The following is a 105043-nucleotide window of genomic DNA, read 5'->3' as shown; positions in this document are numbered from 1 at the left end:
CTCGGCCCTCTCCAACACCTCCTCCTTGCACAATCTGCCCTGTACACCTTCGGGCCAAAATTAAGATATAAAAAGGGGTCTGGGTGGCAGCTGCAGTTTTTTTTCCCCGTTGGAGGGAGAATGGGGCAAGGTGGAAACTCCCGAAGAAACGTGTGGACATTATTATCTCTTCCCCTCAATATTGCACCCGTTCAGGTATCCCTTTTAGCACAAGTTGCCCACTTACCCTTTTGCACAGCTGAGCTGGTGGCCTGTGCACGGACCTCGCACGGGCCTGTCACACAACGGCTGCATTGCAAAAGCCTCCTGGCAGGTAACCTCAGCGCCATCAGGACGAGTTCCTGAAGGAGGTCGGTGAAACAAGATTGTAAGGCCACAAGTTCTGGAGGGCTCCCTGCCAATTGCAGCATTACCTCTCGCCATGCTGAAAGATTAAAAGCAGGCAATGGTACTAGCTGGCCATTCCATTCCCAAATAAGACACCTTTGGTCAGGCTTATCCCTAACGCCAATAACATGCCCAAAAGCAAGTGGCTGAAACGCCTGATGAAATGAGCAGAGATCTTCTGTTCTCAGTTTGGGGAGAGGAAGGAGGCACGGAGCTCAGCAAAGAAGGGCCCAGCCGGGCCACAGGTAGCATGGAGGCCCCCAGAAGAGGAATCCCGCCCTCCCGTTCTGCCATTGCAAATGCACAGTCAACAAGGTTGCCGCTTTTCACCTCGGCTTAGCGCTGCGCTCTTGTTCTGTGAGCTCGCAAAGCGGCGGCAAGCAAGCAGCAAGGTCGCCTCGCGTCCCCTCCAGGTTCACTGCAAACGCCTTCTTAGGCCAAAATGCTGCTGCAAACGCTGCCTTGTCTTCCGGGCGGCGGGAGAGGGAGGGCTTCTCCGCCATTGGCCCAGCAGAGGAGGCGTTTGCTCGCGACGCCGCCTTGCTTTGCCCGCCTGGGCACGAGGAGGAGGAGGCGGGCGCGCTGCCAGCCTCGCTTGCATCTCCTGCCAAATCGTCTCTCTCTCTCTCTCTCTCTCTCTCTCTCTCTCTCTCTCTCTCTCTTCACCTGCCACGCAGGAGACTCCGTCCACCTGACGAAGTAGAGTCAGGGGTCAGCAAAGTTTTTCAGCAGGGGGCCGGTCCACTGTCCCTCAGACGTTGTGGGGGGCCGGACTGTATTTTTTTTTGGGGGGGGGGAATGAAGAAGAATTTGGATTTGATATCCCGCTTTATCATGAACGAATTCCTATGCCCCCCAAATAACCCAGAGATGCATGTTAAATAAAAGGACACATTCTGCTCATGTAAAAACACCAGGCAGGCCCCACAAATAACCCAGAGAGGCATTTTAAATAAAAGGACACATTCTACTCATGTAGAAACATGCTGATTCCCGGACCGTCTGCGGGCCAGATTTAGAAGACGATTGTGCTGGATCTGGCCCCCCGGGCCCTAGTTTGCCTACCCATGAAGTTGACTCTCAGTAACAAATTTGCTTGTCTTTAAGGTGGCTCCTCATTTGTGGAATGCTCTCCCCAGGGAGGCTGTCCTGGAGCCCATGACATAGGGCCCCACTCTATTGGGCCCCCCCAAAAAATTAAAGAAAAAAAAACCCCCAGGATGTACATTTCCAAATAGACTTCATAATTGTATTTCACTTCAACAATTACTTTGATAAAATACATTTTTTGTTATGTGTAAATGGCTTTGGATACTTATTAGGTCCATAAATTACCATATAGCATATATTCAACACAAAAAACAGCAACAATTTGTTGTTGACAAAGGACAGCTGGATATGTAATGGGCCCCATTACCTTCAATAGCTTAGGACCTCATCAAACCTCAATTGGGCCCTGATCTTTAGGCACCAGGGGAAAATGCTTCTCTTCAACCAGGCAAACTTTGGCTGATTAACAACAGGAACAACAATTTATTATTTATTTCCCAGCCCCTCTGAGCAGCTTCCAACAAAATATTAAAAATACAACTCTAATATTCTTAGATTAACATCCTAAGGCAGAGATTTTCAACCTTTTTGAGTCCACGGCTCCCTTGACCAGCTCCATTCTTTCTGCGGCACCCCTGCTCAGGAGCCCAGTTACACCACCCCTTGCCTGCAGAGCTGGCAGCCCATCACCCTTTTTCAAACACCCTTCCTTATGGAGGGTTCCCCTCAGCCTTCTCTCCCCTATCCTTGGGCAGCCGTAGCTGCCACCCCTGATATCTGAGCTGACTCCCCACCCCAAAGAGAGGTCCCTCCTCACACTGCCCCACAGGGGCCTGGGAAGCACCCCTGACCAGCCCCAGAGGCACCATTCGCCTGTGGAGCTTGTAGCCAGGGCTGCTGCAACAAACAGCTGTGCAAGCCTTTGGGAGGCCGAGATGGGAGAGGGCATCAGAGGAGGGAGGGAAGGAAAGAGGGGCATAGTCCAGTGTTTCCTGCAGCACCCCTGAGCACCTTTCAACGCACCCCAGGGTGCCACAGCACACTGATTGAAAATCCCTGTTCTAAGGCCTTTCAAATGCATTTGTAGGGGGTTATCGGGGTTTTTTTGTTTTATTACGTATTTTGTGCTTTTATTTTGTATTTTTATGCTGCGAGCTGCCGAGATCTTCGGATGAAGGACAGTATTTCAATTTAAAACAAACAAACAAACAAACAAATACCCATAAATAAGTTACAGGTAGGAAGCCATGTTGGTCTGCTGTAGTCGAAACAAAATTAAAAAAAATCCTTCCAGTAGCACCTTAGTGACCAACTAAGTTTGTTATTGGTATGAGCTTTTGTGTGCATGCACACTTATTCAGATACATTGAAACAGAAGTCCCCAGACCATTATATATAGTGAGAGGGTGGGGAGGGGTATTACTCAGAAGGGTGGTGGGAATGGCTGATAGGTGTGGTAAACCTGTTAACGATTGCAATTGGTCTTACAGGAAAGAGCAAGGGGCCATATCATGTATAATGAGATAAGAATCCAATGTCTCTATTCAGACCAGGTCTCTGCATGGTTTTAAGTTTGGTAATAAGTTGCAATTCAGCAACTTCTCTTCCCAGTCTATTTCTGAAATTCTTTTGTAATAAGACAGCTACTTTGAGATCTTGTATAGAATGTCCTGGGAGATTGAAGTGTTCTCCTACTGGTTTCTCTGTCTTGTGATTGCTGATATCAGATTTATGTCCATTTATCCTTTGGCGTAGGATTTGACCTGTTTGTAAAATATAGAGAGCTGAAGGACACTGTTGGCATTTGGTGGCATACACAATGTTAAATTAATTATCATAGAATCCAGATGGGATTGGTCTGATTTTTTTCCATTCACCTTTCTTTCGTTTCTAGAACAGTCAGTGTTCAGGAGGAGTGGTATTGCTATATTATTTAATTTGGTTTCACATCCTCACTGAAGGCAACAATTGCCCCATTTTGCACTGTAGATAACTTTTTTAAAGCACGGGCCGGGGAGTGCATGTGCACTGGGCGCACCCTTTGTGCTGGAAAACGTCATCCCAGCAGAAGCTGACAGTGTGAACTGTGGTCCTATTCTGTAGTGTTTGCCAGTGTGGCTAATGGTGTGCCCTGATTTCACAATTGCCAGCAATGGGAAGGACCTAGCGCTGACCTCTTCTGCGGTTAGGGCAGGAAGGGATGGGGACAGGGAGGAGGAGATGGTACTGTTCAGCCACCAAGTTACCCGTATTTTTCACTCCATAAGACGCACCAGACCACAAGACGCACCTAGTTTTTGGAGGAGGAAAACAAGAAAAAAAATATTCTGAATCTCAGAAGCCAGAACAGCAAGAGGGATCGCTGCGCAGTGAAAGCAGCAATCCCTCTTGCTGTTCTGGCTTCTGGGATAGCTGTGCAGCTTGCATTCGCTCCATAAGACGCACACACATTTCCCCTTACTTTTTAGGAGGGAAAAAGTGAGTCTTATAGAGCAAAAAATACGGTATATACCGAAGGTCAGGGGTGGCCCATGCAAAAGTTGAGGTAAAGCCATTTGCTTCAGGTGGCAGGCAGATCTGGCTCTAGCCCTCACCGTGGCATGGCTGCCAGCCCCGCTGTGGCTTCTCCCATGCCACCTATTGCCTTCCCCGCTGCCACTGCCCACAGTGGCAAAATGCTTCATGCTGAAGGATGGGCATTTATATCTGGGTCTCCATGATCCTAGTCCAGAGGTAGGCAACCTAAGATCCGGGGACCGGATGTGGCCCAATTGCCTTCTCAATCCAGCCCTCGGACGGTCCAGGAATCAGTGTGTTTTTACTTGAGTAGAATGTGTGCGTTTGTTTAAAATGCATCTCTGGGTTATTTGTGGAGCATAAGAATTCATTCATTTTTAAAAAAATAATAATAGTCCACACACACACCGCCCCCAGGGTCTGAGGGACAGTGGACCGGCCCCCTGCTGAAAAAGTTTGCTGACCCCTGTAACCTAGTCCAGTACTTTAACCACTGCACCACACTCTCTCTCAAAAGCTGGCCTATTGTTCTCTTGCCAGTGTGGTGTAGTGGTTAAGAGCGGTAGACTCGTATTCTGGTGAACCGGGCTTACGTCTCCGCTCCTCCACATGCAGCTGTTGGGTGACCTTGGGCCAGTCACACTTCTCTGAAGTCTCTCAGCCCCACTCACCTCACAGAGTGTTTGTTGTGGGGGAGGAAGGGAAAGGAGTATATTAGCCGCTTTGAGACTCCTTAGGATAGTGATAAAGCGGGATATCAAATCCAAACTCTTCTTCTTCTTGCCCTTAGGATAAAGTTGTATCTAGTTGGGCGAGGCTTTGGCCCATTCATTCCTTCTATCTAGAAGTTTTACTAGCTAGTTGTTTCTATGGCAGCACAGAAGGTGTGGGAGATAACATGTAGGTTTGTTTGTTTTTAAGCACCAGTTATTACATGAAACAGACATGCCAATAACAAAAATGGAGACATACTCTTTCTCACAAAATCTATTTCCAAGCATTTATTAGAAGTTCTTTACTACATCCATCTAACTATACCACTTGTAAGTTCTTTGTAAACATTTATTTCATTTCAATCATACTTGCAAAGCAGCCCCTCAGACCCATCTGAGATACGTATTTCTAGGGTCCGTCCTATTCTGCTCACTGTAATTTGTTTTAAACTGGTTTTAATTAAGTTGTTGTAACCCACCATGGGACCTTATGGTGATGGACAGGTAAGAAATAATAAATAGTAATAATAGTACCGTACCTAATGTGCAGGTAGAGAATGGAGAAACAGTGTCCATGACTAAACTTACATTATATGAGAGCCCCAGAATAATATCAGCTGAGCACAGTGACTCTTGAAAGCAAATTGAGTCCAGAAGATGCATTGAAAGGACCTGGGCTCTGAGACTCCTGGGTAATATATTGCAGCAGACTAGCATTCCCCTGGAAAGACATTTGCAGGTTGCTTTAAGAGAAAACCAAGATCTTGGATTACCAGCTTGCTCTAGGCTTATATCTGGATGCCTCAGAAGGGCCTGGTAGCAAGCTGTGGTGATATTAAAACTAGCGTGGAGAGTGAGGGGGGATAAATTGCTCCTGTGAGGAGATAAGCCTTGCAGGCAGAGTTATGCTGCCCAACTTCAACATGGTGAGCTCTGAAGATTAAAAAAGACCTGAAGCCCAGCTGAACAGGCTTGAAAGCAAAATAGGGGTTGTTCTGCTCCTAATTCTGCTGATGCTTCAAAGCAGGGATGGGAGATATTCCACAAAGGCGCTTGTTTGGAAAATATCTGAGCCCATGAGCTCCTGAAGGAGAGAAACTCTAAAGCAGGAGAGGACAATCTCTACCAGTAGCTCACAGATATTAATATAATGAGACAGGGCAGATCTGCAAGGAGAGGAGTGGGTCTCTTAAAGCCAACATGATGGGTATTCCAGGTAGTGTCTTGGGAGGTGTAGCCGGCTTGGCAGTGGCCACGATTGGTGTCCCAGCAGCACTGGGGGCAGCAGGCTTCACTGGAGCTGGAACTGGAGCTGGCTCTCTGGCTGCAAAAATGATGTCGGCAGCAGCCATCGCCAATGGTGGAGGAGTAGCAGCTGGGAGCGCTGTTGCCGCGCTTCAGTCAATCGGTGCTGCTGGGCTGTCCGCTGCTACCACAGCTGCAGTGACAGCTTGTGGAGCACTGCTGGCTGCCATCTTCCCTTAAGAAGAAGACACACATACACAGAGGCCATATCTACTTGGAAAAGCAGTACTTGGAAAATTATGCTTTGCTGTCAACGACATAACTCACTTGATTTACCTTCAGTAAAATGTGATTTTAATCAATGCTATGTTATTCCTATTAGCCAAAATGTGTAAAAACAAATAAAGCTTTGAGAAAATAAGGAAACGGGGTTGTATATTGCCAGAAACTGAGTATAAGCAGTAGGGTTGCAATCCCCCCCCCGTGTGTGTGTGTGTGTGTGTGTGTGAGAGAGAGAGAGAGAGAGAGAGAAGCTCTCTGCTGTTAACTGTTGCACAACATGAAAAAAATATTTAGCACACAGTTGCTGCACCTGCATGATGGTCAAATCTGGACGTGTTGATTTTCTGCCTATCAGCATATTAAAAGCACACACCAGTCTTCAGCAAGGAGAAAAAGGAGGAGATATTTCTTCATAGCACTGGCATTCTCCATTATACCTCAGGCTAGCCCTTATCACTCCTCAGTTGCCAGGCTGAGTGGAAAATGGTACCATTTATCTACATGTATACAGAATTGCTGATAAACATCTGTACCCAGCAAGCACATCTATTTTGGCTGGGCTTTTGCTCAAGTTTAGAGGGCACCACGAAACAAGTTATACACGGGTGAAGTAGCAATTGGCCAAACACCGCAAATCGAAGAGTGTTTGACTTGTTATATAGTAAAGGCTGAGTGGGGTTATGAAAACGAAAGATTGACGATACAGTAAGCCTGCGAACGGGACTGGCAACCTTGGGGTTAAGAATGGAGGGCTCTAAATGCAAATATGAAGAGGGGCATGTGATGGACCCTGAGAGAGCTGGAAAGGGGTTAGAGAGGGAGGGATAGAAACAGCAGGACTACAAGTAGGATGGTTAACTAGCTAGAGAAGGAGACTTAGAGAATGAGAAAAGCAGGGCAGAGAAAAGCCAGAGCTTACCTTAACTCTTATTCCAGTGCAAGGCAGGAAAACAAAAAGAGACTTATTTGGGGGAAGAGGCTGGTAAATCTTCCCAGGTTCCAGGCTACTCAGGTTTCCTGAATGGCTTTCAACTGAGCACTTGGGCGAGTTTGGATAGGGGGACCCAAAGTTGCCTTTTCCGCAAGTCCCTAACTAAAACGTAAAAAAAGGAAAATAAATAAAGAAAAGGAAAAGTGTGTACAGTGGTACCTCAGGTTACATACGCTTCAGGTCACATACGCTTCAGGTTACAGACTCCGCTAACCCAGAAATATTACCTCAGGTTAAAAACTTTGCTTCAGGATGAGAACAGAAATTGTGCAGTGGCAGCGCAGCGGCAGCAGGAGGCCCCATTAGCTAAAGTGGTGCTTCAAGTTAAGAATAGTTTCAGGTTAAGAACAGACCTCCAGAAAAAATTAAGTTCTTAACCCGAGGTACCACAGTATCATTGATGGGGCAATGCTATTGGGTGACAGAGAGAAGGTGGAATTGCTCAGCACCTGCTTTCTCCCAAAAGGAAGACTGTGCCCAATCTGATGTTGATAGAATAAACCAATTGCCTTCTCAATCTGGCCCACAGACGGTCTGGGAATCAGCGTGTTTTTACATGAGTAGAATGTGTCCTTTCATTTAAAATGCATCTCTGGATTATTTGTGGGGCATAGGAATTTGTTCATATTTTTTTTCAAAATATAGTCCAGCCCACCACATGGTCTGAGGGATGGTGGACTGGCCCATCGCTTAAAAAGGTTGCTGACCCCTGTTCTAGAAGCTACACTAAAAGCAGAAAAAAACCTCTTCTTATGCTTTAATATTAATATCTTTTTCATCTTGAAATACTGCACAGGTACAATTTGGTTTTCTGCTCAAAATGGTGCCAAGCCTCTCCTCGCCCCTCAGTTGTTGCTAGGCTACAGTTTTATTCATCCTTTACCAATACCTGGAGTTGATGTGAGTCCAACAATATATGGAAGATCACAAGTTTCCCACCTCTTGACTTATGCAAACAATGCATAAATATGTGACGCAAAACAATCTTCTATACAGTTTCAGATGCAAAAATTGGCAGGATGAAGAGAGGAGAGGCAGGGCAAATAATGGAAGACCGTGTGGAAAGTGTCATTATCAAATCTGTACATTTAAGAAAGGGTCCCAAAAGGTTAAGCCAAGGTCCCTACTACATTTTGAACTCAGCAGCGTTCTTATGAAGGTGAAATCAACAACATATCTTGTTGTGATACCAAGAAATGCATTGTGGAATAAGCTTTTAATAACAGTTACAGATAGGTAGCCGTGTTGGTCTGCCATGGTCAAAACAAAATAAAAAAATTCCTTCCAGTAGTCTTTAAGGTGCTACTGGAAGGAATTTTTTTAAGCTTTTAATAAATTAGAGTCTATGTAGAAAGTATAATCCTCAGTTACAGGCCTATATGCATGGTGGTAAGGGGCTCTGCAGAGAGTTAAAAGTAATAAGTAAATATGGGGGATCTTTGGCCCTCCAGGCATTGCTGAATAACAACTTTCATTAGCCCCAGCAAGTGTGGCCAATAGCCCGGGAGGTTGGGAGCTGCAGTTTAGCTTGAGGGCCAAAGGTTCCTCACATCTGCAGTAAAATGAAATACAAAAAGTATAGAGATTAACAATTCAATTAGATCTAGGGCCTATTCAAAATAAGCAAGGAGATCCAGGAAACATACAACCACAGTGGCAAAGAAATCATTGTTTCTATTCAGAATCAAATGAATGGAGTTGAACATATTGATAACCAGCAGTTCAGCAGTTCAGCAGTTTAACCCTATAGTCCCACCTTTAAATTCCTTTGGCCAAGTATGCTCACCTTATTTTGGAATACAAACTGAGAATTCCATATTACTTTCCTCTTGATGAGCCTTAGCAAGTTCCTAGTCTAAGAATAAATTTATTTTTTTCTCAAAAAGGATGCTTTAGTATTTAGAACAGGGAATCCTGGATTCTTACTTTTTTTAAAAGTTACGTGCCTTTATTAAAGCTGGTTACATGCCTCAGGATGTTTCCCTCATTCCTTTCACCTGTGCATTATAAGATTGCTCACTTTTCTATGAGTAAGCCCCATGAAAGTCAATGGGACTTACTTCTGAGTAAACAGGCATGAGGTTGTATTGTAAAGCAAGTTTACTCTGTGAGTTTGGAACTGCAGCTTTCAGTGGGAGAGAATACAAACTGATAGACTTTAAGGTGCCTCAACTTTCTTAATTGTTTCAGATGCCTCGGGGTTAATATTTACGCATCCCAAACATAAATTTGTGATTAGTTTGCAGTGGGGTCTACCATCTAACTGAGCTGGATCATTTGGATTTTAAACCACCTGGCCACATTGAGTTACATGGGACAGACACAAAATTAAATCCAACTTTTCTAATAGCTTTGAAGGTTGTTAGGCTCCAACCCTATACATACTTACTCTGAAGTAAGCCCAATTTAAATGATTACATGTACTTCTGTGTAAACATGAGCGTGACTTTCACCAAACAAGATATTTAAAGAAAATCACCAATAACCATGCAGCAAAATAGCTGAACATCATTATCCCAGCCCCGCCTCGTTCCTTAGGCAGCCCCACCCACCTTGCTCCTGATTGGTGCTGATAGACCCATTTAATCTTCTCCGCTCCCTCCAAAGTTGCAAATGAGAGGAGGAATTAAGAAGGGGAAAGGGTTCTTAGAATACAAAGTTTTTATTTTTGGAAAAGGAGGAGAAGCTGTAGGTAGGGTTTAGGTGAATGAGAAGAAAGGTGCGCTCCTGGACCAAACCTCTGAATTTTTGCGTTCTTGTCTTCAAGTTGGTTTGTTACCTGCAGGTCATGGCATTTGTGGATACTGTAATATCCTCAGCTGGGTTCAACCACTTGCAGGATGTACAATCTGAACTTATCCAGGTGAGGAGCAAGGGGTTTATGGTGTCCTGTTGGCTTGTGTCCTTGGCCGAGGGTTGGGAATTAAAACGGGGGGGGGGGGGTTAACCGGTCTCTGGCTTGGCCCTAGGATGTTTCTTAGCATTGTAAAATATCTGCCCTTAATTGATGTGTTGCATTTTGCTTCTTTCCAAACACTTCTGAATTCTTCCTAACTTGTTTGAAGATGGCAAAAGAGGTTTTTTTTTAAAAAAAAAGTGTATGTAAAACTTGGTTTTCATGCTTCCAGCAAGGCACTCTTTCTGAAACAGCCATATATGTTTCATTGTAATATGCCTATACATATGCTATTGGTTCTAGACACAGGTCTGCTTTGTCTTCTTTGGGACAGCCCTAAAGATATTTTAAGAAATACGTGATAGCAGTCTTCATGTTTTCTTCTCTGGGCACAACATGCCTGCTACACTTGTATGTCTCCCCCTTTTTCCTTCCTGCCTAAGTTCCTAATCTAAGTTGGGAATGTGAGCTCCTCCAGGCAGGGATCTGCATTTTATAATATTTTTTGGCACAATTAGGGTAGAATTGAATTTCCACGTGTTTCTAACAACATGCTCACTCTGCCCAATGTATTTGCCCTTTCACTGTAGAATCAGCAGTAAAAATGCCTTCTCATGTGAAGAAAGCAGTGTCCTCCAGGAGACTGGTGATATATGTGGGGCTTCCTTTAAGTTTTAAATTTTGTCATTCATGTGAAATGGGCAAGATAGCATACCTTCTTTTCTGCACAGTTTTATTATGTTTTCTCTTTTGCCCCTCCCTTTGCCTAAATTTTCTTCAAAAATGTGTACCTAATCAATGCTCCAAAATTATGACTGGGGAGAAACGTGTAATCTATAATGGTTGCTTGTTTTATAAATCACTGTACGCCTGTTTCTTGACTTTAACTGTGGTGGGACCTGGAATTTTAGAGAAACTTGTGAACACTGCCATTGTGCCAGGTAAACTGACAAACTAGTAGGCATGGGGGTATCCTTGGTTCAGATCTCTGACTGAGCCATGAACTTGCTGGGTGTGGCGAAGCAAGCTGCAGTTTTGTTTTGGTCTCCACCCCTTCTGCAATCCAAGAATAAGACTACTAACCTACCTTACACAAGCATGGATGGTGATTCATTTTGGATTCTTCACAGAGGATCACATGATTGCAAGAGGCCTTGCACCCCAGAGGTGTTCATGGGCAGATGGAAGAGGGAGGCTTGTGTTTAGAGAAGAGAGTTCTTACAACAGGCATAGGCAAACTCCAGCCCTCCAGATATTTTGGAACTACAATTCCTATGATCCCTAGCTAACAGGACCAGTGGTCAGGGATGGTGGGAATTGTAGTCTCAAAACATCTGGAAGGCTGGAGTTTGCCTATGCCTGTCTTATAACCAAGATTCCTGTGTGCTTGGCATTGCAAGGACATCTCTCAGTTCTGCTTCCTGATCCTGATCTAAATTTCTTGTATATCATTACATATCAAGGATAGCTGTGACTTTAAAGATGAATGGGAACCCTTTACAAAGTACTTACAGAAACAACAAAATGAACTGGTCTCCTTGGCAGGTTTTGAATAAACATACACAAACTTTTTATTGATAATATTTAGATAGATAAATTAAGGATCTGTACAATTCTGTAACATGCAGAGAATAACAAACGCTGAAAAACCAGAGAGAGGAGCTGAGGGAAGTCTGGGGAGAAGGGAGGGTTTTCTGTTTTCCGGGGAGGGGAGGGGAAAAATAGGGATGGGGGAAAATGAGGATGATGTATTTTTGAAGAACTGTTAATTTGAAATTCCTAATAAAAAATAAATTTCTTGTACATCCAGTCATACAACAGCAGTACAGTGCTGTGGGATGTGATCCTGATAGGTGGGTTTGAGAGCACTAGAAGACAGGAGCCACAAGAAACATTTGCTCCACTCCCCCCCCCCCCCCGGGCTCAAAATATTCTGATGAACATTTTTGTTGCCTATCTTTGAGCTCCCTGTAGAGATAGCTAGGGTCCTGCCTATCCCTGATGCAGAATTGTAGCTTGTGCAGGAGGCCTGATAAGAAGCCCATTAGCTTTGTCCTAATGGCAGGCACTGGAGCGCATTAGAAGCTTTTGTAAGTTGCTTCCGAGTTTGAAGCAAAGAAACTGAAGGGAATGGTTGCAAGCTTTATTCAGCAGGAGCCAGTTGTGGCACCAGGGCCTAACTGTTTTGTACTGTTTGTTTATGTTACAGTGGTGGAAGCAGGAGGATTCCTTAAGCCACTCATCTCGGGGGCTCTTAGATGTGCCCCAGCCTGAGGGGGTTCAGCAGATGAAGCAAGAATATGAAGCCTACTGGGATGTTGACTTCCTCATGAGAAACTTCTCTGCCTCGGAGCCAGCCACCTCTAGTGCTACTTGGGTTGGCCAAGAGGAACAACCTGCAGTGTCCACTGCTGGCCTGCCAGTAACCACTGAGGAGGGAATGAGAGGCAGGCTGCCCAAAACCAACAGAGGGGTGCCTGATGCTCCTTGGGCACCAGGTTTTGACACCAAACTCCAACCAGGAGATAGCTCTGTGAACTATGTTCCTCCTGCCCTTCCCGGCTATGCCCAGAATGTGATGGATCCAAATAAGAGCCTAGCATTGTCCAGTGATCATCTGCAGCACTTCCTTGCCCAGGCAGATTTTGGGGCTTTTGCTCCCACAGTACAGCACCACGGAGAGCCAAAGCAGAGAGTTCATGGGCAGTACTACCAGCTGACCTATGTACACCCAGGTCCCTCTTTGCAGAGCAAACATGGATCTCACAGTCAGCTTCCACCGGCGCAATCCCAGCTGCCGCACTGCAGTCTGCTGAGCAGCAGTTTCCCTACCTACCCTGGCCACTACCAAGCCACATTCCAGCTTTACCAGACAGATGCAGCTGTGTCTACTACATCTTCCCTTTACAGCACCCTGACGCCTCCCTTGCCTGCCAAGGAAGCCACAGACAAGCCTAAGAAAGGACACAAGACTTCATCCCGTAAGCAGCCTGCCAGCCACATCTGCAATTATCCCAACTGTGGGAAAACTTACACCAAGAGCTCCCACCTCAAGGCCCATCTTCGCACTCACACAGGTAAAAAAAAAAAGCCGCTTTATAATAACAACAACAACAATAATAATAAAAATAAAAATTTATTTATATCCTGCCCTCCCCAGCCGAAGTCAGGCTCAGAGCGGCTAACAACAGTAAAAGTAACACAATTTACATAAAATCACATCAATTAATTGAAATGCATTCTAAAATCAATTCATTCTAAAATCAGTTCAGTTAATGGCAACCATTGGACTAGAGTTCTGAGGATTACCAAAGGAGGGGGTCAGACTGTGCCTTGGCCAAAGGCCTGGTGGAACAGCTCTGTCTTGCAGGCCCTGTGGAAGATGTCAAGTCCCACAAGGCCCTAGAGCGTTCCACCAGATCGGGGCCACAGCCAAAAAAGCCCTGGCTCTGGTTGAGGGAGGTCCCTGGGTTGGGAGTGGATTCCTTAGTAATTCTGTCCTCAGTAGTATCATCCTTCAAGTTGAACACTACTTAACCATACTCCAGCTTTCCACTGGAAATTCCCATCACAGGTACTCTGCTTTCCATTCTGCTTTCCCCCTTCCCAGCATCTAACTATGGGGTGTTTGACTACAGTGACCCAGACCCATGCCAAGGAACACATGGGGGTATATAGATTTTTTTACTTGTTTTATCATTTGTATGTTTGTTGCCCTTGGGACTCTTGGGAGGAAGGGTGGGATAGAAATGTAATAAGTAAATATAGAAATAAGTAAATGTGAGTATAATCCTCTTTTGGCTCAGAAGAAGCACAAGGTTGCAGTGACTGTTGCTGGTCTTTTGCAGGTGAGAAGCCATACCCATGCCTGTATGAAGGGTGTGCTTGGAAATTTGCCCGCTCCGATGAGCTGACTCGCCATTATCGCAAGCACACTGGGCAACGCCCATTCAAGTGTCAGGTCTGCCTGCGCACTTTCTCCCGTTCGGATCACCTCTCCCTCCATGTGAAGAAACACGTGTAACTGATGCACAACCCCTGGACTGCAGTGGACATTCTGGGCCAACAGGAGATCTTGAAGAAGAGGGTGGTAGGGGTGGGTCATTGGGTAACTGCAGGTGTAAGCCTTTCTCTACTTGTAGCCCCTTGTCCTTCACAAGTGCTGTGTTCTGCATCTGTGGTAGGGAACTAATTAGGCAAGGGTCTTAATCTGGGCAGCTAGGCCACTTTCCCCTGAACTATGGCCATCTCAATGGTGTGGCAATTAAAGACATGGCTGGGATTGGCTGCACTAGCGAGTTCTGGTGCAGCTGCTCTCTGTGCTGATCCAGGCTCTTAACTGGATCAAGTTTGCCACTGTTCTATATATGTACTAATTTCTATGAAATAAAGCCAAGCCATTGCAGAACGATTGGGGTAACAACTCATCTATCTCAGAGGTGAGTATTCTGTGGCCCTTCAGACGTTGTTTGGCTAAAGTTCCCATCATACCATTGCTTGTTCTGGTTTATGGGGACATTGCTTGTTCCTTGCTCATGGGGAATAGAATCTTCTCCCTGTATTTTGCTTTTCTGACCCAGTCGTCATCCATGCAGACCACTGTCTTCAGTCCCCCCAGAATGTTCCTGTAGCTACGGCTTGCTTACATATGCTGAGTTGGCATCCAAGGGATGTGGGCACCCCGAGGCAACTGCGTCCTGCGGGTTCTCTAACTGTATAAAGGGGAAGTGGAGTAATAGTACCATTCAGGGGCAAAAGCCTACAGCTTTCTTTATTAAAATGAATTGGCTGAAAAAGTGCTGTCTCGTGTATTTCATTTGTGCTGAAAACTGAAAGAGTTCATTCTACAGTTTGCTGGATCAGATACTGGGCAACAGAGCTCAGGGTTTTACCCTCTAGAAGACAAGTAATTTCTGGTGTCCTCTCACCTTTTTAGCAGCCAAAATGATAAGGCCAAGAATAACTTGGCCCCACCAGAAGGATCCCAAATTGGTACCTTTCAGCACTGCATAGATTAAAATAGGCAGTGCTTTTTATGGGGAGGGGAGGCAGAATCTTAAGTTTGGCCTCAATGAGGGGCAGTCTTTCAATATGAGTCAGAAAATGAGAGTACCCCTAAACATTTTTTAAGAAAAAAAAAGCTCTGAAAATAGGATGGGCTTGTAGGCATATAACAGTTTATTCTTATGCTATGCCTTCTTTCTGTTCACTACCAATTTGCTTGGTCAAAACCTGTCCTGGACTGATTAAAAAAGTAAACTTTGTCTTAAACTTATGGTCACATTAGAGGGCAATTTAACTGATTATATGAACCTTCCTGGTTGTGCACAGCCTCAGATTTCACATGTCAGTAGATTAAGGTTTGTGTATAAGTTGGATCTATCCCACCTCACCCCAGCCTGAACTCTAGACACCAACTGTGCAATAGTAATCGTGTCTACTCAGAAGTGAGTCCCGCTTAATTCGGTGGGGCCAGCTTCTTAATAAATGGTGTTAGGATTGCAGCTTTAGGTAGAAGGTACAGAAATCTCTAGAAGGGGAACATTATGCTGGTCATATATTTTAAAGTCCTCAAATTACAAAATGGGAGCAGCAATCCAAAAACAGAATCAGTTGAAATTGTGGTTGTGATAGCTGCTGCTGAGTAATAAATCTATTGTCATGAGACGCAGCCAGAAGGCTGCATTGTGGCCTTTGCTAAGAGATATTGTATGTGGCAGTATAGTTGAATTAATCTGTCTCTGGAATACAATAATTTTGGGAAGGATGAGTGACAAAAAAAAACCTCTTTAAGAAACCACAGATCTTGATTTACATTGCTAAAATGTGATTTCAGACATAATGTGTATTTAATAATAATAATAATAATAATAATAATAATAATAATAATAATTTATTTATACCCCACCCATCTGGCTGGGCCTCCCCAGCCACTCTGGGCAGCTTCCAAAAGAATATTAAAATACTATGATACATCAAACATTAAAAGCATCCCTAAACAGGGCTGCCTTCAGATGTCTTCTAAAAGTCTGGTAGTTGTTGTTCTCTTTGACATCAGGTGGGAGGGCGTTCCACAGGGAGGGCACCACTACCGAGAAGGCCCTCTGCCTGGTTCCCTGTAACTTGGCTTCTCGCAGTGAGGGAACCGCCACAAGGCCCTCGGTGCTGGACCTCAGTGTCCGGGTAGAATGATGGGGGTGGAGACGCTCCTTCAGGTATACTGGACCAAGGCCGTTTAGGGCTTTAAAGGTCAGCACCAACACTTTGAATTGTGCTCGGAAACGTACTGGGAGCCAATGTAGGTCTTTCAAGACCGGTGTTATATGGTCTCGGCGGCCGCTCCCTGTCACCAGTCTGGCTGCTGCGTTCTGGATTAGTTGTAGTTTCCGGGTCACCTTCAAAGGTAGCCCCACGTAGAGTGCATTGCAGTAGTCCAAGCGGGAGATAACCAGAGCATGCACCACTCTGGCGAGACAGTCCGCAGGCAGATAGGGTCTCATTTTAAGTGTGCTGCATTTTATTCAGTGGAAAAAATGATGCTAGTGCTATAGTGGCCAGGAGAAAAAGAGCACTGGGCTTCTCCTGAATCTTTAACCGTTGCTTAGAAGAGAAAATTTCAGGATGTGTAGCTTGCATTGCAAGCTATACTTGTTGAAATTCTCTCTTCTACACATTAAAGGTGCAGGAGCCCAGGGCTGTAGCTAGGGGGTGATGAGGAAGGCCCCCGGCAGGGGCACAGGCGATGGGGGGGGGCGCAAAATTGACTATAAATATGTCAATAAATATAGATAAAAATATTGATTATTTCCTTATAAGAAATAGTTTTAAATAGAGGGTGAATTGAATGGGTGGGTCGGTGGGGTTGGATAAGAGGTGGAAAGAAGAGCTAATTTGTCCATGGCTAGGGGGCGCAATCTGGCCGGTTCTGCCAAGGGTGCAAGATCACCTAGCTATAGCTCTGCAGGAGCCCTGTGTCCCATCTCTCCACCCCCCCTTGAGCACCCAATCTAGTGCTAGCATGCACATGGGTGCTAAGAGGAAGGCACGATTGGCAAATCCACACCATGATGAACTCTTACCCAGAAACCTATGTCCCCACTGTGGAAGGATGTGCGGATCCAGAATTGGCCTCCACAGTCACTTACGGACTCATTGTTAAAACCGTGTTTATGGAACACAATCTTACTCGGCTACAAGTGATCGCCAAAGAAGAAGGAGGAGGAGGTTTCTCTGTAGGGGAGCTGGTTCCTTGCAGTCAGCAGACCCCTGCTGTCTTCTGCAGTGAATAGACAGCTATAATGTTTTAAGTGTGGTAGATATGGGTTGAGTACCCACTTGCAGCATTGGTGTTTTCAGTTGGTGATTGTGTGCTTTCAAACTAAATCCATGTTCCTGAAAATGCCACAATAGTGGATGCTTCCACATGGAAGTTTATCATGGCCTCTGTTGCTTATGTGTACAAGTTGTGCACTGGGCCCACATTACAACCAAAATGACATCCTATTTGGTTCAGTTTTACTGGTTTTTTGTTTTAAAAATCTGATAAATAAATGCTAAAATAAAATAAATAAATGCAGCTTTTTCTTCAAAAGAAAAGTACCAGTGTTAAGCATGCTTTAAAAATCATGTGGTTAATGTAACCCGTAATTAGCCCTAAGTGGTCACATCTACAAGTGTATCTCATTATCTCTGAAGCAAGGCTGCAAACCTTGCATAATTCAAATCACCAGTGCTATAAATTCTTCCTCAGATAACAGTATCCTTTATGGGGCTGATCAAAGCCACCTGGTTGCCAGGGTTACAGATTGTTTGCCTAATAATGCCCCCTGCAAAACATTCCAGCATTAGATAGTTTAGAAACAGTTCTCCTCCCTTCTCGGGTTTAGGCTTAATTGCCTCATTATCATTAAGGTGGGGTTTCCTTAGCATTGCCATCAAATCTAAACCCCTCTTCATTCCATCATTGGCTGTGTTCACATTTGACAATGAGCTGTGGCCTGACTTGTTCACAAAGCCCAATTATTCTCTGCTTTGTATAAGGGCAAAGTAGGAAGCAGATGTTTTGGATTATAAATCCCTGACCACTGGCCAGGGATACCCTTCAACATTCTGCATGAAAATAGGGACATTCTATGCTTTAGAATTGTTGTTGTTTAGTCATTTAGTCACGTCCAATTCTTTGTGACGCCATGGACCAGAGCACGCCAGACACTCCTGTCTTCCACTGCCTCCCACAGTTTGCTCAGACTCATGTTTGTAGCTTCAAGAACACTGTCCAACCATCTCGTCCTCTGTCGTCACCTTCTCCTTGTGCCCTCCATCTTTCCCAACATCAGGGTCTTTTCATAGCAGAATCATAGCAGATCATAGCACTGTAGAGTTGGAAGGGACCCTGAGGATCATCTAGTCCAACCCCCTGCAATGCAGGAATATGCAGCTGGTCCATACAGGGATCAAACTTTTCCAGGGATTCTTCTCTTCTCATGAGGTGGCCAAAGTATTGGAGCCTCAGCTTCAGGATCTGTCCTTCCAGTGAGCACTCAGGGCTGATTTCCTTAGGAATTGATACGTTTGATCTTCTTGCAGTCCATGGGACTCTCAAGAGTCTCCTCCAGCACCATAATTCAAAAGCACCAATTCTTTGGCAATCAGCCTTCATTATGGTACAGCTCTAGAATGTCCCAATTTTCATGAGTTCGTAGCCCAAAACATCAGGACAGCAGGCTGGAGAAGGATGGCACAGTGTTCAGGGTTTGTTTCTCCTTAACAAGTCAGGATTTGGGTTTAAGGCTGGCTAGCAGTCCTGGTTTGTTAAGAAGAAACAAACCACAAGCCCAGGTTTTAATGCAACACTAAGCTGTCCCCGGCTTGGCTTGTTTGTCCATTTGCGCAAAGCAGGAGAGAACAGCCCCTGTTTCATATACACATTGCGATCATGCAGCTCTGCCTGCTCTGCAGGTGCTGAACAAGGAATAAGAAGTGAATGCTCTCTTGGAGACTTACAGCCTCCTATCTAAACACTGAAATTGATTTTAAGGACCCTTTGTGTACATTCTGGCTTAGTTCTGATAACAGTAAACTTGTGCCTAGGTAGCAGCACTTCTGGTAGCCTGTGGGGGCTCACATGGGGGCTTCTGCAAGACAAATAAATCTCCCCCCTTTTATTACTCACAATTATATATTTACATCATAGCTTTACATCTTACAAGTATACATATTCTTTGTTTTCAAAGTATATTCGTGATTATTATTGTCATCATTCTTAAGTCAGCAGATATTACTACACACAAAACAGAATAAATATGTAATTTTAAAATCATAATATTCTTCATAAATGAATGACTTCCCGCCTCTTCCATTTTGTACCAATAAACTTATTGCTTATATTTGTCTATTGTCTTTTTATTTACTATATTGTCCTTTCTATCAATTTGCCTTTTATATTTGTTGTCTACAGAAACTACTCAAAGGCCGTTACCGTTTTAAGATTGCAGCAATAAGACAAATAAATCATTGCACTTAGAAAAGCAGTATGTAGGATGTCTGGGAGGGGGCTAGACTAGAATCCTTTTTCCTGATATGGAGATATGGAGATATGGAGATATGTAGAACGAAGGATCCACCCACACTTGCAGTATGAAGGAACAGAGCTCATGTTTACCATATGAGTGGAAATCAGACTTCTGAGGCAACCAGCTTTCCTGTTTAAGCTGTTGTCTGGCAATTTAAACATTGTCTCACACAATTTAGGAAAACAAACTGTTTATATCATAATTAATCCCCCAAACCATAATTTCCAAGTAATTTTAACACACTTTAATTGTACAAAACCCAAAAATATTAAAGATCTCAGTTAAGAAAACGACGGTAGCAGATTGTAATGGTTCTAGGGGTTGCTCGTGCGTAAACCGGTGCAACACCTGGCTGGGTTGCCTGAGTGAACCTTTTCTGTCCGGACAGCCACTCACCCGTGGCTGTCTCAATCGCTGGCAGAATCCGTCAGTGGGCGTTTCTTGAACTTCTTCCAGCAAACAAGCTCTTTGACGCCTAGTCTCCTCCTACTCTCTCTGCGCGAAAGCCTTCTGCGCAAGGAGGGTGTGGGCAGCGGAGGACCCTTACTCTCCCCGCTGGTCCCTGGCAAGGAGTCATGGGACCGCCTCGCCGATTCCCCCATCTGACCCCCTTCTCCACTGGTGCTACGCTGATTCTCTTCCCCAGAAGATGGGCTGCCTCTCCCCATCCCGGGACGCTCTCTGGGACCCCTCCGGAGCCCGCTCTCTCCCTCTGGCCCTGATGGCAGTTCCCTGACACAGATCAAATGGGAAAGCTGGCTCAGATGCAAAAGGTTGAATCTCTCAAAGGAGGAAGAAATTCCACAACTCTGTAAACCACCAATAATGCCTTTCAAGAATGCCTGTGTACAGGTCTTATGAATTTGGAGCCCACAGATGGGATTGCCAAGAAACTTTTAACTAAACTTAATCATAGTAGGACACCAAGTAGCAGGTGTATTCAAGGCCAGAGTATCCGAGTTCAGGTGGTTGCTAAGCAACCTGTGGCTATGTGATGGCAACCAGAGCTCCGTGATGAATCTCAGAAGATCTGTTCAGCTGGACTGCATGTTGGCAATAAATTGATGCCCCAATTTAGCTCAGACTGGCTCCTATTTGCCAGAAGTAAGTGCCTTGTTGTTTCTTCTATAACTAACTTGCAGGAATGGATGTGGTATTTTTGTGGTCCTCTACTTTTTTATTTTGTTTTTTGTATTTCCATCCTTGGGGGTGCTGTGGCGGAAATTTTCCCTCTTCCTTTTCAACTTCTTCCCCCCTCCCCATCCAAAACAGCACAATCAGCTAACTCCCCCAACCCCCAGTCTCTCCAAAGTCCATGCTGGCACATGTGTTGATTTTTTTCTCTAGAAAAGAAAGTGACCAACTGAGGAATTGAGCATCATGGATGTGGCACCAAGTCGAGACAACAAACTGAAGCAAAGAGGGTACGTTTCCTACAGCTTTCAGTTTGTGGCTTGAGAAGCTGACAGTGAGCAATGTGTCGCCCAATATTGCAAGTGTGTGCTAGAAAGTAGATAAGCAAATGTAGAGCATTGAGGGGTAAATGAGATGTGATCCACTCCTTTAGCCCTTGTGCAGACTGAACCAGACTGGGGCTGCAGTGTACGGAAGGGTATTTTTTACACTTTGTCCCACCACAGCCCACCATCGTCCTGATGTGAATTAGGCTGCAGTAATTTCCTTTCCATTACATACAGCAAACATGGTGGCGGGAGCTGAGGGGAGGGATAAGTTCAAACAAGGGCAAATAGTCTAAACTTTACCCCTGCTATTTATTTGTTTTAAAACCACCCAACTACAAAAGGAATAAAGACATGAACAACATCTTGTATACTTTGATCCTGACTAGTACAGGACTAGTGGTTCAAAATCATTGTTCAGAGAATGGGTGCAGAGAGAGTTCTTATTAATGAAGGCTCAACTTCTCCATCAATAGTTTTGGAGGGTAGGGCCGACTGAATGCATTTAACAGAGTTAAATCACAATATAAAACACTCAGTTGGGTAGAGCAGGGTAAGGGACAGCTAGAAACACAGAATCATAGAATTATAGATTTGGAAGGGACCCCATGGGTCATCTGGTCCAACCCCCTGCAATGGACGAATCACAGCTAAAGAATCGCTGGCAAAAGGTCACCCAACCTCTGTCAAAACAACCTTCAGTGAAGCAGAGTCCACGACTTTCTGAGTTGGGAAAGAACATTTTTTTCCACCTTATCTTAGGGTAGGAAAAGGAAGCAACAAATTCAGTTTTTAAGAGGGTAGATTTACAGCCTGCTCCTATGCAAGCAGTTTCGGATGTGGGGAGCGATTTTTGTTTGGGGGACAAAAATGGCCTGAGGGGAAAGGGATAAGATTCCTGGCCTTTCCCCACAATATCATGCCAGTCATTCCCTTGCTTCTGTAGCCTCCGCAACAGCACAGTATGAAATAAAACAAACTAACAAGAATAATGGAGGTACATAATGTAATATCCCCTATTATGCTTTCATATTTTCTGTTGGCTAATTGCACCAGGTTCTTCTATACAAAAATTGATGGACAGCCATTAGATCTCTGTCTTTAGGCATGAGTTGAAGCTGAGGAGCCATCACTTTTGCCATCTTTGGGGATTCTACAATGGCTCTTCCACCACCCACCCAGCCCTCACTTAGTCTCTCCCCATCTAAACCCAGAAACTTTGAGGAAGAGAACGCTTGGCTGCAGGAGTGGATCCACGAAGAACTTGCTCATGGTGAAGTCTGGCAGAACCAATATGAGGCACTCTTGGGACATCAGGCCCAGCTCTGCTCCTTGCTGCAGGCCAAGAGGTGAGAGGCTCTCAGAGTGGGCACCCAAAACTAGGGATGGGGCACAGGGCAAAAAACTGTCAGTGGCTGCTCTAGATTTGCCTACAAAGGGTGTGTTTTATTTCCAGTTCAGTTTTTCAGGCTGTTTGGTGCCTGAACATTAGCCAACCTTCGCAGGAAGCAGCAGTAACTATTCCTCTGGTTGGTATTTAATACAGTGGTGTAGCGCTGGTTGCCGTTGCCTGATTCGCACCCCTTCAAAAATTGTTTACCAGGGGCCACGGCTCCCGGGCACCCTGCACCATAGCTGTCAACGTTTTCCTTTTTTTAAGGGAAATTCCCTTATTCCGAATAGGATTCCTTGCAAGAAAAGGGAAAAGTTGACAGCTATGCCCTGCATGCTACACCCCTATATCAATAGATTTTTCAGCCATTTCCCCATTGTTGCACTAGTTGAAAAAGAGATGCACTGTTACAAAGGATGCTGGAATATATCTCTTGGATTGTGTCAAGTAGATGCTTGGGGTAACAGAACATATTTTAGGCAGACAACAAGTGAAAGAGACAGGAGTCTCTGGCAGGGAGGCTAGGCCCTTACTCAGTAAGGGAAGAACTTCTTGCAAGGTCCTGGTGCACTCAATCCTGGGGGATACAGCTGACTCTCCCCCTCTGCAGTTTTGAACCCCTGGAGAAGAAGACCCGGGCACTGCAAGAGGAGCTGGAGGAAGCCCAGGACGCCCTGAGGGAGTTCCAGAATCGAAGCCGTCAACGCCAACTGCGCATCCACAAGCAAGTGAGACCCTTGCAGGGAATCTTTGGGACTCCTTTATTCTCTCCCCCCACCCCCAGACTCTTTGGTAGACGTTTGTACAGTCACTGTTTCATGGAAAGAAAGAGGTGTGGGGACTGGCTTTGTGGCATGAAGCTCTAGGCACTCCCTGCAAATTTTTGCTGAGGGGAGGGAAGGTGCCACTGGAATGGTCCCATGGATGAATTGGATGGATGTTGCATCCCTTTAGCTCAGTGGTTTTCAACCAGTGTGCCGTGGCACCCTGGGGTGCCTTGAATGATGGTCAGGGGTGCCGTGGGCAACACTGGCCTCTGTCCCTCTTTCCTTCCCTCTGGTGTCCTCTCACATCTCTGTCTCCCAAAGGCTTGCACAGCTGTTTGGTGCAGCAGCCCTGGCTACAAGCTCCTCAGGCAAATGGTGCCTCTGGGGCTGGCCAGGGGGTGCTGGTTGCCAGGAGCTGAAGTGGCCTCGGAGTAAGCAAGCAAGTGGGCAAGGGAGCCCAGCCAGCCAGTCCACCAGCCCTTGCTGTTGGGAATGGGCAGACAAGCCCCAGTTCCCTGTGGGACAGTGTGAGGAGGCACCTCTTTTTGGGGTGGGGATGGGGGACAGAAGTAGCAGCCCAGAGGACTCCCAAGGAGAGAGGAGAGGAGATGAGGGAACACTCCACAAGGGAGGGTGTTTGAAAAAGAGTGAGAGACTGCCAGCTCTGCAGGCAAGGAGTCAGCAAACTTGTTCGGCAGGGAGCCGGTCCACTGTCCCTCAGACCTTGTGGGGAGCCAGACTATATTTTGGGGGGAAAATGAACGAATTCCTATGCCCCACAAATAACCCAGAGATGCATTTTAAATAAAAGCACACATTCTACTCATGTAAAAACACCAGGCAGGCCCCACAACTAACCTAGAGATGCATTTTAAATAAAAGGACACATTCTACTCATGTAAAAACATGCTGATTCCCGGACCGTCCGTGGGCCGGATTTGGAAGGTGATTGGGCTGGATCCGGCCCCTGGGCCTTAGTTTGCCTACCCATGGGGTGACATAACTGGGCTCCTGAGCCCCACAGGGGTGCCACAGAAAAAATGTAGTTGGTCAAGGGAGCCGTGGACTCAAAAAGGTTGAAAACCTCTGCCTTAGCTGTTTCGAATGTCAGTCTTTTAGCACAGAAATCCCATTTTCTGCCTTAAGGCAAACATTCACACTCCTTCTGTTCTGTAGTGGCCACTATTGAAAGTCAGCACCACCCACCCTGCTTTGAAGAGGGTGACTTCAGGGAACATCAGGGGGAAAGAGTAAAGATAAGGACCAATTTCCATATGCTGATTTAGTCTAAATGCCTACTTCAGGAGCGATTGGTGTAATTCAATACCTCTCACGATAGCACCTGGCTATCACGGGTGTGTCTATTCAGGAGCTAACCAAGGCGTCTGCTGCTCTCTCTTCTCATTGGACAGAACTGAAGGCAGGCCTGTGGGAAAGTGCCAGCCAGCACTGAGTTCTATGAACAAAGGAGGGCCATCAACACGATAGATAAGCAAGCCAAGCCTTAACAATATTATCTTAACCCTGTCTGTGGCATTCTTATTCTATTCCTCTTAGGTCAGCCCAAGTTCCAATGGTGCTTCTCCTTCTGGAAAGGCCCTTTGTTCCATGTAATGAGTTTAAGGAAAAAAACCCACAATTTAATCAGGACAGCTTCTTGCCTTTTTCCAGTGTGTTTGCCGGAGGGATGAAGGGGGGGCGGGGCGGAGATAAAACAATCTTGTTCCCTTGTGTTGTGTCACTGTTGTTTATAAGCCTCCTTCCAGTCAAAAAAAGGCCCCCAGCGGTGGATCTCAGACTTTTCCCTTTACTGTCCACTTGAAAACTGCTGAGGGTCTTGGCAGACCACTAAATTATTTTTCTGACTGTTGTAACAGTGATAATGCACTGTGCTAGATGCTGTGTGATTTTAATTATATTTTTACAGCATGCCACCTGAACGAAACTGGTCTGCAGACCGCAGTTGGGGAATCCGTGTTTTAGAATCAACAGTTAAAGGTTTTGAAGTCCAGTGCTTTAAACAGTACTTAAAAGTGACGGCACTTTATTTTGAAATATTAACGCAACAGACATTATTATATACTGTTGTTTTCTATGTTTCGCTTCTTAGCTCATAGCTTCTGCTTCTTCCTGGGTCCAGAGATATTGTTTTCTATTTTGCACATTTCCCCGGCTCCTTATCTGAATTCTTACATACATTTTAAGAAAAAACAAAACTAGCATTTGGAATTCAGCCTCTGGGTAAGAGGAACCTTCAATCTGTGCAAGATGCAAGATTAAAGGATTCCTTCCCTCCCTCTGCATACTGTACTGTTGTGCGGTCGTCGTGGCCCCAACTCCTTCTCCCTCCTAAGCCAATTTTGACGGGGCCTGACTCACTGAACTGATGGGGTTTATAAAAATGAATCTCACCCAAGAGATTTCTATGATGATGCTAACAGAGTTCAGTGTTAATAAGCACCCAATTTATTTTAAAAATTGCTTTCTTTCTCCTGAGCTGGTGCAACATGATGGAGACACTGGAAGTGTGCCCAGTCCACCTAGCTCAGGACTGTTGGTGCTGACCAGCAATGGCTCTTCAGGCCTGAGGGGGGAAGTCTTTCCTAACTCTGCTTGAAGACATTGGAGGACTAAATTTGGAACTCTGCGTGCTAAGCTAGTGCTCTGCTAAAAGGAGGAAATAAGGTACCTGAGGTTACAGACACCTCAGGTTACAGACGCTGCAGGTTACAAACTCCGCTAACCCGGAAATAGTACCTCGGGTTGAGAACTTTACCTCAGGATGAGAACGGAAATTGCGTGGCAGCGGGAGGCTCCATTAGCTAAAGTGGTACCTCAAGTTAAGAACAGTTTCAGGTTAAAATCGGAACTTTGGAACGAATTAAGTAGTTACTTGAACTTACTACTTTGCCCTAGAGAAGACATTTCAAGCCTACGTCCCCACATCTGCAGAATACTTCTACTTACTTTATAGTATTGCTGTACATGAAACAGAAGTGCTATACTGTATAAATTCTGATCATGTTCAGGGGTAAAATATAAGACATTCACTCCAACTAATGAGTATGTATAGCAAAAACAAAACAACAAGGCACATACAGTTTCAAATAGATAGCATCATACGATAATACACATTTACTTTGATATCACATTTGCACCATAAATTTAAAGTACCCATTTAACAGTCATGACCCCCCCCCAAAAAAAAGAATTCTGGGGACCATGGGTGTAGCCAGGATTTTTGTGAGGGGAGAAGGACTTTGTTTGGGGGCAGGACTTTTTTGGGGGAAGAACCAATGTGATTGGTCAGTTAAGTATTTCTGTTGTTTTACTTGATGGGGCAGCTGCCTCCCCCCAGCTAAGCCTATGCTGGAAACTATAGTTTGTGAAGGATGCTGAGAGTTGTTAGAAGACCCCTATTTCCCCCACAAAACTATAATTCCCAGCGTTCCCTGGGAAGAGGGATGGGCTGTTAAACTACTCTGGGAGGGGAAATAGGGATCTTCTAACAACTCTCAGTACCCTTAACAAACTACAGTTCCCAGGATTCTTGGGGCAAGCCACAACTGTTTAAAGTCGTATTATAGTACTTTAAAATGTATGGTTGGGGGGGGGTTGTGTGTGGCAGGAGGGGGAAAGAATTGACATAGAATTATAAAACTGTAGTGTTGGAAGTTCTAGTCTAACCCCCTTCAGTGCAGGAATCTTTTGTCCAAAGTGGGGCTTGATTCGAACCCATGACCCTGAGATTAAGAGTCCTTCCCTTCCCATAATCTGAAAGGGAAAGAGGAAAGTCTGTGCAGGTTTGTGTGTTTGAATAGAGGAGGCTACAGAACTCAGTCTGTTCTGTCTCTGGGAAGCAAGACTTAGTTAGAACTTTCCATCTCTTCTCTAAATTACAGCAGAAGGAAAATCGGAGAATGGCTGAGACTGTTAAAGAACTGGAAAAAAAGGTGAGAGCTGCTTGATGTGGCAAATTTAGTTGGGACCAACCAGCATAGGTTCCATCCATCTTCCTGAAGGTCTTGGTTGTCCTTGCGGCAGGATCAAGTCATTAAACTTTTCCTAGATGGTGCCACTTCACACTGCAAGTGAGGAATTCACATGTTTGAGTGGTGACCTAGCCAGCAAAGAACCAAAAACTAATTGCAAGTAGAAAACTAGCAATGCCAAAGACATGGGTTTAACCTTAATCCAGGCCTGCTCTTTTTCTGTGTGCAGTCAGTCTTTTTCACAAGCCAGCATTTGAAAGTGCTCACAAGATGCAGTGCAAGCACACCATTTGAATGGCAATGCCCATCAGCTTTGAGGGCCCCCAGCCCCCTCAAATATTTTATTGGTGGGGCAAATGGACCAACTCTACTTAACACTGTGCAAGTTTTAACCGCAAATTGTCTCAAAATGATTGCTGTCCTAGGTTTCAGTTCCTTAAGCGTGCTTCTCAGAACTGCTTCCCTCCATGTGCCCAATCATGAAATCTTTTGTTCTTACTATAATTGACTTGCATATTGTAAAGAAATCAACTTTGACTTGACTATCATTACACAAAGGTCTTCAAGCAACAGTTGGAGGAGAAGTCCAACAAGGATATCCTAAAGGAGCTGAGAACAGAAGGCATTGAACTGAAGGTGAAGGTCACATTATTTGTATGTTTTTGTATAAGGACCAGCTGATGGCTCTATATCAATACATAAGGCAGATGGGGAACCTGCAGACATCCAGATGTTGATGGACTCAAACCCTCATTGGCCACATCCAGCATGGCCAATAGTTAAGATGATGGGAGACATAGTCCAGTAACACCTGGAGGGATATAGGTTCCTCACACCTGGCCATGAACTGTAAGAAAAACAAACAAGGCAAACCCAGGAACAATGATAGAACCTAGAAGCGAAGTACTCACTCTGATAGGATAGTTTACCTTCCTGCTGCAGTGGTACCTATTTATCTGCTTGCACTGGTGTGCTTTCGAACTGCTATAGCTAGGAGGAGCATTCTGGAATGTGTTGATAGTAACATACTTTGGGATATTAGTTTTGAGAATGGAGGCATTAGAAGTTAACAAAGGTATTCCTGCTTTTGTTGGTGACATGCTTGAGGGTGTGCTTTCTGCTTTTGGAGCACAGGACTTTGCTCCCAACTTGCTCAGAGGGAAAGGAGGTTTCCAGGGTTGCATGCCAACTTGACTGAGACAGAAATGGGACCCAAAGGCAGGGGTAACCAGTCCTATGCTCTCCAGATGGTCAGAGAATAGAATTGTAGAGTTAGGAAGGATTCCAAGGGTCATCTAGTCCAACCCTCTGCAATGCAGGAATCCTGCCCACAGCCATCCCTGTTTGGGCTTGAACCACCAGTCTTCTGGTTAACAGTTAGATGCACTGACGCATTGCACCACACTCCTTCCATATTTCCTGACCTTTGCACCTCTGATCTAAAGGAATAGAAAACAGCTCAGATGGTAAGTGGCTGTGCATTTGTGTCTGAATGACAAGGCTGCTAATGCAAGAATGCTCTTTTTTTAAACCTTACTCCACAGAGGCACTTGTCTGAATGGGAGGCCAAGTGGCAGGCAAAGAACGACAGGATCAGACAGGTAAACTCAGATGTATTTGAGCTTTCGATATACACATGTTCCCGGTGGTAAGTTAAGGCAACTTTGTCTCTTTGGCTCAAGGAAGGACTTAATGTTGAAGCAAGGCTCAACTCCACAAACTGCTCTCAGGATCTCTTAGCTGCTACCATGGCTTGGACAACAGCTCTTACAATTTATTTGTAGGAATGTGTTGCAAAGGAAGCGCAACTTGAAGGCAGCATCTAAGGCTGGAAACAGACTGTTTTTTTCATAGTACTTAAGTACATAAAAGAGGGTGTAATTTTGAACATACAGAGATGAATAATATCATATTTTTCCAGACCCCATATCATCACTAGTAATACTTAGTATTTCAGGCTAGGAGGAATGTTAGGAGTTGAGGAAACTTTGTTGTTGTGGGTGGAACCTGAACAAAAGAGTTCTGTTTTGTTATGGATGTTTCAGAGACAGCACCAGATTGAGAAACTCAGCACCACCATTCAAGGATTGTCTCTGAAGAGCCAGGTATGTCCCAACCATCCCAGAGAATCATAGATTAATAGAATTGTAGAGTTGGAAGAGGCCCAAGGTTCATCTAGTCCATTTCCCTGCAATGCAGGAATCTCAACTACGGTAAAACATCCCTGACAGATGGCCACCCAACCTCTGCTTAAAAACCTCCAAGGAAGGAGAGTCCACCACCTCCCCAGGGAGTCTGTTCCAATGTCAAGCAGCTCTTACTGTTGGAAAGTTCTTCCTGAAGTTTAATTGGAATCTTCTTCCTTCTCACTTGAATCCCTTGGTTTGGGTCCTGCCCTCCTGAGCATGAGAAAATAAGCTTGCTCCATTTTCCATGGGGACAGCACTTTAGATATTTGAAGATGGCTATCATCAGTGGTGGCTATCATATTTCCTCTCAGTCTCCTCCTTACCAGGCTAAACATACCCAGTTCCCTCAGGTGTTCCTCATAAAGCTTGGACATGCCCTGGCAAGTTCAAAGTAGTTCCAAATTAGTTCCCGTATTCTTGGGAAATCCTGAACTTTTTTTACAGGCCAAATCATTGGACTAGAAAATATAATTAATCCTCATCCTCAAATCCGTAACATATAATATTCGCCTTTCCCCTCCAGTTCATGGCTGATAATTGAGTCTGCAGCCTGAATGAACTGGGATTCAGAGAACAGAGATTTCTAATGTCTAAAAAACAGGTGTTGCTTTTTTTGTTTCTCTTTCTCTTAATTCCAACAACAAAGGAGCTGCACAGAAACATCACCCTCTTGGAGGACAGTGTGATGGAAGCTCAGCAGGAAATGGCACTGTAAGTTGAAAGCAATAATGGTTGCTTATGGTGAACTGGAAAGGCAGACTGAATAGATGAGTGAACTGTTTAGCCAGCATGTTCTATGTTTATGATAATATTTTATTCTCTTGCTAATTATGCTGTTTTAAATTAGGGCCTTCTCGGTAGTGGCACCCACCCTGTGGAATGCCCTCCCAGCAGATGTCAAGCAACTATCTTAATTTCCAAAGACATCTGAAGGCAGCCCTGTTTAGGGAAGTTTTTAATGTTGTATTGTCTTATTAATATTCGGTTGGGAGTTGCCCAGAGTGTCTGGGGAATCCCAGCCAGATGGGCAGGGTATGTATGTATGTATGTATGTAAAAATAAATAAATAAAATTCCTTTAGTAATGTTTTCTTTTGTCACACACACACACACACACACACACACACACACACACACAAACAGACAGTACATATTGTTAACTTTACCACATTAAATGTGCATTCCGTAGTTGATCTCTTTTGGAATGTTTTATTTTGAAATAACTTTAAGATGATAATTTAGTTTCCTGTTAAATATGTAGCTTTGAATGTATACTTTATATCTGTCTTTCTTCTGTAATTTTGTATTCTGGATTGTTTTATCTGATGTTTAATGGGGGTTGTACACAGCTTTGATTCCCCCCCTCCTTAAAAAGAAAAACCAGTAATGAAATGAAATGATGATGATGATGATAATGATGATGATGACGACGACGACGACGTTGATGTTATGACAGAGGCCTGTTCAAACCCACCTGAGTGGCCTTGGACAGGGCCCTCACAAATCTCACTATCCGGGAATAATAGTTGAAGCACCAGAGGTTATTGAATGTGATGAAGTGTTCCCTCCCACTTTATGAATATAACTGCCTGGAAATTGTAGAGCAAAAACAGACACCCCTGGGTGTATTTCAGGGTTACCTGTGTGTTTTCTCTTAAAATGCAAGTGTTTGGGATTAGTATTAAAGTTTGCTACAGTGTGTGGGTGTGCATGTGCGCACACGCGTGCTTGGGTAAATGCTGCATTGGGGACCTACAAATCAACATAACATTCTCCCTAGGGTTCAAGCAGAATCAAAGGTGAGAAAGAAGGAAGTACAATCAAAGTAACTATGTTTTGGGCCCACAATATATCATGCCATCGCCACAGTGTCCTTTCTTGTCCTGCCTTCTGTTTTGCTTCTTTCCTTTTGGAGATGTAATACTATGTTCTGTTTCAGATTCCAGAAAGAGCTACTTTCAGAACAAGTGGGGACCTCGAATGGGGGCTTTCTTTTAGAGGAACGAGCATGTGACCAGATGGTATGAGGGGCACAAATTATATGCGCAAAGTGCAGGGGGCATGTGAGTCAGGGGACGTGACCTTTGTGGTTTATGTGAAATGTTTATGGGCTCAAGTCAGTGTCATTCCTGGGGTTCAGACAGAATGTAAGGGGGAAATGATAGCATATACGGTAAACCCTGCCTTAGTACCCCAGAAACTTCAGAATCCAAGCAGCACAACTGAGGTAGCAGAGAATCAAAACCTTCAGTGTTCAACCTTGCCACATTTCTTCCTGTCTGACTCCTTGCTGCCAAAAGGAAGGTGTAAAAATATACATCATGGGTGAGAAGCCTGTGGTCCTCCAGATGTTGATGTATCTGGAAATAAAACTCATTCGTGTTTCACTGCAGGGGTGCCAGATTCCTCGCTCTAGGGGGCATTCTTGGTCTACAGCAGAATATAGGGCTTTTCACAGTACACATGCTCAGCCAATCACTTGAATCTCAACATATCCTTTTTTTGTTCTCCCAGAAAAGGCTTCCATGTTTGGAACTAAACAGAATCAGTTTCAAAGAGCAGCTCCCTTCCTGGTAAGTGATCAAGCAGATTATCAGAGAATATCATACAAACAAGGGAGGACACAGTGGGGTGAGAATTTCGGGGTGAGGAGAAGAAGGGAAGGCACAGACATTGCGCGCTGATGTGGTTGGTTGGTGGTTTTCAGGCTGTGTCCAAGGGAATATTAGCATTCTTGCAAAGATGAGGGGTTTCTCAGAGAGAAGATACTGAAAAGCAGGGTCCCCTGGAAGACACATTGTCCATACAATCAGGGCAGGATTTAGGTTTGATGAGGCCCTAAGCTCCTGAAGGTAATGGGGCCCTTTATATGTCCAGCTGTCCTTTGTCAACAACAAATTGTCACTGTATTTTGTGTTGAATATATGCTATATGGTAAGTTATGGACCTAATAGGTATCTGAAGCCATTTGCACATGTTGCCATGCAATCAGTCCATGCAGAATGTAGGCACCCTATATATAGAAATGAGCAAACCAGAGATATTTTAGGGAGCAGGCTAGCAGGCGGGGCCCATGACTTACATCATAGGAGCCTACAAAACACAAAACACTGTTGCTGTATGTAGGTATTATTTTATTTGTTTTTTTATCTTATATTTTGGAAATGTACATCCAGGTTTTTTTTCCTTTAATTTTTTGGGGGGGCCCCAAGAGAATGGGGCCCTAAGCTACAGCTTGTTTAGCTTATATGTAAATCCGGCACTGCATGCAATACTGTCTCCCGCAAATGAGTGTTAGGTGGGCTCAAGGGTATAATCTCAATTCATGTGGTAGACTTGACTAGCATGCTTTGTGAACAGTTTGTGTGCCTTGCTTAGAACACTGCTCAGAATCCCTTGCAACACGTAGGTGTTTCTTAGCAGACAAGAGCTCCCCAAAGGCAGAACTACCGAGAACCAAACCATCTTGTGCAGCTGACTTGGAGTTTGGTGTCTTCTTTTGTTTTTGTGTTTCTGCTTGTAGGTCATTCTCTTGCATCTGTCCCCAGCGCCCAACTCTCCGGGACGCATGTAGCTTGCTGTGGGCATTAGCCAAGGCCTTGCTCCTGATCTTGCTGTTGGCTGTGGGCTTCCACTTCCTCCAAGGCTGGTTCTCCAGCCAGCCATGTCTGCAGATCTATTCAGCTCCTTTGCTTTATATCCAGCCCAAGAGGTTACTGCCCCCTTTAACTTCGTGAAGGCACCTAGGCTTCTGTGGTTGAATGTCCTTTAATAAAGTTTAATAAGAAGAAATCTGAAATCCACTGTCAAACATCTGTCTTTGTGTGGTTGAGTTTTGTTTTAATGAATAGGCGGTGTGGGGGGAGGATTGAATTTGTGGGTTAAAATGACCATAAAGGTGATTCTGACTAAACGTTAAGAAGAGACTTCTGACAGTTGAGATCTGTTTGACTGTGGAATGGACTTTCTTGGAAGCTGCTTGACTCTCCTTCATTGTGGATGGGATATATTAATTGTAAATGTAAACCAGATTGTTAGTGGGTTCCTACTGAGGGTATTTGGCAAGCCAACATGACAGGGATGAGAGATTGAGGATTGGAGTGATCACTCTCTGATATTATGGCAGTGGATAAAGCTGTATTCCAACTTTTGAATAAATGTGTTTTAATAATGATAATAGTGTGTAAGAGATGAAGAACATCACCGTGAAACAACTTATCACACTGGTTATCATTAGTGAGGAGGACCGGCTGCCCCCCCCCTTCTTTTTTTTGGCCAAGTGCCGGATTTGATGAGTTTCCTTGACAGGCCGTTGAGCTCTTTCCTCAACAAGTTGCTTCTCCAAGGCCTGAATGTTCCCAAAAGCACATTATAATTCTTTGGGAAATTGTAGGGACAGAACTACCTAAACTGTATAGAAACTTATTCAAGTATGCTACTACAGCGGCAAGAATGTTACTCGCCCCAAAATGGAAAGAAGTAGAAGTCCCAGCAAAAGAAGAATGGATACGAAAACTTATGGAATATGCAGAAATGGCAAAACTTACAGGAAGAAAAAGAAATCAAGACAACTTTTTATAAAATAATGGAAATGGTTTATTGAATACTTACAGATAAATTGTAAAAAGATAAGAACATTGGCAGGATTATTGTACTAACCTGCAGTTTCATAAGAGTATATACCGTATTTTTTGCTCTATAAGACTCACTTTTTCCCTCCTAAAAAGTAAGGGGAAACGTGTGTGCGTCTTATGGAGCGAATGCAGGCTGTGCAGCTATCCCAGAAGCCAGAACAGCAAGAGGGATTGCTGCTTTCACTGCGCAACGATCCCTCTTGCTGTTGTGGCTTCTGAGATTCAGAATATTTTTTTCCTTGTTTTCCTCCTCCAAAAACTAGGTGCGTATTGTGGTCTGGTGCGTCTTATAGAGCGAAAAATACGGTATTTAAAGCAGATGAATACATGAGCAAATTAAGTCAATTGGGATATGCAGAAGATATTGAAAATAAATGTAAGGAACCGCAGAAAGAGGGGGAATGAAGTCAAGTTTTGAAATGTTTAAATGACTGTAAAATTACTGGAATGTATAAACCTGAAAATCATAAATTGTGTGTGTGTATATATATATATATATATATATATATATATGTACACATATGACCAATGATCTGACAGCAGTTTTGAAGTTGGTGAAATGTATAAATCTGAAAAGCATAAATATGTTATGTACTGAGTTGAATAGGATCCAAAATGCAGCAGTCTGATTGGTCCTAGAACAATAGGATTCCGAATGCAGCAATCTGATTGGTTCACAGGAGCCACCCAATCCAGTTCCAGGTGGAAGTGAATCCGCAACCTGATTGGCCTACAGGAGAATCCCGGAATTAGCCAATCACGTGGGGCCCATTGTGTAAATAATGTATATAAAGCAGATATTTTTGGGGAACTTCCATTCCTCACTACTATGAGCTGAATAAAGAGCATGAAATCCACTCTTGACTCCAAGTATATTTCACAGAATAATAATAACAACAACAACAACAACAACATGAGCTGAATAAAGAGCATGAAATCCGCTCTGGACTCCGACCATATTTCAAATAATAATAATAATAATAATAATAATAATAAAATAAAGAGAACTTTTGCGCACGAAAAAACAGGAGGACCCCCCGCGCTCGCCTACAGGCTCCCCCGGCTCCCTTCCTTTCCTCTAGGGGCGCCCGAGAGCCCGCCTTCCCTCCGCCGTGAATCACTCGGCTGCCGATAAAAGCGCTGATTGCGCGCAAGACGCGAGCGGAGCCGGCGCGCCCCAACCTGCGCCCGCCCCGCCCAGAGAAAGGCGCTGCGGGGGCGCCCAGGGAGGCGGGGTGGGAGGGGCCAGGCGCGGGCACGTGACCCATCCCCACCCCACCCCTGCCTCCCCGGGTCGCCGGCTGTATTTTGGGGAAGCGAGCGAAAGTTGCCGAGTTCTGTGTCAGCGGCGCGTCGGTCTCTTCGGTTCCCGAACTTGGCTGAGGGCGGCGGCGGCGGCGCCTCCGGAGAGAGAGCTGGGTAAGCGGCCCTGTTTGCAGTTTGAGGGACCCCCCACACCCCGCTCTTCCCCGCCGAACCCCTCTTGGTCCCGCTGCGGGGGGCGGCGAGGGAAGGCAGCGCTGCCGGGAATGGCTTCTTTCCCTGTCAGAAAAGGGACGGAAGGGGCCCAGCGTCTCTCTGGGTGGGCAATGTGTGTGGGGAGGCAAGGGAGAGGGGGCAGAGCTCCTGCTGAGGGGGGGGCTTGCCCTCCTTTTTCTCTCCCCCCCCCCCTCTCTGGCGCCGCCCACGAGACTGGCAGCAGGTAATCACAGAGAGAGCTCCTGGGCATGTGCAGAGTACGCCGTGGAGTCAGGCAGGGAGAAGAAGTTGGGGGGGACCCCCAGAGTCATCTAGTCCAACCCTGTCCCTCTTTCGTCTTATTACTGAAGAACACACACACACACACACACACAAAAATTATTTTCCACTTAATATACAGTGGTACCTCGGGTTACATACGCTTCAGGTTACAGACGCTTCAGGTTACAGACTCCGCTAACCCAGAAATAGTGCTTCAGGTTAAGAACTTTGCTTCAGGATAAGAACAGAAATCGGGCTCCGGCGACACGGCAGCAGCGGGAGACCCCATTAGCTAAAGTGGTGCTTCAGGTTAAGAACAGTTTCAGGTTAAGAATGGACCTCCGGAACAAATTAAGTACTTAACCTGAGGTATCACTGTATAGATTCACATTATCATTATCCACTATACCAGGGGTCTGCAACCTTTAAGACAAAAAGAGCCACTTGGACCCGTTTCCGAAGGAAAAAAAACTGGGAGCCGCAAAACTCGTCATTATAAAAATAACTTTTTTGTCTCTTTTTTTATTACTTCTTTGTTTGACCCCTCAGAATTACTCCTCCCCATAGAAATAAACGTTAAATTAACAAGTTACCTTTTCGTGTGTGTGTGTGTGTGTGTGTGTATTCTTCACTCCCCTTCAAAACAGTGACCAACGTTCATGCCCCCTTACAATGCAGTGACCAGCGTACATGCCCCTTACAATGTAGCGGGCGGGCGGGTGGGAAGGTGACGTTGAGACGCCGCGTGACTAACGCACGCACCACCCCCATGCAACGTCACAGCCAGTACAGCGCCCGCCACAGTGGGGAGTGTTGGGGCGCACAATGCGCCTCCTCCCCTCGCTAGTATCCGCCCCAGAGCCATGGCAAAGGTGTAAAAGAGCCACATGCGGCTCCGGAGCCATGGGTTGCAGACCCCTGTACTATACCACCCTGGCTCTTAGAGCCTATTGACTTCCTTCCCTCCCGCCTCATGGCTTTCAAAATTAACCTTGATATCATTGCAATTTATACGTTTTCCAATTCTAATTACACTCATTACAGAATGACTCCAAATTTAATTTACCGGTAATATAGAAAGATAGAAAATTTATTATTACAAGTCATGAGACAACCCTGATAGTGATGTTAATTGCTTACAATAATCTTTCAAATATCATATAAATTTACTCCAATCCTTTTGGAATACTTGATCTTGCTGGTTTCAGATTTTTCCTGTCCGCTTTGCCAGTTCTGCAAAGTCCACCATCTTCATCTGCCACTCTTCTTTCATTGGTACTTCTTGTTTCCGTTTTTGGGCTAAAAGAATTCTTGCCACAGTCTTTTATCTTCCCTTGGTATCTCTTCACCCACTATACCCAGTAAAAAAGGCTTATGGTTTTTTAACAAAAGTATTTTTAAACTTTTTCTTTAATTCATTATATTCCATTTCCCAGAAAGCCTTTACCTCTTTAATAAGTCCACCACATGTGGTGGAAGATACCTTCCCTATCCTTACATTTCCAGCACTTATTAGTTCTTGTCTTGTACATTTTAGCCAATTTAGCTGATGTAAAATACCATCTGTACATAATTTCCATAACATTTTCTTTAAGTGCACTGCATGCAGTAAAGTTAATACAGTACCTTCTTTCCACAACCTTTCCCAAGATTCTAACTGAATATTATATCCAAAATCTTTAGCCCATTGTATCATCACCCCCTTGACCTGAAGAACATATGTTTAAAGAAGATTGTAAAATGTTTATTGAATATATAGGGGGAAATTGTGTATGGTTTACTTTATATAAAATAAGCAGGGATTTATGTTATGTAAAATGAACCATGGAAAGAGAAGAAGGGAAGTCATTGATATTTTAAGGTTGTTTAAATAAATATTCTAAATTGTAAAACAGAACATATATATAAATTAAAGAGGTTGCCCATCCCTGATCTGATAGATCTCCCAACCAGCAGCAGCTCTTTCAATCCCAGGTCTCTGCACATGCCCAGGGGCCCTTTTGTCATGGTCAGTTGGCAGGCTGTCTTGACTCTTAGGGAGCTTCTCTACCTAGGATTTGTTTGCTTTCCCCACCAAAGAGTGAAGTACGCCTTTGTGTGTAGTGGGAGATGCTGAATCCTGAAATCTTCTTGGGTGTAAATGTCAGGAGGCTCATCATGGGTTTCAGATCTGTTTTGCACTTTCTAGCTCCTTGTCTTAAGAGGGGCATTGCTCTTGTAGCTCTCAGTCCCATTTGTAGCTGGTGGCATTCCTCACATGAGCAAACTCTTCAGGATCTTGCAATATGATGCTGGAACCCCTGTTAGCAGCTACTGATCAACAGCTGGTATTTGAGCTCATTCTTAAAAAAGGTAAAGGACCCCTGACAGTTCAGTCCAGTTGCGAACGACTCTGGGGTTGCGGCGCTCATCTCACTTTACAGGCCAAGGGAGCGTTTGTCCGCAGACAGTTTTTCCGGGTCATGTGGCCAGCATGACTAAGCCACTTCTGGCGAAACCAGAGCAGCGCACAGAAACGCCGTTTACCTTCCTGCCTATTTATCTACTTGTGCTGGCGTGCTTTTTAACTGCTAGGTTGGCAGGAGCTGGGACCAAGCAACGGGAGCTCGGGGCGCGGGGATTTGAACTGCCGACCCTCTGATCGGCAAGCCCAAGAGGCTCAGTGGTTAGGCCACAGTGCCAGCCGTGTCCCATGAGCTCATTCTTACCTGCTGTTAATGGGGAGTGCTCATGGAAATAAACAGGAAAGAAAAAGGGCCAAGGGAAGTTCCTATGCAGCTTGGTCAGTAAGGGGCTAACTAAGGAGTCTGTTTTCCTTGGAGAGGAATTGGATAAAAAAAAAATCTGCCTGCATGTCAGTAAAAGCGCTGAAGACGCTTTATTGCAATAGAAGCTGAAAATTCAGAAAGTGGGGCTGCAATCACCAAGGATACAAGGTGCTGTATGCTTTTCAAGGCTACTTCTTGACCATCACTCATTGCTGTTGCTGTATTCCTTGCAGGGACTTCAGACAAAGGCCTCATGCTGCCCATCCTGCTGCTGTTGTCTGTGCCCGTCCTCCACAATGCCGTCTCGGGGAGCATTTCCTGCTATGATGACTCTGGGCAGCCTGTGGATTGGTGTGTGTGTCCATTGGACCTAATTGCTTTTATTACTCTTGCTTTATTCTATGAGGTTTACATACTATGCTTCTGCAAAGTTACTACCCTTCTGCAAAGTTTTCAGGGTGCTTTAACCAATAAAATAAATAAATAAAGGATTTTACACTCCTAACAAATGTGGGTGGGGTATTTGAAAAGGGGATTGTAAACTAGGAATGTCTAGTTAGTAACCATGTTGCCCACCTGTGTCCTAAGTAGAAAGGGCAGACTTCTGTCCCCAGTGTGGCAAGGTGTGTGATTTCTAATGGGCTTTGGGTTTCAGGTTTATTGCCTACAAGCTGCCCAAACCCCATCGTAGCCCCCCAGCAGAGGGCATGCGGTACATGTATCTAGATGGCCAGACCCAGGGCTGGGTACAAGGCAAAAGCCTGATGAACAGTACCGAAGGAGCCGTGGGACGGACTGTACAGCAGCTCTACAAAGAGGCATCCCGGAGACAGGTGAGTCTGAGAAAAGGAGGTGTGAGGCTGCTTTTGCAGTATCCCAAATGAGTAGGAGTGATAGGAAGGGTGACCTTGGTTGCGAAGGCTCAATTCCAGCCCAAAGCAAAAGCCTTCACTCCAGGCAGACTGGTTCACTGTGTGTCCACTGGCAGGCTGTCTCAGCTGCCTAGATTAGAGCCCAGGCTTTCAAAATGGCTTAATTAATTTAAAAAGGAAGCCAACTTATATCTAGGGAGGCCGTTAGTCCATCTAGCTCAATGCTGTCTGCAAAGACTAGCTGTTGGTCTCTGTAGTTTTAGGCATACTACCTGGAAATGCTAGAGATTGAAACTGGAACCTTTTGCATGCAAAACAAGATGCTCTGTTACTGAGCGATGGCCCTCCTCAAGCTCAGATTTATTTTGTGGCTCCTGCAAGAAGTGCTGCATGATCTCCAAGGTCCAGCCAAGGATCCTTTACAGCAGGGTGGCCCAAGGGCCACATGCAACCCTCAAGGCCGTTTTTTGGCAGCCCTTGCCAACTTTGGAAGCCCCCTCCAGCCCCCCTGCTGCCTCCCCTCATGCTGTCACGCAATGGAGGTGCTGGGCTTTGGGAAGAAGGTGTGAGGGCTCAACACAGGATCCTATATTCCTCCCGCCTCCTTCCCAAAGTCTCGTTAGTGCTTTTCCAGCTTTGGGAAAGCTTTTAAACACCCCTTTTACATTTGCCAGTAGTGCAACTACCTGGACTCCTTGTGCAGTTTGGCTGGCTCTTGAGTGCCTGGCCCAGAGGAGGGGCTAAAGTATTGGCTGCTTCAATAAACTCAGTGAAGAGGAAAGCTTGGAAAATAGACCAGTTCTCTAACCACCCTATCTTTCATTTCTCACCCAGGAGGAGCAAACAGCCTATGTCCTATACAACGATGAGCCTCCAAAGGAGTTTGTCTCCAGCCTCAATTATGAGCCTCCAGATGAGCTTTTCTCCAGCCTCAATGGCCATACAAAAGGTAGCCCCCCCTTGAGAGCCAGTGTGGTGTAGTGGTTAAGAGCGGTGGACTCGCAATCTGGGGAACTGGGTTCGCGTCTCCGCCCCTCCACATGCAGCTGCTGGGTGACCTTGGGCCAGTCACACTTCTCTGAAGCTTCTCAGCCCCACTCACCTCACAGAGTGTTTGTTGTGGGGGAGGAAGGGAAAGGAGAATGTTAGCCTCTTTGAGACTCCTGAAGGGGAGTGAAAGGCGGGATATCAAATCCAAACTCCTCCTCTTCTTCTTCTTCTTCTTCTTCTTCTTCTTCTTCTTCTTCTTCTTCTCCAAATGCATGCAAAGGAGCGCAGCAAATGTGTCTTTAAGTTTGAAGAAGGTTGAGAACTTCAGCTACTGGTTCTGTGTTATCGTCAACTTATGTGGTGGCTGTAGATCATGACTTGGCCAGACCAGCCACCTGGGCACCTGGCACAACACTCTTGGAACTTCAGCACACCTGGGTTAAGTTTCAACCCCCACTTTTGTTTTTGTTTCCCCTTCTAGGAGTCATCCTGCTGGACAAAACACAGGGATTCTGGCTGCTTCACAGCACTCCTCATTTCCCACCCAGTGCAGATGAGCAGTATGACTGGCCTCACACTGGCCTATCCTATGGGCAGACCTTCCTGTGCATCACACTTCCCTATGGCCAATTCAAAGAGATTGGTAGGTGTAGGATCTTGATACAGACGGAACATCAATACTGGAAGTATCTGGGATTCTTTCCAGGCTCCTGGTGGGGAAGGGCTAGGGCTTCCCTATGGTAGGTTTTCCCTGCAAATTCTGTTTCATTGACATGTGTTTTGTATGAACCAAACCTGTATACAGCACCATAGGGGTACGTGGTACTTTACAGAGTAGCTTAAGGCAGAAATTGGCCCCTGTGTACTATTTGAGACTATCCCCAGCTTCGGGAAAATACGCCACAGGACAGGGGAAGTTAGGAGAAAAGGATCCTAACTCTAGCTCTAGCTACTCTGCACATACACATAAACACTCCTTACTTAGGGGCAAGGGACCCACTTCTGTCATCTATGATCTAGTGGAACCAGAGCAAGGAACAGAATTGCCACAGTTGGGCTTGGAAGGCTCTCTGTTCTCAGCTAACTTTGCCGGATAGATACCCAGCTGCATTGGTAGGGAAATGGGTCAACAAGACAGCGTTTCTCCTGCCCCTGACAATGCTGTGATGCAAGATGCAAGTGTATATGCCATGCCAGTCATTTTCAAGGCAAGCTATCCCTCATCCCTCTCCCTGTCCTATGTACCTTTGGTATGTAAGGTTTACATACACAGGAGTTTGCCCTTAAGCATGAAACGTAGCTCAGGTAGGTCTATTGGCTGGGATGGCTATTAGCTGGCATATCTGGTAAATCTTGAGTGTCTCTATTAGGAGGTTTGTCAGCTGGGGGACAGCTCCTTTACAAGCCAGTGGCTCTGATGTGCCAGATGTTGTCTCCGCTGCAGGGAATCAGCTGCTCTACACTGAGCCTCTTGTCTATGATCATCACGTGGAAGGAACCTTTGCCCAGGACCTGCCTGCCTTGTTGAATGCTTCAGAGGGGCAACACATTGAGGAGGAGCCTTGGAACTCCAGCGTGGCCCTCAGATCGGTGGGGGGCAAGGAATTTATCAGCTTTGCAAAGTTTCGCTCCTTTGATGATGGTAGGTGATGAGATGGAGGTGATGGGAGGTGTTGAGCAACACATTTAAAAGAAGGGGTTGGTAATATGTCATCACAGTCATGTCAAGGCTCTTCTGATAAAAACTTTTCCTCTACCTAGATCTCTACTCAGGCTGGCTGGCCCAAGCTCTCGCCAGTAATCTATACGTCCAGTTCTGGCTCAGGTCCAGAGGGATCCTGTCTTCCAATTGTTCCGGGCACTTCCGAGTCTACAATATGGAGGAAATAGCCTTCCAGCATGAAGCCATTTCCTTTGCTTCCATGGTGGACCATTCCAAGTGGTGTGTGAGCACAGAGAGTGATCCTGGCTGGGCCTGTGTTGGGGACATGAACCGCAATCGTGCGGAGGAATACCGTGGAGGTGGCACCATCTGCTGTCGTGATGCAGCCGTGTGGAAGGCCTTCCGCTCTTTAGTACAGAAATACACCGATTGTGATGGTGCCGGGCACTAGCCCGCTACACGGACTGTGATCACCTGAGAAGCCTCAGCCATACCAGGCGAACATGGCTCACCAAACTGGGTAAGAGTGCCATGGGTGACTCCCAAGGGCTAAGCACCACCACCTCAAATTGTTCCCATGATCCTGTTTGCTCCTCCCAGTTTTGGGTCCTGGTATATTCTGGTGCTGTGAACCATCCCCGCTCCTGTGAAATGGGCTCTGCCACTTCTTAGCTCCCCCAGTTTCCCGCCTTCCACCCGTTTCTGAAAATGACCCCTTGCCAAACTTGGGAACATGATGGGCTTTGCTTTGGACTTCCCTCTCCTTCAGTCTCCTCAACAGCACCTGCCACAGTTTTGGGGGCTGCACGGAGAAAATAATTGGCCCACAGAAGTTAATTTGCTGCAGCAATGTACTTTTTGTATGTCTGTGCTTTGTATAAATATTTGATTCCAACAGCTGGGTGTTTGTTCAAGGAATATGGATTTTTTGGGGGTAGGAAAAAATGACATAAAACTGTTATCACAAGAGAGGCTAGGAAATGGGTTGTGATTTTAAGAAAGGCTTGTAAAGTGAGACAGAATGCTGATTAATGGTCTCAAACAGACACCCCTGATGCTGTGGATAAGGAGCTATTTAAAAATGGCAACAGTTGGAGGAATTTATTTAGCTGACACGGCAAGATGAAAGCATCACACAGACAAAGGGGTGTACTTTTTGCTTAATTTATTACTGTTTTGAAATCCAGTGACACACAGTTGCCACTGCCACCCTCTCCTCACCTGGTGGGCAGCTGGCTGCTCAACCTGTTTTCATAAAATACAGTACTAAGAAGTGGACTGCTACACACATGCACCCACAGGTTAAAACTACAGTGATTCAATACTGCAACTGAAAATAGTACTGCCATAAAAAGAAAAAATATATATATCAAGTGTTCCCCAATTCATAATTCTTTTTAAAACAGTTAATGCTGTTACAAATGCTACTGATGTGAGGACAAGGCAAGACACAAACAAGTCCTACATCTTCACTGCAGTATAAATATGGAAGAGTTTTATACAGTTTGCCCACATCCGACACTACGTTTCTTGCTACCCGTTGCAGCTAAGGGAATACAGCATCTCTGCTTTGGAAAGACGGGTGCTTTGAGGTCTGCACCATGGAATGTCTCTTTAATCATCTTCGGTGCCACTTCCTGAGCGATCCTGAAGGAGAAAGAAAAATAATATAGGTCACTCTTTTTTAGGCAATTAATTTTTTTATGCAGGGTGCCCTCCCCCTTTATCCTCACAGCAGCCAGACTGACATACTGGCCTAAAGTCATCCAGGAAATTTCAGGATGAGTAGTGGCCCCTGGCTCTAACTCAGCATTTTGTCCACTACAAACCCAAGAGGCTGGATCATGAGCAGTGGGACCCAATTCTGTGCTTGCCTAAACTGTAAAAGGACTTGTCTGTCTTCCTTTCTTTGCCCCTTTCCCTTCACTGGAATTGCACAAATTTGTCCTTGAAGACTCCTTTGAGAACCACTGGCAAGAATGTGAGGGGAATGACATCCTGCAGTTACCTCTTCTTGCTCTTCCTCGCTATCATCATCACTAACTACAGGTTTGGCCCGTGACCCACGGCTGGTGCGCCTGCGTCCTTTCATCCGGTCTTGTGCTTTCTCCTTCCTGCCCAGTTTAATCTTCACTTTGACAGAACGAGCTGAGGGGAAAGAGAAAAAGGTAAGATTGGCAAGGCCACAACAGGATAGGATCAGCCTTCATGCTCTCTCTCTCTCCCCATCTCTGTGTGCTCCCATCTCTTCATGAGCAAAGAACACAGGAATGGAAATGCAATACCATTCATGACAAGGCTCCATCATTATATAGCCTAATTCCCTTTATGCCACCTGTACTTCATTGCCTTTTTAAATCAAGAACCAATACTTTCACCTCCAGTTGGTTCTGAACAATGACTGTAAGGCTTTGCATCTGCACACTGAAAACGGGCTTTTTTCCCTCGAGGAAAATCAAGAAGTCTCCAAGGATAGAGAAAACAGTGGCAGCACAAGGGTTTCCCCTATATGATGCTCTGAGTGTACACAGAACATGAGTCCGTGGCTCAATCCAATACCAGTTTGCTGACTTTCTGGTTCCTCCTTTCAGGCATTTTCTTTTACTAAACTGCATACACATACTTTTTACAAAAGAAACCTTAGCAAGCAAGTACGCACATTCAGATTCAGATCCTTCCTCTTCTCCTTCTTCCTCTTCTTCGCTCTCTTCGCCTTCACTGTCTTCCTCTTTTTCAATTTTCTGCCTCACACTGGTGAAGACAGACTGCAACACAATCGAGTCTTCATAAATCTGCAAGGAACATGCAAATCACATTTCAGGGTAAAATCCTAGCTCCACAAAGCTAGTTCACATGTTTACTATCATGCTACACTGTCACAATGCTTTTGCTCAAAGAGAAATCTTTTCAGGGCTCATGCTGAAAGTGCTTCTGAGTGTTCAAGGCACTTCATATTATACACACCCCTGAAGTCTCAGAAAACCTCACGACGCAGCAAATAACAATTCTATGCAACCTCAGAACTTGCTTCATACACTGCCAACGTACCATGGTTCCATAAAAAAATTACAGCCCCTGTGATAACTGGGATGACACAACAGCAGCTACTTGTTCTAAGGATAAACAGCTGGCAATCAGGTTTTGACAATTCCAGTTCCAGAACAAGAGGTCTAGTTCAATGCGCACCTTAAGGGACTCAAGGGAGAGAGATGCAGTGAACCTTTCTTTGCATGGACAGGGACATACATGCCATTCATACGACAGCGGCAACTGCCTTACCAGAGAGCCTTCAAGGTTGAAAGTCTGTGCGTTCTGACACAGGAGCATGACATCCTTCTCCAGATCATTCAGGCTGCGGTACTTGTGGTTCCGGATGCGCTCCTGAAAAGGAAAGGGAACAAAAGGGACAGGTTCCAGGTCATGTCTGCACAGTAGTCATCAGTATTTAAATAGGTTCTGCTTTGTCTCCTTGGATACTGTGCTTTCTATCTGTCCATGGCTCTACCTCTTAGCAGTTAAACAAAGGAAAAGATTTAATGTAATGGGAGTAAAAGCAACAACTGCCCACCGCGTTAAACCATATAAAACCATCTATATAGTACATTGTATTCAGATAAAAAGGGTATGGCAAAGCAGAAAGAAACGAAACACATCCTACTCAGCCTTGCCCAGGCTAGGGCTCAGTTGCTCTTCCTAGGATTCAGCTGCAAATAAAACGTTTTAAATATGTTGTAAAGTGTAATACACAAATGCGACACTCAATTCAATGTATTTTTCAAAACGTTCTTTTAGCATTTTCACAGCGTTTTTTATATTCCACCCTAGAAAGAGCCAGTCTATGAAGTCTATGAAACCAATTTGAAACACATAAATATCATCTATTCCAGAAAGCTAAGTGGGAAGCCCCTTGAAATGCTCATGTACACAACAGAAGTCCCAGCAAAACCAACCAGCCACTTACGCGTTAGCAACTACCAAATAATATGCTTCTGAGCCAAAATAGGTGCATTTACTGGCAAACCAACACTGGCCTCATCTAGAAAAACCACAGGATACTTAAAACTGTAATTGAATTTAGTGATATATTTATACCCACCCACCCCTCTTCAAAATCATGCTTATTATTTATTTTCAAAACTTTCCATACTGGCAGCATTAAGAAAATATTGTGGTGGTGTACAGCATAAAATCAATAATAAAATTACATTCATAAAGCAATATATGTTGCTAAACAGGAGATCAATTTAATACGTCAGCAGAGCTGGATCACACTTCAGGTAACAGCACATTATTTAGGTTGCTCTCAAGAATATTAAAATGCAATGAAAACTAATGTGTTAAAATAAGGTCTACAGCATCCAACCTAACAGATCAACACAAGATGTAGAGCAAAAATGGATCAATGCACTGCTGCTGAAACTGCAAGAGCCGTGTGCACTGTTCTTACAAGCCTACCAAAAAGTGTTCCTACAAATAATGCAGAAAAATACTGGGTCTCCCCACTGTAGATGCTGCTACACGTCTGTCACAACTGTGTTGCATTGGCCAGTTCCTGTTCATTTGCCTTTGTTGTGGTGAATGGCATTAAGTACAGCACTTCAACACACTGTAAACTGGACTTTCAAAACTAAGGGAGAAAAAGTGAGCTATTCCTGTGATCAATTAGAGATGGCATTGCTTTTCCATAGTTGGCAACAACAGCATGGAAACTCAGCTTTAACAGGCCATGACAAATCCTTAGAATAGCCCTGCAGTGATGGGATCAGGTCTGTTTGCCATCATCATCATTTATTTATTTATACCCCGCCCATCTGGCTGCGTTTCCCCAGCCACCCTGGGCTGCTCCCAACAGAATATTAAAAACACGTTAAAACATCAAACACTCAAAACTTCCCTAAACAGGGCTGCCTTCAGATGTCTTCTAAAAGTCATAGTTTATTTCCCTGACATCTGATGGGAGGGCGTTCCACAAGGTGGGCTTCTTTCCTGGAGTCCACTATCATCTTGAGTGAACAACAAATTGCACTACTAACATAAAATGGTGGATGCCCTAATCAGGATGGCCAGCAGGAACATTTTCCAACTACCTTATATTGTTGGTAGTATTAGAATTTTGGAAATACGAGAACATAAAGGTGAATGTTGTGCTGCTACAACGAGGCAAGAATAATTACCTTTATTTTCTTGAAGTCCACTGGTTTGCGGATGAGTTCATAGTACTCTGGAAGCTCCTTGCGAGAAGGAAGTTGGATGAAGACTTCACTAAGCTGGCGTCCACTGCTGCTACAAGACAAGAAAAAGGAAGACGATTAAAAAGAGGTCTGCTTCCCTCACAGTCTCCACGGGTCTTCAATAGCCATGAAGTACCAACAGCAAAATACAAAGATGACTTTTCTTACAAATGGCTTGCACAATATGTCACATCCTCACGTTAATCACTTTGTTGACTTAGGAATGTGAACACCAGCAATCACTGGATAAGTACCAACTCTCTTTAGCCTTTCCAAATACGGAAAAATCAGGGTTGGTGGTTCAGGCTCAAGGTCCTGAATAAAAGTTGTCAGGATGGATCACAAGAGACCAGAAGGAAATGAGCATCCTGTTGCATGATCAATATGAGCCAAGGTTGGAGGCTTAATATTTCCTTCTCCACTTAAGCAAAAATAATAATCTGATGCAAGGATTAGCTCATTGCCTGGCCCCCTGGATCACCAGCAGCCTTCAAATCGCTCAGTAATTGATCTAGCCAGCTCAAGGGTATTTAAGAGGATCAAGGTAGACAAGTGGAACCTATGACAAAATGTTGCAGTTTGTAATGCTCATGAACATTGTTCCAGCCAATCAGCCAGGCCTTCTTCCAGGATACTCCATTGCATTCCCTGTCCCCAAGCAATCAGCATTCTCTGCCCACTTCAGCACACACCATCATCACTGGTGGGATTTTTTGTTTTTTGTCTGCTTGGCCTTTTTAACACCTGAAAGCTTCTCTGTACTTCTGCAGTTCTGAGCATACTGGTATCTTTCCATTTTGTTTGTGGTTGGTGCCATTTTGGATACAAAAACAACAGCACTCAACCACAAACATCAGAAATGATGGCAACTGATAAAAGTGGTAATACTGAGATTACTTCTTAGTTCCTGATTTTAATACTGATGTATATAAAGGTAAAGGTACCCCTGCCCGTACGGGCCAGTCATGTCCGACTCTAGGGTTGTGCGCCCATCTCACTTAAGAGGCCAGGGGCCAGCACTGTCCGGAGACACTTCCGGGTCACGTGGCCAGCGTGACGAAGCTGCTCTGGCGAGCCGGCACCAGCGCAGCACACAGAAACACAGTTTACCTTCCCGCTATAAAGCGGTACCTATTTATCTACTTGCACTTAGGGGTGCTTTCGAACTGCTAGGTGGGCAGGAGCTGGGACCGAAAGACGGGAGCTCACCCCGCCGCGGGGATTCGAACTGCCAACCATGCGATCGGCAAGCCCTAGGCACTGAGGTTTTACCCACTGATTTTAATACTGATTTATATGCACGGCTACAAATTAACCCACATTTGCGCCTTTCAATATTTGAATCAACCCACTGCCTTCATCCAGAAGAACAACATGTCTATCCATCAACTTCAGTTTGGATTCTCCATGATGGTGAGAAAAAAATGCAAATTATGTAAATGACATGTGCCTAATTCACACTGTCCTTTTAACTTGTGATATCTTTCCTTGAATTGAAGCCAAATGCAGCAGCAGGAAGTCTATCCGGGAGAGATTTAGGAAAGTGAACTTTTACCCAGAGAGCAGAAATACTGAAGAATGTCCTATGACTTCTTAGAAACAAACAAACAAACAAACATCCCACTCTTCTGTTACCTGTCCTTATATTTAATCACAGCGTCAACTATCTTCTTCATTTTCTTGGTGAGGTTGGGTGGATTTGGCGAAAGCTTCTCGGCCGGTGGCCTCCCACGCTTCTTCTGCTTCTTGCTGTCATCGTCTTTATCCCGGCTGCGAGTGCTGGTGGTTGGCGTGGATGAGCTGACGTCCACGTCCCTCTTCCGCTTGCGGGAAGATTTCTTCTGGCGCACCTCCTCTTCTATCTCCTCCAGCGTTCCCTCCTCTATGGCCTGCGGACAGGAGCAGCTCAGTCAGCCAGGTAAAATGAACAGCAAGCATGAAGACGACACACCGTGAAATGATCAAACACAGACATTCACACAAACATCCAAGCAATCTAGCACAGTGAGGAATGGGATGTCTGCATGGGCCGCTTCCCAAAAGACACTTATTTCCCGGGTTAACCAGTAAAGGATAATGGAAGGCTGCAACTCTGTAGCGGTGGGAAAGGAAAGATGGTTCTCTTACCTATGAGCTTTTCTTCTCATGTTAAACAGGGCCGGCAGGCTGGGACTCTGCAGAGGAATCTGTCGTGACAATGCAGAGGAGGGTGTGGGGATGCCCCTTCCTGCCAGCTCAGTTGCAAATTCTTCCGAAGCTGCAAAGAGACCCGCGGCTACTAACCACCAGTTAACAATACATATTAATGCTTCAGATTGCACAGGAGAGGAATAGAGGCCAGCAAACTGCAGGCCATGTATAACAGAAGTAGGAAAACTCAGAAGTAAAAATGGCCCATCTTTCCTTTTTCTTTAGTCATACATGGCTAGAGGCTCTCATCCAAAGCAAATTAACCTCGAGGTTGCAATTCAGGCACTATCCACAACACCTGAAAACTGGTATAGGACTTTTAAGAGGAGAATGGCCTGCCAACAAGGTTCTAGTTGCCATTTGTTTAAATGGCATCGACACCCTGGCTTCAACCCATTTTGGTTCCAAGCCTCTCCACACACTCAATACCCACCTTTTCAATTATGGTGAATAGTAAGTTGTGGAATACGTGCTGTAGATGCTATTGTCAGTTGCTGAGGAACTGAGACCTGGAGTCTGCATGTGTCATATTGACTCTGGTCAATTTGGTGAACAGAGAACAAGTGCAATAGAGGCAGGCGGCTCTTGAATGACTGTAAAGAAAAAGACTGGAGCCTAAGAAATTGCCCTGACTCTTCTTCTATAGATATTTGGGCCTATGGGGGGTTCCACCTACTCTATCTGCCACTTTCAAATTCCCCGCCTCAACCTCACTTTCCCCCCAAATATGGAGATTACTCGCCTTCTTGGAATGGTCTTCTTTAATCACACATTAGGTACTATACCTCAGCACTGGCCAACACGTGAAACACCACAGAAAGCTCTGGTGCATGGGAGAAGAGTGCCTACATCTCTCTCAGAACTGGTGTCAAAACAAAAGGGGTCCCAGAATGCTGCTTTCTATTCATCCCCTTCCAAAGTCTTAAGGTCTTACTGTCTCACTCAGAGCAAGACACCTCCAGAGGAAGGAGGGTGGGGTGAAATCACTCAAGGAACTATGAATACACGTAGTTTCTTCTATGTTTTTGTTGGGGCCTCTGCTTTGTGATCAATTAGGACATACCAGGAAGGGATGTCCAGAACATTAGCTGTGAGACACTGCTGTGCCTCTTCAAGAGAGAACACCAAAACACATAGTATGGGGTGAAGACCTTGCTAGATTCTGATTGGGCTCTAGTGGAAAGCAGAATTCACTTTTAAAGGGCACAAGTATGAAACATTAAATGTGGAGTCCAATGAAAACATATCCGGGAGCTAAAGGCGTTCCTTTTTCTTGATCCAGAACTGAAATGGAGTCCCTTGTCCCATGTAAAACATAAAAAACAAAAAAACCAGCTTGGCTCACACTTGAGCAATTTCCCTCTCACTGGTATGGCTGTGTTTGCCACTCACTGCCCTAAGCTATAGCAGGTTTTAAAATCTTTCCTAGGAAATAAAGCATTGTTAATCCCTTTCCAGATCCTCTGGTCAATGATCCACTGTCCAGCTGTGGGGTATGCTCATTCCACAAGAAGGTATTCTCGCTTCTGCTTGCTCTTTTGGATAGGGTGGGATGTTCAAAAAAGGCGATTACAAGAAATGCTCCACCTAATAAACTAAGCACATTGTCTTCAGATACTGGCACAATTCCTTTAAGTGCCAGGGAACTTCCAAGATGAGATCAGTTTCCTGTTTCCCTCATTATGCGCGGTAAAAAGATGTGATCTTCAACTTCAATATGAAAGCAACCCGTGTAACTGCAAAGCATTACAGCTGAAGTCTGGGCTGCCTATTAGGACCAGTGTGGTTCCTGGTGGTTAAGCCTCAGCTACTTGCTAGTGGGCATAGCTCAAGACAGCCTTGAAAAGAGGGGCTACAGAGAGATCCCAAACATGCTGCCTTTCCTATCAGAAGGCAGGAAGATGCTGCCCTGGAGAATCCAGCTACTGGGTAAAGATGCAGGAGAAAAGCATGCCCACGAAGACGGCCCAGTTGGAATAATATCTGGTTTGTAAAAAGAGGCAGCTGAGTAAGTGCCACATGGTTCTGACAGAGACTTATCTGGCGAATGGATTTGCCCTCACATTTCTTCTCAGGACCAGAAACCAAATGTGTGGACCAACCATATGCAGCGTCATCACATACAATGGATTAATAAACCTGGCAAGGATTGCCTGCCAGTTTGTTTGCACTGCTTCAGCCAGCCAGTGCTTGCTATGTGACATCTTCTAGAAAAGATGTCGCCCTTAGAGACTAACTGGTTTACTCGATGAAAGCTCAGATATCCCTGGCATTCATAATGCAAAACATGGTAGTTTGTTTGCTGTTTAGAACTAATATGGCTACGCTTCTGCAATTTTTTTAAATATAAAAAAGAATTCAATGACTCTGTCAGGGGGGAAACTAAGGTGATCTGCAATAAAGGAGCAGAACATATAACCTTGCTTGGCAGGTCACTCTGATATTTAGTGACGGACTTATTGGCAACATATGATCTTCATTATCTTTTGATACAGCATCTAACTTTTGAAGTACTTAGGCCAGAAGCAAAAATAAAATAAAATGATATTTTCCTCCCTGCTACCTTCAAACACGGTGTAACACAGAAAAAGTGGTATTACCTTTTTTTGTTTCTACTTGTTTGATAGGTAGCAGTCCAGAGACAGGGCACGCTCTCTGATCAGCCAAAAAGGAGCAGATGCTGAAGCAAAAAGTCTGGGAAGGACTTAGAGAGCACCCACCTCTTCCTCTGTACAACCATCCACTCCTAGCCTAAGACCTCACACACTACAACTCAAACAACAAGCACACTATACAACCAACAGACTACCACTGAAACATGCAGGTTATAGATTACTGTCCAATAAACAATCGGACAGAAAATTTTCAGCTAAGAAAACATTTTCTGTTTTATTTGTTGCTGGGCAGTGGTCTGCTCACTGGAGGTAGGTGAGAGCACCAGAACCCTGAGGTTCATGCACTGTTTTTCTAATTTATAAGCAAGGTTTGGATACCCCTTGGTAGAAAGATAGGCTTAGACATGTCTCTCTTCATACTGATAGATCTTATGAAAATGTGCACAGCACTCAGAAATAAATATCTTGCTCCACCAGGTTACTCTGGGTCTGCACAAGCAGAACACAAACCAGTTATAGGCAATAGTTTTGCTTCAGTGCCCACCAAATATTGATCTGATCATATAGACAAGTTTAAAGTGATTTCTTTTTCTTTAAAAGCAGCAATATCCACAGCAAAGTGCCCCATGTTTGGTTGTAAAAAGCAGCTTGACCCTGTAAGAATTGCTGAAGCAAAGGTTTTGCAGACTGAAGAACCCAAGTTTGACTATTAGACGTCTACTTGGTTCACAAAAAACTGCAGGATGCGTTTCAACTTATAGCTTCGACAGTAGATATTTTACAGCACACAGCCCTTCAAATTCAATGTATGCAGTGTATATTGTAAAAGGGCCATGCACAGCTTTTTCACCTGTGAAGGTTTAAATGCTGGAGCTCCCAATATGAAATACAGGCAGCTCCCATTTTGCCTGCGTTCAAGGCATGTGCGACCAATGACACATGTGCCATTTTCAGCCCCGGAAGGGGGTGGAGATGAAAGAGAGTGGGCTTATGCTTGCCCACCAAGGCGTATGATGACTCGGAACAGAGTAAAGTCCAACAAAGTAAAGCCCAAATCCAAAGCATCAAGGTGCTGATCATGTTCTCAGCATGGTTTCAAACGCACTTCAAACCCAGTAAGGGATACTCTACTTGGTGACAAAGACCCATGCTGGTCTCAAGCTAGAAAGCGCTTGAACAATCTCTGGGTTGAAGTAGAAGTGTTGCCTGCATGAATCCTGATGCATGATGCCTGCGTTTCCTCTGGAACTGTTGGAACACCAACAGTCATCATGCCAGTGACTCTTCTGCAAAATAAACTTCTCTGAAATCTGGTTTGCTGTGATGTGGTCTGTGAAAAAACCTTGCAGTGAGGCACAGTCTTTTAAGCAGATCTCCTCTAATGGCATTGCCATTACCATCAGAGAAGCTGGAGAGCTGGAATGGCATTTTCTCGATTTGAGTTTCGGCCTCCTGCCCTTGGAAATTAATATGATGCATCTAGAGACACTGCTGAACATCAGCTACTCCCCAGTGTCTCCAGCAGATGCCTTTCTCAGCTTGTGATCTTCAAATGGACTGAATCTGACGCATGCAAGGCATGCATGCCACCTCAACATTTCAGTCCCTCTCCCAAAGAATTTGTTCCAGGGAAGACAGGCAGGTGCCCATGAGAACATGCAACTAACTTGCATAATGGGCAACCTCACTTTCACACTACTGGCAGTTACCAGAAGGAGTTGTTTAGTACCGTGTTACATGCTCTGGTCTATGTAGCTCAAAAGCACCTGCTGACCAGCACCAAACTTCCCAATGGCAAGGCACTGGTACAGGTTTTTAAAGCATTGCTCCTCTCCAAAGGGATAGATGAAACATCACAAAGATGTAGATACATGTCAAGGTCTGCAGAGACCAGCTAGTGGACGTGACAGCATCTTGAGCCACCTTCTTTGACAAAACTGTTTCCCCTTAACAGTTCCAGGATGGTCTTTGCACTTCTCCAGAAAGAGGAAAAGAAGGAATAAGTTCTCTCAAAAAAATGTCAGCACTTGCAACAATAGCATGTATGAGGTACAAGAAACTCCTCCTTCAGGGCCTTAAGGCAGGCTAGAATGCCTCTAACAGGATAAGTCGTGGCAGAGACCACCTTAATGACTTCAGTCATGTACTCTATGGGTCTTCTTAAGGCCAGGCTCACTTTCTGTGCACTTGTTCCATAGGCCTGGGTGTTCCCCTCAGGTAGCAAGCAGAAGTCTATGGTAAGAAATGTCAAAGCTTCAAGTATTTTAGGCAACAAGAACAACCGAGACTCAGAGTACAGTGGACAGATCCTTGTCTAGTGTTTAGTCTGGACAGGACACCTTGTTTGGTTCACTCTACAAAGCTGTAAGAAATGTCTTGAAACGGGGGTTCACCATGTTAGTCACATGTCTCTGCCTTGGACAAACAGGACAGCATAACGTGTGGGAGGAGGCCTCACTATTCAGCTGCAGAACCTGGCTTCGCCACCATGCCCTTAAGGGAGCAGGTTGGAAGGAGGAACTCATAACTGAATTTCATAGCAAGATTCTCTGGCTCCTAACTTGCACACTGAATTTCTCACCCTTTGGGAAGGCTGAACAAAGCAGAACAACTCTTTCTCCTTTGCTGATTAACACTTGGGCTTGAATCCTTCAACTCATAAGAGCCTAACTCAGCATCTGGGATGTTCCACAAAGAAAAACCAGCTTAGCTTGATCGGCAGCAGAGCAAAGTTAACCAAACCTGCACTTTCTTTCTCTTGCACAAGCTCGGAGGAGGAACAGTGCTTCGGGATGGCTACTGCAGTTCAGGACCAGCTTCCTATTCCCTCCCCGTGCTGCCCCAAAGTCTGCCTCTTGCAGGCCAAAGAGCCCCCAGTCTCTGGATCACTGCCTAGCAACAAGTAGGATGAAATATTTGCTGGGCCAGACAGGCAAGAAGAGCATACACTCAGCTGCATAGCAAGCAGGCTTACTGCATCTGAAATGTTTGCAATCTGTCAAGGAGATCAGTTGAATTTAAATTTGGCAACATGGTTTCCACACAGCTGAGTTCCTAATACCCAACAGAAGTTTTGCATGGTGAAGTTGATGTGTGTTTCAAGAAAGCTCCTAGACTTTATAAATGCCAACATTTAGGTTATCAATTTAACAACATCATAGTATTTCTGATAGTCGTGTAGAAAAAGTATTGTTGCCAAACTCGGTGCTTGCTAGCACAATCTTAGCTGACCATCAAAACTTCTGAGACTGGGTATTTTCCTCAACTTTCTGACACACAGACAGACAACACAGACACAAGTAGAAATAAAAATTTAGAAAATCATTGGAGAACGATGCTGTACCATGTATACCTTGAGCCACTGCTTCTCAGTCAGCGAGTCACTATAGTCCACTTCCTTACGGTGACGAGAACCTCGCCCAAACATCTTTTCTTCCTCTTCCTCGCAGGTTAGCCTCTCTACTTCAGCATCATCTTTAATGATCCAAGAGGGCAATTCATCCTCTTCCATTAGACGTGGCTTTCTCTTTGGATTGCGGGCTTCTTCTCGCCTGCGATCCAAGTCCATGCGCTGTAAGGAAAATAGCCTGAGGTGAAGGCTCCAAAGAGTATGTTGGCTGTACTAGTTATATATTCTAAGGCTATACTGGCTATATATTCTACTTGGACCCAGGGTAGCTGCTCTTAGAGAGTCATCAAGCCGAAGAAGGTCATCAATGGGAAACTAAGCCTGTGTTAGCAACATACTGGGCAGACTAGGGGTTATACAGAAAACAAAGGATTAAAATTACACTAATTCATGCCACAATCATAGTTGTTTCTGCTGAGAAACAGTGGGGAAACACCAGCAGGCATCATGTCCCTAGAGTAGGGCAAGACTTGCCATCAAAAGGAGACAGAGCCTAACAACATTAATTTAAAATATTTATATATTGCCTCTCTCATTGAAATAAAACCCAGGAATGCCCTGTCCATTAGACAATGTCCAAATGTTGTAGGACTCCCAAGCTTATTGGGCTGATGGGAGCTGGAGTACGACCATACCTGGAGTGCCACAGGTTAGCCACCCTTTGCCTAGTGGATGAAGGTTGGGCTGCAATATGCTTGACATAAATCTCATTAATTTTATAATTGGGCTTATTTTCAATTTAACAGGCTTTGGAGGCCAGCATGGATGCGTGATAGCCTGTTGAAAGGTGAGGAAGCCATTTCAAGTATGCTCCAAAAGGGGTTTATACCTGAAATGTGTATGTTTCTATGGAAAAGCATGAACCGAGTTCTACCTGTTAGAACTCTTGTCCCTAGACACCATATCAGAGCAGAAGGAAACAATGCAATCATTTTCTTTGAAAGAAGCCAGATTCAGCTGCCACTTCCCTCCTTTCTGTTGAAAATCCAGAACTTCACCTGTCACCTTCTCCCCTCCTCTAGCAACCTGTAGCTAGTGTAAACCTAGGTGTTCACAGGCTGAAGGGTAGGAGGGTTCTCTTCCCCACCCCCTTCTGCCTTTTTTCTCAGGGACCTAAAGTGAGGGGCTCATGATTATTGGAGGAAACAGAAGGGCAGCAGCATCCCAAGGGCATAGGATCCAACCCAACAGCTGCAGTATGTCACCTGCCCTGAGCCTTAGAACTGGGTAACAGCTTATTCACAAAGAATAAGATGGCACTCTCAGCTATCTATTCATTCTCTCCACTACTGCTGCCATAATGTGAGACTCAGACTAATAGCCACCCTAGTCAACCAGAACACAAGTACTTCCTCAAGTTTATGTTTTTTTGTACAAGAACCCATAGTGCTTGTCCTGCTTTCACTGCCACTGGGATTTTTTTAAAGCAAGTATAATCAGTTAATTGAATGAACTCAAAGGGTTTGCAAGGGCAGAATATGCAGAAACCTTGTATCCCCCCCCCCAAAAAAAACCTTCTCTTTATTGGAAGGACTCTTGATTTCTAGACCCGGACTCGTGTTTTTTGTTAACACTACTTAGCACCCCTCCAGTATACCTTAATACTAGACTGAATTCAGGAAGATAAGGCTGACCTGTTTGAAATGCAAGAAGCAAGGCAGTCACTCTCACCATAAAAAGGTCAAACTCCTCCTCGTGCCGGGCAATCATCTGGTTAACTGTCTCATCATCAGGAACTTCATCTTCCTCCTGAAAGATTTCAAAAGAGCCCCGTTTAACTCGTATGGAGATGCACCATCTGGCAACTCACTGCTCAAAACTGTACATTGAATGTGTTTTTACTATTTCACATTTGATTTGGCTACTCATGTAAAAACGAGCTGGGTAGTCTCAGTGGACAGGGAAGTTCGCCACCCGAGTTGGCAACTTTGCTGACAGTCTTAAAACACAGTGAGGCGAAGGACTGGACAGGCGCGGCGACTGAATGACCCCTCTCACCTTTAAAGGTGGTTCCTCCAAGTCGGAGTTGAGGCACAGGGTTGAGGCAGTGTGGGGAAAGCTTGCGCTGCCACTGCCGCTGCCCGTGCTGTATCTGGTCTGTGGATAGATAGAGGACTTCAGTCTCCAGGGCTGTCAAGCCAGCCCCTTTCACTGACACTCAAATTCACTTTCTAGCATGACAAGGGTTCATGCCATTTCCTTCCAGCCCACAGTCCCTTGCGTCAGCGTCATACAAAACACAAAGCTAGGCAATGCATTCACCACTCATACGCTGGAGGAGGAGAAAGCAAAAAAACCACCCCTCTGCTCCCTTACCTCATCCTGCTCCTCATGCTCCAAGATAGCCTGGAGAAAAGCTCTCCTTTCATGGCTGGAAGATTTCTGGTCAAACATGCCAGCCTGGATAACCTTTTGATCTACATTCAGCTTGTACTTGGCTGCAGCAAGGATCTTCTCTTCCACGCTGTTCACAGTGCAAAGGCGCAGCACACGGACTTCATTCTGCTGCCCGATGCGATGCGCTCGGTCCTGGGCCTGCAGGTCCTAAGAAAGGGAGAAGAAGAAGAAAGCTCTCACTGTTCAGAGAGTAGTTAAAATTCAGCTATCACCTTCATGTGCTTTTATGCACAGCACTTTAGAGAGATTCAACCCACAATACTCCAATGGAGTAAGGTGCAAATACGTGACATCAGTGTTGTTCAGAACCCACTTCTTAATTTACCACCATACATTTGCATAGTAGTAGTGAAGCTGCGGTGACTTACCTTAGGTCAGCCTGTGAACCTGTAGTGTATTCTGACCCTTCCACTGAAGACCAGTGTTCTACTCTGTGGCCCATTCACCAGGGTTATCGGAATAGCTGGTTTTATTTATATATTTGTGTGTGTGTGTATGTCTTGGAAACTCTGGCGAAGGGTAATATAGAAACTTTTTACATAAATCTTGGTTTACAAAGCCGTAACTTGGGACCTGAGTACCTGAAGGAGTGCCTTCCCCATAGCTTCTGACCCAAAACTAATGATCGGTGGGAGAGGTCCTGTTTGTGGTCCCATCAGCAGGGGTGGCAAGGTGATTTAGGACAGCGTGTTTTCGGCAAAAGTGCCCTGTTTAAGGAAGTCTGTTTCTGCTGAAATCAGGTAGTCTGCTAGATTCGCCACATTCAGGCAGAATGTTAAAACTTTTGTCTAGGACTTTGGGGCATAATTGTGAGGTCTCTGCGCTGAAGGTATTAGCATGCTATTTTAAATATATTGTAATTGACATTTTAAATGCTGTACAGCTTTATGTATTTTTCTGTATTACATTAAGTTAGTTGCCCTGGGTTTCCTTTAGGAAGAAGCATGAGATACAAGAAACATTGTTAATCAATTATGTGAGGAGCTTCCCAAAGACACCCATGGCATAGTGTGTTCAGTGTTGCCAAATTGCTTTAGGAGGCGATAGGAAGATTTCTACCCCAAGATTCCCATCATGTTTGGCACATGATTACTATAGAGAAGCGCTAACATTCAAGATTCTGTTGAAAATCCAGAACTTCAGTAATCAAATAGATGTGCATTTACTGTTGACCAAAGTACAGCAAGACACAGAAAAGCTCTGCTTCTTTTGTATCAGCTCAACAGATAAGACAGGCATGCTACAAATTTATCATTACCAACCTCACTCCACCCCACTCCCATACTAGTATTCAGTTTCAAAAAACTTAATTTCTGAAGCCCATAAATACATTTTATTATTACCTGGTGGGGATTCCAATCACTGTCAAAAATGATCACAGTGTCAGCAGACTGTAGGTTTAGCCCCAGGCCTCCAGCTCGGGTACTCAGCAAAAAAATAAAATATTCAGAGCCTGGTTCATTGAACGTTTTCAGCAGCATGCCACGGTCTTCCGCTTTAGTGGTTCCTTTAAAAGTAGAGAGACAAGAGTGGTTTTCCCCCCACTGCTACAAATTTTGGTTTGAGTAGAAAACCTGTCATCTTTAAGAACCCCAGAAATCTGGGTAAGCATAGCACTGGTCCACAGAGGGGAAGCATTTTTTATACTGGGAACCAACCAAGTTGAGATATACACCCACATTCCAAAATGTCTGGAGAGCTTGCATATCAATTTAACTATTTAAGTTCCTAATGGTATTACGAAAGACAACTTACAATCAGAGAACAATCAGGTGGTTTGGATTAGCAGATACTGTCTTGGGGTGGGGTGGAGAGGGGGAAGGGGAAAAGAGAGGACAGGGAAGTTGGTACTGGTTCTTTCTCCCAATCCTGCCTCTTCCTACTTCTGTACTCCAAACTGGGGATAAGAGGGGAATAAGATAGAAATGAACACTCAGCTGCACACCAGTACCTGCAGTAAAAAGGCACCATCCTGCTTTTGTCCACTATCATTCACCAAGGAAACCATTGGGGCAGGCTATGTTAAGGCCGATTTATAAAAGAACAGCTGCTGCTTCTACATGGTTGGGACCCCCATACTCAACTAGATACTGACCTACAATCACACAGTGTATCATGTAGCAAGTTCCTAGGTCAGCATTACTGGTGACATGGGAGGTAGGGTACGTGATCTGCCAGGCCTCTGTAGCAACCATGCAGGGCCTACGCTGATGACATAAACAGACTTCTGTTTCGCCCAGTGTAGGCCATCAACACTGGCTACACTTAGCCTTCTCTGTTACTAGCACAATACAAGCAGACCCCCATTTTTGACCAGTGTTGGGAGTCACATGTGCAGCACATGATGCTATTGGACTGTCACCTGTCGGATTGTAAATACTTCAAACTTTATGGCATTCACTTGGGAACACACCATAAAGGCCTCATTCCCATGCAAAGTGAAGCATCACGTGTTGAGGGGGAATGAGTTCAAGACCTGCTCTTGATCTTACCTCACAAACCAACCTTAAAATGAAAAAAAAAATGTGTGAACAGGGTCGCTGCCACTAATTAAGGAACCAGTTGACAGGAAAAAAAGAGGAAACATGAAAACTGAAATAATAAAAGGCTGGTATAACCAAAGAGGAATAAATACAGAGGGAATGTGCTCAAATCCTCTTGTGATAGAGGAACAGATCTGCCCAAATGTTTAAACCAATGGTATTTTGGTATCATTACTAAAAAAAAGGAGCCATCATTTCAAGAGAACCACCTGAAAGGGGGCGTCTTTGGGAAAGAGTACGACTTGAAGGATGGAGGGGAGGGAGAACCAGGGCAAGTCACTGTAACTTTGGCAAAGGAATCAGCCCACTTGACAGTGTCTGGTTGCCATTCTGAAATTTGAAAGAGAAATCAACTTGTGAAGGTTTGTAGCAGAGAGGAAGAACTGGAAATGGTGCAGCCAGAACACTGTAAGCTTAGCATGAAGTGGGCCCAGTGGGGGAGGGAAAAGCTCAAATTCCTACATGATGGCTCCACATGCTACACCATGGGCCATACAGGATCACACCCCAAAATTGCACATGCCAAGAGAATCTTCCTATGCACTGAAGTTGGTGCATTTCACTTTCTTACATTGCTCCACACACACAGCCTGACTAAAGACATACAGAGACTACATGAAGAAAGGTACTTTATTAACCGCGTGCCAAAATCAGGCCTTCCTACAACATTACAGGCCCTAATGCAAAACTCACCATCTAGCCTGAGGTATTTGAAGCCACGGTAAGCAAAATAATCTTCCATTATGGTCATGAGGGAGGTCATCTGACAAAAAAGCAGCACCTTGTGGTTGGTAGCTCGTAACTTGGGAAGAATCCGATCTAGGAGCTCAAACTTCCCTGAAGCGCGGTACAGGTCAAGCCTGGTTCAGAACATGAGGAGGAGAAACAAAGAAACTGTTTTCTTCTGGTATAGTGGCTTTTAACATTCTGCCTTCGGGGACCTGCTTTCACATCAATTTATCTGCCAAGCAATGCTTGTGTGTTTGCGGTGGAAGTCTTGGATGTTCAGTGTATACTGGGAATTATTCAAGAAGCACAGCAATTTTACACAAAGCCTGGCCCTACTGGATCTCCTTTTTAACTGTGTGAACTGACAGTGTGGCTCGCTCAATCAATCAATCAATCAATCAACCAATCATTTATTTTTTTACAATCTCTTTTCCCCTAAGAGACTCAAGGAGGCTTACAGATAAAAATAAGAACTGCTAAAAACACGGGGGAAGGGGACAATAATGAAAAAAACAATTAAACATTGATAGAATTAAAACTATGTACAAATATAAAATCTATTAAAACCGTGCCAATAATCACAGCAAAAAACAACACGGCACCAGCCCTTTCACTAAGAAGGCTCTAGAACATAACTAATACTTCTATACAGCTTCAGGTTGCAGGGAAAGGCTGACATTAGTGTTTTTCAGGGGGAAATGTTAATCGTAACTAGTCTTCTAGCTGTGGGGTCCCCAGGTGCTCTCAGGGTAACTCAAGGTACAGCCAGCAGGGTAATTAATACATGCTTGATAGATGACTGAGAGCAACCAACCTTGAAAGCTAAAGACAGAAGGATTCTGGAAAATACCAGAACCACAAACCAACACGGAAGGTGGAACTACAAGACAAGTGGGAAATTTACTTAACGGTTAAAAGGAGGGATGTGAACACTAGGAACAGAATTGTGAGGGCTTCTGTAAGCTAAAAACAGGCAGGCTAACATAACACTTGGCAAGTGTTGGTGCCCAATGATGAAAAGAGGCCTGGTCTTTCTCCTGGAGAAATAAAGACTCACCAGAGCCCCTCAATGAACAATAGAGGGTTTTGGGGTTCTGAGGGCACTTTGAGCCTAACCAAAATCCTTTTACTGAAGAGAAAGCAGTGAGTGATCAAACAATAACTCAGAAGCAGCCTGTCAAATGTCTCTGGAAGCTGACAAGCAGGGCACAAAAATCTCCTCCTCTTCAGTATTTGGTTTCAGTGATTACCCAAGAAAAACATGCACTTCCTAAAATTCTTTGTGGTGGCCAACTTACCCTTGCACAATGCCTCCAGTGAAGCCTAAGTGCTCAGAAAAGGATTCCTACAACAAAACAAAAGAAAGCCAGTCTAAGCATGAACAGGACAGGCCAAACAATATTTCAGAGACGGTTTCCTCTAAGAGATAATGGTCCACATGCTTTAGTAACATGCAAAGAGATAATGGTAAACAATAATTAACTTTTCAGCTATCATAACCATTATTATGACAATTTTAAAATCTAAGCACCCTACAAATAAACTGATGCTTCAGTTGGGTTTGAAATCTTTTCCAATGAGGCATAAATATATACAGAAGAACAGGAGACAAACACCACTGGATTCCACATCTGTAAGCTTTCCATATAGATTCCAAGATTCCATCATTAAGCCCAGCCTTTGCCAACCGGGTGCCCTCCATATCCTTTGAACTAGAACTACGATGGCTTTGCTGACTGCAGTCAATGGGAGTTAACAGCCCCAAGCACATGAAGGGCACCAGGTTGGTAAAGGCTGATGTTGTCAAAGTATTGCACTATATACAACCACTGGACCAGGCCAATGGTCTATCCATTCCAGCATCCTGTTCTCACAGTGGCCAACCAGATGCCTGTGGGAAACCCGCAAGCAGGATCCAAGCACAAAAATACTCTGTCCCCCCTGTGGTTTCCAGCAGCTGGTAATCAGAAGCATTATTGCCACCAACTGTGGAGGCAGTGTAGCCATCATGGCCAGCTTTTGATAACCCTCTCCTCCATGAATAAGAACTTAAAAAGAGCCTAAACAGTTAACTTTTGGATCTTCAAATTGTGGGATAAAGCGGGGTGGTGGGTGCATGAGTGTGAAGGAGAAGGAGCTGCATTCTTACCGAAACTATATTTAATATTATCACACAAAGTCACAGCAGCAAGAAATATGCAACTGCATGTCAGATTCTCCATGTAGCTGCACCGCTAAGGCCCAGCATTGAGGAGGTTCCAGAAGGTAGAATAAGTTGTGGAAGCAGGACAGAACTGAATAGAAATGGTGGGTCAATCTAACATTTACGAGACATCCCATGCCCAAAGTACTTTGTAGGCCAGGAAGGAGAACCTGTGGTCTTCTAGATGGTGTTTGACTACAACTAACATCCCAAACCATTGGCCATATTGGCTGGGGCTGATGGGAGTTGTAGTTCAACACCATGGGGGGCTGCAGTTCCTCATTCCTGCTAAAGAACAAGTATTCCAGCAATACTTTTGGCCCATCATTGCTAGTTGCCCTCATTGAGCAGGCTGAAAATGTCAACAGCAAAAACACTTGTTTACCTCTATGTGCTGAAACATGTAGGGATGGTTGCAAATCTTCCTCAGCTGCATGATAGTGTTCATGAGCGTTTTTGTACCACCTTTGCCCTGGGAAAATAAGACAGCACTACTCAAACATTTCTCCCTCAGTGAACTACAATTATTGATAGCAATGTGTGCAAAACCTTTAAAAAAGATTTTAAGTGTTAAACTATTTATGGCATATTTCATCACCGTGCTTCCTAATAAATCTATCATTTTCTATCTAGGGATTAAACCATGGAACAAATGTTGGACAGTACAGGAACCATGGCAGAGACCTTCTTTTGCCTTATTTCACGAAGTGTGTGTTTGTTTTGGCTTTTTTGCTTGAGCAGTATGCAACCAGATAACCTAAGTAAACAATTTCATGAAGGTGCACCTCTTCACAAAAATTATTCAAGCAACCATGTTGCAACATCACGTTTTTAAAAATGAGCACCACTGCAGGAAAGCTTCTCACCCTGATATTGCTACAAATTTTGGAACTAGTAAGAAATTTTAAAATTACGTTTCAAAACAGTGTTACAGTCAGATACTATTATTGTTTGTTCAATGGCTTGTGTGAAGAGAGCTGGTGTTTCTTCATCATGAATCTGAAGGCCCTCAAGAGCCCAAACTCAAATTCTTTAGTAAAATGCTTTCCCCCTCTGAAAAAACATTGTCTATCATAACAACTATCCTTGCATGAAAAAAATAAAAACACTCATTGACTAGACCTGACAATAAGATGCCTGTCCTTACTGCACATTAGAGAAAAAGGCTGAAATCCAAACCTTTTTGTCCTTCTCTGATCCATCCGTAAGCAGCACTCCCTTGGCTTGCATGTGTCTATAAAGTACCCTTTGTAATGCAGACATATCACACTTAATCACATATTCCACCTGTTGTGAACAGAGAGAGGAGATATTAATTCATGAAACTGCATTCACAAAGCATGGATCCAAATAACCTTCCTGAGTTTGGAAAATTTCATTGCTTTCAGTGTCTTCAGACTTGTAGAAATCTTTGAGTAGCAGTATTTGGGGGGCGGTTGGGGAGAAGGTTCTAAGTTCAATCAGTCCCTGGTACCTTTAGGTAGGGGTGGAAAAGTTGCTCTGTCTGAAACCTTGGAGAGCCTGTGCTAGTCAGTGTATACAGTACTGAGATAGAAGGACCAATGGTCTCTGACTTGGTATAAGGCTTTCCAAAGAGTCCCCACAAATGGTTCCTTGTCATCCCGGAAAAAAGTAACAGGAGGGTTCTGTCCTTGGATGAGGAATAGAGGGGGTGCTAATCAAATCTGCAGACGACAACAAACTGGGAGGGGTATCTCATATTTCAGAAAACAGAATCAGGATGCAAGATGACCTTCACAGATGGGAAAACTAGGTCCAACCCAACAAAATGCTTTTCAAGAGGGACAAAAGAAAGGTTCTGCACTTAGACAGGAATAACCAGGTGCACAAATATATGATGGGGGACACTTGAGGCAGGGGGTGGGGTGGAAAGGTTTGGAGCAGGCCCAGTTTGTTTCCTGAGCTCCTCACTGCTACTGGTGGGGGTGGGAGGGGAACAAAGCAGAGAAAGGTTTTTCCCTTCATTCCTGCCCCATTTTAAAATGCACTTTCTTCTCTCTAATTGGTCAGCAGCAATAGACTGGGAAACAAAGGGAAATAAGAAGCTTTCTTCTCTCCTGCCTTGTAAAAAAGAGAGAAGCTTGAATTTCAAAATGCATTTTTTTTCTCTCTCCTTCCCCCCACAGCTTCACACAGCAGCAGCAGTGAGGGACAGGGACGAAAGGGAGGGGGGTTTGGCGACATGTAAAGGGAGTGGTGGTTTTGGCAAGCTGTGAGGGGAAGTTGTTTTTTGGGATGAGCTGCAGGAGGAAGGATTTTGGGAGGCACGTTGTACAGCGAAGTGGGGCTTCATGAAGCAGGAGAGTTTGGGGGTATAAAGGGTGGAGGGGGATTTTTGAGGGGTTAAAGAGTAAAGGAAGGATTTAGGGGAATGAGGTATAAAGGGAGGTTGAACAGGCATAAAGGGAGGGTGGGGTTTGCCTGGGTGCAAAAAGACAGAGTTGGCGAGCAATGTCAGTAGGGGTACAACCCCTAGTATATAAAAAAATATTTAAAAAAATATATTAATATTAATGTATTTCTGGAGCACCCTTTCACAGAAAAGAGCTAGTAAGAAAGCTGATGGGCAAATCCTAGGACATAGCAGACAACCAAACAGAGCTGGGGCAGATTTGAGTACCACCATTTCCCCTTCAGAATAGTGTTTATAGTCAGATTAATTTCTTAACAGGTTGTGTTAAGGCATGCATCTGTTTGCATGCAGCTGTATCCATCAGAGTTTGCAGACTCAATTTTCAGGTAATGCAATTGTGGTGGCTGAACAGTTGGTTTTGTAATCTCTGTGGTCATAACCCACCAAGTATGTCCAAAGATTCTATGAGACCAAACAAACAAAATATAAGTTCTCCATGGCCATGTCTGTTTTATAAGGAGGGCTTGCGTTGCAGAAAGGTGAGAAAGAGCCACGCCCTATACAATCCCAACATGGAAATATGAAGACCTTTGAGCTGGAAACACCATTGGTGGTGGTGAATCTCTTAGTTGTTTAGGAAGAATTACAGAAGTTATGAAAGGGCCCCAAACTTCCTGACTGATGACTCCTCCGATTGCACTGGAAGCTGATATTCATGTAGACAGCAGATCTGTCAGAAGAGAGCTCTCCTGGAGGGCAAAATTTGGCATTGCATGCAGATGTGAGGATCTCATCTGCATGAAAGGATCTCATCTACCCTGCACACAGTATAGGGATCTGTGATGACACTGACAATGGTGATGTTACAGTGATGCTGAGATGAAGGCAGCTAGGTCAACTTCTGCCAAACAACATTTGTTTGGGATTCCTCTATGGATAAATTTGCCTTAAGTCATGAACTTTAGGATGGTGGTTGTTGTTGTTTGTAAAACTCATTACAGCAGATCTTTCTGATATCTAATAGTCAACTGGACCTCATGGGATCTCTCCTGGGTCAGATGCCCAGGAAGCAGCTGTTAGCAAAGGTCTAAGGAAAGATTGAATCAAAAAGACTCAGGACATGCCCCGTTTGTGATCTCATTCTGAAAGGGAAGAGGTAGTAGTCAGTGCAGCTCACTGGAGTAGGATCCAACCATGCCCTGGGAGAGATCAAATACCATTAATTGAATCAGAAAGCTCTTATTCTATCAGCCTCTGAGTTCTACACCCCATGTCTAGGATGCAGATCACAGAATACACCAACCAAGTAAATTCTATAGCTTTTAATATGTCTTTGTGGGAAGGGGGTTATTGGTTTTGATTTATTATGCAGTTTGTTTTCATTTTGTATTTTTATGTTGTGAACTGCCCTGTGATATTTGGATGGTGGTATACAAATTTACCGGTAATAAATAGGAATAATAATGAACTGGGATTGGTGTGTGCACTGAGAGTGAAGGACAAAATACTGCCAGAACTGTTAGTTCCACACTTATTTTTTACCATCTTTCTTTTCAAGCCCTACAGAATGAAGACAGCTGCACCAAAAGCAGGGCTTCCTTTCCTCCCACAAACTGCAGTGCTCAGATTTTTCTCTGCAACCACAAGAGCTAGAAACGGAATACAAGTCAGAAATATTCTCACAAAGTTAAATATTACAACAGATTCCAGGCTCTGTGTTGGGGATGGAGCATCACAAGCACCCAGAGGAGCATCTTAAGCCTGACGTAATGAAAGATGTCTTTAGTAGCAGTACCCCAGCCTTCTTTGAAATTATGTGAATGGTCCATTGATACATACCAAGCTTTATTCTGAGACAAGCCATTTGTTTGTCTAGTCTTGTACTGTACATTCTGCTAGTGGCTCTCCAAGTTTCCAGCTCTAGGTCCTTCCCATCTCAGCTACCAAAGAACCATTTTAGTTTGGTGCTGAACTGCCACTCTACAACTGAACCATCATGCCTCCCATGTCCCAAGCCTCTCTACAGACTTCCCTTGATAAAACAGAATTTCCAGCAGCCCCTTCAAAACAAGTGAACTAGGAATGATGCTATCCAGAAGAACTTGCATATGGACAACATGACATGAAAGATTCTACTAAGAGCTGGAATATTGCCTGCTTTTTTAGTGTTACCTTTTCAGGCAGCTGTGCTTCTACCTCCTTCTTTAACCTTCTTAGCAGGAAGGGACGCAACACTTTGTGCAAACGACGGATAATCAGAATAGTTTCTTCTTCATTTAAATCCACCTGTTTTTAGTTGCACACAGATTCAAGGAAACAAGCGTTATTTAAATATATTTTCCCAACATCACTAGAAAAAAAGTATGATCACTTTCAGACAAAAAGCCCATACTATCATTATTAAGTATAATGTTAACAATAAACAATAAAACCATGAACCAAAAAAATTTCATTTCACTGATTCATCTCTAATCCCCTAAAATTATCACAATTGCCGTAACTATTACACAATCTCACATATCAATAGATAGATAAATGCAGCAGGGTTGAAGAAGATATTTGAAAGCAAATCCAGACTACCAAAGAGGTGTAAAATGGTCAAAGAGGGCACAGTGCTTAATGCCTCCTGCACCTGATGCTTCCTCTACAGCCCCCTTTCCCAGCGGGGGTTCCAGACAGCCTTTTTCCTGCAACAGATATGAGTGCTGTCTCTTAAGGGAAAAGCAGCAGGGAACGGAAGGGTGAAGCTTTAGTACATTCCTCCTGCCATCCATTTCTCTGTTTCAAATCTTACAGCCCCTTTGCTGATTGACAGCAACCTGGCTTCCGAGAGGCAAGTCTACTTAATTTGGCCCCAAGTCACCATTGGTTACGGATGCTCCAATTTACCAATCTGTAACCCTGACTTAAAATGCTATGAGCATCAAGATTACAACATGGCAAATTAGAGGAAACATCTTGCATAGACTGAAAAACAAAATAACAGAGTGTAACAGCACTATAAGTGTGTGTGTGTGTGTGTGTGTGTGTGTGTGTGTGTGTGTGTGTGTATAGATAGATATATAGATATATAGATATAATTTCCCATCCACTTCCCCCAAAATAAACTCTCACATTTCCCCCCTCTCCCTCCTTCACATACATGCTACCATAGGAGGAGGAGGAGGGCAGGAGTGAGGGAGAAATGCTACAGTTCTCTTAAAGGGCTTGGAATGAGGAAAATGTCCACCCAGAAGTCAAAGCAAATGTAATCACAGGGAAAATGTGGATCTTCTATCCTTATTCATCTTCTGCCCCAAACTATTTGAAGTGCCAAATGCACACGTACACAAAATTGGCGTAGTATTTTAAAACTCTACCTCAGAGTGAGCACTGTCTTTTGAAATGCAAAATATTAAAAGCAAACACCAGAAAGGTGTTTTTCTTTAGCAGTGCCTTCTACTATGGGTTAATTGCAGTCCCATCGGTACTTACTATATTGAACAATACACAGTGGAAGAAAGGCCTTGAAAGGAAATTCACCATTGCATCTGATCAGAACAGCATGCTGCATGCATGTATACTAAGACAGTCAACAGCGAAGTCAATTCTGAAAGTAAATGTGGCCTAACACTTGAGCTCACTAAAAGAATGTACAAAATGTTAGAAACGTTGTGCCAACTGACCTAATCATTGCAATAAAACTATTTGGGGTCACACAGAATCACAAGACTCTAATAAATAAAATTGGTTAAAAACAGTATTTTTTTTTTTTTTTTGTATGACATCTGTATCACATTGTGACACCCTAAGGAAATCCAACCCCCTCCCCCTAAGAAAAATTAAATAAAAACTGGAGGGGAAAGTGAAGGTGGAAGATTGCAAAATTTCATGGGACCAACAGGGAATGACTCCAGAGCCTGGAGTGAAAAACCCTGGGTGAAAAACGCTGGTAGACGTTTCTTCCTGCACTTACCTTTTCTCCAGTCATGGCAAAAGGAGCATTAAACCACTGTTCAAATGTGCTACAGCTCTTGAAGATAGTTGGAAGGAGAAAGTTGAGCAGAGCCCATAGTTCAGGCAGCTTATTCTGTAGTGGAGTCCCTGTGAGAAGCAGACGACGTGGAGCTACATAGTGTGTATTCAGGACTTGGGTTAGCTTGCAATGGTGGTTCTTCATTCGGTGACCTTCGTCAACAATCATGTACTTCCAACGAATCTGATGATGCAGGACAGTAACCAAATCTACTTTACTTAAGAGTTTACTTCTCAGGCATGATTGTTAGGCTTTCAATACAGTACAGCTCACCCCACAGCAAGGTGATAGTTTGGATGTAGCTAGGTATCTGTTAAACTAGTTCAGTTTTGATTTGCACCTAAGAAAAATGCAGGGGAATATTCACTATGCCACTAATTTGTAGAAACAATAGAACAGGTAGAATCAATATAATGGAAATATTGAAGACGGGGAAATTCTCACCATCCTCAAATGCTCCAGAGAAATGCGACTTCTGAAGCATCCCACATAGGCTAAACTAGTGTTATGGCTCTTGTGAGCAATTACTCAAATGTAATCATGATGAGAAAGTTGTGAATTGGCACTTATTAATACCCCATCTTGGCAACATCTCCCAGGACACTGTTGTTGCTTTATGGCAAAGGGTCCGATGACTGCAGCTGAAGTTATTGAGCCATACAAGGCAGCTGACATGTGGGCTGAGAAAAGCCGTTATTTGTTTTTGTTCTTTCAATATTACTTTTTATTGAAAATTTAATAAGGACATAACACAACATAGCACATGCAGTGTTATTCATGCAACCAATGAGCAAATAATACTGTACAGGTGTTACTGCAGCAAAAGTATCTCACCGAGAACCGAGAAGCAAGAGATTGCATATCATATTCAACCACAGTACCATATAAAACAAGTGCCATTTGCATTAGCTGAATTACTCTACAATCTTTCTTTCTCCCTTTCATTATGGGTGAGACGTGTATCTGCTCTTAATCAGAGAGGAGAGGGGCCTGCCACTTTGAATTGCTTCAGAAGGCATAACTGACATGATCCATCTTGAAGATCAAGTGACTGGGGGAGGAGACACCCTAGTTTAATTCAGGGATGGGGAAACCTGTGGCTTGCCAGATGTTGACTCCAGTTCCCATGAGCCCAAGCCAGCATTGACAATGGTCAAGGAAGGAACATCTGGAGAGCCATAGGTTCCCTGTCCCTGGTTTAAAAGGACAAAATAAGCAAGGGTCCTCCATTTTTCAGTAATCAAGAAAATGTTATGCATGGTGAGGGGATTTTGTAAATGCTTCATTTATCTGTTATTCTAATACTAATAATGTATATTACTTAACGTTGGTTTTGCAAGAAAAGCTGTTTAATATTGTGTATACCTTCAGGATACCACAATGATTCATTTCTAGAACTAATGGAAAATCAACACACCAGCAAATCCTGCTTTCAAATAGGAAAGCCTCACCTTTGCAAGAATGTGCTTATCTTTGATGATATATTCATATGTAGTGAGCAAAACATTAAACTTCCCACTTCGAAGCTGAGGTACAAATGCCCGTCTTGCAGCTGGGGAGCCCTAATAAAAAAGAATTAAGAAAAACTAAGCACAGAATTTGGAGAAGTAATTGACATTTGTGTTGCACTTGTGGCTGTGAAACCCCTGACTCTGTCTGGCTGAGCTAGAACATGAGCATTCCTTCTTTTCTTTTCTTTTATAAAAAAATAATATTTATTAAGTTTTCCATTTTAACCATCCAATAAAAACCACATAAAACATTCCAAATTATAATACAATAAAAAAGCCAAATATTCATGCCAAATTATATATCTTTGGGTGTCTTCCTATGCTCTGAAGTTTGGGGAGTGATGATCTAATATGAACATGAACTTTCTAACAAAGTTGTCTGCAGTCAAGATTTAGCAAAGGAAGACAAACAAAAGACAGGGGCTTTGTGGAGCTGGCTGAGGGAAACTTAGATATAAGGAATATAGAGCTGATAGGCTGGAAGGAATTATAAGAAAGGCAGACACTGCACAAATAAGCAGGAACAGGAAATGTAAATTAAAAAGGAGCACTGAAGAAAAAGGCAGAAGGTACAGGGAGATGACTGAGAAAGAAGGGTTAATGGGGAAGGGCTGATGAAGATGCATACCACTTAAGGAAACAGAAATTTCCTTTTCACACACAGGTCTGAGGGATTATGGGGGGGAAGCTGTGTGATATTTGCAGGAAAGAAGTTGAAAAGCAAGAGGCTTTGGGAGAGGGCTGACAACTTTGGGTCACAAACAAATATGCTGGACTTTGGAAAATAAGAAGAAAAAAATAAGCATTTTCTCTCTTTAACTTTAGAAGAAGCTTTTCTGTAGCAGACCTGCTACACTGATGGGCAAGAGCAGTTTAAGAAACAGAAAGGTGACCCCGCCCCCAATATTATGCCACAGTTGTTGCTGAATGTACAGGGAAATGCAACAATTTGCTTTCAGTCAGAGGATGCTTGGTTCTTTCCTTGGAATCATAACTGACTTGACAAATTTAAAATGAAAATCTGAACCACGATACTTGCCTTGTATGAGACTTTAACCACAGAAGGAGCCCACTTATCAAATTCATATGCCCAGTTTGAGAGAGTTCTAGAACAGAAAAACAGCAAGGACTCCATTTTATATAGTCACGAACCACACATAATACGAAGATTGGCAGTTTAAAAAACAAGAACTGTGTACAACCCCTTCAAAATAGCACATCACCAAAGCGCATTATAAATGTGCATTCACAACTGCCAGTTCATCACGTGATTTGGTCAGCTGGAGATAAGAGTCAGTTTCACCCATCCTGAAACAGAGTTTGACATGCAAACTTGTTTTTCAAGCAGCCATTTGTTGTATTAGCAAAGCTCATGTAATGCTTTTGCCGTCTCTCTTGCAAATACTGCATCAAATAACGATATGAACTATTTACCTAGTTCCTCTTAAGAATAGAACACTAAAAGCTTTGGAGGAATAATACAAAGCAGACTAGTTCTCAATGGCACTTCAAATACAGTATTTACAGATTTCATAGAACTGACTTCTGACCACCTGATTCAAATCAATCAACTATATAGTTACATGGGATCAAAGAACTGAATGGGATTAATCTGGCCTAGTAACTTGCCTCAAAAAGTGGCCATGCAGTGGTTAGTGCAAACCAGCTTTTTGCTAAGTCTGAGTTAAATCATACTTCCAGCATTACACCAGCCACACTCTCTCAGCGATCTCTTGCTATGCTTAACAGGTCTAATCTTTAACACTCCCAATTCTGAAAGTTATTTATACTATTACCATACATACTCTGCTAGTCTCGCCCTGTTTCTATCAGGTTTGCTGAATTTGGTGACCATATTTTGTTCATATTTCTGCACGAAGCAGACCAGCCCAGATGGCTGCATCAGAACTATAACGGTGATATACTACAATAAGATATTTTGCATGAACACAGAAGCGTTTGAATGTGACAATCCTTAAGTGGCAGATGGATCCAATAGGAATACTTACGACAGAGGTACTATAATGAGGAACGGTCCATTGATACGTTTGTGCTCCATGAGGTATGTAATTAAAGCAATGGTCTGGATTGTCTTACCCAGACCCATTTCATCTGCCAGGATTCCATTTAGATTATTATTGTACAAGGATACTAGCCACTCTAAACCTTTAATCTATGGGAAAAGAAAAAGAAATGCTCACACGTTTCTGGACAAATGGAGAGAAAATATTGTCAATACTTGCTTCCTCCTTTGCAATTTTAAGCACATCTACACCCAGCACAAGTGCCTAAGCTAACACTGCTCTGAAGAAAAGGGCCTTGCTTTCAGTTTCTCACCTGATACTGCTTGAGGACACCATTCACCATGAGAGTGGACTGTTTGTCCACCCTTTCAGTGACTGCATGAGCCACAGCGTAGTAAGACTGTAACCCCCTTGCCAGGGCTTGAGACACTCCATACTCGTCATCAACATCTTGCTTTGCATTCCTAAAGAAAAAGATTAAACAGGTTGGGAAAATGGGTTAAGAGTGAGAGAAAAAAATGAGGGGGGGGGGGTAAACTTGGATCATATACCTAACTGGTAAAACCCTTACTAACTTAGAACATTTAAAAGAAAACTTAACCTTTTATAGCGTTGGACGACAAAGACTATTGTTTGTTTGAGCAGGGTTATTGGTTGGTTGGTTGGTTGTGTATTTTTTGTGTAGGATCAACCTAAATGTGGGAGATAAGTGTTTTAGGTTGGAAACTGGCATGAGGTTCAGGTGAAAAAACACCTCCTCTGAACTGCAGCATCATCCCAGTTAGCCTCCCCACCCTCAGGGCTGTGGGAGGAGTTGGGGCTGGGTTTATTTCTCTTTTGGGGGAAGGCCCTCCCTAAAGTTCCTAGTACTGTGGGAGGGTTGTGGCCTCTGGGAAGATGGAGGGGTTGCAATACAGTCAAACCTTGGTTTTTGGACGTCTCGGCTGCTGAACATTTCAGCAGCCGAACGCCAAAAACTGGGAAGTGAATGCTTCCATTTTCAAACATGCCTCGGAAGTCGAACGGCGTCTGAGGCACGTTTCTCAATTTTCCCCATTGAACTTGCTGACAGCCCTTTGATCCTCGGTTTTCAAATGTTTCAGAAGTCTAACTGATTTCCAGAACAGATTACATTCGAAAATCAATGTTCCACTGTACAAGGAACAGTGAGGGCAGATCTAACTCTACACAGCACCGTGGAGCCCCTCTTCTAGGATCATTCAAGTGATCTATAACCTGCTTCTCTCTTAGGTGAATGACTGGGGGATCTGATGCTGCTGCTGTGCAATATTTTTTAGCCAATTAGTTATGTAAGTTATTTTTATCCATAGCTTATTGTTACTGAAATGTATTGCCTCTTTTAGTGTAAATCAGCTTGAGATGAAAAATTTGTACGGCGAATAAATTAAATAAACATCCCCTTAATTTTTCACAAGTCATGACTCTATTTAAAAATAATTGCATTGTATGTTAATGTGCACTAATTTTCTCTTTCTTTTGGTACCTTGGAGGCCTCCTGTCAGCCAGAAAGGCAGGCTGAAAATAATTTACACAACCAGACCCAACTACTAATCCTGGATCTATGGTATCCCTGATACCTACGTGTATATGGGGGTGGAGAGTAATAGGTCCTTTCCCCAACTCCTATCCTCATGGGTAGGGGAGAGAGAAAGAGAGATAGGGAGCAAGAGAGAGTCTTCTACTCCTTGACTGTAGATGGAGAACTCTTCCTCTTGCCCCTTTGAAAGTGGGCTGTAGGAAAGGTAGGGCAGGAACAAGAGATCTCAGAATAAGGGCAACCTCTGCTCAAGCCTGTTTAACTACAGCCTTGTATCTTTCTGCTGCTGGCATTCAAGTCTTTGTGTGTGTTGACTTCAGACACTTTGGTAGACTTACAAGCACAGACTCTGCCCGCTTCTACCAGTGGGGTGAACTTATTCATTAGAATCACAGAATTGTAGAGTTGGAAGGGACCCCAACGGTTATTTGGCTCTATCATCCCTGATAAGCTAACATCCCTACCTTTGTTTAAAAACCTCCAGTGAAGAAAGAGACCAACACCTTCATCTGACACTTCCACTTATATTTAGAGGGAAACCTGAAAGATAGTTGCTAACATAAACATGGAGGGATGATGTGAGCCTTACTCAATAATGTGCCTTGCATCCACTTCAGATACATCATCGCTATCTGGATCTGGAATTTTTTTCTTCTCCTCCACAGGTAAAGCAGACTGAGAAGGTTGTGGTTGTTCCTCTTCCTCCTCCTGTCAGAAACAAAAACTGAATCAGTTTTGTTATATATACTGACATAAAATCAAAATGCTTTTAATGCTGTCTTAATTAGGAGGAAAGTCTGCTGAAATACTTGCATACACTGACCAGCCACAGGCAAAATCTCAAGAACCACAGCCTGTGTATATTGTAATATTTAACATGGAATTTATGTAGATACAATTTGTGGGCATTGACCATGCCTCCACAGCAGTCTTCTGGCTTATCTGCTACATCTGCACAGAACGTGATCAAGAAAATTATGTGAAAGCTGAGCCATTCCTTCATACCTCTTCTTCCTCTTCGGATCCGCTTTCTTCACTGTCAGATCTTGGTGCTACTTCATATCTATTTAAACAGATATTAAAATGGCTAATAAGGATAACACGGGAAAAAATTAGATAGGAAAATGTGATACTCTTAATTTTCTACTTAATCAGTCACGGAGAGCAATCTGACTAGGGTTGCTCCTCTTTTCTGAAGTCACTGGGGGAGTTTGCAGGAAGAAAGAATCTCAAGTCTAGAAAACAGGGGTCTGTATTCTGTCAGTAGCACTGGGGTTGGGGGAATCTTGAACAGAGAAAATGAGACATTTCTAAAAAGTTATCCCCACTCCAGTCCCTTGTACACACAGCAAGAAGTAATCCCTAATATGCCCAAGGCTGGAAGGGAAAAATGTTTCTCTGATAAACAAGCAAAATCTAAGTTCACCACAAATCAAATTTTCTCTTTCCCCACATAGTGAGGGAAGCTATGACTTGGGATTTCCAAACTAGGGCAATATTGCTGAGTGGGAAAATCAAATAAAGAGAACACTTGCTCTGTAACATGACATCCAACCAAAGGAAGGTTTCATGAATGTGAGCCCCAAATACATAAGAAGAGCCCTGTGGGGTCAGATCAAGGAGCTACCTAAGCCCAGCATAACCTTACCCCCCAACTGTGAACAACTGGAAGCATCTGAGATGCCTTGATAGAAACTGGTAGCCAGATTTACTGTCTCTTTATAGGAAAGCTTGATTTAAGCTAGTGGTTTTCAACCTTTTTGTTTTTTTAAAAAATAATTTTTATTAAGTTTTCCATTTTAACAATCCAATCAAATCACAATGAATATTCCAAATTATACAAATACATATCATATAGTCCAAATATTCTGCCAAATTATAAATTTTTGTTGGGACTTCCCATGCTTCAAGTTCGGGGGGGGGGCGGTTTTCAACCTTTTTGAGTCCACAGTGCCCTTGACCAACCACATTCTTTCTGCGGCTCCCCCGTGGTAGCTATGTACACTGGGGTTCCATTACAGGACGTGTTTTTGTAGGGATTTCCCTGTTCCGCCCCCCCATCCCCCCCACATTCCGCCCTGCCGCACCCCACCCTTTTCGGGTGCGGCTTTTGGTGTGCATGTAAGTGGGAACAGCAGGAAGAGCAGCACAATTCAGGCTGGACTGGGGTGGGGATAGAGACAAAGATTGATCGATTTGCAGATATGCAAGAATGATGTCAAGAGGGAGGGAGGGAGAAGGAGAGCCCTCCCACGGCATCCCTGACCAATCGCTGTCACCCAAGGGTGCCGAGGAACCCAAGTTGAAAACCTCTGATTTAAGCAACTGAGGCTTATAGCTGTTGCTAGACCAATTATCCCCTTTTGAAGACAAAACTTACGAGGCATATTACAAGCTAGCTTTTCTTAACACTCACAGTTCAGATGTAGAGGATGACCCCATGAATATGACTTTTGAGCAAACAAACAGGATGCAGTTACAAGGTGCTAATTTCATGGCAAAATACAAAGGATTAAATCTGTTGGCAACTTACCCAGGATTCATTTCTAACCAAGTATCCAGTTGTCCTGCTTTCGGTGCATCCGTGCCAGTAAGAATTTTCCCACTTTCTACATGGATCACCTTCACAGGTAGGTCACTCATTTGGCTGGTTTCATCCAAAGGCTGAAAAAACACAAATGTGTGTTAAACATATTGTTTTATATTTCCACAGTACAAAAAATGAGGGTCCCCAATGATGGTACTGTTTATGCATCCTTTTTAAAAAAAGTTGGTTGGTCACCTGGCATGTAGGATCTGGTTGAGATTCCTGCATTGCAGGGGGTGGACCCTCAAGGTACCTTCCAACGCTATAATTCTATGAAAAAATGGCTTACTGAGAGCTTTTGGGACATAGTGGACACTTTGCTGGACAAGGACAGGGTAACTTGCACATTCCTGCAGCTTTTGGAGTGCTTCACATATGTTTGATTAGAATAGACAAAGGGTCAGAAGAAATTAGTGAGTACATGCAATGCTGTCTCTACACCCTGCTAGCTTTTCCCACTTGGCCTGGGAGAGCAGGGCGCTGACCGACTCCAGCTACAAAAGCTGAGACTGCTGAACAAACTCTTGGGTTGGGGTACTGTTTAGGGGCTGTTTTGCTGTTATAAATTTTTTGCATCTCTATTTTTAGATTGCATTATGATTTATGTGGAAATTGCTCAATTTGGTTGTGTATGTTTGCTTTTATAATACATTTTATTTAAAATAAATTTGGTTGTGTATGTTTTAATGTGTTTTATTTATTGTTTATGACTACTTTTGTTATGTGTGTAATTATGTAAATCTCACATTGGCACACAAATAAAATTATGATGATTATGATACTATCTAAATGGTTGAAAATCTATGGTCTGTTTGCAGCGAAGCTGCGATAGGGAAGCAGCTGGCAAATAATGACCAAGACACTTGGACTGAAATGACTACAGCCAGCTTATTTATAGCCTGGGCTTTGATGGTCCTCTCATAAGCTGGATGTTTCTCATACTGAGCCTTAAGCAGTTTTATATCATTGTTACTTGTTTATACATGCAATTTATTCTTTGGCTTCTTTTAAATTGATTCTTCAGCTCTTCTTTTTCCACAGTTTCTCGTTGAAGCCTAGGTACCATTTCTTTCATCTTCAGCCCTTTCATGATCTTTTCCAAAACCTTCATGTTCCTTGCAGGGCTCATTTTTCAAACTTAGCTTTATTTCAACATGGTGGTGAGCCTCCTGTTTTAACTGTTTCTCCATCACTTTCAACACACTGACAATACTCTTGAGGTCATTTTGTGTGAGGCAGCACTTGTGTGTTTCCTGTTTAATTTTCAACAACAAGTTTTCAAGCTTCTTCATTAGTTCATCTTTCTGCTTAAGCAGCTCATTTATTTTCTGCTCAATTGTTCAAAAGCAGTATTGTAGTTTCTTCTTTGAACCTCTCAGAGAGCTGGTGCTCAAATTGCCTTTAACCGCAGTGAAACAGCAATGTTCATATTAAGCTTCACTGGCGGATTTCTGAGGAACAATCTTTGTTGAAAGGCACAAAAACATGCTAGTTGAAGTTTTTTTAATATGGGCAGCAGGCCCTAACTTCTTCCGGTTAATGGTTCTGCTGATCCTCCTAAGAAGCAGATATTGAAATATGATCATATAAAGCTTGTGGAAAGCCCCTATAAGCAGGAACATCTAGTCAGCCAATCACCATTCTTCTCTCTTTCCTCTATGAAGTCATGCTTAGACAACAATACTGGTTGGTAAATGAGGTCATCACAATAGCTGTTTGAATATACTCATTTCTAACCGACTGTTGGAAGTGGAAGAAGTTATTACATGGTTTTCTTGAGTTTTTCATTTTCTTGTTCCTAAATATTTAAACTATATATATTTAGATTTAGCTGTTTTTAGAATTAGAACTAGTTGCTTTTTGTTACTTGCGTGGATATAAATTAAATGGCTTATAAGTTTAATTTAGATAGGATGTTACAGGAAGGGTTATTCCTTTTACTATACAGGCAAAGTCCTTTATCACGTAAGAGACTTGATGCTCTAATGATATAGCTACTGTATTGTCCTTGTATTAATGATATGTAAATGCTAGTCTGAGGGAAAACTACTAAAAATGTTAGGCAGTTTGACAAGTTTGTAAAGAACCATCAGCTGGGTTGACTGTGGCAAGTTAGTACAGCCTCTAGCTTACCAGGTAAGGATTGATTTTCAAGAAGCAATCAGAAACTTGTTTTTAACATTTCTTTCAATTTTCTCCTGTGAATGTTGATGCTGGCTATCCTCCAAAATTCATTTCCACATAGTCAAAAACCTTAATCTAAGCCTGTGGCTCAAGTGCTGGGTTTCCATGCCTTCCGCTTTGTCCAGACAATCCAAAACAGACCAAGGTTCAGGACACGGATCCTGAGCCTCAGGTGGAACCTGCTACTACCACCAAGGAATGCGCTCCACAAAATCAGGTGAGCTTTTCAGTGGGAAGTAAAACATACAGAAGAACGTAAAGAAAGGACCAAACATTGAAAAGGCATGCAACAGAACTTACAGGATGAGAAGAGGTTATTGCCAGCACAAAAGCAACATAGGCAGTTGCTCTCCATTTTTGAAACTGTCATTTTCATGCCTTGATGCCTGGACAGGGCTCTGGTAAAGTATTCTATACGATTCTTCTGTTTAGGCCTAAGAACATGGTGGCTCTGGCTTGGGTTAAGTGGAAGGGAACAATGCCTTTTTAATGGAACGCCCTTAACATTGGCTTGGGATTATAAAGTACAAAACTCCCCGAAATCCTCCAAGGATATAAATACAGTGCTGCTCTTGATGGTCAGACTAGATGCACAAGAAGTGAGAGCACACTGGGAACACAAAGACTGCCTATGTCAGGTCACCCCATTGGTCTTTTCTAGTCCAGCAGCATGTTAAGCAGGGCATGAAGGCCAAAGAACTCAGCCCCTGGCCTGTTGTGTCCTTCTCAGTAACTGTCGCTGAACAGGGAATATCCATTTAGCCATTATAAGGAACTGGGACATAGGGAAGGAATGAAATGGAACAGTATCTGATGACTGCTCCATAGCACTTTATAGTGTGTTATGACCAATGGCTACAGATCAGCACACTAAACTGTGGCTAGAAAAGTCATGAATAGGGAGAATATTATTATGATTATTGTTGTTACTGGATCTTACTTCACCATCTGGTCCAATTGCTGGTGTCTGTCCTTCTGCAGTTTCAGCCTTCTGGAAATAAAGGGAGAATATTAATCCTTTGTTAACAGGAATAATAGCAAATTGCATTTTTAAACACTTTATTTACTTAAGACACTTTTATCCCACTCTTCAGCCAAAAAAGGCTCCTAGATGTCAGCGATAAAACATTTCTTGCCTTCAGCCTTACAATCTAAGACATGACATGAAAAGAAAAGGGATTGTGATGGAGGAGGTAAAAACAGCAACGAACCTCAAGCAGCATTTCTCTTAGTTACAGAGTGCAGTGACCAGCTAGAATGAAAAGATTACAAGGAGAGGAAGAACTGAAGTTGCTGGTCCTTCAGCTGAAGCTGTGGGGTGCTTCTGATATGTCCCATGTGCCCCTGCAGTGGGTTCCCTATCCTAAGAAACTGGCATTTATTCATGTACAGCAAGTCCTTGATCAGGACTCCCCTGGAGAAGTTGCTAGATCTTGTCCACCAGCACAGAGACTGGCGCATGGGAAAAAATAAATTTCCAGAGTGGCATCTTGATATGAGAGAAGTGTCCACTGATGTGGCCTAGAATAGAAACTTTCCCATGGCAATATGTGTTCCAAAGCTTGGGCAAGAACCATTATTTCTGCTGTCCTGCTAGAGGCCATAGATGCCATGGTGAAGCAGAACTTCTCAGGAGGAAGAGTGGGGATGTGCCTTGAGCAGTATTTATCATTGCTCCCTTATGCTGAATCCTGCAAGTGGAATGTAGATGGCTTTTGTCTTGACTGATGAGAAACCCATGATCCTTCAGGTGGTTCAAAATGATCTGTAGGTCATGGTGAAAACAAGAGGACTGGCTTAATAACTGTCAAGTTAACAGTAGACATTGACTTAACCATTCAGTTTGATCCCCTCTGGAGAACTGCAGTTTCAATCACTGCTAGTGCATTTAAAATGCCTTCTCCTTCTGAATCAATCTCCTCAGTATAATCCAGGCACCCCCAAACTCGGCGCTCTAGATGTTTTGGGACGACAATTCCCATCATCCCTGACCACTGGTCCTGTTACCTAGGGATGATGGGAGTTGTAGTCCCAAAACATCTGGAGGGCTGAGTTTGGGCATGCCTGGTATAATCAAAGTCATCATGTGCCCTCTGGAGGCCCACATTTGACACTGCAGGGCTAACATTTGTGGGTGATAATGGTGCTGGCTGGAGAGCGTGTCTGCAGCGAGTACAGTAAGAATCCTGGCTGGTTTTGTACTGAAGACAAGAGCCACAGTGATCCTTTGTAAAGTAGGTACAGTGCTATGAGGATCTCATTCCTGGTTGTGGCTACAACATCAACAACTGGGGTCAACCAATAAACACTATCAGCTCCCGGAGAACATGCACATTGACAGTAGAGGATGGAACTTGCCTCCTGACAATTATTGAGGCAGTCCACGAATGCTTGACCACCCTGACATAATGTGTCATGATGTAATGCTGAGCATAATTTTGGAGACTATCGCCTTTTTTCCTGTAGGAGCATGGGAGGAGAGGGAGTAAAAACAGGTAATAAGAGAATATAGGCAACAAACCAACGTAGAATGATAAGAAAGTGTTTCTTCCTCCTTTGCTTTCAGATAATAATAATAATAATAATAATAATAATAATAATAATAAAGAATGCTGAAGAAAAGGAGACTGGGACCAGGAGAAAACAAACAAGGGACTAACTAAATGGAGGAAAAACAACAGGCCTGAGGCTCAGGAATAACACACAGGAGTAGCAAGTAGGATTTGCTCCAAGCAAAGGCAGAAAATGAACTGAAGGACCAGGAGACGTCTCCAGGAAAAAGCTGTTCATATGAGTCTTGCCTTCCAATCAATAGGGGAGATTGTAATCCACTTGGATACCTCCCATGCTCAATTGAGAATGGGTATATAACTTGCTTATTGCATTACCATGACCCACATTACAAAATTTTAAAGATCTAGTACAAATAGAGCAGAAACATGTTCCAAGGCAACATATAGAAAATTGGAAGCTTTAAAGGAAATAAATTCGATTTAATTAATTGCACTCAAGACACAGAAACATCTATGTTCCTTAAAGCAGGAAGCTTTTGAGAAGGGACCACAAACCGGCTGCTTGCTATGGGAAAGGGATTTGGAGCAAGGTATTTCCTTAGATGTCCAGAAATAGCTATGGCAATGTGTTCCACAACAAAATGTAAGTACAAATCTTAAGAAAAGCTTCTATAAATTTATGTTCTGTTGGTATCTGACATCTAAGGCTTAATCACATTTATAGATGGGTAAAGAACATGTTGAAGAGCTGGTACGTTTTGCGTATTCTGGACCTTCTAGGCAGCTTCAAAAGATGACGTGAGAAATCTAACAGGTTATGACCGAACAGTTAGATCCTTTAGTCATGTTATTTGTTCATGAAAAAGGACTGGTTTTAACATAAAATGTTGAAATAGTAGTTTATTTAACAACAATTGCTTTGGGTTTTATTTATGGATATTGTGTGATCTATTCTGATTTGCTATGATACCAATGCTATGTTTATGCCAATAAAATAACTAGAGAATTGGACCTTGTTCAGAAGCACACAACCAAAGGCCTGAAATGAAATGAAAAGCATCTTCCAACCCAAATGCTTATACGAAGTTTGCATTTCATCAGCATTATTGATCATAGCAAGTTAATGAACTCCAGCTTACCTTCTTTTTCTTCTTCTTCTTTTTCTCCTTTGCAACTTGGGCAGCCTTGTGCTGTCTCACCAGCTCTGTGAGGTTGGCTACATATTCATCTGTTTGCTGAAGCAGGTAGGCTAAGCGCTTATCTTTCTTTTGATCAATTAGCTTACGGTACCCTTCTTCATCTTCAGCCTTAAAAAAAAAAGAAGCTTTAAATTAGGAACAACAGTAATTTAAAACAAAGTGCATCAAACTGCAATCTACTGCAAGCTCAGCTGGGTAAAGTTTATGCCTGAAACATTTCTAGTTTCCAGTCTTGAAACAAGCCTTACCATCAACCTACGCATTCTCTCCTTCTCAATTCTCTCATTCTCCTTCTTTTGTTCACGCTCAGTATTGGCATGGTAAGTGGCCACAGCCTTTGTAAGTTTTTGAATCTTCCCTGTGACAGACCGGTGGTATTCTTTAAAATCCTTGGCATGCTGAAGAATGCTATTGAGGTACTCCTAAAAGGAAATGTAAAACAAAAGGGATTAAAGAATTTATACACCTGTGACAGAGCCTCTTAAGACTGCTGGCAATCTACAACTGTGATATTAGCAATCACAAAATGCCCATTACAAGTGTATTCAATTGCATATTAAGCCCAGTCACATTCTTAGCTGTTGCAAATGTTCTGCAGGATGTTACTGCTTTCAATAATTTAGGTTTCCTTCCTCCAGCCAAAATCTCAATTTCTGCTTGTAATTTATTTTAGTCTTATCTCCACAAAGCCAGAAGCAGACAAACAGAGCACTCAGGTTGAGGCAACCTCCAGGGAAGCCCAATGTACACCAAGCTGCCCATAAACTCCTGAGGGGAACACTAAAATTGTTTGTGAGATAGGTTCAGTTGTGTGAGAATGGTAAGCCAAAGGATACTCAGTGAATCAAAAACATCTCCTCAGATACAGAGAGTGGCCAAAGGTGAACAAGGAGTGAACATGACCCTATCCTATAGCTAGTGAGATGCAGTGGAAAGAGGTTTGGGATTGGACTATGGAGACCTGGGTTCAAATCTCTACTCCATTGTCAAACTCACTGGGTATCCCCAGGACATTCACAATTTCTCACCCTGTAACCCAGGCATAGGCAAACTCCGGCCCTCCAGATGTTTGGGACTACAATTCCCATCATCCCTGACCACTGGACCTGTTAGCTAGGGATGATGGGAATTGTAGTCCAAACATCTGGAGGGCCGGAGTTTGCCTATGCCTGCTGTAGCCCACCTCACAGGGTTGTAGCAGGAATGCTACTCAACACTCTTAAGCAAAACAGTGCAGTGTATTCTTATTTAAGATTTTAATCATAGTCCATGTTTAGGCAGTTCCATGATAATCTGAAAATATAGGAACTGTTTTAGTAGCTAAGAAGTTTATTGTAGAGAACGTTAGAAGTCTCATCTACCTCCCTCTCTGGATAAACAGGCTGGCGATATGCTAACTTTTTATGCTAAAGAAATTAGACCTACAGCAAGGGATACCATTGACTACTACTAGGGACGCGGGTGGCGCTGTGGGTTAAACCACAGAGTCTAGGACTTGCCGATAAGAAGGTTGGCGGTTCGAATCCCCGCGACGGAGTGAGCTCCCGTTGCTTGGTCCCTGCTCCTGCCAACCTAGCAGTTCGAAAGCATGTCAAAGTGCAAGCAGATAAATAGGTACCGCTCTGGCGGGAAGGTAAACGGCGTTTCTGTGCGCTGCTCTGGTTCGCCAGAAGTGGCTTAGTCATGCTGGCCACATGACCTGGAAGCTGTACGCTGGCTCCCTCGGCCAATAAAGCGAGATGAGCGCCGCAACCCTAGAGTCGGTCACGACTGGAACTAATGGTCAGGGGTCCCTTTACCTTTTAATGGATACCAAAGATGGTTAACTCCATATTTTCAATAGCTCTTTGAGTAGTGATGCACCTAGTTCTTTACCTCCATTGTTGCCATGCATTTTACTTCCCTTTATCTCTTCTTTTAACCCTCTTCTCTTAACCCTTTAGCCTACTCAACATTTAGGAGTGATTTCTACCCCACCACATAATTTTCCTTCTCCTCATTCAATACATTGATGGGGTTACTTTGTTTGGTGCATGTTAGTTACCTACAAAAATGCAGGAACTTCATGTAGAAAAATAAAATGGAAACATTAGTAGTATAATAAATATTCACTGCCACTGCTCTTTTTGCCACCCTCCTCTACACACCACCATCTCACATAAAAACAGAAGAATTGCATGCCTGATGTTTTTGCCGGCGTTTTCGTTCTTGTTCAATCTTCTGCTGTTTCTCCAGCTTCTCGGTGATGCGAGCTTCCCGCAGGGACTGCCGTTTGCTACGTTTGTATGCCTTGGCGTTCAGTGCTGTTTCCAGAGCAGTATCTCTTCTCATGCATACCACAACTTCTTGACGCAGCTTTGGAACAACAATTTTAAAAGAAAGAGTCAATTACTATCTGAAAGTTGAGAAAGAAGTGGACTAAGACATACACCTGCACGCTGTCACAAGGCATGTACCTGCCATGTCATATCCAAAACTGCACATTACAAGAAGATATTTTTGCAGTTGTCTTTTGTAGTGGCTTTTCAAAAGAAAAAGCAAAGCATTAATTGTGTTAGGGTTAAACTGAGTGAACGGAAGTGCTAAACTTAAGGAGAAACTATACAACAAGGTATTTATAGAAATGGTCTCAAAGTCCCAGAATGGTTTAGATCTCAAATATATGTACACATACCTTAAAGGGATGGGCAAGGTAAGGAATATGAATCAGGAAGATTACTTCTGGTGCCTTTTCTCCAATATGTTTTAGGGCACTGACGGCCCAACTTGACCCTCCGGCTGTTTTGGGACTACAATTCCCATCATCCCTGACCACTGGTCCTGTTAGCTAGGGATGATGCGAGGTGTAGTTCCAAAACCGCTGAAGGGCCAAGTTTGGCCATCACTGTTTTAGAGGATCCTTCATTTATCATTCTGGTCTTTAAGGTGCTACTGGAAGGAATTTGTTTTGTTTTGACTATGGCAGACCAACACGGCTACCTATCTGTAACTTCATTTATCAGTCTATTTAAGCAGGGAAAATAAACACGTGACCCTGCTGCAAGGCATGAGACGTATCCACATCTGAGGTTCCTTTGAACCTCAGAGCCCAAACCACTAGAATTCCAAGCAAGGCAGGAGGACAAAGCATATATACATAGATAGCCACCTCAAATGATTGATAGGACTGCCTGCTGAGGGCCTGAAGGGCCCCGCCCTTGCCTCTCTCCACCTGGCTTGGGGCAGGGCTTGACAGGTTCCACAAGGACTGCAGCTGCTGCTTAGCACCGAGGGCTCCTCTTTTAAATTGTTTTTAATTTATATCTGTGTTGTTTTAAATGAGACCATCTTGGCTGTGAGCACTGGAAAACCTGCTTTTCTGGCCTGGGAGAGTGGAGTGCTGACTGACTCCAGCTACAAAAGCTGAGGCTGTTGAACAGATTCTTGGGCTGGAGTATTGTTTACTGGGGGGGGGGGGTGAGAGAGATGTTACTGTTACTGATATTATTGTCGTATCTTTAGCTTTATTAAAGAATTTATTCATTTTCAATAACAATCTTCCAACTGGAAGTTGTATCTTTGGTTTTAGATCTTATGATTCATGTGGAAATTGTTTCCATTAGGTTGTGTACTTTTGATGTGTTTTATTTATTGTTTATGACTTGTTATGTTTGTAATTATGTAAATCTTGTCATGTTGTAAGCCGCCTTGAGCATAGTTTCAACTATGGAAAGGCGGCATACAAATAAAATGATGAAGATATTGCTCATTATTTCTATTTTGTTATTTAAGTAACTCCACCTGCTCCTTTTTTAAAAAAAAACACAGAGTACTTAGATGAGCACAACCACCCCCAAAGTGTCCTTCAGGAAGAGGAGTTGCCAAACACAACAGAGGAAGAATAGGAAAATCCAGGGTCTCTGAAACACCTTGATTCAAAGTGAGGCCTAGTCTAGGAAAGGCTTTTGGAGAAAAAAGGTTAATAATAATAAAGCTAAATTAAAGAAAGCTAAGGATAAATTTAAAAAATGGCTGGGCTGGGCAGAAAATTATTGAGTGGGAGCACTGGAGAAAAGAAGAATGGCATGGGGGAGATGCACATGGATTCAATAAAGATATGCAGAAGACCAAACAAAATAATTTGTGGGGGAAGCAGAGTGGAGAAGGAAGACATAACAAGGTGGAGAACTGTGTAGAAAGAAAAGGAAATGCTGAAAGGAGAACAGAAAGGGAAAGAAGAGGAGCATGGATAAAATGGGAGACAAAGCAGCAGCAAAGAAATGGAAGAAAGGAAAATAAGAGGAAAAGAACAGTAAGTGCATTTTGAAGGACTTATCTACATTGGTATGGCTATCAGGTCATTTTCTCTTCAAAGGGAAAGCTACTGAATTGCCACCTCTTTTAACTATCTTATGATATATAAATATGAGGCAGACATAAATAGAAAATTATTCCAATTCATAACACACAGAGACGTATTTGCCTAAAGCACAAATTCCAGCACTTCAAGCCAAACAGGTAAGCCAGATGCTAAAAGACTACCCCACTAAGGTAGTATTGGCACAAGTTAGCACCTCTTGCTTTCAAGATACATTTCTATGAATACAAAACAGCACTGGAACACCTGACAATTGATTTGGTCCTCTAATATGAAACCATGCCCGTATCTAAACAAAAAAATTACCAGAAAAGCAAGTAACTGACCCTGGAAGGCCAGGAGGTGCTTGTCACATTTTAAGCTTCTGATTTTATTGAAATGAAGCTACTCAATCTGAAATGCTGCCTCTTGTATGCTTCCATTAAGTTACGAAACCCTGGAGTAAAATATGTGATTCCGATTTCCAAAATAGTCTGGAGCAACAGGAGTTCCAGCTATGGAACTCAGCCTACCTGTCTCTGGAAGTTAAGCAACCGTAGTGCTTTAAGTTCAATGGTAGCTTTGGTTCGCAAGTCACCAGCCAGTGACCCAGGAAGGTTTTCAAGTTCTTGTATCCTGTGAGCAATGCGAGCCTGCAATCTGACACAGTAGATTAAGACAAACAATGCATTTGTTTATTTCTTTTGTCATGTCTAAACAAGAGATATCAGCTACAGCAGTTATCTACCAAGGGGTCAGGAAGCTAAGAGAAAGGCAACACAGGTTCAAGATAAACCTAAATCCACCCCTCTGCAAAGGGACAAAGCTATAACACTTGGCTTTGGTCAAACACAGGTTTGCTAATAACATTCTCCTGCTGTTCCAGCATGAGAGTACAATGAAGACCAAGACTAGAGTAATGCTAACAGGCCCTAAAAAGTCACTTCACTGAATGCAGCCTTCATTAAAGTCAACCTGTTGCCCAGAAGCACCAGTGAAACAGTTAAGGTTGTAGTAGCTCCATTTTTACCTGTACTCCCTCTCTTGAAGGATTTCAACTGGGTCAAGTCCTCTTGGTTTCTGGATTGGAGTGATACGGTTTTGCTTCTGGTGGAGTTGCACCATTGGGGCAGGTTGGGCTGGTTGTCCCGGTGACTGAGTTTGGGGAGGCATTACAGGGGATGCTGCTGGAGGTACCGCCGGAGGTGCTGGTGAAGGACGGCCTGTTGGCTGAGGAGGAATCAGTTTCTGAGGTGTGCTAGTAGGGGCTGCAGCATTTGCCATTGGTCCTATAGATGAACGTTGGTAGAAAGAAGGCTGTTAAAAGACTCCCTCGTAGAAGAGCCTGATATAAGCACATATGAGCATAAAGACTGCAGTGTTCAAGGACCAATTTCTACATGCTGAATAATAGTTTTGTTTTGTTATAATTTAACCCAACCTTCCTGCAAGCAGCTCAAGACAGAAGATAGTGGTGTTCAGCTCCCCTGCTCATCCTCACAGACTTCTTATACAGTAAGCTAAGAGAAAGTCAACCACTTCCCACTGTGGCTCGCTAAGGCCTCTGCTGTATACACCTGCCATTCCATCCACTCATACATGAGACTGGCTCTCAACCCAGGAAATGACCTGAAAAAAATACCACACCCTCTTATAGTGATCTCTAGAATGAATTAAAGGAGAACTAAATGTGAACACCTGGTTCCACTATCTGGCCTATAATAATAAGCTGAAAACTGTTTGACAACTATTACTATTCAACCACCATTTTATTCAAGCCATTAAGCTGCTGTGATGTCATGGAATGTTCACAACTTTCTAACTCTATTTGGTCAAAAGAAAAATGAGCCGTCAGTAAGAATCTTTCCAAAGAGCATAATATCTGCTCATCTGGTTTGGGAGAAAAACAAAAATATTTCAGGGGCTCTATGGCTGGGAGGAGTGGATCAAAAAATACAGAACGTAAAGGGAAAAGGAATTAACGAGAAGCTGGCAAAACTAGTTACATGAAATCTCTGATACACTAATAACACCTTCAGCAGTTTGCAAAGCAGCTTCTCCTACTAGCACCAAAACATATCCCCAAACCGCCACCTTGTTCCGATGTCCTCAGGCGGCTAGTCCCCATTTTCCTCCTCAAAACTGTATGTTACAAAAGGAAGTTTGGATCCTGCTGAGGCAAGTCCCAGAGGCCTTTTTAAGTGAGGAAAGCAACTATTTTGCTAAACACAAGTTCAGAACAAAAAGAAAGTGGTCTGAATATGTTGTGGTTTTCAGGAGTTGATCTTATCCTACTTGAAGATGACTCCATTTGTCAGGCAGAAGTTCCCCTTTTTTGCCAATAAATATTTATTGTTTTTTAACAAATCAGTGCCAAATTACCTCAAATTTAATACAATAATCTCCAGAAGTTGACTTTCCAATGGGTTCCAATGTGACCTGGAGTTTCTAATGGTACTTATACCTTCCAATGGTGGAAGTTAATAGAATTTCTGGATTTGAAACATCAAGATGGCTGAGGAGTTCTGTAATCTTTTTCAGCCTCATGGTGCTGCAGACTATCTTGGAGGTGTTCAGTTTATGCATGGATGGCAGAATCAATCAAGTCAAAAGATATCCTAGTTAAAGTTTTTAAATCCCATGATTTGAATCCCACTTTGTGGTTATTTAAAGCATTTGTCTTCAACTACTGGAGTGGGACCCAAAGGTGGATCACAACAGCTTGTCCTAAAGTGGGTCACCATTGGCACCACAAAAGTCGGGGGGAGGGGGGGAAGAGGAGCTGGGATGAGGTATCAGAAAGATGTCATAAAAATAAATTTAATAATAATTTGTGTACAAAAAATAGAACTGTAATTCAGTGGCAGTTTTCAAACATCTGAAATGATCTTTTAATATTTCTGAACACATATCTTAAGAATTATCACTTTCAACTCAGAAAAAAATCGCCAAATTGGTATCACTGAAACAATGTGATATGGAATGGATTATATAGGGGAGCCATACTAGTTTAATGTAACAAAACTCAACAAAAAGTACAGTTGCATCCTTCAAGTTTTTATAGGATTTTGCTGTTCATGCAAAATGCATTTCAATATGCAACTTAAACAAAAAGCTAAACTTCAATTCAGCCTGCCCTCACAGAGGTCTTACCTTCAGGCCAGGGCTTTGGGGGTCCACCAGGGGGCTGCCCGGGCATTCCTGGGGGAACTCCTGAGGGTCCAGGAGGGGGCATGTTAGGCCCTCCCATACCTGTGCATACATTGGACAGACACATACACACAGAGTAAGGTTTTTCTTCCTCCACCGTTTGTATCACTCCTTAAATGGGAGAGGGAGAAGGTGTGGCTCTAGCAAAAGTGGGTTACTCTGTGGCCAATCACCCCAGAATAATGCACTCAAGCTTATACGTACCATGAGGTCTGTTGTAGTTCGGAGGTGTTGGTCCAGGTGCAGGCCCTGGTCCTTGCACTGGTCCTGTTCCAGATACAGAAGGTGGAGGTAGAGTTGGCATTTGCTGCTGCATTCCAGGCATTGGTCTTTTCCCCTGCACGGCCATGTGAAGATGGTCAGGTAAAGGCTGGCCTCTGGCGAGCATCTTGTAGGCCATTATCTGAGCCCTCAGTTGATGCAGCTGATTCTGGTTAAAAGGAGTTGGGCCACGATTCTGCTGCCCTAGCGCTTGGGGGTCAGTACCATCTAATGGGACTCCTCCAGGACCAGAGGGTATCTGGGGGCCAGAAGAAGGACCATTAGCTGGAACTGGACTCGATGCATGTTCAGAACCACCAAGGGGAGAAGGGTAACCTGGAGAGAAGAGTGGGCAGACAGAGGGAGAAAGATCAATCTGCTGTAATCAAGCTTTAAATACAATTCTGTTTTAAACATGCTTTTGCATTTTACAGATACTACACTTATCTATTTTTAAATAGCCATTTAAAACGAGAGGTTTATTCAAAATATTTCTTACCCACACTTCACCGTAAGGTTCCAAGGTGGGATACAACAATATAATATACAGCTGTTTTTATTTAAAAACGCACACCATAATAATGCCAAAATTTGCTAGGAATAAAGAGCACAAATGCTTCAAATGTATGCTGAAAGTCTACAGAGGTGGTTCTCAGTCAGATCAGTAACAGAAAGCAGCAGCAGTGCTGTTACTGCCTGTTACATCTGCCCAGTTGTAAAAGCAGCAACTTATCCAGTACCACCAAAATTGAAACTCTTTTTCTTGCTTAAAATCAATCTCAGATTCTGTAATTTATATTAAGAATACAGAGTTAATCTGCAATCTGATGCACATTAATCTTAAGAAAGCAATACCTTGAGAATGCTGATCCATTGGACTAGGAGGAGGTCCCATTCCTGTGTGCCCACCAGCCCTCATTCCCATGCCCTTCATTTGGCTGTAACGAGGATCCTCAGATATTCCCTTCTCATGCATTGAATCCATTGGCTGCAACAACAATATAAAAACGAATATCGAAAATCCATTTAAATAGCTATTTCATTGCAACAGTTTCTAAGTGTGCACCCAATGGGATGTGCAAACCAGCTTATTGAGAACTGCTACTACACACATTTCACTGAACATTAAAGTTCCGTTTCTAAACACCTGTCGGTTAAGGTGCTCTTGCAGTGTGACTTAGGTAATAAGTATGCCCAACAACACTGCTAAGTTTCTACCTTCTTTCAAAAATGTACAAGATGGCCTAATTTTAAAAGATGTATGGACATTTCACACAGCAAGATAGCAATGAAACACTTTTTAGAACGGAAGAATTGCCTGAAACATTGGGGGTTAACACAATCTGGAAAAAGGAAAGTCTCAGTACCAGGTAGAAACAGTCACCTGAAGCCCCAGGATGTGGTTAAAACCAGAGAACCAAAATATTAAATTTCTAAAGAATAGACCTGCGAAGGGAAGCCTTCTACTTCTTATGCTGAAACATAAGAGATGTGCTACATTTTATTGGGGAGGGGGCGTTGAAAGAAGGAAGATTGCAACAAAGATCACTTGTTTTTCCACACCAGGAGAGCACAGCAGTGCCATTATATACACACAAAGGCAAAGCAATGTTGTGGTTTATTACCTTATGCATCTGATGCATGTTGTCCTGAGAATAACCTCCGGGCCCTTGTGGTGGTATAGGGTGTCCTGCTGATGGTGGCCCGGGGCTAGGGCCCATCATGCTATGTGCAGAACCTGGAGACGGTCCAGGGCTGGGGCCCAGCATAGCACCAGGAGAAGGTCCAGGCCCAGGAGAAGGCCCAGGACGAGGCGTTCCTCCCATTGGAGGATCAGGAGTAGACATTTTCAACAATGTTGTTCAAGATAGTATCCTAGGGCAAGATAATTCATTATTAGTGAGAAACAAAGCCCCCAAACCATTTGTGTTTCATTGTCAGAGGAAAAATACATCATCAGTGGTTCACAGCATGACAGAGTTATGTGTTGCTCTGGAAACATCACCATTTGTGCTTGAGGTGGAAAAAGAGAGAATAACTGGAGTACCTTTGGATAATGTAGTATGACTAGGACTTACTTCCACCCCACCCATGGATCAGGGCCTTTATGCTCACAGGAAATCTTTCAAGCAGGTTAATGTGATGCAGATAAGCAGACTTTATTTCCTGGTGTACATGTATTTGCTTCCAAAGCTCCCCTTCAATTTCTCCCAGCATAGCCTGTTCAGAAGCCTCTGACCTGTCACTAGTTCATGGACAGCCCTTCCATGTTCTTCACAGAAGGAAGCTGCGTTATCTGCATCTCCCCATCCCCCTGGCTGAGTAAAGAGGTGTGGCCTTCTCTCCTCGCCTTCCCCATAGTCTTTGTCAGTAGCGTTTTCAGCCAGCTGTACCTCTTACCCCATTCGCCTCCTTGCCACTCCCCAGCTGAATTGCAGCTCACCAGCTGACACCATTCCTAGGAGCTACTGGCTAAAGGCAAGCCCTGCCCACACGGTGCCACAAGTCCTTTCTTCCAATTTCCCGAAGCCTGCACAGCAGCATCCTACTATTAAGGTTATTAATGTACAAAACACCAGCTGGCTTTTGCCTCTTCTGTTTCCTAAAAAAGATACAATCTGATACCATTCAATGGATATTGTTACATCAGCACAAAGGATAACACCAGCTCCTGGCTTCCTTCTCTCATCACCCAGTACTAGGAAGCAGGGCCAGTCACCTCAGGATAAGCCAACATATCTCAGTCCCTCCTTTTTGTCATTAAATCTGCCGGACAGACACCAACAGAGGGTTACTATGGCTGTTGTGTCCCAAGCCCTCCAGGACTTTAGATGAGAGTTAGAAAGTGTCTGTACAGACACAGACAGCTGGAGTCTGCCTTAGGGATCCCACATTCTCCAGCAAGGCCTGGATAGAGCCCAGACCAAAGATTGCCTGAACCCTTACATTACAGCTGAATCACTGAGATCATATGCAGGAGAGTCTCTGGTTGTTCCCCAAGTCGGGGAGGCTTGTTTGAAAACAATGAGAACCTGAGTCTTTAGTGTCATTGGCCCAGTCCATTGGAACACGTGGACAACAGAGATTCAGTGGAGGCCCTCTGTGCCAACTTTTAAATGCTTACTGAAAACTTTTCCATTCCACCAGGCCTAGGTACGTCCCCCACAATGGTCTGTTGGTGTTTGTTTTTAATTTCTTTTTGCTTTTCAGTATTGTTATTTTTCTATAACTTTACTGTCTTGCTTTATTTTATTTTTTTTATTGTTGTAAAGCCACTGTAATATATGTTTATGCTACAGCAGTAAGTACATACATACATTCCCTGTGTTTGGATTTTGAACTGCCCAGACCTTGCCTCTCATGGTATCACGAGTTTGGACATCAGACTACTGTTGGGACTGTGATTCTAGTAGTATCCCTCTGCCTGTGTGTCACCTGAAGCACAATATTTTCCATCTGATCTTCTTTACCACTTTCTCTCACACCCAGAAATCTTATTTGTGCGAAATTCGACTTAAGGCTATGCCCAGAAGCATCGCTACTTAACATATTCCTATAGAAAACACTGCCTCTTTAAGACACATTTTGCGGGAAAGTGGTTAACTTCATTTAGAATGAACATAAATTGCTTTAATTTAAAACTGATACCTCGTTTTACACATGTACAGACAAAACCCAATGAACCCGACCATGGGGACCCTAGCTTTCTCCACTATCTAAAAACTGTTAGCAACTTGAAGATTTTGTTATTTTAACAATCTCTTTTCCATTCCTAACTACAGAAATGCTGATAAGTAACGCAAAACCTGCCCAAAATAAAACCCTGAAATGTATTTTGTCAAAGTCTCTCATTTTTTAAAAACAGCTGAAATATACATGATTTTTTTATCCTTTAAGTTCACCTACCTGTGAACTTCAGGTTGTTTGTTAACTCATAGCAGTTGTCCACCGTGGCAATGAGCAATTTCTTTGAATTGTCAGTATCTATTTCAATGCTGTTGAAAAAACCACAACTGAACTTACTTTTCTGTTTAAAATATATACACCCTAGCTTTTCAAGGACGCCAGCTGCCTATCAAAAAATCAACACAGCGACCTGATATATAAATGTTATATATAGGTAAGTAAGCCTTTCTAGGATCATGCCAAACACTAAGAATTGCTGCATTCCAGTCTAGGCAAATCACACATTTAAATACTTGCACAAAAGAAAAGCAACCCCCAAACACACACACACACACACACACACCATTTGTGATATATTTTGAAACAGGCACTCTAATAAATTTCATTAATTTATTTATTTAGTAAATGTTATTATTATTTCTTACATTACCCTGTGGTCTCTGATGAAGAGAGGTCTTAAATCGAAATAATAATGCATATTAATGTGCCTGCACCTGAAAATAATATTTTAATATTATTGTGGGGGTTGCTGTTGCTGCGCTGGCAACTGAAAAGTATTTATTAAGGTAATCCCAAGTAAAATCCTACTTAAAGGATACAATATCACCCATTAAATCCACTTATCCCTTCATTATCTTCAGTACTCATTTAGGGAGACATACAAAAGACCACAGAGCCTAGGACTTGCTGATCAGAAGGTCGACGGTTTGAATCCCTGCGACGGGGTGAGCTCCCATTGCTTGGTCCCTGCTCCTGCCAACCTAGCAGTTCGAAAGCACATCAAAGTGCAAGTAGATAAATAGGTACCGCTCTGGTGGGAAGGTAAACGGCATTTCCGTGCGCTGCTCTGGTTCGCCAGAAGTGGCTTAGTCATGCTGGCCACATGACCCGGAAGCTCTACGCCGGCTCCCTCGGCCACTAAAGCGAGATGAACGCCGCAACCCCAGAGTCGGTCACGACTGGACCTAATGGTCAAGGGTCCCTTTACCTTTACCAAAGACCAAGTTAACACAAGGGATGTGGTAAGGGTATTTTTTATGCATGTGGCTCCCTGAAAACACATAAGATAAAATGGAATGCTTAAAATGCTGCAACAATAATGCTGGTTCTCATAAATAGCACTCATCTGATTGTTCTTGGTGTGTAAGGGGTGGCTAACCTGTTGTGCTCCAGATGTTGTTGGACTACAACTCCCATCATCCACAGTCAGCATAGACCAGGCATGGCCAAACTTGGCCCTCCAGATGTTTTGGGACTACAACTCCCTATGCCTGGCATAGACAATGGTGAGGGATAATGTCGCAGTTCAGCAGCATCTGAATGGTTAAAGGTTAGCCACCCTTCCTTTAAAATCTTCTCGTAGGATTTAAAAAAAAATGTACATTGCATTAGTTGCCGGAGATGATGATTAATGGGGTCAGGACATGTGTGGAGGCAGAATTTGTTTTCCTCCCACAGTGGTTCAGAAGAAAATTGTTATTCTGAAGCTAGTGTTTCCTAAGGAGAAAAGCTAGCCAGGGGTATAAAAAAACAGCCTGTAAGGATGCCAAACTCTACAAGCATGAGGGGAACCACAGGTGATGGAAAGTCTCAGCCTCAATGACAAAATATCAAGGTAAACAGTTAAACAGACAGGTGAAAAGCATCTGAGAACAGTGTTTGAAATTTCTCAGGCGCATTTTGCTACTAGCATGGGTTCAATTGCGATTAAATGGAGATATCTGGGTGTCAGGATGGCAACAACTTCTGCCTTAGTTCACAGTTAATACAATTTCCATTGTGTGTGATTCTTCTTCTTGCATACCGGGACAAGTGAATTGCTGTAAGAGTCAAGCAATGTAGTTGAGATCATAGAATTGTAGGGTTGAAAGGTACGAGAGTAATCTAGTCCAACCTCCTGGCAAATCGACATTCTGCTGTAGTGACCATAACCTATGATTGGCACCTAGCTTATAAATCTGAGTTTCTAACACTGCGTGAGAAGGAGGTACATACTACAATCTTCAATTATCTGAAAGTGTGTCATAAGGATGATGGAGCAAACTTATTTTCTGTTGCTCCAAAAGGTAGGAACCAATGGATTCAAATGACAGGAAAGGAGACTCCGACTAAACATTAGGGATAATTTTCTGATAAGAGCTGTTTTGACAGTGGAACAGACTACCATTTTTAAACAGATGTTGGGTTGCCATCTGCCAGTGAGTCTTTAGCTGTGATTCCTGGACAGGAAGGGTTGATATAAATTGATGCTTGGGATCCTCTTCCAGCTCTATGATTTAACTGATGTGAAGAGGGAACAATCCCTTAAACCAGTTAATGCATCTCAGACAGGCAACCATATTATGCACTCGCACTTCCTAGTCTCATGAATAAATCACTACTTCCATTGACCTTTATCACTTCTAAAGGTAACACGGTCACTGATGCTAACACTAATAAGGAATTGCTTTTAACCAGGAGTTGAAGCTCATAAGCACTCCTAGTTAGTAGCTAACTATAATTAATTATGATGTTTGACTATGATAATCTAAGCTTCAAGGGGAAGCAGTGGGGGAAATTTGCACAAAATTCTTTAGGCTGTTCCCTTTTTTAAGTAGGCGGGGGGGAGAGAGACAAAAGAATGGTGGCAAAAAAGATGCTAAGGCAGCACTGCATTTATTGATGTGGGCAACCAAACCTTTATAAAGACAAGATTTTTTCATAGTTTAAGGGAAAACTTGGAGCTTTGACAAATATAAAGAAATATCATAATATCCCCACCTATAGTTCAAAATAATACTTAAGAGTTCAATAGGACTTCTAGTTAAGTGTTTCTAGGATGACAGTCCTTAAATACTTAACACAGTAATAGAATGCTTTTTATGGTAAACATGTGACTTTATTTAAAAGATTCATGTGCCATTGGCACTGGAAGTTCAGATGGGTGAGAACTAGAACAGAACTTTCATAAATCTGTTAGCTTTTTGGAGCTCTCTTAAGCCCCCACTCACACGTTTTTTACACAAGCTGTTAAGGTTGATTTAAGCCCCTCCCCCGCTGTTATATTTGAGTCCATGTTAAAAACTCAGATATATAAAAGGTAAAGGGACCCCTGACAGTTAAGTCCAGTCGTGAATGAGGTTGTGGTGCTCATCTGGTTTTACTGCCCGAGGGAGCCGACTTTTGCCCACAGATAGTTTTTCTGGGTCATGCGGCCAGCATGACTAAGCCGCTTCTGGCAAAACCAGAGCAGTGCATGGAAATGCCGTTTACCTTCCCACTGGAGCTGTACCTATTTATCTACTTACACTGTGACGTGCTTTTGAACTGCTAGGTGGGCAGGAGCAGGGACCGAGCAACAGGAGCTCACCCCATCGCGGGGATTCAAACTGCCGACCTTCTGATCGGCAAGCCCTAGGCTCTGTGGTTTAGACCACAGTGCCACCCACGTCCCTCTCCATCCGCGATATATAAGCTAATCGCCAAATGGCTCCTTAAACCTAGGTTACAGTCGCCACAATGGAATGTCTAGGTGTCCCTTTTGGAGTTTCTTTTTATTCATTTCATTTCTAGACCACTTTATATATTAAAGAGAAAAAAAATCTCAAAAGAGTTTACAACACATTAAAACAAGCCCATTGCCATAAAATGTGCTCCCCACTCCTACACTGCACTATGCATAAATGTAGTAAGAGTAATGCTTCTGTTACAGTTTTGAAAAGGAAAACATAAACATATTCACTTGTACCAAAGGAGGCCTAAATTCAAATATTTATTTATCAAATAATTTATATTCTGCCTCTCAGCCTCATATGAGCCCCCAAGACAACTCAAAATTGCATGTTAAAACAATAATACAGCATTAAAATATAAATAAAATAAACAAGAGAACTAAATGCCAGAATCAAATCAAATTAAGTTCTCAAAATTTGCCAGCCGCATTTTGCGACTGGTGTGTGAATCCAATTACAACCACATGGAGATGCCTGGATGCCAGGGTGGCAATTGACATCTCCATCTGACTGGCTCCACTAGCTTTCTTAAGCAGGTAAGCAGGAGGGCTTATTCATTGCATTTATATCCCACCTTTTTCTCCAGGTAGTATAGTACATGGTTCATCGCCTCCTCAGTTAATGCCTACAATGACCCTATGAGGTAGGTTTAGAGGCTGTAACTGCCTTAAGATCACTCAGCAAAGTTTCATGACTGAGTGAGGATTTGATCCTAGTCCGACACTCTAGCCACTAAACCCCACTGGCTTGCTTGAGTACTTCTCTTATGGGTCAGCTATATAAATTCAGTAGGCAAATAAATATGGGGAAAGCAAAATGTTACTTATCTGAAATATTTTCCTTGAAGATTGAATTTGTTTTATTCTGGATTGTTTTATTTGATATTTTAATATGTCGTAAGCTGCTTTGATATTTCCCCCCCTTAAAACAAATAATAAGAAACTCCACGGCAAAAAGGGTGCCTAGACATTTCATTGTGGCAACTGTAGGTTTAAGGTGGCATTTGAAGATTAGCTAATATATCTGAGTTTCTAACACTGCTATCATTCTTCTAAATGTGCCAAGCAGTGTTCAAAATTAGCCAGGCGCATTTTGCACCTGGTTTTCAACCAGTTGTGACCAAGTGAAGATGCCTAGGCATCAGGATTGTGCCTGGCATCTCCACCATCAGGAGCTGCATTCCTGGGGATCATTGGATCTGGACTGTTTTCACACACTAATACCCCACCATGTAGAATTCTATCAGTTATATTTTATAACTGATTGGATTTCTGGAACCAAAATGCTTTTTGTGCAGCCTGAGCAGGAGCAGTCACCACTAAGAGAAAGAGGTAGGAATAGGCCAATATATGTGTGGACTATCCCTGGATCAAGTGACTTTTCTTCTTTACATTTTCAAAGTTCTTAACCTAGCTAAAGGTTTAACTAGCCAGATGTTTAACTGAATATCAAGCACAGCCAGGCCATCATTTGAATAATAATAATAATAATAATAATAATAATAATAATAATAATAATTTTATTTTCCCAGCCACTCTGGGCAGCTCCCAACAGAACACTAAAAACAGAATAAAACTTCAAACATTAAAAACTTCCCTAAACAGGCCTGCCTTCAGATGTCTTCTAAAAGTCAGATAGTTGTTTATTTCCTTGACATCTGATGGGAAGGCATTCCACAGGGCAGGTGCCACTACCGAGAAGGCCCTCAGAGCTGGACCTCAGTGTCTGGGCTGAATGATGGGGGTGGAGACGCTCCTTCAGGTATACGGGTCCGAGGCTGTTTAGGGCTTTAAAGGTCAGCATCAACACTTTGAATTGTGCTTGGAAACGTACTGGGAGCCAATGCAGGTCTTTCAGGACCAGTGTTATATGCTCTCGGCAGCCACTCCCAGTCACCAGTCTAGCTGCCGCATTCTGGATTAATTGTAGTTTCCAGGTCATCTTCAAAGGTAGCCACACATAGAGCACATTGCAATAGTCCAAGCGGCAGATAATCAGAGCATGCCTCACTCTGGTGAGACAGTTTGTGGGCAGGCAGGGTCTCAGCCAGCGTACCAGATGGAGCTGGTAGACAGCTGCCCTGGACACAGAATTGACCTGCATCTCCATGGAGAGCCGTGAGTCCAAAATGAATCCCAGGCTGCATACTTTAAAACTGTCTTGCCCAAAAATGGCAACTATACATTCTGTTTTGGTGACTGTAAACTTGGTTTAAGGAGCCATTAGGCACCTAGCTTATATATCTGAATTTCTAACACTGGAGCCACGTACATGTGACATCTGTTTTGCAGTTTATACAATGGCCTGCTTCACACCTAATGCTAAACCACAGTTTTAGGTTACAAGGATGGAGTGAACCAAGCCTAGGACTTGCTTACTAACCCTTCCTCCAGCACGACTGCAAGATTGGAAGCTTCCATGGTATAGCATTACATATGAATTACAAACTGTAGTTAATGTCAACTACGGCTAGTAAAAACAAGCAGCTTGATAAATCATGGTTTGATGTTGGCTTGTTTCATCTAAGAAGTTAAGACTAACTGCAATATTTCTGGGTTTGGATGTCACAAGCTACAGTTAGTCCAAAATGGGAGCAAATGCTTTTAGTGCCTCTTCACAGCTGCACTGGAGAAGGGAAGCAAACACAAGGCTCGCTCCTCATAAAGCTAAACCAATGAATCAGTGCTATGGATGAATGAATTCAGTATTATTATGTATTATTTCTGAGCCCCAATTATCTCAGCCAGGCAAATATTTCAATTTTCTGCAGAATTCTGCCAAAAAAAGAGGAGTGAAAGAGTGGTTGGGCTGTTGACAAAGAAAACATTTCAAAAAGGTAATGGGTAACTGTGACCCTTGGGTAAAGTGGCAAGGAGAGACACTGAAGGAGCAAAGGAAATGGTGTGGGTGGGTTGGTGAATGGCACAAGCAATAATAGAAATGCAATTTCCCCAACTAAAGCAGGGTGGGAAAGAGCAGTGAGCATGTGGGAGAGGCTGAAAGGAAAAGGGCACTGTCTGTGAGGAGAGTCCGGAGTAATGGGAAGAATGCTCATGGTTCAGAAGGGGAGTGCATCTGTGAAGAGAGAAAGATGTGGAGCTCAATTTCCTAGGTTCCTTAAGAAAATGCTGGATATGTCAATGGCTGGCTCCAGAAGGTGGCCAGACTAAGCAAATGCTGTAGCTGAGTAAGGGGCCTGTCATACCTATCATGCTGTCATCAAAAGAACAACAGCACAAACTTCCCTTTTGCTCCACTGTGCAGTGGAAAATAGCCTAGCTTACTGGTCCCCTGCACATAACAAGGACTTTGGCAGGGCAAAGAAGGGCATTCTCATGACATGCTGGATGTCCAGAGAGACTGAAAACAGCATCAGTCCGTCATAATCGAAGCGCAAGACAGAGAAAGTGACAGATAGTCAGACAAATTCACCCACTGTATAAACATACTGAGTACTTTGCAATTTGCAATGGACTCTGGAATGGAGAACTTACTCTGAGCAGCACTTCTAGGAATATTAAACCAGGATGAGGGAGGCTTATGCTATTTCTTTCTTTCTTTTTTAAATGAAGTTTTTCCACAATAAAATAAGACAACAGCTTAAAAGGAAACAAGAAGAAAAAAGAGAACAGGAAAAGATACCTCTACGAACCTCCACAGAGAGATTCCACTGCCTTGATGACATTCCTATTTTATTCAAGGCTTCCAGAAAAACCAAAGGACAGAGGGGACTGGAGGAGAGTAAACAAGGGGCAAGCAAGCCATAAAGGGAGAAGAATAAAAGAAGAGGAATGTGCAAAGGAGTGAAGAGAACTAGGAGGGCAGGACAGAAAAAGCCTCCATCCCTAGCTGGCTATAGGAGCCTGGAGATGGGTCACCCATTTATTTAATAAATTTATTTACCATTCTCTCTCCCTCTCACACACACACAAAAAAAGATTCAGGGCATAAAAAAATCAATAAAAATACTAAATATCTTGTCCAATACCTTAAAAAATTGTGGGGAAAACATGAGAAAATACTGCTATTGTACAAGAAGCCACAAGGAATAATGAAGGAGCAGTAGCATTAGGGGTAGCTGGAGAAAAGGTCGTGTTGGAGGGATGCATCTGTCAGCCCTTGGGAATAAGGAAGTGTATGAAGGAGATAGCTAGAGGCTTGCTATAGTGCACAACAGGGTCAGGAAAGAGTCCTGTAAGGTCTCTACTTTAAGCAGCAAAACTAAAATTCTCATGTTCCTCTTATGCTTGTTATGTAGAAGGGTATATGCATGCAGGTCCTTTTAACAGTTACAGCATAAATGAAAGGAGTTTCAAGCAATCCTGAATATGCACACTTGTTTAAGGGCTGGATCAGACCAAGGCACACTAGTCCAACACAATTCACAGCAATCCCAGCAACCAGATGATACTGGGTGATCCATTAGCAATTGGCTATTCTACTCTGAATAAACAGTGATGCTACAGAGACCTGCTGATGGTAAGTGGAGGAGCAAGTGATGGGCCTTCTCAGTGACTGCTCAGACTTTGGAACTCCCTCTCTAGAGAAGTTAGACTGGCTCCCTTCTTGCTGTACTTTTGCAAGCAGGTGAAGACTTTCTTGTTCCAACAGGCTTTCTGGAACTGCTTTTAATGAAAGGGCTGGTGCTGTGATGCTTTTATTGTAATTATCTGTATGTTTTTAATAGATCATATATTGAGAGAGAGCTTTATATATATAGTTTAATTATATTACTGTTTAATTGTCTTTTTAATTATTAGGACAGCTGCAAATTCCTGCATTGCGGGTGGGTGGACAAGACGACCCTCAGGGTCCCTTCCAACTCTAAATTTCTATGGTTCTATCATTCCCCCCTATGTTATCTGTAAGCTGCCTTGAGTCCCTGTCAGGGAAAAATGCAGGGTACAAATAAATAACAACAACAAGAAGAGTAAGTACTGTCCCCGGGGATGTTGGCTTGAAGCAGGAGGCACTGGATTATAGAAGTGGAAGCAAGAATGGCAAGTGAAGGTACTGGGCTGGTGGGTGAGGGAGGGTGAGTGGGGAATAATACTGGGCTGCTGGTGGCCAATATTGGGCCCATTAGAACTGGTTTTCGGTTGTGTATGGGTGGTTTTAATATAATACATAATATCAACATAATAGAATTTTTATTCTCATTTAGGCTGCTACATAGTACAATATAAATCATACCTATCAACTATTACCCTGAAATGTTAACGTAACAGTTAAATGTTGCTAATACTGTACCGGTGGGGGAGAACTGACCGAACTGACCGTCAATGCCTTCACAATATCACAATATATTATTTATTCCAAACCAGTTGTAAATCCATCCACATGCATTTCTCTTTGGGGGGTGTGTGGATTTTTAACAGTTACCTATTACAGCTCTGGGGAAGTCGACGGGTTTAAGCGGGTCAAGCGCAGACAAAATGTAGATGTGATAAGAAGTGAATGAATGAATGAATGAATGGATTTAAAAAGCTGGATAGCTGGAAACTGCCCCACATCCCCATCCTGAATGATTTTTATTTTTTTTAAAAGGACGTTAACTACATCTATGAAACAACACGCCAAAATCGATGCTGAGATCGGGGTGCGAAATGCTAGGAGGGGGTCCTTTCGGGTGGGGGGGGGGAACATGAAGAAAGGAAGGATGCTGCGGGTGGGGGTGTGCGAGGAGGAGGCGGGGACGCGGGCGCACGCCTTTATCAGCTTACCCTCAATTCCGCCGACCCCCCCCACCCCACCCCCACGGCAGGTGAGGCGAAATAACGGCGCCCCCCCCACTCCGACCACACACGACGCTCCGAAGGTCATATTCCCCCCCCTCGCCGCCCCCTCCTCACGACCCCCCCTCCCTCCTCGTTCACACGGCTGTACATTTCTTTCATCCATTCATCCATCCATCCACGCGCGTGCGCGGTCAACCCTCCCTCAGCCCCCACATCCCCCCCCACCGACCCGACCCGACCCCACCCCTTACCGTGCTGGCCCCCGCCAGCCGGGCGGCCCGGTATCTCTAAGAGCGGGCGAGGTGGGGTGTGTGGAGGCGAACAAAGGAGGAGCTGGAGCCGCCGCTACCGCCGCGGCCGCGCGTGTGAGAGAAAAAGATGCTCTCGCTCCCCTCCCCCACCGCCCCCTCTGCCGCGCGTCCCCGACTGAGCGAGCGCTAACCAAGAAGGCGCTCGGCCGCGCTCGCTCACCCAACAGGCAGAACAGGTTTCTCGCCCGTGTGCGTGCGTGCGCGCGCGCGCCCATTGGGACACGCGCGTGCTCCCTCTCGGCTGAACCGGCCTTCTCTTTTCTTCCAACCCAATGGGAAGAGAGCTCTCTCCGCATGGCAAAGCCAATCAGGGGAAGAGGGAAAAAGTCCCCCCCCTTCAGTCGCCGGCTGGCCAATAGGGAGACGTCGCATTGTTGTGTTCCCGCCC

At 43.6% G+C, this 105043-nt stretch overlaps 5 protein-coding genes and 1 long non-coding RNA gene across 8 annotated transcripts in view; 4 read left to right on the top strand and 2 right to left on the bottom strand.

Annotated features, from left to right (window-relative positions):
• Positions 1–892, bottom strand: part of GCDH (glutaryl-CoA dehydrogenase) — a 10888-nt gene extending 9996 nt beyond the window's left edge. Inside the window, exons 1-2 of the mRNA XM_081845346.1 lie at positions 718–892; positions 227–341 (exon numbers count right to left, since the gene is read on the bottom strand). Of these exons, the coding sequence (XP_081701472.1) occupies positions 227–329 (103 nt within the window). The 5' untranslated portion in view covers positions 330–341; positions 718–892. The remainder of the gene's footprint in view (positions 1–226; positions 342–717) is intronic.
• Positions 893–9804: 8912 nt separating this feature from the next.
• On the top strand, positions 9805–14877 carry KLF1 (KLF transcription factor 1). Its single transcript, XM_081845927.1, has 3 exons — positions 9805–10048; positions 12291–13158; positions 13930–14877. Exons 1-3 carry the CDS (start codon positions 9893–9895, stop codon positions 14103–14105), a joined length of 1200 nt encoding a protein of 399 aa, XP_081702053.1. The 5' UTR covers positions 9805–9892; the 3' UTR covers positions 14106–14877.
• A 5732-nt stretch (positions 14878–20609) lies between these two features.
• LOC309332355 (uncharacterized protein) lies at positions 20610–33264 on the top strand. The gene is made up of 12 exons (XM_081845516.1): positions 20610–20757; positions 21001–21077; positions 22328–22462; positions 23117–23234; positions 27176–27226; positions 27824–27901; positions 28810–28866; positions 29311–29370; positions 30101–30165; positions 31393–31474; positions 31968–32026; positions 32977–33264. Exons 2-12 carry the CDS (start codon positions 21034–21036, stop codon positions 33188–33190), a joined length of 963 nt encoding a protein of 320 aa, XP_081701642.1. The 5' UTR covers positions 20610–20757; positions 21001–21033; the 3' UTR covers positions 33191–33264.
• A 2078-nt stretch (positions 33265–35342) lies between these two features.
• DNASE2 (deoxyribonuclease 2, lysosomal) lies at positions 35343–43017 on the top strand. Its single transcript, XM_081845441.1, has 7 exons — positions 35343–35506; positions 38829–38946; positions 39251–39428; positions 40302–40416; positions 40939–41100; positions 41902–42099; positions 42219–43017. Exons 2-7 carry the CDS (start codon positions 38849–38851, stop codon positions 42569–42571), a joined length of 1104 nt encoding a protein of 367 aa, XP_081701567.1. The 5' UTR covers positions 35343–35506; positions 38829–38848; the 3' UTR covers positions 42572–43017.
• Positions 43018–43270: 253 nt separating this feature from the next.
• On the bottom strand, positions 43271–104809 carry SMARCA4 (SWI/SNF related BAF chromatin remodeling complex subunit ATPase 4). 3 transcript variants are annotated; one of them, XM_081845034.1, is made up of 36 exons: positions 104596–104809; positions 95116–95204; positions 92835–93084; positions 92065–92197; positions 91153–91545; positions 90892–90990; positions 88769–89027; positions 88272–88398; positions 85584–85757; positions 83651–83824; positions 83343–83510; positions 80631–80681; positions 77453–77583; positions 75925–75982; positions 75509–75627; positions 73675–73825; positions 73347–73510; positions 72377–72443; positions 71278–71388; positions 69767–70009; positions 67984–68097; positions 64617–64724; positions 63823–63909; positions 62533–62579; positions 61199–61365; positions 59306–59469; positions 57882–58109; positions 57564–57662; positions 57237–57314; positions 55509–55727; positions 48987–49240; positions 47295–47403; positions 45400–45501; positions 44780–44912; positions 44129–44268; positions 43271–43767 (listed from the first exon to the last, which is right to left on the bottom strand). In XM_081845034.1, the coding sequence occupies exons 3-36, from the start codon at positions 93054–93056 to the stop codon at positions 43735–43737; spliced, it is 4926 nt and encodes a 1641-aa protein (XP_081701160.1). In that variant the 5' UTR covers positions 93057–93084; positions 95116–95204; positions 104596–104809; the 3' UTR covers positions 43271–43734. The 3 variants fall into 3 exon arrangements, with proteins under 3 accessions (XP_081701160.1, XP_081701158.1, XP_081701159.1); XM_081845032.1 differs by lacking the exons at positions 72377–72443; positions 73347–73510; positions 73675–73825; ... (13 more) ...; positions 95116–95204; positions 104596–104809 and having other exon boundaries at positions 47295–47400; positions 55500–55727; positions 71278–71409; XM_081845033.1 differs by lacking the exons at positions 57564–57662; positions 72377–72443; positions 73347–73510; ... (14 more) ...; positions 95116–95204; positions 104596–104809 and having other exon boundaries at positions 47295–47400; positions 71278–71409.
• On the top strand, positions 81734–85567 carry LOC309332524. Its single transcript, XR_014152105.1, has 3 exons — positions 81734–82846; positions 83387–83447; positions 84076–85567. It is a non-coding gene; the product is annotated as an uncharacterized lncRNA (long non-coding RNA).
• Positions 104810–105043: the final 234 nt, after the last annotated feature.

This window comes from Podarcis erhardii, assembly GCF_964252035.2.
Source record: "Podarcis erhardii genome assembly, chromosome: 17".
Taxonomy (NCBI): domain Eukaryota; kingdom Metazoa; phylum Chordata; class Lepidosauria; order Squamata; family Lacertidae; genus Podarcis; species Podarcis erhardii.
This window is presented reverse-complemented; position numbering and strand designations above follow the sequence as displayed.

Coding starts and splice junctions, on each gene's coding strand:
- DNASE2 (XM_081845441.1), top strand. CDS start 38,849: ATGCTGCCCATCCTGCTGCTGTTGTCTGTGCCCGTCCTCCACAATGCC. Junction 41,101..41,901: donor TGGCCAATTCAAAGAGATTG/GTAGGTGTAGGA, acceptor TCTCCGCTGCAG/GGAATCAGCTGCTCTACACT. Junction 42,100..42,218: donor GTTTCGCTCCTTTGATGATG/GTAGGTGATGAG, acceptor TCCTCTACCTAG/ATCTCTACTCAGGCTGGCTG.
- KLF1 (XM_081845927.1), top strand. CDS start 9,893: ATGAGAAGAAAGGTGCGCTCCTGGACCAAACCTCTGAATTTTTGCGTT. Junction 10,049..12,290: donor TACAATCTGAACTTATCCAG/GTGAGGAGCAAG, acceptor TTTATGTTACAG/TGGTGGAAGCAGGAGGATTC. Junction 13,159..13,929: donor CCATCTTCGCACTCACACAG/GTAAAAAAAAAA, acceptor GGTCTTTTGCAG/GTGAGAAGCCATACCCATGC.
- LOC309332355 (XM_081845516.1), top strand. CDS start 21,034: ATGGATGTGGCACCAAGTCGAGACAACAAACTGAAGCAAAGAGG. Junction 21,078..22,327: donor AACAAACTGAAGCAAAGAGG/GTACGTTTCCTA, acceptor ATCTAAACCCAG/AAACTTTGAGGAAGAGAACG. Junction 27,902..28,809: donor CAGAAGGCATTGAACTGAAG/GTGAAGGTCACA, acceptor CTTACTCCACAG/AGGCACTTGTCTGAATGGGA.
- SMARCA4 (XM_081845034.1), bottom strand. CDS start 93,056: ATGTCTACTCCTGATCCTCCAATGGGAGGAACGCCTCGTCCTGGGCCT. Junction 47,404..48,986: donor GTGATTAAATATAAGGACAG/GTAACAGAAGAG, acceptor CTTGTCTTGTAG/CAGCAGTGGACGCCAGCTTA. Junction 44,269..44,779: donor GGAAGGATCTGAATCTGAAT/GTGCGTACTTGC, acceptor CTTTCCCCTCAG/CTCGTTCTGTCAAAGTGAAG.